A 120029-nucleotide genomic window follows, 5' to 3' on the forward strand; every position below is an offset into this window, starting at 1 on the left:
CTCAGAGCTTTCTTAAAACAAGTACTCAGCCTTCACATAATAAAAACAGCGAAGAAGTACTTTCCTTAAAAAAACTCATTTCAGACTCTGTACAATCACCAGAGCTATGATCCTGAGAAATGTTAGATGCAGTTATCTCAGGATCAACAATGACAATAGCAATTAGCAAGATCCACAGATGAGTTCAGAATTGTTCTAAAGCTTCCAACGTTGTCCGGAGACTTTGCAGAAATGAAGAGAGAAGCTGGTTATGATTATATAGAGTTTTTAGTTGTAGGCAAGCTAAGTTAATCACATTTGCTATGGAAAGCATGAAAAATGAAAAACAGAAAGGAAATGATAACGTAAGAGATTAATTCCTTGGCAGAAACTACTGGTCTTTAAGAATCTTATAGTGTCTGATAAAATATTAGCTACTCCTTTAAAATGTTTTGTGTGATTTTGTTTGTCATCAAGTATTTGGTGAAGATGCATAAAAGTTAGGTAAATTTTATTTGAATAAACCAACTGTTCACTGAACCAAAGCAGGATATGTTTATCATGCATTCTTACCCTATATGAATCTTGTATCCAAGAGCCTTTTTTTGTGGTATACATGCAAAAACTCTGGGAGCAGCCCCACCTCGGAGTGTGCTTCTTCCTACCAACATCATAAATCACTATCTACATGTTTAGTATCTGCATGGGAGTTGTTTTCTTCTTTTTTAAATCAGTGGCTTCACGAAAATCTGTTGTTCATGAAAATATGAGAGCAGCACTGAGATTTTTATTTTATTTTTTTCTTGGAGTCAAAAAGCAGAATTGTTTTTCTTCTCTACCTAGTCTGTGTGATATTTGAATTTCAGTAATTTTTTATTACTTTTTTTCAGTACTTTAAACTCTTTGTACTTTAACTGTTTTGTGATAAAACTTTCTCATTCGCTTCTTTTTAATTTCTTATTCTTTCTTTCTTTTTTCTTTTCTTTTTTTTTTTTTTAACAGACCCACTGTGTTTAAATCTTGTGTAGTAAGCATTCTTGGAGGGCTTACAGTTGAAAAAACTGGAAACTGTTAGTAGTATATATAATATTAAGCTTGCTTTGCTGTGGGGGATGAGTTTTCTTTCTTTCTTTTTTTGGTTGGTGGGAGAAGTTACATATGTTAAAAAAAAACACGTCACGGCTGATCTGGATAAATGTACATCTAAGTCTTGTTTCTTGCTGTATCTCTTTTCAAACGACTCTAATCATAGGAAACTTCACTGCTATTTTAGTGAAATATGAATAGGTAAGCTATAATTAAAAATACTTGAATGAAAATAGTAATGCTATTTTAAAGCAAATTATTAATGGATGAAATTGACATCAGAAAATTCTTTCTGATATATTTTTATATGGAAAAATCTCTGTTCTCAGTTTTATCATTGATTTTCCCAGCACATATTTAACATTTATAAAAATTTTGGTGTGGCCGAGGTTGTGTATGGGACGTATTGCAATTTTTACTGAAGGAAAATGAGCTTAAAATTTGTGTTTGAACTTTCTCAGTGCTTGTTTCTGATTAGTTTATTCCTTCCTTCTGAGGTGAAACTCACGGTCTCCTACAGATTTCAGAGTTAGTATGGAAGTCTGTAAAGTTAGCCATGAGTGAGATTTAAAAGACTCTTTCTGAACTCTTTTCAAAATATATTTCCAAAAATCCACACATTATTTTAAATTTTGTATTATTATTATTATTATTATTATTATTACTATTATTATTTTAAACCAGACCATTTGCCTATTCAGTTTAGGGTGCAGCTGCACAAACTATTGAATTAATGCAACTGAGGAGGCAGTAACATCCAGAAACTTTGAATCTGCGAAATGGGAGATTGTGCAACATGCTTTCAGAACAAAATCTTAAGAACACACAAGAAGCCATTTATAGAAATATGCTTCATTGTAATGATCCTTTGAATTTTTACAGACGTGTTCAAGTAAATTTTCCTTAGGGCTTTATTTTGTTTTCATTGTGATAGCAGCAAGTGTTATTGATCTCAAAGTTTTCCCAATCTGTTTCCACAGAGCATTTGAGAAGCACAAAAAAACTCATGGATTTCCATAGAAAGTAATCTCTTTTAATCTGTGACTTGAATTGGTGTGCTTACATGATATATTTGTTGATAGTAAGAATTTACCAAAAGGGGAAAAACTGTTTCAGATCATCGGAAAATAATTCTGTCTAGTGCAGTCCCTTTGTCTAATAGAGTTCTTGGGAGGGCATTAACAAATCACTACAGTGAGCTGATTCTATCCAGAGGACTTTGAGTGCATTTATAATCCTTCAAGTATGTGGTATCTTATTGTTTGCACATTTTTACAGTTTGAAAACAATAGGCAGAACTCTACTGTGATGGATGGACTCAAACAATTTTTTGTTAGGCACTCTGGAAGCACATAACAAAAAAACCCGTACCTTTTCTTCCCTTTGCTCTTTTTCTGAGCGTGAAGCTATGATAGTAAAAGCATAACTCCACTACTGATGTAACTTACTGTATCAGCTGCAGTTGTAGAAAGCAAATACGAATGGCAAAAACAAAACAACAAAACCCCGTGGAAAAAAAGGCATATGAAAATAAATGAAAGGAATGCACCTGTCAGTAATAATAATAGAAAAGTACCTGTTTTTATTATTTCTAAGCATTTTCTTTAATTAATGAGTTTCCTTTTAGGTAGAAATAGAATGAGGGAGGGACATAAGAACACTGATGATTTTTCCAGAAAACGGCTAATTGAGTTCAGCCTTAAACTGCGATTTTCTAATTGCTTTAAAAAGTCGGTTGGTTAAAGATATTTTTCATGTCACAAATGTGTGTAGACTGTCAGGTATAGAACTTCGTTAGAATAAGCCTGTGGCTTGCTGGTGAAATCTCTGCCCTTTTGTTCAGGCTCTGTAAGACTGATCACAGGATTAGGAAAAAATAAAATAAAATAAAAAAGACAGGATTTTTCTTTTCTTAAGAAAATAAACATACCTGTAAAATACTTCTGAAGTATTTATGCCTAAATTTTAAGTTGCGTTTTTCCAAGTTTGAATTGTTTGTCACCAGTGAGGTACGCTTTTCTTACAGTTAGCCTCAAGATTCCTGAAAGGGAAAGCACACTTCTGTAAACTCATCCAAGTCTGATTTGTTGATCTTACATCAGACTTGCAGCACCACTTTGCCTTGTGAATCTTTTTGTCTAAAGTCATTTACTTCCAGTGTCTTTTGTGCATCATATGAAAGCAGAAGTCTCCATGGTTGGGTGAGAGGAAATGTTTCTTAAAACTGTTTCTGATAATTTTAATTGGAGTCTTTGGAATAGACTGTTGGGGAAGATGTGGTTCTTATATCTGCCTTTTTTCCTAGAGCATTCCACTATGTAAGTGCAAATTGTTATACTGCAGCAGTTCTTTTCTCTTGCCTGTAGGCCTGGAATGAGCAATGATGCATCTTTTTTGGTAGTAGTGCTGTTTACTAGCAGCAGTCTTTTGCCTTGAAACTTCAGAACAGGTACACCAAACATCACTGAGAGGACAACATAATTTTGGTGAAACTCTGCTCTGTGATGCATTAGCTGTGTTTAAGATACCTTGTTTTATACCTATTCTGACTGCATATTTGGAAATGCATCTATCTTTTACCTTCCATGCTTATTTATAAAATGAATCGCTGACATTTTTTAATTATCTGATATTTGTTAATATGGTGCCAACCTGAAGCTTTCTTCAAGGCCACAGAGACCAAGTATTACATATTTGTCAGTGATGCTTCTGTAGTGATAGAATGCACTGACCAGAGGGTTCTACAGATAATTAAAATAATAGCAAGGTTGCCTTAGGCATCATCCTTCTGAAGCTGAATCAGTTTCCTTAGTAATGCTTTGTTTAAATAATTTTCTGTTATATCGTCTTTACTTGGTTTGAACTCTGTTCCAGAGGTGAATATTCAGGGATGTGAAGTGAGTGTTCCACCCTTTGCACTGATTATTCGGGTTCAAGAAATTTCTTTTCAAAAATTTCCATTCAGTGTGTAGTGACAGAACACTTGGGATGACACAACCACTTTCTGTATTTGTGGAGACTGTTGCTATGAGCAGATCCTAATCCCATATGTGATATTTCATCTGCAGAAAAGAAAAAAAACATCAACTCCCTGCACACTTCCAAGATAACTAAGTATTATTTATTACTGTCCTTAAATCATTCCAGTTCATCCATAGTACTTGATTGCCTGGTGGCCTCAAAGCGAGTTAAAGGCACTACTATTTTAAACCTGTGCAAACAGTTTCGTCTCAGACTTAGTTCTCATAGCAATGAAATGGAGTCTAAGAACTGGAAGATTGAGTAGACAAAGTAACAGAAAGTTCCTGTTAGTCTTCAAAGTAGTCTTCTCAGACTGGGGTTGTGGAGCTGTGCAGTTGTTATAACCTTGCACTTCTCTGAGTAAAATGTAGTCTGTAAAGGTTTAAATCAAAACATATGGTAAATGCAAGGCAATCAGTTTAACTGCATAAGGTAAAAAATGTAAAATTTGATTAAAAGACTGCTGTTATCTCAAGTAGTAAAAAGAGTTTACTGTTGCACTGAATAACCTAAGGCAAAGCTGTGTTCTGGTAAGCAGTATAATGTAATAGTGTTGTACCTTAAGCACATTTGTCTCTAAATATCAGTAGCATAAGAAAGCCAAACCTATTAATGAACTGAAGTGCACAGCTGAAATGCAGTGTAGATGCTGTCTGATAATGATACTACAGAATAATAATAAAATTAAGATTAATTAAAACCTATTTTCAAGGGAGATTATATGATTATTTTTTCCTAGGCTAGTCTAAGAAAGATGGAAGAGCCTGAAGAATTGTAGAGGTTGCAAGTAACCTCAAGAACCTTGCTGAAGCAGGTTCCTTACAGTTGGTCATACAGGAAAGTGTCCAGACAGATCTTGAATTTCTCCAAAGAAGATTTCTCAAGCTCTCTGTGTAACCTGCTCCAGTGCTCTGTAACTGTCATAGTTAAGTAATTCTTCCCTGTGTTTGAGTTTCTGCCTGTTGCCCCTTGTTCTGTTGCTGCATATCACCAAAAGGCGTCTGCCTCCATTGATTTTACTCCCTCACTTTCAGTATTTTTTAACAACAATGAGATCCCCTCTCAGCCTATCCTAATCCAGACTGAAGAGTTCCAGGTCCCTCAACCTTTTTTCATGTGAGAGATGCTCCAGGCCCCTGTTCATCTTTGTGGCCCTTCGCTTGACTCTTTTCTAGGAGATCCCTGTCTTTTTTGAACTGAAGAGCCCTTTTTCCTTATATTGAGCCCAAATCTCCCCTCTTTTAGTTCAATACAATTTCCCCTTTTCCTATCACAACAGATCCAGCTAGAAATTGTCCCCTTTTTTCTTATAGATCACCCTCTAGAAATTGAAAGGCATTTAATCTGTGGGATGCAGTACCCAAGTGTTTCAGTTGTTGGAATATGATGTTTTAATATGAGGTCTTTGTCTTTATTTATTTTTTACTGAGGAGGTCTCTAATGGCAAACGTGATGGCTACCTTGTGTGCTGGGAAAAAGTTTCAGCTGAACCTTCTATAAATGCAGTCAAACGAGGTAAGTGAGAGAGATATTCAGTATAGTCAATAGCCACAATAATTTTATCATTCCTTTGCAGTGTATAAAAAAGGCCACTACTCTATTGTTTTTTCTTTTAGTTGAGCCTTCTTTCTCCAAGGTTTTCAGGTTTTTTGGTTTGTGGTTTTTTGTTTGCTTGTTTCTAAATGATCTCTTTAAGCAATGTTCATTTTAGCAGTGTTTGCCTATTAAATGGGCTCTAAAAGGAGCAGCTCCTCTGGGCAATCTGTTGCAGGTCCTCTATGAGTTCATCTTCCATTCTGTTCTTGTACGTGGGACTACCTTGACCCAAGTGCATTACCTCGTTAGATTTTTATGTGCCCGCATGCATCTGGCATGGTATTTTAGGTTGTGCTTTCTGTGAGATCTACATCACTAAGCACTGAAGAGTTCTTCTCATTCTCAAGACAATATTTCTGAGTTAAGCTTAAGTTGATACTGCCTAGGATGAACTGGTGTTGTTAAGTGTATCTGTTCTAAGTGGAATTAGAAAAGTCTAGGGAGTTGGAATATGGGTAGCGATAGCTTTCTTTTCTTTTTCTTTCAACTGGTTTTGAATTTTCCTCCAATATTAGCTTTATTTTCATGAAAAATCAATTAAATTGATATATTTTTCATTTAGATGTTTATAATTTATTTGCTGTTTTTTATTCTTATAAAAATAAGCAAAAATTATATATGAACATTTTCACAAGCAGCAGCATCGCATTTTGTATATATGTACTGCTTTTTTTTTTTCAGAAATAACCATCTTTAAAATTTTCAGGAAAGCCATATTTCTAACAGGATGTCTCAGTAACAATGAAAGCTGGTGATACATTGAATAAGGTTAATAAGTTTCCAGCCTGCTGAAACAGATGAATGTCAGAGCTCTGGTAGAGAAGGTCTGCATTTCTACCAGGGAGTAGCTAAGGCTCTACTCAAGGAAATTTTTGCTACTGACAGCAATAGTAAAGTTGTAGGAGGTAGAAGTTAAAGTGGGTAAAAGGCAAGCCACTCGTGAAATGCCTCTAACAATAACGGCTTTTTACTAATCAGCCTCCCAGAGGGAGCCTGTAACGCTGAGGGAATCTTCTTGGTGATCTTATTATATGAAATGAGGCAGTATTAAAGCAAGAGAAAAATCTTGCAGAGGCCAGTGAGAATATTTGAAGGGAATAGGTTACGGGGAGAAATGTAACAACATGGGCCAACTTGCTCTGTGTTCAGTACCGTTTGTTGAAACATGGTATGAACTGTGAAATAAGTCATAACAAGGAGTTATTTTCTGTTCATCCTGTAGCTGCAAAACAAACAAACAAACAAAAACCTTAATAAGCTAGCAATTTAAGGTTTACAAGCTTCGCTTATTGATTTTGTTGATCAACTGCTATGTTGTTCCATACCAATTTGAAGACTGTGAAGCACATTTCGAGTTCTGGCTGTACTCTCTTACCAGACCCACTGTAAAGTCCAAATTTGATACCTACTGACTTCCATCTGTTGCAGCTGATGAAAGATGGGCAGCATGGGCAATGTTTTCCTAGCAATGATGCCATCATAGTAGCTGAGATAACACTGGGTCACCTTTACTGAAGCAGATTTCTGTGAGTGTGGCATGCATGCAGTCTGTAGTTTGGTGGTAAAAATGCATAGCTAGTGGTGGTGACTTGGTTGAAATACAGGGTTTTGTAGCTGCAAATTTGCCCAATCGGCTAATGCTGCTGTGCTCTTTGTATTGGTTGTAGTTTTCATGGAAACAGAAGCATTACTTGTGGAGTGACCTATGTAGTATATGAAAAGTGTTCTTTGAACATCAGAATTATACCAGCTTCTATGCTCATTTTGCTCTGCAAGTGATTGCAGTTATGGAGAAAACAAGATACCCACATGTGCGCTGTGTTTGCATGGGAATGTTTATTTTGTTCTGATTTTATTTAGTAATAAAATGAATGCTCTTAAACCATAGCTAAATACTTGCTCTTTCAGCTTGAGAAAACTTTGCTATAGAAAAAATGTTAATTGTATTGTATACTTGATATGTGGCAAAGAGAAAGAAATTAAGTTATAGGCTACTTATGTTGTGAAGTACTTGTCAGTGACAATCCATCTATCTGTTTATTGCAGTTCTATCTCCCATATTCTGCAGATTGACACTTCCTTTGTAAATGTGTTTCGTTGTTGCTTTAACCAAGAAAAGAACCTTAATATCCTAGATATAACCCAGATTGAATATAGGCAAGAAGTACTTTTAAGGTTGGAGTATTTTTAACTATGGAATGTATCAGTTTTGAGGATTTAGAAATATTTATTTCTTGAAAACTGTAGGGTATAGTCAGAATACAGTGGTGCACGATCCTTCCTCCCCAGTCATCAGTAAAATCATGTCGGTGAATGTGCATATCTGTATCTCATTATATCACGGGAAATTCAACTTCATGGAGAGCTCAGTGCTAAAAACAGAAGTGTAAGGAGAAACACTTCAGTCCATTTTTTTTTTCTAACTTCCAGCATTTTCTTGTTTATTTATTTTCAAAAGCACTATAATACAAGTCAAGCTCATTGGAAGATCATAGATGATAAATGGAGATAAAAGTATAATTTTTGAATACATCTCAAATTCAAATGTTGCTTTTGCTAGGGTAGGTGTAATCCTCCGTAGAAGTTCATTTTAACCAAAAGGAAATGTGGGAAAAATTAGAATAAAAAGGTTTTAATAAGGTTCTTCCTTTGATATAATCTGTAGAACTCAGCTGATGCTCCCGTTGTTGGGGTTTCTGTTTCTGATCACCCAGCTGTGGTGCTTGGCCTTTCTCAGAGTGATTGAGTAGAGGGAACTAAACCCACATAAAACATTGTCCATCAGTCTAGGAATCTTTTGACAAGAATGCCAATTCCTTACCTGTCAGAATGAATGTGCATACCAAACTGTGTTGATTTTGTAGTCATGCACCACTGTGCATACCAAACTGTGTTTATAGCACCTACAGACAACTAGCAGATTGTCTTCAGTTATTGTAGTTTTCTAAGCACCTATAATTCCTCTTGTGTGTCTTTTATATTGATGGTTAAAAGATCAGTTCAGATTTCCTTGAATAAAATTCACAGCATATCTGAGTTTTTTGTTCTCTCCCATCTGGCTTTGATTAGTTATACAAAGTTCAGTTTCGTTTCATTTCCAATAAGTACCCAACTTTTCTGTTTATTTGAGTTTTGTTATTATCTGAACTTTCCACGCACCTTGAGACTGTGGAGTCTTACTATAAATACAGTGCGGACATGTCTGTCCTTGTTTTCCTGAGATTTAATACTTTTGTTATCTTCTGCTAGTGGGTGGATTTAAGCACCATATTACTCATTTGAAGTTATACTTATTCATTTTCTGCATTGCGGGTATCAACAGAAATTTCAGGGTCTGGAAGAGAAATAAAGAGCACGACTGTTAGATAAGTTCCCAAGTCTATGGATGTGCAAGTTTTTATAATTAAGAAAGGATCAAATATCACCTATTCAGTAATACTGTAACAGAAGATAATTATGATTTTTCAGAAACTTCTGAAATTCCTACTCTGTGCTCCTGCCATGAATCAGTTGTCTTGGGAAGCTTCAACATCACTGTAATGTGAAAACACTGTGGGGCTGACTTTTGTGACCTCGCACAAAAAGAAGAGTTTGAGATGCTCCCAGGGGATCTTGGCCTGGGATTTCTTTGTGGTGTTCTGTTGTTCAAGAAAAGATTGAGCAATCTGAGTGTTGTTGAAGGGAGGCATTCTGGGCAGAGTACTAAAGGGTGATGTGGATTGTAACTGGCACGGTACAACCTTGTGAAAAAAATTCACAGAGATGTTGAAAACCCCACAGACATGTGAGAAATGGGTTTGTGGGGGGCAGCAATCAGGCAGAGGAAGGTGGGCAGGATACGGCAGTAATGGTGAAGGACACAGAATAATTCTTTCTTTGCCAGGTCCTCCCACTTCTCCTTCAGTAGTAGAAGAGGAACTTAACAAGTTCTTCAGTGTTAGGAGCGACTTTTCCTATCTGGTCAATTCTGTGGTAGCAAATTTCAGTGACAGGCTGTGGAATGTATTATGACACCAAAGTCAGTGCAGGCTTGTAGGCACTAGAAGTCTATGATTTGTTCTTAAGTCCGGCTGTTAAGTTTAATAGGAAAGATGTGAAACTAGTAACTGCTTTGATTTTATGATTTAATGGATGACCAGCTTCAGTGTTTAAGCATTAGGCATGCAAATATTATGCAGGGACATAAAAAAATTAACTGTAATTTAAGCACAGTTTTAACGGCATGTACTTTTCAGTCAGCACATTCTGGTTTAGATAAACATAGTGTTGGCAAATAGTGAGTGACAAGGAGTGGCAAGTTAGCATGTAATCACTGAATGAGTCATGAAACCAATATATAACAATTATGACATCAGATTTGCAGAGGCCTACATTTGCCAATATACAAGGCAATGGCTGAGAAGTAGATAGCAAAAAGGCACCTGTAGAATAAAACAGTTGTGTTGAAATAGAATACGTCAAAATGCAAATGTCTTCTGGTTACAGATGGTGAACATGCTGACTATTGTTTTTATGGGTTTGTGTTCATTACCTGAAATGATATGCTTGGATCTGTGTTTATTTAAGAGAGCTTTTAGTATATATCCAGTAGAGTGAGTTTTCTTTGAGTCTTTTAAGAATTTGCCTGCTGCTATTCTGAATGCAGTTGATTTCTTGTTTTTTATTTTTTATTTTTTGAGTATTACAAGGATGAATAAAGGAGAAAAAAGTAAAAGCCTTATTAACAGTATTGCTCATGTTATCTAGATTAGAGTATGAAAATCTGAAGGTGTGGTAGTTGGGTTTGAAAGGTGTGCTTCCATGATTCCTTTTAATTAAGTTTATGTCAGAAAACAACTTCTGAAATCCATCAATTCTTTCTCCATCATACTGTCAATGGCTGTTTTCAATCTTCACTGATGCAAATGTGTAAAAAGCTGTTGCAACTGTTTAGAAACTTTGAAAATCCATTTAAATATCATTAAAGTTGGGATAGCTTCTCTGTGCCTAATTGTCACTTCTGAAGGATATGAGTCATGTAGAATAATTAATACTGTGAAGACACGCTGTTAGATGTGAAATCAAAATTAGATATTCTGTTTTAATTCTTTGCTACTTAATGTTTGGTTGATGTAAATAAAATCTGTTTACAAAGAAGTAATTAGTTCTAAAGAACTACTTATTTCCTTCATCAAATCATATTTGTCAAAACAGAATAATTTACATAGTAATTAATTGTGATATCGCATGCAGTGGGCTGTTACTCTGTGTAAAAAATAGGCATTCCGGAGCAGGTGCACTATTGCTGAGAAAAAAATTCTCTTTGGATTCATACAGCAGATGAGTATGCAGATACAACAGTTATGAGTAGCAGATACAACAGTTGAAGTTACTTATAAAGTTCTTTTACTAAATTTGTTTTGGAAATTCTAAAGAGCAAACTAACTAGCTGTATCTTTCCTTGCTTAATGAAGGATTTCATGGCCTCCTGTCTGGTGAGTCAAATGCATATGAGTCAGTATGCCTAAATGTAGTAGAAATTTCAATGAAACAATACCTATTAATTTTTTTTTTAGACTTAATTCATGGAAAACCAAAAAATCGATATCAAACTGTAAGTTAGTGTTGGAAAAATGACTTAAATTTTTGAAAACCTCATGTGTGTAGACATATTAGTAGAGTCTGAAATTCCGTCTTCCAGTGTTATAGGACTTTGCTCCTGATAGATATGTAGGCTTCTCCTTGCTCTATAATAGAAGATGGAAAAAGTGGTACTTTCAAAGTACTTTGAGGTGTTCTTTTTTTGGAACAGTGCCGAGATCATAAAAGCAGTCATTTTCTTAGGCAGTGTAGGACAGAAAAAAGGGAGTATATGAGCAAGCTTAATAATATACTAATATTGTCTTTTTAACTTATGTCAAGTTAGCCTTTAAAGCAAGTTGTCTACGAATTTGGACTGAGATTTAGGAACTTGAGAAGGTATTGAAATCTGTTAACAATTTGATTCAATTGTGCTGTTTACAAATTTCATCATGTCGGAAACTTCTGAAGGTTTCTTTAAAAAAAAAACAACAAAGCAATAACAAACAACAACTACCAAAAAACTTCTTTTAATTGTTTTTGTTTTTATTTCTTTAATATTTTAAGTAATTTTAAAGTGTGGGAACCTATTAGGTTAGTAGGTTTCGAAACAGATGTTATACCTCTTAATATGAAATGGTGATGATTGATCACACAAAACAGTAGAAACTATAGAACTCATCTCAGTCTTTTCATCCAGAGCTCCACAGGAGACATATATTGGGATGTGAATGTAACCCTGGAATTTAATGGAACTTTTGGTTGAACTAAACTTCAAAACTTTTCTGCTTTAAAGCTTTTTACAGCTATCCAATCCTGGATAGCCTGCCTGCAAGTTCCTCAGAGACATAGGGCCATTTGAACAGAAGTTCTGCATTACTTTGCAAGCTCCACTTTTGCTTTGGTCTCCTCCAATTGCTGGAGGCAGAGATCTGGGAGATTGATGCAGCTAGAAAAGCTTCCTGCTGGCTTCTCTATCTGATGATTGTGCCTCTCCACATAGATGCAGAACAAACTGCAGCAATTCAGCTAATACTACCTTTAGTGTGGTATGCAAAGAATATTTTTGAAGGAGGATATTACTGTGAGAATTGGATATCAGTGATAGGGTGTCATTTGATTATAGATGTTTTTCATGTTCAGCCTCATTATTTCCTCAGGACTCTAGGAAATACCAGTCTTTAAAGTGACAGGGAGAGATGACTGAGGGGCACGGATGGAGCAGGTCACTTGATTGCTTACTCTCTCTTCTAAATTTCCTGCTCAAATTTCTATGCCATTTTATGTAATCCTCTTGTTTTAAAATGCTGTGTGGATATGGCAATGAAAGACTCTGCTTCTCCATACAAGAAGCAAGACAACTTAGCAGCTTAGTGCCTTACGACACAGGAATGAACCTCACACAAAGCAGGCAGGATAGTTCAATGACACAAAACACCAAAGCACGCAATTATTTCATAAATTTGCAGATTCGTAAGCAATATCTAATGGGATAATTAGTATCAAAATTTGTCTTATTCATAATAAAGCAAGGATGTTCTGAAATAAGGTGGATTGAGTACTTGAAATGCCCAGACTTGTTCTGTCATTCCTTTTAAATGAAAATTCTATATAAGGACTGCTTCTCAGTTATACTTGCATAGGCTTATCAAGATTGAGCTACTTATGATATCATAATTGGAATAAGAAATGGTGAAGATATTTAAAAGAAACTTAATGGGTTCTCTGGAGGAAAGAAAAGTGAAAACATTCCATTATAGTGGAGAGAAGGGTAAGAAGAGTCAGAACTCAATACCTGAAAAGGGAAAAATTAAAAGAGAAATGAACTGAAAATAACTTAAGAGCAAGAGATGATGAAATACTTTTCAGTATAAGTAATGATTTTTCATTCCCAGGCCTTTTCAAAACTTGTCATTTGTAACTGACAGAATTATTTTTTTTCTTTCTGCAAAAACAAAACTCCGTGATAGTCAACCATCCAAATGCATTGGAATGGATAGCATTTGCAAGTGTCTAAAGCTTAGTTTGTAGCAATATCCTGAAACTATGGTTTAGATGTTATTTCTTCTGTCTTGCCTCTGAATGATCATTTGTCAGTGATGGCTTACCAGGCTATGGCTATGGCATTACCAACAAGTGTGCATGTCCATTAACTGCAGGAAATGAGGGCCAGATTCTCACAGAGCTCAACAGGCAGCCTTGATTAGCTTTCTCAGCTTTTATAATCCAATGTCATGAATCGGAACTTTAAAGCTACTTAAATCTATCACTTCTCATCATGGCTCTTTGAAATCTACGGAAGCAATTGCTATATCAGAGCTCAAATTCAGTCAGTTTTCTCTCAGGTGGCATCTACAGTGCTCATTGAATTGTTACAGAATGTGAGGAGTAATATACTTGAAATATCACTAAGTAAGGAAAAGTGAAGTTTGAAAGTCAGCACAGACAGTGTTACCTACAGCCATTCCATGGTGCAAATGTGTATCAGTTTGTTCTGTGACGTTTTGTAGACCATGCTGAATATCGCTGCTAGCAAATTGACTTCTGAAAAGCAGTATCTGTTGTCTTGGTTCAAACAGGTCGTTATTATCCAGGAACAAACATGCAGCTGACAATTAGGGACTGGTAAGCTTCCTTTCGGTTATTCCCCTGGCCTGAGTCCTAGAGACACTGCATTACTACTGCAGAAATGGTGTCCTGGGAATTGTTCTAAGTGCTGAAGACTCCCTCCCCTAACTGACTTCCTTCTTTATCAGAGACACAGCTGATTAGATAGGAAAGCGCGCTGGCTGGCGCCTTCCCACCCTGATTGTTTTTGTACCTCACTGCTGTGTGGTGCTGGGTCACGTTCCTATTCATTTTTCATGACCTTTCCTCATTACACCCTTTTTAATTGCAGCTTGTTTCTGTGACCTTGGAGTCCTGTAGGGCAATCTGAGAGATCAGGCACTGTTTTTAAGTTACTTTCTGAAAAAGCTGGAAACACAAAACTTTTCAGCAGAAGTTTGTGGCTATCCATAGCATTTACTTTTTTGTCTGAGTGCTCTAGAGAACTTTTTATTTTACTTTATACCTGTCCTTTACAATTTTTATGTTAGACAATTTGTGAAGGCACTGTGCGGGCTTTATTTTTTATTTTTTGTGAATACATATCTATTAATTTTTGCAGCCACTAGCAAGATAATTAATTCTGTGTTTAAGGACTCTAATTAAAAATCTTTTATATGTGGTATATGGGGGGAACATTTTATTTATTAAAAAAAAAAAGTAAAAAGTATGATCAACAAGTACTGGATTTGTCTTTTTCACAAGCTTTCCTTCCCCTGGTTTCGGTGCTTTATTTTCTATGATGTGTGTTTGTCTTTCTAGAAATCATTCTGTTACAGTGGTTTTGAACTAACACCTATTTGCTGTAGCCACAGACAAATCAGATAGTATGTTGAAATTTTATTATAGTGAATAACTGGTATTAAAAGTGTGCCTTTTAACATGCCATCCCAATTTCAATAACCCTGAACTGATATTTTCATTGTTGGGTTTGTTTTGTGTTTTATTCACGAGTTCCACCTGCAAGTGGCTTAAAAGTATCACTGTCCTTTACTGATGGCAAAGTGTACCATGACTCACTGAAACTACTTCCTTCCTACCCAAAACCATCTACCTATCAGGTTCAGTGCCAAAAGGAAAGATGTGGAAATCATGCACTGTGTTTTGAGAAAATGCAGAATGTGTCTACCTGTGTGAGTACAAGAACATATTGTTATAGATCTGTTCTCCATGTATTCGAAGTGGGCAGGATGTGAGGCACTTCTGGCCAGAAGTTGTGTAACGTTAATTTGTGTGGCACTGAGCCTGAGTTAACATACCTTGCTTCTCAGCATCAAGTTATGCTGCTTCATGGGTTTTGGATTGGAGCTTTCTCAGACCTGGTGATCTGTGTAGAGCTGGTACACAACTTTCTGTATGCAGTTATGTCAATATGTATTCAGTGCTCCTTGGAAAACTGGAGAGTGGAGATGTGAGCTTTCTGTGTGCAGGCCAATGTACTCCTTGTTACGGCTTTGTCATTTGGTTCGTTTTTAATGTTGGGACTTAGTATCTAAGATATATTCTTTGAGGCCTTCCATTTGGATGCACTGAGTTCTTGCGGGGCAGAATGAAATGTTGAAAATGGAAATTCTGTTTTCATCCAGAATGCCTGCCTTGCCATAGATATTTAAATCCGTCATTTCTGATATCGATGAGATACATTTTATTATAAATCCTGCATTAGATACAGAGACAAATACAACTTTGATCTAAATGAGAGGATTCTTGGAGCAAAATATCCTCTTTATCAGGTATCTGTGCCTCAGAGGCAAATTAGATTTCTTTGTTTCTCACCAGTAGTGTTTCCTTTCTATATCTCCTTTAGCTCATATGCAGAAGAAAAATGGCAGGGATGTGTCACAGCTCTTTGTGCAGTTTTGCTTCTTTGGAGCCACTGATTGCTGCTGTAAATAAGCATGGTCTTGAGATAGTAGTAACAAGATGCAGAGATGTGAGCATTTATTCTATTCTATCTCCACTTTCTAGAAGCAACAGATAATAACATTGCTTTGACTTAGAGTATCATGAGTAGTTGTGTATGTAAATGCAAAACTCCTTTGAATATAACCTTGTTAACCTTGTTGTCCTTTATTTACAAAAAAAAAAAGAATAGATTGTACCCCTTGGTACATTTGAAGGGCAGAGCTTTCATTAAGCAGAACACAGAGCTGCAGCATAATTAACATATTGCTTCAGTTAGTTATAATTGTAATTTCACGTGGTGTTCATAAAGATAACACCTCTTTACTAGAAGGACACATTTCTTCTTTCTCTTAAAGCCAAGTAGCTGAACACATGCTTATGACCCTAGTAACTAGTGCAGTGAGAAGCACTTGAAATGAACAAGTTTTTTAAGTCTCTCAGAAGATTCATTAGAATATGAAAAACAACTGTAGTCAGAATTAACATTTGGGTCATTCAGCCTTTACACTAGTGAATTCTAAGTATTAGTACATTGCGTGTATTAACTTTATTTCAACAGTTATGTATCAGCAGTAATACTGGCTCTTATTACAACATATGTGTTCAATACCTGCTGGCACTAAAAAAAATAAATTATCTTGATTCTATTTTTTTACAACAGCAGCAAAACAATGTTTTATCTAATAGATAAAGCATAAATATGAAATTAAATGAATAATTTTAGAAAGAGCTCAATGTTAATTAAAATATGCTCATACTGAAGTTAAGGAGAAAGTTGTCTTTGCATTCAGCTAAAATATTGCAAGACCCTTGTCAGCAGCTTTTGAAGATCTATCTGAAAAGATTTTTTTAGAAGTTGTTTACAAGAACATATATTCTTTCAAGCCTATGCAATTTGAGAAGCCTGTTTAACTTGGTGGAAAACAACAAAAAAATAGATTCATTAACAGTGTTCAGGATCTTCCACTGACTCCCATAGGAACTGAAGCAGGCTCTTATGAAGTGATTACATGAAAAACCTGTCTATTATGTCATATAATGACTTTCTTTTCTTTTTTTTTTCATAAGATAGCTTTTTTGCAATGCTAGGTAACTAATGGAAGTAGGTCATGGTAGATAAATCATACTGGGTTTTGGTTTGGTTTAGTTGGTTTGATATATTTGTTTTTGAAAAAGAATGTAAAAAAAGCAGGCTTTTCATAAGCATCTCATGAAATGTAGGATTTGGTGTAAGCCAGGTTTGTGCTGAAGCAAGAGACGATATCTGTTTTAAGATGATGAAAATGTCATTCCTTGTAATGACTTTGTACAAGATAATAAAAAATGAGTAATTTCCTACTGCTTATGATGCTGCCTACTAGTAATCATTGTACCAAAGGATAATCCAAACAATGCCTTCCTCATCATTTCTGGAAACAGTTTCCATTGTTCTTGTTCTGATTTCTTCTGATGATGCAAGATAATAATAAGCAGTAATGCTTTTCAAGATAAATGTTTCCAGGAGTCCCACGTTAGTGAAAAAGTGGGAAAGGTAGCAAAGTCAGGTATTGTCTTAGAAGATCACTCATGGCACAGCACATCTCTTGTGTTGTCCCTTTTATAATAGCTAAATTTCTCTCTGTATAAGACAAAAATATACAGTCTAAGAGTGGGCCAGACATTTACAACAGGGTAATTTGTTTAATGTTGGTGATCTGTGTGAATCTGATTTATAGAGTTAGTTCGTACTTAGGGATCTTTGTTCTTAATAATCAACATGGAAATAATTCATTTTAACATGCATTGAAGGAGGCAAATATATATATTTTTGTCAAATCTTAATGTTTACTTTAACTGTTTTTGTGGTGGGCTTTTTATGCTAATTTCAGCCAGACCTAAGAAAGTACAAGATTTAAAGGATTAATGTATTTGAAACTAATCACATAAAAATGTTGTTTCTTTAAATATTAGATGCTTAATTAATAATTAGATAAATATGACAAGTAGGGAGGGTATTTCCTGATGGTTGACAATTATTTGAGTTGGGTGCCAGCAGCAAATCTAAAGTCTCTAAGTTGCCATTAATTAATTGTCAGGAAATGCCCAGCTTGGGTGGAGTGAGTCATTATGGTTCTGTTACATGTAAAACAGCATTGAATAGAAATCAAAATATAATATTGAAAATTGACTGTACAAGATCAAGCACTGTTTATTCACTGTAGTTGTATAGTGATTCAAATCATCACGGTTGTCTTGTTCACAAGCATGACTCTAACACCTAAAATTTCCAGTACTTTTGGAACTGCAAAGGAATGCCAGGATTATGTGTTTACAGTGGGGTAGCATTTTCTAAAATGCCTAACTGAACAATAGAAACAACTCCTAAAACTTCTTCCTAACCTATGCTCTTTAGAGGTTACATTTACATTCATAGCTGAGTACAACTTTTGTTGTTCAGCTCTTCAGATGGAGGGTACTTTCTCACTCAGGATAAAATTAGGTTACAAAAACTGTTCAGAGAGAACAGAATTGCTACTATTTATCTCCTATTGTTCTTTGGTATATGTATAGAGACCTTGATAGGAAATCATATCTATTTTCCTGAATTATATCATAAATTTTCACATATTTCTAAGAACAAAAAGGAGACAAATGACTGTTTTTAAATGTTCCTTGTGCTTCAAACACCATATAGCCATCAATCAAGAGCACTACACTAATTAAATTGAGTAATTAAAAGTATTTGATTTCATTTCATAAAATAGCTTATGCCTGTAATTTAACAGAGATTAAAATGGGTTATTGAGGAGGGGGAAAATGAAGCTTTATTGCTGTATTAAGATTTTGAGATTTCATCAGTACCCCTGAGATCAAAACTTGCAGATGCAGCTAATATTCACAGTCTCAAGTTGCTCAGATTTATACCTGTGTGTTTTAGATTAACAAGTTTTATGAGACCAGGATTTTAAAATCAGTCATCATTGTATATCAAGGATTGGAAGTTGTTCATGAATTTCGTGTTCTCTTTCTGGTATCAGAATTCAGCAATGGCACTTCAAGATTTCTGTTGCATTAAGCTTTTATCTCATAAAAATTGTTACATTGAGAAAAGCCTTCTCCTAAATTTCAGGGCTAACTCAGAAAAGATTTTTTAGTACTGGCCAACAGCACTAGAAAAGGGCAATGAAGAATGTCTCATCTGACAAAGATGATTAAAATGTTATTTAAGATGTATATATTTTTAATGCTTTCATATAATTCACAGATCTTAAGGAACTTCTCTGCATATAGACTTGCTCTTAGACAGAGAGTGCATCCAAAGGTATAAAATAGCAGGGATGAAAGCCTGTAATATGTAGCATACTGGTAATATGTGGCAGTAGCTAGATATACTTCACTGACAGAGGTAAAAGTGCTCTTTCACAGAAGCACAACAGGGCTTCTCAGAATTTTTATATAACTCATGAAGCTTCTTATCCTTCCTGTCAGATATCTCAGGGTCTCTATAAATGTTTCCTCTTTTTTTTTTTTTTTTTCCTTGCCCTCTGGAAGATGATTTAAAATGTAGTTTTAATGGTTGTTGTTTCCAGGGTTATGAAATTTATAACAGATACTCTTAAAATTTTACAAAATACTGCTAATGAAAAGTCTCAGAAAAACAATTATCTGTGATCTCCATAACTGAAATCTCTGGTTTGGATTAATAAAAAGATTTCTTCATGTTACTGTAGTTTTCAAGGTAGTTTCAACATTATCTGGCTGCAGTTTCACAAAATGATAGAAGTGCACAGTTAGATGGACTGTCAGCTCCCATTTTAAGACAATTTTGAATATCTCTGAAGAACATTCAGATTTGCATAGCCTGTTTTTCTGCTTGTCTTGAAAATATAACTGTCTAAAAACAGACATGTTTGAAAGCATGTTGTAAGCGTATGTTCGGCGTAGGTGCAATGATGCAGAGCTATATTTGGGATATACTTACTGCACACATTCCTGATTCAGCATTGCAAAAGCTTTGGGGTCCCCAAATTATTTCAGTCAAGGATGACAACAATTATTAGAGAGGACTTACAATTATCCCATGAGATATTTAATAATGGGGGAGAGTTTCTGCACAGTTGCACCAATCATTTGAATATTTCTGTGTTTTAAACTTCCCTTTAATATCTACAAAGTCCTCTTGCATGTAAGAAATCCTCTTATTATTTAGACAACTGCAGCATTTCAAATAGTTAGCCCTTACACATATTGTTTTATTAAATAATAGTAGAATCTTGTCAATATTTTGTAGGTTCCATTCCTGTGCACCAATGCTGATCATAGTGATCAGCAGTAGAGTGATTACAATTTGCTAATACCTGGATGTATAATAATTTTTCTCCATCAACATATGGTGCTTGAGCCATCTGACTTTTTCCCAAACATTGGGTTTTCAATAGAATGTGTGTACAGAGATAGCAAAGTTATTTTAAGTGGTAGTGCAGGAGGTGGAGAAACAAACGGGACAGAGAAAGAAAGGGTGAACTGTAGGAAGTGTATAACAAAATAGTTTGTTTCCTTATATTTATGAAATAAATGAGTTCCCACACATTATTTTTGTCCAGAATTGTTACATTTTTGTTTTAACGACCCTTGAGAATCAGTTTGTACCAGGGATGGATAACTTAATCAGCTACTGGAACCTTGCCTTGCCTGTAATAAAATAATTCGGGTTTTTTTGGTTGTTGTTGTTTAGGTTATATTAATTATTATTATTATTATTATTATTATTTTCCCAGAATGCTGTCTCAGCAAAATTGTACCGTATTTAGGAAGAAAAGGAATTTCAGTGTTACATAACAAAACTAAAGAATGCTGTTGTTACTCAAGGACTGGCTGTCTTAAATTTAAATAGTGCTTCTGTGAGAAAGGAAAAAAAAGCCTTACAGATAAGAAACAATGTAATGGTGAAGATCTTATGACTGGAAGCTTTTCTGTGATCATGCTAATAACTGACGTATGTTCATAATGGAACAAAGTATCTTGTGTTTATAAATGAAGGGTGGATGTTACTGAAGAAACTATATACAATGCCATTCTAGCTTTTTATTTATACACTGCTGCTTAAGTTTACAGCACAAATTCTGCAGTTGCTGGAGTGATTGTTGCAACTTCAATGGGAGCAAGAACACACCCGATGTATCTGATCTAGTAGAGTTGCAATGGAACAATGAATACAGTGTGTATATATATATAGTGTGTGTATGTGTGTGGTTGTTTTGTTTTTTTTTTTCCCCCAGATGTAAACTTAAGATAAATAAGAAGGTAATACAAAATATTCAACTTTTCCCTGTGGCACACAACTAGTAATTGCAGTAGTATAGGTTTTTTGTTTGTTTGCTTATAAAAAGTGGATAAAACTGCATATTTCAGCTGCTGCCAGATTCCCTTAAAAATATTCAACTGCATTTTTTTTTTAAACTCAGTGTCTAAATCAAATTTCTAATGAAAAAAGCTAATAACATATGGCCTAAAACTTACAGCTGGTATCCTTGCCCTGTCTTTTAAGTCATCAGAGTTTCTAATATATTATTAGTAGTAGGTTACCTCTTTTCTGTGACCATGTTTAGAAATGCAGAGTTATAGACAAAAAAAAAAAAAAAATCTTAAAAGATCTGATGCTAATACATTCTTAATAAGGAAAACTGGCCAACTGTTTGAAATGTCACCTTTATCAGCTCAATTATCTTAACTAGAAAATACAAGGAGAGTTCATTTGAATATCATTTATGTATTTCTTCTCTAGTACAAATGGTGATAAATGCTTTCTCTTCCAATCTTCAGTAGACTCTACATATGTGTCTTTATAGTAAAGGCATTTTTTAAATGAAATGTATTTGTAGGTGATCTCTTTTACAGTCCACATGGATTCACGGTGTTGTGAATCAGTGCAGCTATGTAAGTTGATATCCTCTGGTTATCTAATGGTAGGACCTCTTTCCACATCTCTTGATAACCACAGAGTAAGAATAATAATGCTTTTAAAAATATTTATTGAACTTGATGTCTTAGTACTTTGAATTTACCTGTTACACTTTCTCCATTTCAAGCTGGGCAAAATAATGAAGTTGCACGTGTGTAGCTGCACAGATCGTGTGACATTTCCCTGGTTTCATTCATAGGTGACCAGCATATACACTGCATATCCAAGGTAATTTGGAGCCCTGGAACAAATAGGATTTTTGATCCAGTGTACCTCACTCTAGTGCCAAATTTTCCTTATAGTTCAGTGTTTTCTCTGTTTTTATTTTTACAATGTTTACAAGTCATGGGATGATTAAAACACACAGGGAATATGCGTGTGTCATTGTAAAGGAGAAAAAAAAAAAAGAGAATGTTTACTACCACCAAAATAAGTAAGGCAACACACAGCTTGATGTTCAGATCTTGTGGTGTTTGTTCGGCTGGCACATATGGGATGGCACTTGTGCTGTTTTCAGTAGTAAATGAGGGAATTTGCATATATGTGTCATGCTGTCAGGAAAATCTCACAGGCGGTTCTGAATAGTTCTGAAATAGCAGGATGAATTTAATTCAGCCTGCTATTTCTATGCTTAATGTACGCTATAATTATAAAAAAAACAAGTTTCCTGTAACATGAAATAATTTGCAGCTCTACCTGAATCAAACACTTTAAATGTTTCCTTTTTTCTTTCTTTTTTTTCTTTTTCATTTATCTGCTTATTTTAATGACGTCTTCAATTCACCTGTCTGTCATCTACTGTTCAAAACTTTGATTTTGTCTGAAGAGACTCTTTGCTTTAGAGAAAATGGCAATTGTGTGATGTTACTTAAATTTTTTAGCTTGGCCAAAAGGCAGCCTTTCTGCTGCCACAGCTTTTATCAGTATGGTGATTGCATGTGCTAGGAAAGCCTTAGACTTGATCTTAAGCTGTATCTTGCACGATTATGTACGTGCATATGTTTACCGAAAGTACTGGAAATACCTTTGGAATACAGCAAGTGCAATCTTAACATTTCTACCTCATTCTATGATACCTGAAATAAAAAATCCGAGAAGATATAAGCTAGTGATTGTTTTTTGTTGTTGTTGTTTTTAATGCTGGCTGCTCTGTAAAAATTAGACTGAGTAGTGGACTGGTTTTGCCTGTTAAGTCGTCAAGTTAGACCTGAGACATAAAGATAATTCCATAAATCAATGCATATGTCTTGAATGATCTGAAGAACATTTTTCTAAGTAGGCTGTGACAACTAACCAGCTGTTGTCTTCTTTCATCATATGAAATACTGTCAGAACAAGGGGTAGAGAGAAGCTAGCTATTGTAAAAGGTGAAGGTGAAAGGGAGAGGTACATTTTCAAGCACCCGTGGGTGGAGAAGAGATCTGATTGTCTTGTGAGATCTGTACTTGATTACAACAAATATTGCCGCCTTTATGGAAAGTGACAATGATTATGTCTTGCAAGACCTTGATCTTGACTGCGTGTGTTAGAAAATGCATGTGATGATCAAATCAAATATCCAAGTGTGAAGGGTAAATATCTGGTTCTAAACTGAGTTTAGTTGAGCACTGTGTTGGAAGTCAGCAGGAAGATGCTCTCAACTGTGAATGCTCTGAGCAGGTACAGAAATCTGTCACTTCTGTCCACGCAGTGACTACCATTCAATTTTGGTAGCAAAATGTTTGATGTCATTGTGAAATCTGAATGGCTTAGTTTCATGCAGTTTTTCCATAGAGTTATTTGGCCTTTTTGAGCTTTGTGAGTTTAAAGCTTTGTGTTCTTTGCACTGTTTAATTTTGGGGGGTTGTTATTTCTGATTTTAATTAAATAGTTTCTTCAGAATGCTGAGACTTCTGTTAAAACTTTACAACTGTAGTGTAACTCAGGAAAATTGCTTTTTGGATATTTTGTCAAATATCTGAAATGTGTTTGTGAATATTTAATACTCAGCTCTACAGATATGGAAAGATTCTTTGGTTTTGATATAAACCTTTGGCTTTTGGATGTTTTCTAATTCATACATAAGGGTCTGTAGCATTCAGTGATGATCTCACAAGTGACATATGTCTCATTCTGTAGCCCATATTTTCTTGTTTTACTTCATCAGTTATGTCATTCTTTGACACTTTTCCTACTGCATTCTCATCACTTTTCTTATCTCTTTGCACATTTGTTTCCTTGTGGCGTTGCCTCACTCAGTGTATTATGCTCTCCAAGTTCCTTGACAGCATCTAGGTTCATTTTTCGTTTATGTAAAGGTTTTGTTGAGCCTCTGATTTATTTTCCTCTTGTAGCAGATCCTTTCCTGCAATTTCAGTGTAGTGTGCAGTGCTCCTTCAGAGAAATTAGCAATTCTGTGTATTTATTGAACGTACAACAGTAGGATTTTTCATAGTCATATTGCTGGATATTGTATTCCTATTACTTTTTCTAGTGCTCATTACATCTGGAGCTAAATTTGTGTTATGTGCAAAGTTCAATTGCATCGGATTCAGGAAATGTGTGGGTTTTAAATTCACCAAGTGAGTTAATCTATTCCAAACATAAATTTAAAATAATTTCTCAGGTCTTCTGCACGTTCTTTCCCTCTTTCCCTTCCCTGCCTTCTCAAATATGTTTGCTCCTTATACTACTTTTCACTGTTTCTTTAATTTGTACTTAATATGGTGCAGTTTTCTATACTGGTAGTACTTGTAGTATAAATTATTTTCAAAGAATAGTTTTTTGAGATTACCCTAAAAGGTCAACATAGCTTTTATGCTAAAAAAAACCCACTTCACAGGTCTATATAAAATTGCTTGAAGTCTGCTTTGTCAAACTGCCTAGTTTTCCTTGTTGTAAGTTACTTAATTAGCATTGTAATTTTTTTAGGAGCTACACATTCACTTGAACTTAGAAACTTACCCTTGAGAAAATTGGATTTGCAATGAAAAAAAAGTGACAGTAATTGGGAAGATATTACACGCTAAACCATTCTTAACATAGTGTCTGAAACTTCCTAAACAGTGCAGACCAAGTTGCGTGACTTATTTCCCTTTTATATATTTTTTGTACTACATGTCTTTTTCTAAATATGGCGTATTTTTCTCTTTCCCTATTTTTACCTAGTTGTGGGACAATTGAAAGGGCAGTCCAAAAGCTGGACAGAAACATTAATTTTCACTCTAAGAGCAGGGACCAAACGTAGTATGTAATTAAGGGAACATTTTGGCCTTTTTATGTCTACAGTTCCTCATTCACTCTGAAGAGGTACTTGAGCAGACCAGCCAGGGCTACAATTGACATTGCATTTGGAATCTCAAATAGCTAACATAAGTACATACTTTCTCTTGAAAATGGGCTAGTTTTGTGTGCTTCATTGCTTTAGGTATCATCTAATACTTCTTCCTCCTTATCCCCTCACCCCCTGAAATAAATGTTTCCTCTTCCTCATAGTGGGAAGAAGTGCTATACAGTAGGCTAAAATTATGGTTTAAAAAAAAATATCTCTGATTTGACAAAGCAGATTTATTGTGCATAAATTTCAAATTAATTTCTAGTAGCAATAGCACAGTTCTCTCCTTGCCACTTTACTGCTGCTCTCGCATCTATTTCTACCCAGCATGACAATGCTGTACCAGTGGCAGTACTTTTTCCAGTGAGAAGGAAGGATTCTTCTACATTCAGAGTTTCCCAGCACTGCAGAATTTAGTAATATGGAGCAATTGAGTTCTGTTACTAGTGTGTTGCTCTAAAGGTTTTCTGTGTAGCTCTGTGGAGAAACACAATGACAAGCGTAAAGTTTTTATGCTGTCTGTGCGGCACTTCTGCATGATAGTTAACACTGGGAATTGTAAGTAGTACTTTGTTTTTTTTGCAAAAGCAGCAGTTGCCCTGATTTTTGGTGTTTACACCGGTGTAGCAGAAAATACAGAGTGCCAAACAAAATGTGTTATCCCCTTCCTTTCAGAGGGAAAAAACTGCTATTCTTGCACTTGCTGGGCAAAGACAAGCTTGATGCAAGGAGTCGTGATCTTGTGCTCTTTTTGTAAATGTTCAAGCAGTAGTTGTTGACCTGATTTTACAGAAGAAAAAGGTATTACACATACTTAGGTGCTGAAGTGCTAATGTTACACTTGGAATTGGTTGAACTTATTTAACTGTTGTGAACAGCACTACAGCCAGCATTGATCACCTGACATTTATGACCCAATCTGTGTGACTTATGCTTAGTGTCTCAGACAATCGAAGAGAAACTCTACTGACCTGAGATTGGAGCCTGTGCTGCAACATTCACTTCACATTCAGACAAAATGAGTAATGGGATTAAGGAATCAGGGAAGAAGTAATAATCATTTAAGAAGTTAATAGAATTTTAACTGGTAAAACCATCATAGCTGAGGGGGGAAAAAAAAGTACTATTTTTTCCAAGTGTTTTTTTATGTGAGTTTTAAATAAAAAGGAGCATGGGAAGATGATCAGTGATTACTCTAGTAGATTCACAGGCATAGAGAAGGTGAAATTTAAAACCAGACCACTGTCACGCAACAGTATTTTGTCAGCACTGAAGGACATTTGTTGTAATTTGATGTAGCCCACACTACATAAAGAAAGTACTTCAACTGAAAACACTTTGCTTTTGATGTAATACGTCCCTTGTAAGAAAAGCTCTTGTTTATACCTCTGCTAATCCCTTCCTACAGCAAGGTGCTAATTGGAGCTTCCATCAATTTTAATTATATATCTCATTGGGATTATTAGCCCCAGAAATTCTAGTACTTTTCATTCATTCATTCTAATGCTACTTGAGGTTATTGGCAGGATCCATAAAATAAGTATGCTGGCCACCAGGATTCCCATGTATCCTTTGTAAGTCTGAGGGGCCCACAATCACGGAATCCTTTGCAGGATACTTGTAGGGAGGAAGATTTTCTCTTGGGATCAAATAAAGAGGGCACATGCTCTGAACAAGTTGAGATAATGCAGACAATTCTGAGAATGTGTTCCCTAGTTAATCTGACTCTATGTTTTTTTTATAGTACATGTAAACACAGATGGATAATAGGGAGTTCCTGAATGAGAACTATTGTTAGGAAAAGCAAAACTCACTGCAGAATAGGAGAAAAATGAAAAGATAAACAAACTAAGAAACAAAGGACAAGCACGTGCAGAACTAGGAAAAAAGAAAAAAAAAGTAGTTTTATTTAGACATTTAAAAATTTAAAAGCAGATATTTAATAGTAAATCTGTTATTCTGAAGAACATGAATATGGCTGATCTACACAGATTTATTTCCCTCCTCTTTAAAGCTGCTAGCTACCAAGTAGCTATTGGCAGTGATACATTTTGCTGTTAAGGGCAGTCATTTTCCTCTAATTTTGAGCTGTGTTTTTTTTTTTTCTCTGCTTCTCTCTTATGTTCTTCCTATGTTTTTACATTTAGAGAGTTCAGTAAGGATTTAGGAACTTGACATTGGGTATATTTTTGCAAAAAAAAATAGTTATGGAAATTAATATTTGCACTGTTACTAGTAAAAATAAAAATCAACTGTTTAGAAAGTGCAAAAAAATCCAGTAGGAGGAAATTTTTAATATATATCACTTCTGCCATAAGGTGTTTATACTTTGAAGAGACTAAATAATAAGAGAAATGTGATTGTCCTCTGAGAACAGAGCAATGAAGTGACTTGCTAATGGTTTAGATATGAAGTAGAATCCAGACAACTTGACATTGCAGGTAGGGCATGAAAAAAGATTTCCTTTCTCTCTTTCTTGAGTGACAAATGATAATCTGTTTAACAGCTAGGATTTGATGGAAATAGTCACAGTTGATCTTGTTTAATGAATTGTGGTTTTTTGAATAATAGTGGTCTGTTTTGAACAAATGCTGTAATCATTAATGATAAATTATTCACGTGACTGCTGGAATACTTCTTAGATGAAGTGATTGTATCACATCAAACACTGGCATTTATTTTTTTAGGGATTAAGCATCACTAAAGTCATTTCAGGACAATCTGTTCTGCGTAGCCCTTGTTAACATTTACTCACGATCTGTTGAAGGAATGATAATAAATCTGTTACCTCTAATATGGTTTAGAATGCAGATGAAAAATGCAGAAGAATCTGTAGAAAGATGAGTATGTAAAAATGTGGTTTTAAGTGGGAGTCTCTTTATGGCGTTCAAGAACTAGGGTAAAGCTCAAAGTTTGCATGCTTACATATTCCCAGGCACTTCCTTAAGCTCTCTTTAATGAATGCCATTCTCATTAACTTAAATTTATTTCATATGCAGATGGTAATAAGATAGTTGAAGGAGTTCTTAATTTAGAAGCAGTTTATGTGGTTATTTCACATGAATTAGCAGAGCTATAGATTGTTAGAATCAGGACAGGGATGTGAATTTTACAGAGTTTAATTTAATTAAAATAACTGCTAATCTCCGGTGGTGAATCATTGCTTTAATTCTGAGAGGATCTTTTTGGGAAAATATAATATTCACTTTTCCTTAAAGGAGGAAAAGTAATCTCCTTTTAAAGGATGAAAAACTAATTTTCCTAACAGCTTTGCCCAGGTGGACAAGAAGGCCAATGGCTTCCTGCCTTGTATCAGGAATGATGTGGTGAGCAGCACTAGGGAAGTAATCCTGCCCCTGTACTTGGCACTGCTAAGGCTCCACCTCAAGTACTGTATTCAATGTTGGGTGCCTCAGTTCAGAAAGGACATTAAGGTGCTGGAGAAGGTCCTAAGAAGGGCAACAAGGCTTGTGAAGGGCTTGGGGTATATACCCTACCAGGAGAGACTGAAGGAATCGGGGCTGTTTAATCTGGGGAAACGAAGGCTGAGGGGAGACCTTATTGCTCTCTCCCAGTATCTGAAAGCTGCTTACAGTGAGAGCGGTGTTGGTCTCTTCTCCCTGGTGACAGGTGACAGATGAGGGGAAATAGCCTTAAGTTGTGCCAGGGTAAGTTTAGGTTAGATATAGGAAACGCTTCTTCACAGAAAACGTTGTTCAGCACTGGAATAGGCTGCCTAGGAAAGTGGTTGAGTCACAGTCCCTGGATGTGTTTAAAAACTGTTTGGATGTGGTACTCAGGGACATGATTTAGCAGAGGGTTGTTAGAGTTAGGGTGGTATGGTTAGGTCGTGGTTAGACTCGATGATCTTTGAGGTCTTTTCCAACCTGAGTGATTCCATGATTCTAGATGACTCTTTGCACTTGGTAAATAAATGTTTTAGGTTAGGAGCACTCCTCTTATTTTGTGCTTGCACAGCATAGCAAAGCTCTGGAGCGTTGAGGCAATAAAATGTGAGATTATAGTCATTAGCTGGGGAAAACGTTGGGCAGACTATCAGATTTATGATGCTAGTGTATCTTTTCAAAGATGTTATATTAAAAGAGAATGCCCTCAATTCTGCTAGTACTAAGGTCAAGAACTTTCTGTATATGGTTTCTGAACATCTGCCATATAATAGTTAGCTTTGTGGAAAGTGCAACCACATCTCTCATTTGTATGACTGGTTTTCCTTAGGTTGGTTCTTAATTTACTTCAATTTTTCTCTAATTTCCATGTTTAAGGTTATATCTGAGTGATCCAGCATTGCAAGGCAACTTCTGTTGAAATTGGTTTCTTTTATTCTTCTTTTTTCTAAGTATTATGTGGACACTTTTTGAAGCAGAGAAGTTTTCAGGATTCAGTATAGAACTGCAAAGCCTCTTTGCTCCCATACCGGAGTGATGCTTGCTCCAAAGCTTTGTGAACATAAAATTAGAATTTCTACAAGTATGGAAAATGAGAAAAAGTTTTCTTATCTTTTCTTTTTTTTTTTTTTTGTCATTTTGCATATCAGACTTACAAACATAGTAATAACTTTGTCATTTATTTATAAAAAGGGCCCTTATAATAAGTGTTGTGAACAAATAATTTCTGATACTTCATTTCTGCCTTGTGTCAAAATCAGCGTGATATATGCTTTCAGAGTTTAAAACTGGAAGGCATCTGGAAATATTACCTTAAAAAAAAAAAATATTCTGCAGTCTGTTTCTGTAGTAATACAGGAAAAAAGAGGTTATAATTCACTCAGTGTATATCTGAATTTCAGCAAGCTCAATTTCTAGCTAAGTATTGTATGACCCTATTTGTCTAGTAGAAATAATCCAGTGCTTAGTGTTGTATTGAAACTGCTTTCTCAGTTGCATAGGTCCTTGTGTCTTTCACAAATAAATAAATCCTAGCTCAAATGGCACTGAATACGTCAGTGTATACTAAGGCTGTGGTTAGTAAACTGTTTTTTCAACATGCTGAATAACATAATCAAGTTAATATATTTGCAATCTGTACTAAATCTCTTTTTGAATGTTCTGTTTTCTTTTAGGAATCTGGTCCATCAGCTGTTTACAACAGAACACTGCTGGCTGTATATTGTACATGGAGAAGCAGGTGAGTGCCATCTTTAAACATAATTTATTTTAAATATAACTGAATAGATTTTACTAGCTCTGTGACCAAACGAAGAGGGTAGAGATGTTTATGTGTTTTGTAATGTTACTGCAATGGAAAAGTCTTCTCAATTGAAGTGTGCTTCTGGTCACCCCTTCTGGTGTTGGTTGGCCTTGAGAAGGGAGAGGCCAAACGTTACTCTTAGTGCTTAGATGGACAATTGGCTGTGGAAACGGTGAAAAAACAAATAACAGATGAGGAACAAAGCTCTTTTGAACCAGCTTGCAGGAGGGAGAAGAGAATCAAGTTGTCAAAGATGAGCCCTTGATGTGCTGGCCAATTTGTCCTTAGGCACTAGAAAGGGGGAATACGGGATATTGATTTGCAGAACTGATGTCGAGGCTAATATGCAAGCAGCTTTGTGGTCTTCCAAATAGCATTTGCCAAAGACCGGGTTGTCAACTCTTACTCGTGTTCAGACTATAAAGAAATTAGACCATATTAGAAAACAGTTCCCTATTGCTGAATTTTGATTCAGTTCTTATATGGATTTAATTTATCCCCTGTTCTACCAGATCTTTCTCAAAGAGATTATCTCTGCATTTCAGTAACAGTTATTTCTTTGTTTAAGATTATTCACTGAAAACATTGTATTTATGATCATAACTGGAAAATGGTAAAAATGTCTACTTAAACAAGTACAACTTTTTGGATTCTCTGATGCTCCATATTTCCATTTCAATTTTTCTTTTTTTCACAACCTATGACTTCAGTCTAGCTGCTTTATTTCTTTACTTTTTAAGCATAGACTTTCTACCATAGCTTTCATTGTAGTTGAGTCAGAAAAATATATTTGATATCAAAAGTACCAAACAGAGAATGCACATCAATGTAACAATGGTTTCATTGCAAAATAAAAGCATAGATAAATTCATGGGTATAGAATAGGCAGAACTACTCATCATATTAATGTTTCCTGACAATTCTCATTATAAGATTGCATTTTGTGCAGCTTAAAATTTTATAAAATTCAAATCTGGGGAATTTATTTCCTTTGTTTCCTGTCTACCTCAGTCTGAGATTTCATTAAAACATACAGGCAAAATATTTTCAGTACTTCCTTAAGTGTGGAAATACATACCAAATTATTTGTTTAAATAAGTATTGAGTTATTGTAATGGAAATGCTCTCATGGATTTGTTCCCGAGAAATTTAAACTTCATTGTGATTTTCTGGGTTTCAAGGTGTTATTTGTATGCACTCTTGAGAAACAGTAAATATCTCTTCAAATTTGCCCAAAGTGTATATGCACAGTAGCTGTAGTACTTGCTAAAGATTGATACAACAAAAACATCTGAAAAAGGATTATCTCAGTAGAGCCAGTGCAGTGACATTGCAACAAGGGCAGCAATGATTTTAAAACTGATGTTCAGAATCATGTGTACAGTTTTCTGTCATTCTTGACCAAAAATCTTCCTTATCTAGAATCACATCTGGGTTTATTTATTTGTTTGTTTGTTATTTTCTTTGGAATCAACGTGCTACCATAACAGGATTGGTAAAATGCTGAAAACAAATCCAAGAGAATTCCAGGTGTATTTGGAATAAATGGGCAATCTGTCGACTCCTTGAGTTGAAGATCTCCCTGGAAATGAAGTAGGGTTGAAATTCCTGACTGTAGTAAGTAGTAATGTAGCTAAATACAGACGCAGGAGAGAGAGTGGTCTTTTGAATTTGGCTTAATTAAAGAGATTACAATATTTTTTTTCCATTGTAAAAAAAACGAGTGTTAACTACTCAGATATTGTAAAATACTTGCATTTATCATAACCTGTGATAACTTTGTGTTTATTAAAAGGGATGTAACTTTCGAGATAACTTGTGACAGTTTAGTTGCTTTCAACTCTGGTTGTAATAAACATAAATTCTTGGGTTTTAGAACACTTTGCTGTGCTCATTTACAACGCATTCTGATGGTATTCAGAAAGGTAGTAGGGTATAATTCCACAATGGCGTGTCTTAGTTTGGGACATGCTAAATCAGGTAAATTTGTATTAATGCTTTCCAGTGACTAGTACAATCAGAAAAACAGTCAGTACTTTGGAGAAATACATAATATAAAAGGTCCCAGATGAGCTTAAAACCTTTCCACAGATAATTGCTCACACTGACAGTACAGTAGGTTTTTATTCTTTCATATTCATCGATCACTCAGGCTCTAGTCACAGTACATTACAGGAGAAGCCAAAGCCAGGTTTTTACTGAAAGCTAACACATTAAGAATGGATTAACAGCCCTACATGCCTTCTTTGTGGAGTATCTGACTTGAAATACATTATTTTACACGTTCGTTATGATTGTATGCATAATCTTCATCCAGTTTGTGAGCATGCTGTGCTGAATATGCTACAAGCCACCCATGTTTATCATCTACTGTGAAGAATCTTGATCTGATGAATGTCCTGAGCCATTTTAAGAAGTCCTTTTCATGCTAACCTCAAAGTGAGATCCTCTGAATTATGATTCTTAGAAGGCCTTGCAAATACCATTAAAATATCCTAATTTCCTTTCAACTTTTTGGAGTGGTATTCTGAGTCCCTGTGAAGTCTATCAAAAATTTGTACTAATCGAAAGTCCTTTGAGTTCAGGTTTCATATCTGTTGTTTCAAGATATTCATAATTCCTGTATATATTGCTATATGGCATGAGCAGATTTCACCATCAAATTCTTTTCATTGTTGTTTTTTTTTTTCTTTTCAGAAGCATGATATCCTATGGAATTTTGTACAACTTTGTAATCTTTTCTTTATGAGAACAAGTCTCACGAGATTTACTCATGCAATGGGACATTGAGCTGCTGCTGTAAAAATCAAAGAACTGAAGATATCAGAAGACAGGTAAGTGTTATCTTATATTGACAAAACTTGAATTGCAATACGTTGCTGTTTTTACCCCCATGTTTTATAATTATTTGTCTGGTATAAACCAGGTAACTGCCATGGAGCTGCAGAAGCCCAAACCAGCTGTAAAACTTGGGGTGATTTCCATAAATGCTTGGGCTTCTCAGCACTCCTTTTTAATTTCATAAATCAAAACCTAACCAGTGAGGCTGTTCTGAGAGACGGCATCATGAATTCTTGTCACCAAAATGAATTGACATAAAGGCATTTTTCTTTCCAAGTATCCTGCTAATTTATTAGTAGGATTTTTGTAATTGAAACTCAAAATTATAAGGAACATTATAAAAATGTACTAAAGTCCATACCGTTTTAGTAATGATTTGGAGTCATAAATCGCTGGACTTTGTATGTGAAATGATTTTTGGGTTATCTTTAAAATGCCACAGAGACGTGATTGTTAATGAGGACAAGTTGTTTACCAGTTGTGCAGAATATCCAAGGTAGACTCTTGTGAATATGTCTTTCTTTACACAGAGCCTATTAGTCACTAAAGAGTAGAATGATTTCTCTAGGATCTTTTTTTCTACACTTTTCTACACTCTTAAGCACTCGTTTTAGCGAATAATTTTGAGAGAGTCAAAAGGATTTGTCTGTTTAAAGTTATGTTTAATAAAATCTCAAAAACTGAACCTTTTGGTTGCACTATGTATGACCCTGGAGATCTCTTATCTGAAGAACATCATTTTGCTAATTTGCCAGAAAAACCACTGTTCAAAAACCTTATTGATGTAATGAGTAAACAAGAAAATGTTAAGACGACAGAAAATGTTTGTAGAGCTGCCAAGTTATTCTGAGCTTTGGTAATGGTCTCATAATATGGAAAAATAAAAAAGAAATTAAAATGACTTATTTAGCAAGAGGTGGTAAAATGGAAGAAGTTAAATTACTTAAATTTTTCTTCCTGAAATAATTCCCAATCTTTTTGATGGATGATTCAAATGAAATTTTTGTGCTTAGCATTTAAACTGCCATCGGTTGTTAATTCTATTATTTTTGTAAATAGTGTTAGCAAGTTTACCAATCTGGTGCAGTAAATTCAGAACTGTGTAAGAAGGAAGGCAGAGAACAGATTTTTTTAAATGCATATTTCAGAGGACATCTCTCTTCCCCACTATCAAATAATGACTTCAGTTTTAACTGCAGTCTCTTCCTTACTATCCACTGTTATATTCCATCCAAACCTCATATTTTCTTCCCTGCAGTATTTAAAGGAGTTTTATCAGCTTCTATGACAGTCAGACTATTCAGATGAGTTCTCATGATCTCTCTACTACATCTATGGTAGCTTACTAACAGTAAATAAACACAAATGTTAAAATAAGATATGTGTTGGTAACAGACCTCCAGGTTTTGTCGTTTTTTTGTTTTTGAACCTTTGTTCATCAAGTTTTTTATTTACTCTTTATGTATTGGCTCACATCTCTAATGAAATTATAAATGGTAAAACTCTTTTTAAAATCAGAAATAATTCTCTCTGATATTGAGATTTTATTGTTTGATAAAAGCAAGAGAATACTGAAGCAAATCAATGAAAGATATTTTTTCCAAAGAGTGATATGTTGAACAAATTTAATTTTCCAAAAATAGAAGAGTTATCAGATTCCTGGAAGAGAAAAATTGTGCCATTAAAGTTTCTTCTTGAGCTAGTCTGAAGAAACTGAAAATGTATTTGACAAAGGAAAATGAGTCCCACATTTAAACTGCAAAGTTGGAGAGGCATGTTGCTTGTGTATCTATTCTGCTTTTAAAGTAAATACTCAATTGGTAGTTAGCAAATCATATTTTTTTCAGGGTTTCTGGTTCTTCTTTTTCTCTACAGTTGGCTTCCGGTGGATTTAGTATTTGATATCAAGCACAATTCTAATGAATTCTGATGAGTGACTTGGGAATTGTCAGATGATGGCAGGTAAATATCTGATACCCTGAATAAAAGAATTCAAGAACTCCATTTTGCTGTTTTCTGAAATACAGGTACTAGCAGGTTGTAGTTCATTTGTCTTTTAACATTGGATAACTTGGCATGTTTCCCATCAGGTCACTAGGAGCCAGCATGCAATAATGTTACAACAGGGGCAATAATTTTGAAACTGATGTTCAGAATTGTTTGTGCGATTCTTTGTCGCTCTTGACCACAAATCGTCCTTTCTTATCTAGAATCAGATTCTTTTTCTTTTTTTAATAATTATTTTCTTAGGAATCAACATGCTAACATAACAGAACTGATGTAGAAGTGTGCATTCTAGACAATTTGTCAACATATCTGGCTGAAATACTTTGCTTTGTTTTCTTTCTCTTGATAAAACTGTAAACATTGTAGTGCATAGACTGTCTTCTGTTCAGATTCCTACATTGTTTAGTCCTTATCCTTTGTGGAGTCTGGAATAATATAGATTAGAAATAACTAATGATAGTCAATATTAATTTACTCATTTAAACACTGATTATGATGACTAAATTGAATTTCAATTTTGTGTGCGTTCTGGGTGGAAAACAAACAAACAAAACAAAAAAGAAAGCAGCAATAATAACATCATCACTTACTGCAGTGAAATACTTGTAAACTGAATTTGCTGAGAGAGCCTAAATGGTGACAGTTATGTTGCAAACAGATTGGAAAGTCCTATGTTTGTTAACTTTCTCAGTATTTACTATGTATTAGGCAGTATCACATTGCAATAATTTAGGTATTTGTACAGTAAGTCTCTAGAAATAGTCCCAGAGCAGTTCAGGTAGCAGCAGGTAGGTATCATTTTGAAAATCACCCTTTGGAATTTGTGCAATTGTTATGTGTGGCCTTCACTCAGCCACAGTAACCAGAAGCTGTGTGGTGCTTTAGTCAGCTGATGGTAAATTATGTCTGTAAACAGAAATTTATACCCTATACTTTCAAATGAACTGAAAAAATGATTTAAAAATTGAAATAAATGGTATCGGTAGTATTTGTGAAAGTGTTCTAGTGAGGTCTAAAACGTAGGCAAGGAAGTAAGTAATTAAGAATGGTCTCTTTGCTGTGCATGATGGTAAGTGCCCTTCTGCTTGAACAAATGTACTCGGTGGCAGTATATTTTCATTATTCATTCTCTCGAGTTCCCTATACTGCTTGGCTGTATTCACTGGTGGGTTTCTCACATCCTGTTTCATAATTGGTAGTGCCACACACTTTCATAGAAAGTGAAATTGTTTCCTGTTTGAAGTCTGGTTAGCTAGGAAATATTTTCTATAGAAATTTATACACAAAATCTATTTTTTTAAATCAATACCGTATGTTTTCTGAAATATTATTATGTTCTACGTCTGCTGCTTCTTCCAGCCATTACAGATTATCCACAAGCTACTGCTCTACCTGTGGAGACACATCTAGTGCAAGTCATCTAGGATCAAGCTAAAATGAGCAACAATGGTAAGGATGCTTCAGTATCACATCTTGTCAGGTACAAATACAGCGTTTGATGAAGCTGGAAATGCAGCCTTTTTCTGGTTTGAAGTAATCACGTAATTTGATGTGTTATCTCCAGCACATATTGGCTTAAAACAGCACTTCATTACAAAATCTGCTACGTTGTTTGATTTAACATATGTTTTAAGTAATTTAAGCTGTGTTGCCTGGCTCTGACTTTGTGCCACAGTGACTGCATAGAAAAGCCTTTAGGTAGGAACTACTGTTTTCCACAGAGGATGGAGAGGACCAAGGATGTGTTAAATTTGATTAGGAACATTTGCAAATCTTATTATTTCCACTGAAGAGTCTATCATCTCCTTTATTATAGAAGTGTTTAGTCTCGTTTAAGAGTGTTTCTATTAAAGATTGATAGTTTTTAAGCATGAGCTCAATTATCAATCCTCTAAAGTTGAAGAATATGCTGAAATTGAATGTTTTCTAGTCAGCAGAACTTGTAGGAAGGTTTTCAAGCTTGTAATTACCATAAATTCTATTGACATTAAAAAGAAAATGCACCCAACTGCACCGAATTCAAGTCACAGCGCTGATAAACAGTTACTGTAACAGTGAAAAGAAGAAAGCTACTTCGTCTGACTTGCCAAATCATGGCTACAAAGCCAAATCATGGCTACGAAGGTTCATTGACATGGCAGAACATGAAAGTATTTTATTGAGGGTGGTAATACTTCCAGTAACATGTCAGGAACAGCTTTAATAGAACTTCCAAACAGCTTTTGGAGATGCTTTGGAGTTTGTGTGTTTTCTTTGATTACATATATTTATATTCAAAAGTTCTGCGCATGCATTCACCTATATTTGGCCTTATAATTGGCAGGTATCATTCGGCCTGCATTTTAGACAGCAGAAATAGTCATGCTTATTTTATTGTGAGATGCAAATTGAAGCTGTGTGTTTCTCGGTGCTGGTGTTGTTGGCGTGGATTGTTTTTTCCTGAACTAGTTCCCCTTTTAGAGTAGCGATGCTTCCAGTCACTGATGACACACTTAGAAGTTTGTAGTGTATTTGGTAATGATAGATGCATGTATTTAAACAAAATTTAGTGAAAGCAGAGTCTATTACTCTGTTACACCTGATCGGGGTTTCACTTTATGGAAGAAAATCAGCAGGAAAAAAAATAAGTTGAGACTGAAGCTGGGAGTACCTTTGAGAGTTGGATTCTTAGCTGAATTCTGCATGTTATTTTGGAGTGAACTATTAGAGGTTTCAGCAGTATTATATTGGTATTAGTCAGAATAATACAGCACCAATTGTGACCAGTTAAGAAGACTGAGTTATTTAAGCTCTCTCATTTATTTATTTTATAAAACAAGGTTGGCTGCTTATCAGGAGGTGACTTCAGTACGGAACGCAGTAATTCAATTATCAGACGTATTTTTTCCAGCTTTTTCAACAGAAGGCATATGAATTTAAGGTAAGAAAAACATATATTTTCAACTTCTTGTCTTCAGTAACTCATATTATAAATAGCATGATTCACCCCCCAGAAAGATTATCCGCCATGGGAAAATGAAAGGTTGAAAATGAAATGAAAAATTCCAGGTACATCTAAAATATATAACACACAATAGGCAGTGATACTATTTCCAGAATCAGTAGCTCAGTCATGTGTTTGCAGGAAATTCCTTTGCTGCTGATCCTAGTGCGTCAAGTAATCAGAAAATCTCTAGCTTGGGGACAACAGTGTATTGCCCCTGGATCCTCTGTTGCTTTCTGTCAGATACTGAGTTTGGATCACTGAAATTGCACTGCTAAAGAATGCTGTTTATACATTTTAAGTTACTGAAATAGTGAAAACATTGGAGAACAGTCAGAACAATTCAGTCACTGTTCAGAGTTCATACTCTGCTGCTGTCAGTAAGAGGAAAACAGCCGTACAGGAGTAAATTCACAAGAGAAAATCTCAGAGAAAATCTCTCTGAGCTTTTTGATGCCCATGGGTAAATTTGACTTTGTGTTTGTGTCTGTTATAACTTTTTGGCTTCACACACAAATTCACAAACACATTTGTCCATAGTACAGATTGAAGAAAAACGCTGTGTGAAATTAATTTTTAGTTTAAATTCAGTACAGTGACCATCTTCAGCCTGCTTTAGCTAATACCATGCGTGGCCTTAACACACAACCTAAACACTATGAATAATGCAACTGAGAAGCTCATAGTATATTGATGAAGATGCAAATAACTTGTATTTTTAATAATTTAAAATGTAGGAACCATCTGTTATTTGTAACTATAAGCTTATGTAGCTTCTCCAACTTTCTTAAGAAGCATCTCCTTGTATGTACCTTCAGGTTTTGTACCATTGTACCCATTCTCTAGGTAACATGAAGAAAGCTTTAAACAGATCTTAGCACTCTTGTGCCTATAGTTGAGTATTTAGGATAATTTGTTAGAATTAAAAATGTATATACTTTGCTGTGGGGGAGGACAAAAACATTAAAAGTGCCTTGTATATTAAGATTCAAAATATTTAATTAAATGCTTCTTTATCTATCTTTCCGAATATAGTTTTTAATGCAAAATTTTCAATATTTGTTCCTTTTCTAAATTAAATACGAAAGCAGAATGTAAGTTTGTGGCCTTTTGGACTCTGTTACAGAAGGCTGCAGTTCATGTTCTCTTCAGTATTTCAGGTGTGTTGCACGACATGAAGCGAATGTGACATCAGAAGGATTTGGTTACTGCAAAGTGAAAACCAGAGACCTCCAATGAAGCTCAGAACAACTTCGGAAAGAAACAGAATTGTCAGGTAATCATTAATTGATCACGTAATTTATGTTGCTGGATCTAATAATTCACTTCTGAGAAAGAAGAGTGTGTATAAATGTATTAGTAGGTCAAAGTATTTTTCCTTGCCTGCCTTAACTAATTGTGTGTAGGGATTGGTTTGTATGGTGGCCTCTGTGGAGACATTTTTTCTTAGTTTGACTGCATTACTCAGCAGACTCACACTGCTGTTTTGCAATGGACTGAGATTTGGACAGAAGTCTTAGTGACTAGTCAGTTATGTTACTGGGACAACAAGAATGCTGGCACTGTACTTCTGTAAGCAGAACTCGGCATCTTGTGCAGTACAGACACTAATAAATTATAGTGCAATTGTGATGAGATTAAGAAGATTTGTAAGCTAAGTGGGTTGGGCTGGGGGAAAAGAAGTCTGGATTCATGGAAGGGCTCTGTTGGTTGAAACTGTCCAAAAGCAAAAATTTCTGTTGTGAAAATTATCCCCACAAAGTCTTTTCCAAGAGCAGAAAGATAAATGTTTTAACACAGAAGCACTTTATTAAGCTTGAATGTAAACCTGAAATGGTTAAAGGAGTTGAAACCTGTGGCCAGAGTCCAAAGCATTTGTCTGATGTGGATAACAACAGAAAACACAAACATGCAGTTGTCTGATTCTGCACGAAGTATGAGTGTTACATTCAAGATTTCTTGATAACATCTCAAACTACTGCTCAAGGGAAGAAAATCCATAATGTTATTTAAGCTGTAACCACAGTTTGCTGTTTACTCTGTAAGAGCGTAACGAGCACATCATTACATATCTTAAACATTATCTATTTATGTGTATCATTTAAACTGGGGATGTGTTTGTTTTTAAGACATTTAGGTGGCATGTATCTTCCTTGTTACCAGAAATGAGATAAATTTAAATAGCTTACTTCGTTGTAAATCTTTGTCCTACATAATACATGAGAAACATTGAAGTACACATTAATTGTTTTTAAGATGAAATGGGACATGATAGAAGGGGTTAACTGGCCATCTACATCTGTGTTGTTGTATCTAGTATATAAATGAAATAGTTCAGTGTGGAAACATTGACAATATGGTTCCTCTTCTAATATGGCAGTGGTCTGGGAGGATGGTCAACTTTATCAGGGCAGCTGGGGCTGGAGCTAAGGGTAGTAATATAAACTACTAAAGAATAATTCTTTAGAGTTCATTAGTTCATTCAACACAGCTGTTACATGGTCTTCATGAGGATTAAATGATGTATTTGAAGAGAGTTTGAATGAAAACAAATCTGTCCAGAGCATCTGAAAAAGATGGCTCGAGAACTTGAAGAAAACAGCTGGTAGGGAAAGTAGCAATTTCCGTTGAAAACAGATTTCAGTGGTAGATGGGAGCTGTGTTATTTATAATATAGACATATCAATCAGAAATTGAAAATCAGGCATCTGAATTAGCAAGTAAAACATGTTCAGTGAGTATAGCTTTTATCTAATGAATTTGAAATGAGTGAAAAAAGAAAAATATCAGGGGAAAAATAAACCCAAGAATTGTTGGCTAAAATGGCAAAACAGCAGAGAAGGGAATTTTGTTCTATTGATGAGGGATTTTTTTAATGATAGTCTGCAAAAAATAATGACTCAATATCCCAGTAAAATAGTTCTTTAGTAAATAACTTGTTCTAAGAATAAACAATTATTTCCTTCAGTATTTCCTTCGGAATTTAAATATTTGGAAACTGTTATTCAGAAAATAAGATAAATAAATAAATCATTTCTTTTTCAGTGGGAGTTAAATACTCCATTTGTTCTATACTTATGGAAATTGAGAGTAGTCTGTAATACTCACTTTATTGCCATTCCACTATGAACCTCATATTCCACCTTTGATGGAGAAGTAAGATTGACAAGTAGCTGAAATTTTACAACTATTTCCCTATTAATGGTACTGATTTCCCTGATATATTTGTTTCAGATATCTCCTTATATGATAAATCTGTTTCAGTTGGATATAGGACAAACTGTAATTTGCCAGAGGCTCACACAGAAAAGCACTGTGAGAATTTTAACAGGTTCAGTTGCCTAGAGCTTTTTGCTGATTGAAGGCTTGTTGAGTAACTCATTCAGTTGCTATTAAAAAAAATCACATTGTATGAATGTGAACTAACCTGAGAAAAATAGTTTGGATTTTTTTTTCTTCTGTCTCCAAGTGGGTTGCCTCTTGTGTCAAGAATCTGATTTCAGATATTTTGAAGTATATTGAGTTCAGAACTATATCATGGGAATAAAGCCAAAGCTAGAAAAGAAGTGGCCTGAGAATACCGTCTGCGTTACTGACCTTGCAAATATTGATTGCAGTTTCTGTGCTTTTTTGCATTGGTAAAAGACACCCTTCTAAATTCTAGTGACTCTGTTGTTTAAGGCTTAAATTTGAAGCTTTCTGTAAGTTTTTCATTGTCTTACACCAAACCTAAATATCTTTGCTGTTTTAGTTGGTTATTTTGGAAGAAAAAAAAAAGGGGTTAGACAGTATGATATGTTTTACTATCATGACTTTGCTGAGTGGTGGGCAGTATCAGATATGGAGTCTTGCGGCAATTGTACATTAGAAATAATTTTATATCACAAAAATATTAAATGAAGATTCTTCAAGGACCTAATATAGTGAATGAGTGAATGTAGATGTACGGACACAGAATATGCTGTGGAGTGTTGGAGAGCCTTATGTTTTTCTTCTCTGTTAGCTACTGATAGAACAACTATACTTGGAAATATACCATAGTAAATACTTCAGGGAGAAAAAATGGTGAAAAGGTTTTATTCCAGCATGAGCAAAGCAAACAGAATAAATATACAGAACCCTCTTTTATTTTGAGGAAAGTCTCTAGAAGGGGCATTCTGGAACAATTAGTTTGGAGTAACTATTCTGGTTAACTGCACTGGCTTTTTGTATAAAATCTTTGTTTTAATACAAAGAGTTGATGGTGAAAAGAACAGCTTGGCTTTTAAAAAGAGCCAATATAGGCTGATTCAGAGGAAGCAAGGAAACTGAAGAAAAAGAATAACAATATGTCTGGTTTTGTTCAAATTCACAGGACGGACAAATCTTGAAGAGCTCTTGCAAATGTCTCTGTATGGGTTACAGGACAGAACATGAGAATAATCCAACACGAGACAGCGTGGACTGAAGGACAAATCTGAATCTGTTTACTGTCAATAAGCCCCATACTGAACTGAGAGGTAAAAATGGATCTTGACTGAAGTACCTCAAGCGTTCAGGTGCTGCCTGTGGCTTTCTGGCACTCTGGAAGAACAGGAGCAGCTCTGTTGTAGCCTTTGGTAGGTTGGAGGCTCATATATTCTTGGGACTGCACTTCAGAGACGGTTAAAATACTCTGCAGATGAACTGACTTTGAATCAAAAAGCGAAGTTGAGTAATTTTAATGACACATAGTTGGAGGAAGCATAATATAATTCCCAGTCACATGGCCATGCTAAGTAGTTACAGCTGAAGAAGGAAGCTTGTAAAGAGAAAATGACAAGACCAGAGCATATGGGGAGAAGCAAGATCTGTTTTTGCTGAACTGCGCTTTCTGTCATCACTGAAAGGACAGCGTTCTGCACTCAACATCCGTTTGTTGCTGGAGGGCTCACGTTCTCAATTTTGAAACTGTTATTTATACTGAAAGGCGATGCAGCGCATCAGGGAAAATCCAGCCTGCTTCAGCATTCAGAATAAGGTATTGAATTTCATGTATATTTAGTATATTGTATTAGCTATATTGTTTTACAGCTAAAATATCAAGATGATGATACAGTAACATCTGCCAGGATCATCTTTACATTGAAATATCACCGTTATATAATGAAGTGTGATCTTGCTCTTGTAGTTACCAGCTAGCAGGATGTTTTCTGAAAGGTTCAAAGTCGCACAGTGTCCAGAAAAGGAGAATCAATATCTTAAAAGCAATTGCAATGATGTAGTAATGAAAAAAGCCCCCATTTTAGCAACAGCGGTAGACACAACGGCCAGATACCTGCTCTTTTCCACTTGCCCCCTGAAACTAGATGGAGATATTGTATTGGCATATTGGGTTTCCTTGAGTTTTCTCAAAGCACCGTTAATTGATTTTTTCATGATATGTTTTACTGCTCTTTAGAGCATATTCTTGCCCTTTGTGGTAGCTCACATTCTCTGGTAATTATCTATTATAATAGAAATGTAAATGAAAATTGTAATGTTCGGTGCTACTTCTAATGGTTGCTTACAAAGAAATGTATAGTTCTTCAAAAGAAGATGGTGCAGAAATTACAAAGTTATAGTGAGGGACTGCATAAGTAGCTTTATTTTTGGTCAAAAACAATCCTGCTTACTGGTTGATTCTGTGGTCTCATAGTAGTTAAGAGCCAAAATGGCATTCAGTCCTGCTGATCTGCAAAAGCGATGGCACACTAATTCAAAACTTTGCTTGATAAAATCAAGCAAGGTAAACTTGATTTTATTTATAATTTTATTTTTTAATTTTATGATGCGTGTCCACATTTATTTAATTCATAACCATGCTATTTCTGTAGAGTTTATCGTTTAAAATGAAACATTGCTAAACTAGTCTTTTATTGCATTTGTATATTATTGCTTTCAACTGCATGCTATTTTAAAGAAATATTTTCAGCCTATGAAATGGCTTTACTTACTTCTAGCCAGTTAAGTTAGTCTTAACATCTTGCTTAAAATGGTTGACTTAAGTCTGTGGGAACCTTCTTGTCCAGTCTAGAAACTGTATGGTTAATAACTGTGCCAGTAAACATTGCTTTAGCAGAAATAGGAATAATTTCTTTAGCTTTGCACCCATTGAACTGGACTGGACATCTAAATATTCATGTAGAATTGCAGTAGTAAAAGCTAGATGATATTCTATTGTGAACAGAAGAAGGGACAGGTGGAATTCAAGGAAAGGAAAAAGTGTACATAAAATTACCCTATCCTTTTTCTTAAACATAGGTGCAATATCCACTGTGCTGAAATGGAGGTTGAAGTTTCCTCTACTATTAGCATTTCCTCTCAATAGCATGTGTGGGCCTGGAGAGGGAATGGATTATGTCTGCAGGTAAGAGTTGTATTCAATTCTTAAATTGAATATTCAAATCTTAAAATAAATATTTTAAAGTAAAGTACTCTTCTTTGATAGAAGAGCTGGTACTGTAGTTTTTACATCACTTAGATGCTATACATGTGTTTGGTTTTTGTTTTTTTTTTTAATTATATTATTTCTTTCCATGCTACACAGGTGCAGAATGTAACATTGCTCCAAAGGCTTGGCATGCTACTGTTGTCTTTGCATATTTGAAGTATTCCCATTGGCCTTCAGAATGTTCATACCATCCACAAATGGTTAGTAATTTTATGCTTTATTTTTTTCATGCTTCTGCTGAATTAGAAACATGATGAATTCTTAGATTTGTCTGGCTATCAACTTTCAGCTGCCTCTGCCTTTAACAGCATTAAAAAGGCATAAACTGGGAATGATTGAGGAGAAGGCCAGAGATTCCATAGCACAAAGATGAGACCCCTGCCAGAAAATCAGCTCAGTGAATTCTTCCTTGCAGGAAGGCATAATGCCATTTACACTCCAGTGCCAGAACAACTTCACTGCGCAAATGGGTTAGAGTTAGAGACTCTCTGAGGCTTTACTAGCTTCGTTCTTGTGCCAAGTGTACCTCAACCAAAACAGAAAGTCTTTGAGTACTTGTGACATAGTTATTGCTCTCCTCCTTTGGTCTCTGCACAGCTGGTTGGAAAAAGAAGCTGGGTGGGAGCAATAGTATCTCCAATTCCCAAGGCTTTGGAGACAGCTGGTGGTATAATGCCCACTAGATACTGGTGTTTGGTGAATAATAAGGAGAAGGGAGAATAAGAGGTCACGTCAATGAATACCAGTGAAATACTGAGGTCAGAGAAAGATGTTGGGAAACAGAGTAAGGTGTAGAATGTAAGATAGTTTCTTAGAACTTCAAAAAAAAGTTTGTTTTCTTTGTTAGTTTGTTTTGTGATGGTGTTATTATATCGCAGCAAATGTTAACCGGCTTTTCAAAACTATTTTTCCCATGTTACAAGAAAATAACATTCAGTGTATACACTGCTGTTCTTATTATCTGTAATGAAAACACATTTTTAACATTCTGATACAAACACGATGCCGTTGTTACTTACAGTATTTTTTATTTATTTATGTGGAAGCATCCTGATTTGTATTTCTTCATTAAGGTTTTCTTATACTTCAATTACAAATGTTTCTAATCACCTTTTTAATTACAGTTAGAGTAAGCAAGGAGCACTCCTGCCTTACAAACAAGTCCCTGTGGGGAAAAGTAAGAAAAAAAGAAAAAGTGATTAGCTTTAAATGAATAAGAAAAAACAGCTACTGTCAAAAAAGAGAAATGTTTTCTATTCCTTGTGGCAAATACAGGGTTGGACTGAGCAGGGCTATGTGAGCCAACGTCCAAACCTTGAAAATATCTGAATTTGAATTACTTACTTTTGATACAAAAAAATTGCTTAAAAAACCAAAAAACAAAACAAGAAACAAATGAAGTATAGGAAGAACAGATATTCTAACTGTATTAATTATTGTTGTCACCCTATTGCAGCATCTGGAAAAAACGTATTACAATTATTCTAAACTTAGAGGATTTTTAAGAACTTTGTGAATAAGAAAAATTGCAGCATCACTGTATCTTTAGCAATCCCCTGAATATCAATACAGTTTTGTTATGATTTTTCAAGCCATCTGTGATTGCTTTCTGTGAATTTTGTTGTTGTCTCAGAATCTGAAGTATACATGATGACAGTCTGCTCACAGCAGTCTTTGTGTTCCTAGGTCTTTAGTGATATCTAAAAAGAAATAAGGCAAGTGGATTTTGAGACCAAGTCTAAGCATGCAATATGTTCTATAAAAGGAAAAGTAATTTCAGTTTTAAACCCTTCTATAGCACAATTATAAAAACAACCTCAAAATAGTTCTACTCTTTTCCTTTATTTTGACTGTGATATACCAAACAATGCTTTTGTCATCACATGCATCATTATACTTGAGAACAAAAAAAGGAATGGTGTAAGAGTATTACAAATGGTATTTCTGATCTGCACAATATATGCTTTGTAAGATTGAAAGTTTGTTCTTTACAATTAATTCAAGATTTCTTTTTCTCATACATTTACATGCAAAACTTTCACGTTTACAGTGCAATCCACAACGCAGAGCTGTGGCTATCCTTTGGAAGGAATGGACCCGACAACCATCATCTTGACTGCACTGTATCAGAGGAACCACCAGTTTGGCAGCAATCCATATCCAATGCATGGAGGACCTTCAGAAAATTTGTTCTGCTACAGTCACGCATCTGTCAGGTTTAATTTGCAAATATCAAGGTAAGGAGTCAAGCAATTATGCATTTATCTTAAAGCTCAATTTTTCACCGAATAATTTGTACAGTTGATATCTCTTTATGTACATATTTGCTGTAGAATATCAGGTTTCATTTCCAAACCTTGCCTTGAGTGCTGGTCATTAGCTTATCATGACCTTCAAACCATTTCTGTGCATAAAACAGCACTCTCTTTTAGGACAGAGGGAAAGAAAGAGTATAACTTTACATTAGTCAGCAGGTGGCTTGCATTATTAGTCAACTCTAGCTCCAGCAGAGCTGGAAAACACAGCTGTCCTGCATGCACATGCCACAAAAGGTTGCTTTAATCGGGACCATAGTGCTGTGTTCAGCTCTCTGTTCTCTTTGTGGCATTTTTCTGTTTGTCACTTGATTGTGAAACCTGAATATACAGAAAAGCTTTATGATCTCCAACCAATAATTAACAATGTTCAAAAACTTTTTCATATAACATGCATTAGAGTTGGATTTTTCTGAATTCTGTTAAATTCACCTAAAATATTGTTTTTCTTTAAGTGAGACAGCTTTAACCAGAAACTATTTTTCCCTTTTGTAATAGCTTTCATTTAGAAAGTTTTGACTTGAGGGGGAAAAAACTGAAATAGTAATTAGAAATTATAGTTACAAACAAATAACTTTACAATTCAATGTGCAAATTTTTAGTTTGGTGTTGATAAAAAGAGTTTAATTTGAAAAGCAATCATACATGTCATTTGTCTCAAATGCATCATGAACTTTTTGTGGATGAATCTAAATTGTTCATTTAGTCAGTTTTAAATGTTCTTAAAATGTTGAATGTTATGTATAGGAACAGAGTATGGATAGATAGAACCATGCTCAGGCAAGATTTGAGAAATATAACAAAGAATTTCCTAAGGTTTTTCATGTCTAGATTTGTTTCTTATTTGTTAAAATATTTTGTGTTCTAGTGTTCTTCCGAGGGCTGCTACAAAAGTAACGGTACTGGCTTAAATTGCACCACCAGAAGTTCAAGTTGGACATTGGGAAAAAATCCTTCTCAGAAAGAAGTGTGAGGCACTGGAACAGGCTCCCCAGAGGAGTGGAGGAGTTACCTTCCCTGGAGTTGTTCAAGAAAAAGGTAGGTGTCACACTGAGTGACATGTTTAGTGGTACAGCGGTGATGGATTGACAGTTGGACTAGATGATTCTGTAATGCTTCCTATTTTATTCTACTGGCCTATAGCATCTAAGGGGAATGTTGGTGGTAGGACAGTAGAAACTGAACCTTCCCACCAATATTCTCTTATTGTTGCTGTCTGACAGCTGGCAACAGAGGGCCAGTTTGACAAAATGGCAACTGACGTGCTGCTGAAGCAAAGGTGTGTCACTGAATACCTCCGTGCAGAAAAAATGGCACCCTTTGACATTCATCAACAGTTTCTGAATGTTTATGGAGACCAAACAGTGGTTGTCAGCACAAGGAGGTGATGGGTGGCACATTTCTGTAGAGGCAACAGTGTCTCACCTCTGCTGCTACAGACGTGTGTGTGTGTGGCATGCAGTTTCTTGTACGCCAGTAGCTATACATTTTCACCAGCAGTGGTGCTATGATAAAAAGCAGTTGTTTGGTTTTGTTTTTTTAAACAGAGAATTTGCTCTATCAAATTCTGTTCCTGTGCCCTTGTTCAGCTGGTGTATTTTCCATGGAAATAAATAGGAAGCATTACTTTTGGAAAGATCAAAATACAATGTATGTAAAATTACCCTGCTGTTTTAGAAGAGCATACCTTTCTATAGCCAGTGCTTCTGTGGTGACATTCCGCTAGCGTTGCGCTGTGCAGTCTTCACAGTGCCCTTTGGCAGCCAGATGCCTGCAGACTGGAACGCATGCCAGCTCATGAACCTGCTTTCCCCTCATTCTCCTCTTGCTCACTCTTTTTTCAGAATAGAATGGGGAAGAAAACCAAGCATTACTCTAAACAAACCATGCTGTGCTGCAGAGCTTTGCATTTAGTTTCAGCTTGTCCTTTCTGAAAACCTTACTAGTAACTCTTGATAAATAGAGAGTACAGTGCAACTTGTTCACAAGTATTTTGGTTGTTCTTTCAGTTTTGCTTCTTTATTTCTTCACTGTGGCATTTAGTCCAACTGTTCTAAGGGAATTCTCTATTTATTGGCATATTTTTTAGAACCAGATAATCATATTTGGCTTAGAACTTCTGCTTTGAACTCTTCTGGTCATAGCAGTCACTATCCAAGTACATTAGCAGAGCATTTAAAATATTTTTAAATGAATTGGTCTTCATATCTTGCAGAGGGTGGAATTGCTATCACGTTGTAACGATATTCCACAAGTGACATGAACTCTGTTCTCACCCCACCCAGTATAGTTGCTGGCACTGCAAAATATTTTATGGATACCTGTGCTGTAAGGGAATTTCCTTGTTTAAAATAAATGTAATAGAAGTAGTTTTGGAATCCCTGTGTACCCATCTGCAAACATTAGGTGGCTGTCAGGATTTTCTTTCAGGCACAAAGTAGCATGTTTTTATCCACATGCTGCTGTGGATATCATGTCACTTCTCCTACTGCTGGGCGGAAGGACAAAATGCAGACAGTACGGGCTGGAGTTGGAGGACTGTGCGACCTGGTGTAGGGAACCTGCTGTGGCAGGGGGTTGGACTCTATGATCTCTTGAGCTCCCTTCCAACCTCAATGATTCCATGATTCTACAACTGGCTTTTTCTATATATTAAATATGTATATCTAGAAAATATATATATAAATAAATATAAGATATATAATAATAATATAGATTATATTATGATAAATATACTATATATGATATATATTGTACTATATATGTTATATATATAATAGATATTACATTATATATAAATTATACAATAATATAATAAATAAAGATATTACATATATGTATTAAATATATATAAATATAATACATAACATAAATATAATATTTTATAAATTATAAAATTCATATTATTTATATTTATATATTTATATTATATGATGTATATTTATGTAATATTTAGTTTATGAAATTATATTCTATATATGAATAATATAATAAATATAGAAATCAAATAAATCTATATATTAATATATATCTATGTATTATTTGTTAATATACAATAAGTATAATAATATAATAAATATTATATTACATGTGTGCATATAAATATATACATATAGATATTTGTTATATATGTGAATATCATATAATAAATTAATAAAAATATAATTATTTAAATATATCTTTATATTAAATATATAAATAACGTTAATGTATGCATAAATATAATTAAAAGTATAATAAATATGACATTATATTTATTTATAAATATACAATAATAAATACATAATTTTGATATAATATATGATGTATATAATGATATTATATATGTTATAATATATAGATTATATATTTTATACATTATATTATTATATAATATTTCTACATAAAAATATTTATTATATAATACAATAAATAGATATAAATATATCTATATATGCTATATATTAAATATATAAATATATATGATATAATAAATAATATAATAAATATAATATTATATTTATATATGAATATATAATGAAAATATATAATTTATAATAATTTATTATGTAGTATTTGTAATGATAAATATATTCATATATTGAAACAATATTATATAATAATATGATAAATAAATATAAATTTATATATATATATATATTTATATTGGTATATATTTATATGTTAAACATAAATAGAAAAAGCCAGTTGTAGAATCATGGAATCATAGAGGTTGGAAGGGACCTCAAGAGATCATCATCAAGTCCAACCCACCTGCCAAAGCAGGTTAATATATTACATAAATACATAGCTATATTTAATATAGAAATATATTTATTTTATATGTTTATATAATTATTTTATATATTTATATATTTATACTATATATATCTTTTTCTATTTATTTTTATAAAAGCATAGGAAATCTTTATACGTAAGAGTTTGAATTCTGTAGCTACAGTACATAGAACAGCAGCAAAACAATCTTGAATGAATCATGAATGAATCTTCCAATCTTACAAAGCATATAGCCAAGGATATAATAGGTATTATAGCTATTCACGCAAACTAGATTCTATGAAAGGAATTGAACTTTTAAGTTTTAACTAGAATAAGCTACAAATACTGTATCATAGCTCAAACAAACAGAAATTAAGATTTTTAAGCCCATTTCTGTCAGGTTATTACTTGGTGCCTGAAAACAAGTTAAGGATAATAGGACATTACTGTAAGAGTTGCAAAGCCTTTGATCAGTTATAGTTTACTGTTTCCCCTCCAATTGCTTTTTGTGCCATTTTAGTTTTTTAATCTTCTAATATAACGAGGAAACTATAAATATGTCAATTAGTAAACAAAACCTCTGAATTTAGGCTAAATGTGATTATGTACTCCTTCCCAAAGCTATAAGCTAGCTAATAGCAAACAAGCAAGATGCTTGTTTGCCCATCTAAGACCTGTAACGTGCCTAGATGCAAATTTCCCATACGCCTTTTAAAAGAACTCTGCTGAATGAGACGTGCTGGCACTTGAGCTATGAGCCATACCTGCAGTTCACCCAAACGCAACGTCTGAGAGTAGAATTTGGAAATGGAAAACAATGGAGACAGCTTAAGTATGATCTAAAACTTTTTGCCTGATTTTTAACAGCCAGATGGGAAACTTATTTTTACAAATAAACAAATTCTTGCAGCATATATGCTTCACTTTAGAATGAGGTAAGGCAGATAAGGTCATGCATAAGGAACACCCACCTTTTCAGTTTCTGATGCTGAACAAGCTCACCAGGATTCCTGTAGACTGCGCATGGAAGGAGATGGCTGGATGTGATTTTCACTGTACTTAAGCCCAGCGTGACTGTACTTGCTTCCACAGTAGAACTGCTATGCCCCTACGCCTCAAAGGCTGGTGTGCATGCTGAGGTGTAACAAGGTAAGTAGTAATTCAAGTTGCAATATAAAAACATTCATTGCTTCTATCAATATTTCTGTTGTATGATCATCAGCTGGGAACTTCCAGTAGTTTAGCAATTGTACACTGGTAACCAATGATCTAAAAGTAAGCTCTTATTGAATACCCAAGAAACACAATTATACAGATCTAAAACAAGTATGTCATTCGTACTATTGTACAGACACCTTCAACTCCATCTGAAGGGAAAAAATACGACAAAAAACACAGACACAAAAAACAAGTCAACCAAAAAACTCATTCATTCCTTCTATGACTTGCCTTGTTGCTGGTCTCGATGGAACAAAACAGCTTCTGCACAGCTAAGCAAGTCTGAACTTATTTGGTTGGGGTTAGGTCGAACGTCAAAGGAAAGAAAAGATGCATTTGTTAGTCTCTAGTCTGTTTGTGATTGGATAGAATTTTTTTCTTAGTAAATATTAAGCTATTTAGTAAAGAATTTTAAGAGCAGCCATCTTTTAATGAAATCTGTGTAGGCTTCCTCAAGAAATGCAGCACACTACTATACAGTACAAGGAAAATTTTAAACACCAAGTAAACAAACAAATACTAAATAATTATTAGCTATTTTATTATTATAATTATTAGTTATTATATATATAGTTATTAGTTACTATATATATACTTACTAATTATTATTATAAAATGATTAGTTTTTCCCTGAGTTTAATACTTCATTAATAACAGTTCGGGCATCACTGAAAGCCTATTTCCATATTTGAATATACATGTGAAAGTTATTTCCACAGTAGAGCATGAAATCTGCATAAACGTAGTAATATTTTATTGATTGCAAACATAATACTTCTTTCTGCAAGTAAAATGCACGCTGACTCATATGAAAGAAGTAACAATAAGGCACAACCAAAAAATGACTTTTCACATTTTTTTCTATTTCATTCTTAGTGGAAGCAATAAATACAATACTATAGCTTCTATTAATCTTATTTACAACGTACAATACTTGAATGTTACCGGGTTTCCAGCCCAAATGTTTCATTACATGAACAGGGGGACGTGTTGCAGCGTTTCTACAGCCAAGCACTCTAGGAGATCGTCACAATGAAAAAAGAAAATACACAGAATAGCTGGAAACATCTACATATAATAATAAACTGAAGGGACCCTGCAGTGGAGAATCAGTCTGTGGCATTTACTAATTGATGACCGTAGCATTAAAAATAGACATTCCCTTTAATACATAACTAACATGCTAGAGTTACTTATACGAAATGTAAGACGAGCATTTCTGTAGCCCCTTCAAAGTGATGCAGTAAATGCTCACTAAATAACAAAAGAGCAAACAACAACAATAGATAACTGTCTGACTGTTGAAAAGAACCTCACAGTCCCCTAGAAGTTTTCTTCCATTCCAGACAATATGGACAATGACCACAATATTCCATAAAGTAGAGAATAATCCACAAGAAGAAATCTCAGCATAAAGATTTGATTTTAATTTATAGTGACCAAAACAAAGAATAAATTAAGAAGCAGACTGTGCTCTTAGCTATGTAGAAACAGGTGGGATAGGAAGGCAAAATTGGGAACTTACGTTTTCCAATGGAAAATAGAACCTCATGAGAAGGAGGGAATGTAGCTCTCCCTGTACAGCCACCAATCTTTTCTTGCATATCCATCTTGATGTGCTTCCCTTTCACAAGCACGCCTAGATCCATGCTGTGACTGACCACCCAGAAGCAGGATAGTTTCTGTGGAAAAACTATCTCCCCCTCTAAATTCCCATTACAAGTGTCTCTCAACAAAGGACAGTGAGCTATTAGCATCTAGTACTTCGTATTAAAAGATGTACAGCTGCAGGTTATTAAATTTAACTCTCTAGGTGAGAAGTAAACTGAATTTGAAATCTAATATCATGTCACATTCTCAGCTGTTACAGGTTTCAATCACCAGGTACCACTGAAGTAATTGTTGTATATAATATGCCTTACAGGACTGTGAAGAACCTTCCAATAGACAAGCATCTGCACAGGCTTTGATTCTCAGCCTAGTACCCACTGATTCTAAACTTGGAACTCAAAGGTTTATACCAGCTGATATCTGTTCTCCCATGTGTGTAAAGCTGCTATACCACAGCAGGGATTTCCTGCACTACTAGTATTTTCAGAACGCTGCAAAGATTTTTATGTAATGCTTAATTACTTAATTCCTTTAAAAAAGAGCAAGTTGTGCTGTAACCAATTTTTAATCATGTTGGAACAACAGATACTATCATCAGATGCTGTGATACAGGATTTCTGATTTCACACTACTCTAGTACAGCATCCAACTGATTGTCATGTTATTTCCATCACTCAAACCTTGCACATTAACAGAAATCTTGATTTTAATATCTTAGCTGAGGTTCTGTATGATGAAACTACATCATTAACAAAACTCTAAGTTCAAACTCTAGAGAAAAGTGTTAAAAAAAAGTGCGAGTGGCACATATTTACTGCATCCTCCTAACATCTTCCTTCTAAATACAAAGCATGAAGCCTTACAGAGCTACAAAACAATAAATACAGAGATGGCAAATTAATTCTATGCTAATGAGGCTTACAGAAAAGCTACTGACAAAAATGATTAGATGTGAAAGTCAAGTTATTCATATATGAAACGAAGCACTTAGAATTAAATTGGTTTCAAAAAAAATGTCTTTAGTTTTCTGACTTGCTTACCTGATGCACATTAATTGCTGATAAGCTCCACTATCCACTCTTCTTTTCTCCTCCAACTTTGCAGTAGACTGTTCTGCAAAATAAACCTTTTCCTACTTCTGAGCTTTTTAGTAAGACTTACACAAATTCATCTCCTTTACTTAAGCATTTTGTTTCATTTAAGAAAACTATTATTTCTTTAAAGCATAAAGATGTACAAACAGAGTTTGTACTGCACAAGCTTCTCATTTTTCAGTGAGACCTTTATAAACATGTAGAACCAAAGAAACAACTTCCTCAAAAAGAACTGTTCTGAATCAAGCACCCCTCAAATAATATTAAAATTCTTAATCCTTAAAGTTTTGAAAGACAAATCCTATACTGGATGTTCAAAAAAGAAAGAAAAAAAAAGAACCATATTAATTAACATTAATTGAGATTAATTTGCATAATTAATCTATTTCATACACTCACTTTAAAGGTAACATATCATTCACAATGTGTTCAGTCCAGTCTGCTTTTCTCTGACTAAACAAGCCACAAACTTATTCAAAGCACTGTACCCTCCCCACCCAGAAAATAAAGGAATAATTTTATCAAGCATGGAAATGCTTAGAAGAAAAAGAAAACGAATAACATGGTTACAACAAATTCTGTACATTTTTCCCAGCCGAGTAAGGTGCTTAAGCACACAGAGAAGTTCCATCAGTTTGAATTAATACTGAGACGGATGTCTACGAATTCAGGTTAGTACTCTGTCTGTACTCTTTCTTACTTTTCCGTAATGCTTCATCACTGATCTCATCAGCATTCCTACGCTTGAGGAGGACAAGACATTCCTGTGTAAATGAAATTGTTCAGAGCTTGCTGTAAACTGTTATGCTGCAATACACAAGTAAATAGGATCTTGGACTTGCACTAGCATCTCTGATGCTTCATTAAAAATAGTTGCAAAATAGAACTGGCTCAGCATTAGTATCTCAAGTCTATTATAATCTTAGACTATCTGTTGGTGAATCAAATGCCAGACATAAAATTAACCTGGACATTCTGCTGTAACTATTGCACCTAATTTAACCACTTTCCTTTGTTCAGTTTTAGGTTTAATTAAGACTATACAGTACGGTATTTACATCCTAAGTCTCTACAGGCAAATGAAGTGGCCTCAGTACAACCCAGTCTTTATACAAACTTCCAAGAAAGTATGAAATCCTTCATACATTGATTCCCTTTGTACAAAAAATTGCCAACTGTGTCTACATAGTAGAACCTGAAGAGGCAAAGTTTGTATGCTTATATAAATGCACAAAAATATATAGCTAGGTAGATAGATATATGTATGGATGTCCATACTATATCAATAAACATAAACACATGTATATATACATATGAAAAATGTATTGTTTTAGTTTGCATCATTCAGGAGAAAATCATACTCCAAGTTAGATAAAATCTTCTGGCCATTAAGTCATTAAATCAAACTTCAAGTTCATAAACTATGAGGGTGAACACTGGCATAGGCAGTCCTTGCAGTCAACCATATAGCTTTTCAGATTTTAAAACGACACTCTCCGTATCATGATAGCCCTTGCCATTTAAATGTTCGCTGGTGCAGTCATGATTGTAGCTGTAGCCTTGAACATCACTGATTGTTGATACCGTATAGGAAACAGTGCGCATGGCATCTGAATGGCTGAAGCTGTGCTCAAACTGGATTTTATACTGATTCCAGTGTCTTCGCAAAACAGCTTGGACCTAGGACAGAAAACAAAAACAAATGCACATCAAACACATGGAAAGATGCTTTGGACATAATTATTTGATGAATGAATGCCATAATAATTGTCTCAGTAAATTAGACAGTAAGGCTCAATAATGCTGGGTACCTTGATGTGCTACATCACATGAGATATTCTGAAAGAATTAAAAGGTAAGTAAATATTATTTGTGCTTTTCACACCAAATTTGCTAGCTTATAGAAGAAGTAGCAGCAAAATACTTTCCTACTTTCTCCCCTGTGGACAGATTAGATTTACAGTTAAAAAGAAATTATTTATACATTCATCCTTAATATTAAGGATGCAACTGTAACAACTGTAAATTCTCACACGGCCAAGACAACATAAATTATTTCTGCTACAGTTCTGACACAAGAAAGCCTTGATGAATTTCTGACCGCAACTTCATCAAATGACTTGGAAGACAGTTTCCTGACTGCTACATTTCTAACCGAGTTAAAAATAACGATAGTAAAATAGCTCAAGGCCCCATCTTGTTTACATGTCTGCACAGCAAGGATGTTATGTTTATCATGGACTTCCTCTCCTGCATTATGCTTAAATACCTGAGCATGTGCAATAGATGAAGTGCCACATTAATTAAATTCATATGGAATCAGTTTTCAGACAAGATGCCAAATAAGAAATGCTAAGAATGGCAATAGCTACTGTTTTATTCAAAATGTCTTCTTTCAAGTATTTGAAATTTATAATATAATATAATATTTATAATATTCTTCAAATGATTGCCTACAGATCATGAGTACTTCATCTCCCCTTCAGCAAAACCTTGTACCCACTAGCAAGAGACACTGAGAATCTTTCCTGCTTGGACTGTTTATCCAGCTGTGTACCCTACATCACTGCTCCCATTAAAAATAAATAAATAAAGGCACGATTTTATAAACACACAGAATAACTGACCTTCACCCACAGAATCACCAAGGTTTGAAAAGACCTGTAAGATCATCCAGTCCAACCATTCACTCATCAAGATATACATTAAGATTCACCCAGTTAGATACTGACTTTGTGGTGGGTAATAACTGTGAAGGATTTTTCTGTACGTCTCCAGTGTATCATCTGTATTTTCTTTACATTTCTATAACACAATGGTTTCTTTTTTTCTCATTTTATTTTCTTTCATTAAGAAAAATAAACAGATGTAGGGAAGTAGATTTTAGACTTCCTGCATGCAGTCTGTTACAAAGAATTCTTTGATTAAAGAAAGGCTTCATATTTCTCAAAACTCTTAATATAGAAAATATAAAGTATCAAGTCAGGTAATAAGAAATCTGTATTTTAGGACAAAATGACTATTTAAATCCCTTTAAAACATCTGAATGGAAAGTTGCCCTCCCACTCCACCAGCTCCACATCTTTTCTTTACAGTACTCCAGATGGGGGCTCGCAAACAGAGCAGAGGGAGACAGTGAGCCGCCCTGCTGTCACCCGTCTTTAGATGCAGCCCAGGATACTGTTGGACTTCTGGGCTGCAAGAGCAACCAGTCCAGAAACTGACCACTAAGGGACACCCCTCCTGCCAGGCCTTCACCTGGACTAGAGCCCTGTCAACAACCCTCTGGCTGTGACCATCCAACAAATTCTTTATGCACCTAATAGCCTAGCCTTCAAATCTCTCTCCAATTAATGGATAAGCATGTATTTTGGGACAGTGACAAAGGCCTTGCACAAGTCCAGGTAAACAATATCAGCTGCCCTTCCCTTATCCACCAGTGTTGTCACTCCATCCCTCAAAAACACAAGGAATCTTAGAATTATTTCTAAATCATATCAAGGAATCTTTGCATTTCACTAACTTTACACTCATTCCAGTTTTTCTCCTGCCCATAGCAAACCTCAATAAGCTTAGTGTTTTCTTGGAGAAAGAAACAAAGAAAATATCATAATGAAGAACGTTCACTTTACAAAGAACAGACAATAGGCACAGGATGGGAAAGCTTGAACAAGTCAAAGCAAAGTCAAATAACCTAAAGGCAGAGCTGGGAAATGGACTTGAATTGCCAGGTGGCAAAAGTAGCTTATGCTGAAGGTCCTCTCCTACATTTCCTCCTCGTGGTTTCTGTAATTTGTCTTAGTTGCAGGTGTAAAAAATATTTGTAAATCAAAAGATATCTATCCCCACATCCCAAAAGGACTTTAGGAATTCCTTCAAGACAAGTGCCTGCTGACTGTTTCTGGGGTGAAATTTCTCTGTTTGGGCTGCTTTCTCACCAGTGACAGATTGCTATAAATAATATCTCCCATATCAGCAAACACAGTTTCCTCTATGCCCCCTCTGGTGCCCATCACATCCTCGGTGCATTTCTAACTAAGCCACGTACATCTGGCACTCTTCCAAAAGCCTCTCTGCTGCTGCTGAATCAGTATTTCACCTCTGACCTTCTCTGTGTCTATTCTTGTAGGGTGTTACATCCTTTCATTTATTATTACTACCCTCTGTCCAATCAATCATTCACAGAAGAAGATAGGAAAAATCAATGAGACAGCTGATTTCCACCGTTTACACTGTGTAACAGCACGCAACATGCACACCTCTACGCGTTAAGTAACAACACCAGATCTATCGCTCTTTTCCTCAGCTTTGAGCAGCCAGACAGAGCTGTGGATTCAGCTCAGGGTGGGCAGCAGTGTGAGAAGATATTGAGCAGTGCACTGAATCAAAGAAAGCAACCTCACAAATGTAGTTACATGTCTCATTAATACCGATACCAGTTCCAGCTTAAGCATTCATGCTTCCTCACCTTATTAGTAGTGGCTCTTTCTGCTGAACTTCAATGAATTGCACCTCCTTTTACATACCAGTACTCAGATGTTCAGTATAGCACAAAGGAAATGGCTCAGTAACAAAAAAAATAAAATAAAAAAAAAATCCAAGCCTTGCCTGTTAAGAAAGCTTTTTATAATCCTGCAGAACTGAGACCGTAATCTTTACTACATTTCCATTGACTACTGGAACGAGGGGAAAAAAGCAGCACTACCAACAAAACAAATATAAAACAAAGGAACCCCAAACCCACAAACTTCACGTGGGTAATATAAATCACATAGTAAGTACATATTATGATCTATTATTAATAGGTCAGAGAAAGCTGCTACAAGCTTATCCTGCGACTGCAGCCTGTGTCAGCCCAGTGACAGCCCTAAGCCAACTCCAACTAGCAAGCATCATGAGGTAGTCAAAAAGCATCGTACTGCGTGGGGTGCAAGGACATGAGCAGAACATGAGTGTCCTTAGGAAATTCCTGCCAGAGAAGGGTTTGCATGTGTGCCCTTATCTGCTGTACAAGCTGCAATGGATGTTGGCGTTGGATTGGACAGAGCATCCCTGGCTGCACTGCCTAACAAGTTTGGAGGCATTTTGTCACTGCAGTCTGCAGAACACCTACGCTTTTTTCCAAAATGCTGCTTAGTTTCTTTTCATTCTGTTACCAGATGACTTTTAAATCCCTTTTAGGCCAGTGGCTGCAAAGGAGTGCAAGTCACTCCTTGAACAGGATTTGGCTCTTAACTTTTATAGGAAAAATTAAAAGCTGCAGTATGGCATTTGGGAAATTGTATTTAAATTAAAAAAAGCTATTACTTTTAGCATTTTTAATTGCTAATACCTCACAGGAAAATCTTTTCCCTGCTGTCACTCAAACAGTTGATTCCAGTCTCAGGATTCACCTCCAAAACGCAGCCTTGCTACAGAACAGCACACAAGTGTTAACACTGGTGCCACTTGGTAGAGAATATAACAAGGTGTTGCTGTGACAGATGCTGATAAGAGAAGATCATGTACACAACAGCTAAGCTACAGTATCAGGATAAGTTAAGGCACTGTTATGACAGCAACAGATGGTAATGGCAACAGAGCACACATATGCCTGCAGGCGCACATGCCAGAGGCAGAATTTTTTTAATATACAATTTTTTTTCTACACAGACTTTTTTTCCTAACTGTATTATCATTCTCCCTATGGATTTCCTTACTCGTGCAGTCGGTTATAAAGCAACAAATCCTCACCCCAACAAAGACTAATGAGTTGAAAAAAGGTCAGTATTGATAACTGAAGCACTGCAACCAACCAGAAATCAAACTTCTTAAAAAGCATAATTTTCTGCTACATAGAGAGCAAATGGAAGAAAAGACAGAGATTCTAAATGTTTTGCTTTGAATCAAATATATAGGCAGAGACTTGAACCTGGATCAACTTTACCATAAAAGCAGATCAAAACCACTAACCCAGACCCTATAAACTGGGCCACTCTTGCTTCATTTTTTCTGCCTCCTTAGCTAAAAATAACAACAACGATAACCACTGACACTCATACTTTCCTTGAGAAAAAAAAGTCACTTGAAACCATATGGAATACTCATGGCAATTCAGTCAGCTTCAGGTTGAAGAGTAAGAGGAGGAAGCATGACCTGCTTGAATAAATTCTTATATTACCAATATATTTAACACTTAAGAAAATAATACTGGTCCAACAACATCATGTAAGAACACAACATGTGATAAAAGAAACTGAAGGTTCAGTCCTATGAAAACATCTGGTTACTCTCGCACATCTGCTTTTACAGCCTGTTGCTGCAACTGCACTGAATGTAGAAGAAATGAACAAACAGATGTGTGAGAATAAGGACAGGATTGTAATTGTTCCTCTGCCAAAAGTGTTGGAAAAGCCCTACTTACTTCTTTGGTGGGACGGTTTTATTCATTTTTTTCAGTTCTTTTTCACTCAAGACTTGCAAAAATTCTGTGAGAGAAATTCTGTGTTTGTGTATACATATATTTAGCCTTTCTACCATGTTTATCTTTAACACTAAGGCCCTACAAATATACTCTCAAGTGTAAAGCCTAGTTGACAAGACCCTAAATCTATTCAAGTTAACAAAAAAAGCTTATTAGTTGCAACAAGAATCACTTCAATATATTAATCAAACACGGTGCAATTCTCTGGTAGAAGAATACAGAAGTTAGTTACTGAAACTAACTGATCACAATTTTACAAAAGTACACTTCTTATTCAAGGAATTTTAACCCAAACAGAATGAGGTTTTAAATTCTGAGTTGGTAAGTATATTTTTCAGGTGTGCAATCTCCTTAATTGCCAGAATATACAAATATGTATATACAAAATATATCAATACAATAAAAAAAAATTACTTTACCTCTCCATTGAAGAAGCAGAAAATTGTAGCTACCAGTAGGCCCTGTAAAATTAAGACAATCTGCTTTATTTCACACGCACATGGGTTTTTTCAGGCTAGTGACAGAGATTTAGAGGTTCCTGATGCCATTCCAATATAGGTAGCAAACAAAATGTTCTACTCATCTAAACTCTGTGTGTAGTTTCTAAAAATACCTTACTAAAAATGTAGTAGAAGGTGGTACATTTCTTTCCTTTCAAGAAAGTTCAGTATACTGAGAAAGCTGAAGTTAACAAGACTATTGCATAAAGGTCTTTATAAACTGAAATAACAGGATAATTTGTCCTTCATTTGCTTCATTTGCCAACAGCTATTCTAGCTCACATGGGCAAAAGATATTTAATTCCCACCTGGTAATGCATAAGGATGTGCATCACATAGTCATAGACTTCCTCAGTGATTCGACCTTCTGGTCGCCATGGAAACAGCACAAATTCAATGCCAAGCAGGGGAACCAGAATGAGGGTAGCGCGCACTGCTTTCATGTATAGGTTGGATTCTGCCTTGTGGGTGTCTTTCAGCTTGGTTATGAGTACACGGACGATATTTAGCAGGAAGAAAAGATTCACCTGTTGGAAAAGAAAATGACAGTGAAGCTATTCTGAAAATAATCTGCAGAATATTTTGTGACACTAAAAGCCAGACAACTCAAAAAGCCATGTACTGCATAGAAAACATTCCAGTTATACAATAAGCAAAAATTTAAACTGTAGCTTTTGATGAACAGAATGGCAGTAGCTTCTTTATCAAAAGAATAGAAATGAACTGCTGGCCATGACTGATGCACCTACAGTAGCACCTTGTGGAAGACCATAGATGCAAGCCAATATACTTAGAGCTCTGATATTCAGTGCACATGTGAAGGTACTTTCTATCTTTGTTCCTGCTGCATATTTTAATGGCCTTCAAAGCTATAAAGATGTTCTTTTGAGAGTTTCTGGGAGAAGGTAAGCAAAGCACATGGATATCAGCACAACTTCTGTAATCACAGTCTGACTGAAATCAGCTTCTAAAAAATCAGTGATTCTGTAGCAGTGCATCATGCACAAAAATGGAGCACGGTCCCTGCAGTTGAGATCCTTATAGCAATGCCAAAATCTGTCTGTACATGGTTTAAAATCTACCCATCATTGTCTCTCTAGATCTCAGTTGGATCCATCTTACAACCTCAAATTTGAAAAGACAGAAGATTTACATTATTGATGTGGTTTTATTCTATCTTACAGGCCCTTCTGTCCTAAGACTTCAATTCACTTTTACAATAAAAAAAAAAAACAATAACACGACCATTTTCTTAGCATTTCAACAAAAAAAAAAAAAAAGGGAGAAAAAATCATAATTCCATTTTGAAGACCTAGGATAATGATCTGAAAGTTTGTTCTGAGCTCCACAGAAGTGAACTACATCAAATCTTTAAAATTTTATTTTGGCAAAATGAGATCCAACAGTCCCTTATTTTATACCTGAGGAAAGAAATTGACCTATGCATTATTTATTTATTAAGAGATTATGTCTTTTAGATTGGCATAGTAAATAATGACATCCTTCCATCTTTGTATTTTAAAATGCTTCTCCAAAGTTTTTGTGTCCTTTTTCAAGTATGAATTAGAAAAATCTATAGGGAAGAAAATGTAGAAGAAATCTGACACGTTAAATGTTATTACAGGGAATTGTATACACCTGTAAGCAAACAGCAGATCAGCTTATTGACTTAGTCTCACAATGGCTCATGGTTGATTTTCAAAATCAGCAAAACTACAAATGGGACAAGCATTCAGGTGGCATCAACGTCGTTCTTATGCAATACAGAATCTAGATTATTTCCATAGCTGTTAGGGGCTTTCCTGTGAATAGCAGTGATTATCTGCTCACAGTTTTACAAAAAAAAAAAAAAAAAAAGAAATAACAGCTATCCATACTAAATCTCATTCAGCATGTTAGCACTCATAGCCAACCACAAAAGCAATACATTTGCACGTATATGCATAAACATACATACACACACATGCAACAGCACGAGTAACTGGAGAAACAGCACTGGGATGGCTGTGTTTTAATCTTCTGTCACCCATCAGTGGCAGCCCCCTAGAGAGTCTACACCCCAAGCTGTTATAAAACTAGAGCTAAAGGAACCCTGGAGAGCACAGCCACCCCAAGCACCCTGCCCAAGGACACAAGAGGCTAGACAATGCTGTCTAGGTACCTGCTACAGAAGGCAGAGAAATAAGAGTCTGGTTCATTTATCTCCTCTTCAGATAATTTGTCTTTCTTGTCAACAATTACACAGAGAAAAAAAAAAGGGGGGGGGGGTTGACAGACAGGGCATGGAAGAAATCATCAGAAAAACAGAGAAGTGCTCTCTATGATAAATAGGAGCTTCTGGTCTAGGAAGCCTCTGCCTCTTAGTAGGGCAAGCACAAACAGGGAAGCCATTCCAGCCATGTGTGTCACCATGTCCTCCACAACCCTGTCAGAATTCCTCTCATGTCAATTAAGGTTTTCATGATAAACAGCTGTGTATTGTTACAGCAACGCAGCCCTTGACAGACATGTTATGTTATTTATATTCTACTTACATGCTATTTAAATCATTTTTAACAGGAAATTGTTTTACATAGGAAACTACTGCATTAATTTCTTCTGGAAGATTCCAACTACCTCTTGGCTTTGTTTAAGCAACCAAGGTCTTCTGGTTCTCTCTCAAGGGATTTATTAAGATTTTATGCAGCCCATGATTCTCATCCAGCTTCCTATGACACACGCAGACAATAACTCCTTCCTCCGTTTCTAAATATAATCCTTCTGACTTAAATAACTAGTTCAGCATCAGTCTCTCCCAGAATTTTCATCCCTCTTATGTTTTGGTAGCAAAGCCAGTTCCTATAATACTGTTCTGTGAATGCTAACTGAAGATGGAAGTTGCAGCAGATAGAAGTAAACACCACCCAGAAAATCCTTTCACTCGCAGAATGCTGAAATGCACAGAATTTTCCTAACTTTACATTTACCCACCAAAACAAAATAAAACCATAAAAATAAACATGTTCAGGGGTTGCGAGTAATTATCAGAAAAGACAGGAAAGTGGGACAAAACAGAGGATCCACGTGAGAAAAGCAGTACGAGTTAGCAAAAGTACATGTAACCAGTGTCACAAGCATGGGGAGTACAGGACAAACCAAATTTTAACTGAAGTGAATAGGTCTTGATTTGAGCATGGTAGAGAGTAGATCTTTGCATTTAAGGGAAAGTAGGCCAATGGAACTACTCTAAAATGTCTTATCATCAGATGGCCTGTGATGGTTTGCAAAGCCCCAAGGGAGTCCTGTTGTACCAGATGCAGCACACAGCTGTGAGCACACAGAAAGGTACACAGTGACATAACACTGATCCAGGCAAGTGAATGAAGAATGAAGAGTGAAGCAAAGGCAGGGAAGGCAATCCTAGCTGAAAAGAAATGTTGGAGCCTAAGCTATAAACTTAGTAGAATTTAGGTTCTGCCTTCAGAGTGATTGTGATGTGCAGTCTCTATGACCTGCTGTTCTTGATCTAAAAATTCCCTAAGTGTCTGATATTTCTACTTCTCTCCATATCCAATTTGTGCTTATTAGTACTCTAATCCTTCCTAGAAAATTGGTTTAAATTCTGTTTAAATTAATTATTGGTTGCTATAAATGAAACATTCTCAGATCCAGAAACTCAAATATTCTTAGATACTAATGGTAGCCATTGCTTGCTTTTAATACAGGTATGCAACCTCAGACCTAAGCCTACCTGACCCTGGCTTTCTTTGGCAGAGTACCTGTATGTGCTCATGAAGACGTTTTATACCCAACTTATGGACATTCCCTAGGCTGAGTACACGAATGTGAAGCTTTCACCTACTTGTCCAGCTTTACGTGCATGAAGCAGGGCAGTGAGAAAAGCAGGAACAAATGGGCTACTGAACTTCCTTCTAGGTACACATTCACTAGGTGTCAGTCTAAGATGCTGCTAAGACCCTCTTACACAGTGTTATTGTCAGACAAAATAACCATCCCTTGAGTATTATTTATACAAATAACAGCATAGCTAAATGAAAATCTATTCTTTTAATGGTGCCAAAGTCAACTAAAACACTAGTAAACTGGCATATCCAACACTGGAATCTTTCTCCACTTCTATCAGTGTTTATCTTGTGTAAATACAGAATGGTTTGGGTTGGAAGGGACCTTTAAGGTCCTGTAGTTCCAACCCCCCTGCTACAGGCATGGACTCCTCCCACTAGACCAGGTTGCTCACAGCCCCATCCAGCCTGCATGCATCCACAACCTCTCTGGGCAACTTGTTCCAGTGTCTCACCACCCTCACAGTATAAAGAATTTCTTCCTAATATTTAGTCTTAATCTACCCTCTTCTATTTAAAGCTATTTCCCCACATCCCGTTGCTACCTGCCCTTATAAAAAGTCCCTCCCCAGCTTTCCTGTAGTCCTCCTTCAGGTATTAGAAGACCTCTGTGAGATCTCCCGGGGCCTTCTCCAGGCTGAAAAGCCCCAGCTCTCTCAGCCTGTCCTTCTAAGGGAGGAGCTCTAGCCCTCTGATCACCTTTGTGGCCCTCCTCTGGACCCACTCCAACAGCTCAATACCGTCCTTGTTTTGGGCATCCCAGAACTGGATGTAGTGTTCCAGGTGGGATACCACCAAAGCAGAGTAGAGAGGCAGAATCATCTCCCTCAACCTGTATGTCACACTTCTCTAGATGCAACCCAGGATATGGTCAGCTTTCTGGGCTGCAAGTACACAATGCTGTCTAGTGCTGAATCTTTCATTAATCCTTCTCCCCGGGGCAGCTCTCAAGCCATTTTCTGCCCTGCCTGTATCAGTGTTTGAGATTGCTCTGACTCAGATGCAGGGCCTTGCACTTGTGTTTGTTGAACTTCATAAGACTGTAATGGACTCAACTCTCAAGCCTGTCCAGGTCCCTCTGGATAGCATCTCTTCCCTCTAATGAGTTAACTGCACCACTCTTAGCTTAGTGTCATCTGCAAACTTGCTATAATAACTAACATTACTCTCTTCTGTTTCATTCACACTGTTTCTTTAATTGTGATAGCTTAGGCAAACATGAAGACAACTCTAATCAAAATTCAATTTAGGTCTGCTCCCATCTGCGGAGTCTTTGGCAGGGTTCTGGCCACAGTTATGTAATAGCACGGACCAGCAGTGTTATTGCTAACATTATGTAATTGTAGGATTTTCAGTGATGTACAAGATTTAAAGGCCTAATCCCCATTGGCTTTTGCCAGGTTTTCCCAGCACCACCTTAACAATTTTCTTCATGCCCTTTGATCTTACTCCTGCAAACAGAAACTATGTCTTTTCCCTTGTTATCTAATTTGCAGTTTAATATTGTTACTTAAACTTCTACTAAAGCAGGTCATGCTTAGTAAAGTGTGAAAATTGTATCTGGCAAGCAAGCTGGGAAGCAAATGAGGGTTCTGTTCACCAAGTCTGAACACATGCATTTCATCTTCTGTCTTTATTTCTGGATCAGCTTTTCTGAATCAGCGTAAAAGAGAAAACATTTTTTAAGGTACTGTCACATCACACACATCACAGACAAGATGTGTAGTTGTGTCTAATTTGTTATTCTTTCCTGTTTTTCAAATAAATTTGCTAATTGCACGGAGGTGAGAAAAATGCAGTTCATGAAAAATTATAAGAAAATCAAATGTATACATATTTGTAAATTGCAAAGAGGACGGATAGGGATTCTGCCAAAACCAATCACACAGCACATTATTATGCTCCCAATAAAATCAGAAGACATTCTTGGTGTTGACTTGAGTGGAAAGAAGTCTTGACAGTTTTGGAATGACCCTGTACGAGCATCTAAAGTAGAAGTCTACCACTGCTTCAGTGTGATTTTATTGAGGCCACACTTCTGGGAAGGAGAAAATGATCTTACTTTCTAAAATTAGGCCAATTAATAAACAATGCTGTCATTCTCATAATAAATTTTTTTCCTGCTTTTGTCTAAGTTAGATCTAAAATAAATTATATCTCAGCTTTAAAGGCCTTTCCTAAAATGGTAGATCCACAAAGAGACACCTGCATAAAGGAAAGAAATGATCCCACATTACAGTGCAGGTTGAAATAGGGTGCCATTAAAGTGAGCAAAAAGTTATATCCCTTGCTGAGAAAACAAGATTTCGTCTTTTGCGTAAATTAGAGAGAACAAAAGTTGATAGGATCTGGATTTAGCTTTAAAGTACTAGTTAACCTGTCTTTATGGCAACATGTATGGATGAAATCACAGAGCAAGGGATTATCAGTAACAATTAACATGCCAAGGCCCATGGACCTCAATTAATTTCCTTGCATAAACTGAAAAATCATAAAGAAAGTCATTACAAACACATTTAATATTTTTGCCAGATCAAGTTTCTGATAATTTAAGTATTTGTCACTATTAGCATTTTCTTTTTATTGTGAACTTATTCCTATTTAGAAATTAACTATGACAATTTCGTAGATAAAATTCAATCTTAGAACAATTTAAACATAATACTGACTAAAATAAAGTGCAGTCGTCATTTACATATTCCAAATTGATTTCTTCAGTAGCGAAGATTTGTGTAATAGCTCCATAAAAAGCTCAAGACATAGGTATCTTTAGTGTTAAGGACACTTACCAGGTTAAGTGAGAATCCTGTGAATGAGTGAGTGTTAGTTTTAGGCTCTTTCCTGCTTTGTAAGTCACCAGAAACAATTTTAACAAGTCAAGGAAGAAAAAATTATCTGCAAAATGCCTACCAGTAGAGCAGCACAAATAGGGCCATGGATGATGTAGAGCAGATGAGTATCAGAGCTGATCCAACAGCTGTAGAAAAGAAGCAAGGAAAGGAAAACATATGGTATTTTGTTATTTGTTCTGTTCTTTTTTCTTCTCTTAAAAATATAGTCGTTTTGCAAAGCAATTTGAGATACTACTTACTTGTCATTATAATACAAGCTTCTAGCAACAGCATGTATGCAGGCAGGGATCAGGGGGAAACCTGTGGGTGAAAAACAATTTCTTAATATGTAAACTTATTAGCTAACAAGTAAACAGCTAAATAAAGCTGCAGCTTTTGTAGGGATCCTCTGTATTTTCACCTTGTCCAAATTGTTTTAAAGTGCAGACTGAAAAAAAGAGCAATCTCTATTTTCCCAGATTTCTCTTAGAGGGGCATATGAGACCTGATTCCCAATCTCTCATCATGAAATCATATCAATGTACAGAAAGAAAAGGGAAATCAAAATATATAATCATTTAGAATGTAATGATCAGTGTTAACACAGATGGTTTTCAGGCTGCAGTAACGCTACCTGGTAAGATAAGCATATATGTGACTACAGCTGTATATAAATAACATTATGATTAACGATGTTAATTGTGTTCCTCCTCAATTTTCTGGGTATCCATGAAACAAGATTCCACTCAAAAATAAACAAACAAACAGAAATAATAAATAAATTAAAAAAAATTGAACAGGTCGAAATCCTGGCATATTCAAAACATAAAAGAGTAATGCTTCACATCCTGGTGGTACCTGTTCTTTAAAAACCACTCAGTACACATTAGCTCTCAACCTCATCTCAGCTGCATCTATTGTGGTACAACCAAGGACACAGGCATTACATTATGTTGTAGCTGAATGTGCCCATACAATAAGCAGAGGAAAAAGTCCTTGCTCACACTCTGTGACTATGCTGTTCTACAGTATCTGAAACCACCAGGTTTGGTTTGTTAGTTTTAACGTTGATGTTACTTGAGATCCTTAGCTACAGCTATGCTGCACTTGCAGAGTGAACAATACAGGTCAAATGCAACTGCTGGAAAAATAAGTTCTTAGCCATCTCTAATTCAGTTTTGACCCTCCACCCTAGACATGGCAAGACTTCTCTGAAAACAAACATTCGTTCCTGAATAAACATCTTCAGACGAGGAACAATGAATAATTACTTCTTAATGTCTTTTTATAATAAGAGACTATTTTCTCTGTACAAAGGAGGAGTCACTTCCTGACCACAGAAACACACAATCTCTCTTTCAGCAAAGATAGAGGTACATTCAACTTCCTACATTAATATTTCTAGGCCTGTTAAAACACCACAGAGAAAAAGGGCATGTTGTCATTGTTCAAAGCCACCACCTCAGAGAAGCAATAGGACAGCTGTTCAATTGCTCATGAAAAGGAGTTAAAGATAGCATTGGCTTGAAAATAGAGTGTGAAATTGCATACCCCAGCCAAGAAGGTAATACCACAGCAAGTGCTGCTTCTCAGCAAAAACAGCCACCACAATGAGAGTGTGCAGGTAAATGCCTTCGCACAGCATCCAGAAGTAGTTGCAACCCATGAGGTACAGGTAGATAAACATTGACACTTTGCAGCTAACCTGTAGAAAAGAAAGCACAGTATAATGTGAATTTTTAAGTTGCAAAAATCTCACAGAGAAGTACTTGGAAAGAGTAGAAAAAAACTGCTCGAGTCCAATATAGCATTCATTGTTTTTCACTGCAATTATGTATTTTGTTTTACGGAATTAAAATTACATATTTCATAGCACCAAAGTTGGTAATTGAGTCTAATTTTAATAAGCAAACATGAGAAGCAAACATCCTTCAAGCACGATGGTAGGAAGCAGTAACAATAATATTTCCCTTCATCACAAATAGCGACACATTCAATCATTCCAATTAAAACGGAGTCCTCAAAGTAGCAGATGCACGAGAAAACGTCCTTTGATGAAGCTGATTCTCTGGCAGTTATACCAGCCACAAAATACAGAATGATGAACATTCTAAACATTCTTACAATACTTTCTATTTATACCTAGTCATAACTGAAGTTAGCCCCAGGGTACAACACATATGGTAGATTCTAGATGTAAGCATTCTTGATGGCAAGTATTAGTATTTAGTCTCATCCAAAATAGCCTGACAATCTTCAATTGCAATGTTACCTAAGATATTATCATAAAGACTAAAATGTGAGATAGCAAATAAGAAATAACATGCTGTTTTGGACAGTTTTCTCGTTTGGAAATGGATGTACTTGACTGAATAACTGGGTTGGAAGGGATGCTAAAGATCATCTAATTCCAACTCCCTTGCCATGGGCAGGATTGCCAGCCACCAGATCAGGTTGCCCAGGGGCCCATCCTACCTGGCTTTGAATGCCTCCAGGGATGGGGAAGCCACAGTGTCCCTGGGTAACCTGTGCCAGCGCTTCATTGCCCTCTGTGTGAAAAATGACTTCCTAATACATCATCTAAAACCCCTCTCTTTTAGTTTAAAGCTACCCCTTGTCCTGCCACTATCTGCCTGTGGAGTAAGTCAGCCTCCATCCTGTTGCTAAGCTCTCTTCAAGTACTGGAAGGCCACACTGAGGCTCCCCAGAGCTTTCTCTTCTCCAAGCTAAGGAAGCCCAACTGCTTGGAAGCCCCAGACCTGGACGTAGTACTCCAGATGAAGCCTCACGTGGGCAGAGTGGAAGGGGATGGGACAACCACCTCTCTCACCCTGTTGCCAACCCTTATTTTGATGCAGCCCAGGATACTGCTGGCTTTCAGAGCTGCAAGAATGAACTGCTGGCTCACATCAATCTTTTCATCCACCAGGACCTCCAAGTCCATCTCTGCAGGGCTGTTCTCAATGAGTAGTTCTCCCACTCTTCTGTCCTATGTACAGAGATTGCCTTGACGCTAGTGCAGCATCTTGCCCTTGGCTTTGTTTTATCTCGTTAGGTTCATGTGGGACCACTTATCAAGCCTATCCTGCTCCCTATGTCTTGTCTCGTCATTCTGCTTTATCAACCGCACCACTTAGCTAAGTGTCATCAGCAAACTTGATGAGCGTGCACATCATCCCACTATATCATTAAATAAAGATGTTGAAGAGCACTGGTCCCAGGATAAACACTTGGGAGAAACAACTTGTCACAAGCCTGGGCACAGAGCTGAAGAACACAGCCCTCTGGTTGTGACTAATTTATCCACCTAGTCGTTTACCCTTCAAAATTCATCTCTCTCCAATTTAGAGACAAGGACAATGGGACCATGTCCAAGGCCTTGCACGAGCCCAGATGGATAACATTAGTTGCCCTTCCTTTGTCCACCAGCTTAAACCAAATAAACAATAATTTTTTATTACATTCTGCTACTTAACTCACATATTAACGATTATTAGCAGCTATCTCAAGCCTGGTTTTCAGTCATTTTATGAGCTTTCATGGGAGAGAGAATTGATCTTTTTCCAGAAGCTGTTGGAATCAAGTATTTTGCACTGTCACAAATTAAAATTTGTCTTCCAGGTCTAAATAAAAATGAAGCCATAGTTAGAGATCTGCTTATGTATTTCATTTTGGGATTTTTCTGTTGCTATAACTTCTAGCCTTATGGGAGAGGCTACTGTTTCAAAGTACTATCAGTAAATGGGAGAGATGCAGATCAGACCCTGAGGGATGGGTGTTTTAGTCTGCTCTTTAATATGGGAATATAAGGATTGGCTTGATCTGCATTCAAAAAAAAATAAAAGAATTTGCATTTCAACTCACGATGGAAAGCAAAAGCCATAGAAAAGTAGCTGAGAGAGCCAAAATACACTACCACACTTCGGCTGCCATAACCTCACTGACATCATCTAGAACAGGCTACTTTCTTGCAGTAGTTTCAGTGCAGAATTCATCTGTATAAATTCAGAAGAGTACTTCAGTATGCTTAGTCTCTGAGGCTGCTTTGTTATTTCAAAACCTCAAGTGTAAAGTGCCCAAATCACTGTCTGACATGAGTTGCAATACATTACATGAATACATTGTAACTGAACATTTTATCCTTGCTATATACAACATTTCATCAACTATGCATGCTTCATTTATCCCTTCTACATTGCTGAAATTTTTCACATACAAATTGTCAAAGCTGCCAGATATACTTTCACTTACTGGATTAGCTGCAACTAACTCCTGATTGTTGGCAATTGCAGTCAGTGAAATTATTGTTACAACAGAGTTGCAAACAAAAGAGAAAAATAGATTTTTATGTAGGGTAATCCTTTGGCAACTCAAGCTCCTAGAAAAGAGAAACAAGAACAAATGAATACACAAGGGGACAGCTATGTGTAAGTGGGGACAACTCTGAAATTTTGAAATAGTAGAGCTCTTTATTCTGTACTCTTACATCAGCCCTTTCTTCAACTCCAGTCCAAATTTAATAGAATGATGTGAAAGGTAATACCTTCCCTTAATCTCCATTTCATTTGACAACAGGAGGCAAACAAGTACGTTCCGTTCAAATATATTTACAACTAAGGACTTACATTGCAGCAGTTACCTAAGAAGGATTTAAATACAGATAACAAGTTTCAGTGGACTTCAAATTCTGCTTTGATCCAATGATATTTCAACTCACCATCACACCCAAGCTTGAGGAAGTTGTTGTAGCCTATGTTTCAGTTTACTCAACGTCTGTCAAGATTTTTGGAGGACAATTCTATTTTACTCACATTTCTGGTCACTTTCCTTCTCTAAGCCATAAGAATACCCAAGGTAAGTAGAAGAGTGAAAAATATTATCTTGGCTTGTGTATAATCAAGTTATAAACAGAATATGAAACAGTTATAAAATGCAATATACAAACCCTTTTGTGTTTATTTTCAACATGTCCTTTAAATATTGTAATTACATTTAAGTCTAAAATATATTTTGAAAGGCTATTAGAAAAAGAAAAAAAAAAACAACATTACTAAATGAGACCATCATGAGACAGGTTAGTTTTACACTACTGATGATGCACTGTGCTAGTAGGAGAGGAACCGCAGGCCCGGACGTTTGATGTATGACTGAATGCCCCTAAATCAGAATTTCCCCCTAAATGTAACAGTACCGCAGCGCCTCGGTGGGCTCGCAGTAGGCAGACACTCCGGCAGCCAGTGCAGAGTAAAGGGGAGCTACAGGGAAGAGGGAGACAGCTGCTTTAGCAGGGTCTGTTGTGGTAGAACAAAGGGAAATGGGTTCAAACTCAAAGAGAGTAGATTTAGATTGGATATAAGGAAAAAATCTTTTCCAGTGAGAGTGGTGAGGCGCTGGAACAGGTTGCCCAGAGATGTGGTGGATACCTTATCACTGAAGACTTTCAAGGGGAGGCTGGATCACACCCTGGGCAACCTGATCTAGCTGTGGTGCCCCTGCTCATTACTGGGGAGTTGGACTAGATGGCCGCCAGCGGTTCCTTCCAACTCTAAGGATTCTGTGATTCTATGATTCTAAATTATAGCCAGCACTGAGCATAGGAATAGCAGATTTCTGCTTACCCATCTCTCTAACAAAAAAAAAAAAAAAAAAGAGGAAGTTTGCATAGCACCATTGCACAAGATAGGAATGCTGTTCACCCACGTTTTCCAAAGAAACTGATTTTTTCAGACAAACACTAAACACAAAGTAAGAAGCCTATATGGAGGTCAAAACAATTCAGGTCAAAAGGATATTGAAACTTAACGCAAAATATTCCCAAATTAACAAATAACACTCATTGGGCTGTAAAAGCAGATGATCAGTTTACAAAACTGGATGAAAATTGTTTAGGACAGGGAGTGCCCAGCACATACAAGCAAGCTGATATGATTAGCTATACAGCATGCCAGTGGCAGTAATCAAAATGGAACCCATTTTGCAGTGCTTGTGTTACTGAGAGGGCTCTACCAAAGGCACAGAGAAGCAACAGAGGCTGTGGTAAGAGTGACTGTTTTCAGGAAACACCCTTAGTTTACTCCAGAGAAAGCACCCACAGAAGTCTGCAAAGAGTCTATGCTTTATAACAGCCCCTCTCTCCCTCCATGGCATAGCCAACAGTATGGAGTGCAGCTGATTCACAAAATGAACTAGCTGACTGGAGGGACAAGACTCACTTTCATATGCAACTGCTCGTCACTGTTAAGGGATATACATACACAATGAGGTCAGCAGTGGACAAGTCTGAACTGTTATGTGGGGAAAAATATTGCACTTCTTTAGCCTTTCAGGTAGAATAAAGTATGAACATTGGTGTTTCATTTTTAATCTAGGGGGCAAGGGAAACAAGAAGAGCTTTATATTTTGAGAGAGAAATACTGAAATGAAATAGTTACACAATCTAGAGCACACTGAAGTCTGTTGAGAATATTATAGTTTAAGAAAGAAAACCAATGACCTCACTAACAAAAGTGAGTCAAAAAACAGTGGCTATGGAGAGAGAGCACAGTCCATGGTTGCATCATTTGCAACTCTCACAAGCAGCATGTAAGAAACATCACACAGATACATGGACTAAGCTAACAAGTTTGTATATGCACCATGTAATATCACAGTCAGGCTGACAGGAGTTTCTGCAGGTCACACCTTGGAGCCTAGGCATTTCCAGCCTCACGTCACTAAAAATAAGTCAGGGAAACCATTCTAGAAACTAGTGCTGCCATGGAGGGCAGCACAAAGCAGCTCTGATAAACCCTATCCAATCTTCTGGTAGCCAAGTGTCATCTAAACTGAGGAAAATTCACATACAGATATGAATTAAGTGATAAAGTATACTTCATTAGGCTTTTAAAAATACTTATTGCTTTTAATTCAAACAACATAAAAAGCTTTGATTATCAAAATATGCTTAGTCTTGATATTCCTTGAATATATATATCTATGCATTTTTTCCTATAGAGTTCATATTGAAAGAAGGAAAGCAACACTGGGTTCCAGCTAACAGTTTTTTATAACCAAGTCCTGAAGAGCCCTGGAAGTCTGTCTGCTTATTGTTAAGATTCAGTGCAGAGGCAAGGAAAAGCACGTACAGCTAACGGGGCCATCTCCCGGGGTCATCCAGCAGCTGTTCCTGTTGAATATTCAAACACACCCATCCACACCCACCTCCACCCATATAGAAAAGGATTGAAAGGATAACCGGACAAGAAACAAGAAAGCAAGACTGCTGACATTTAGAAATGAAATTTGCTTTTGGTAATAAAGGGATTTCTTCCGTACACTCCCTACCCCTCCCTTTTCTGTTACCCTTCCTATTTCCTTCTCCTGACTGTTTTTCTTAGGGACGTTACGTCCTTTAATCATCTAATTCTCATAATGATGATCCAGGAGCATTCAGATGACCTACCATTGACTTTTTTTATTTTTTTTTACCCCATGTGGTACAAAACCAACAACAATCGATCGAGAACTATCTCCCACTTTTCTAACTAAACCTAAAGATACTGTAATGGTCATCAAGCTAGCAAATGTTGTCTGGAAACAATCTACTCAGTGAATAAATTCATCAATTCGTAGGCTGCCCCACACAATAGCAAAAAAAAAAAAAAAAAAGAAAGTCCACCTGTTAAGAAGCTATGAATAATTACATGAGCTTCAGCTGATACATAATACATCCTGGAATTAATCTAGACCCTTAAATATCCTTCTGGTACTAAAAATACTTTAGAGGAACTGCACATTCCAGGAGAGCAGCTTGTAGAGAACTTTCTTTAGCTTTCTTTAAATTGTGTAATTTCCTTTTATATCCCTACAGTCTAGAAGCTGTGGTCTTTGAGTCTAGATTAATTCCACGCGGTTCTCTGAGGATAAAGGATCCTTCTACAAAAGGGAGAAATAAGTCCCTGGAGGGTTTGACAAATCTAACATAGTGGTAGTGAAGCAAACCACTTTCTATAGGAAATGCCACAGATTAAGATAAAATTGGCTTGGTTTGCATTTGTAGCACAGAAAAATCATGCTTTACTGACACTGAGCTTTTAGAATTGTATAAAAAAGCTTTCTACTTTTGCCTTACAAATTTATGGCAATGCATTTTTTTTCTATCATGTGAGCTTTTCTTCAGCTATTAAACTTTATTTTGAGGTTTACAGCAAAGGCATTGCATTTTTTAGTGCAAAATCAAACTTACAGGGACATGGAGCCATCTAAAATTTTAACATTGTGGAGGGAAAATGAATTTGGAAATAGAAAAGTCAGAAATAGCTGAAAAGTCATATTAAATACATTTCAAAAAGAGGAGCTATAAACTTGAAACACTCTGTAAGGAATTTGTTGCAATTTTGTCCCAGAACACGGGCAAATAATGTACAATTAAATTGGAAACACGACCTTCTGCCAGATCTGACTAAAAAGGATATTTTTTTAAACAGATATCTGACATCAGTAATGCTGGGACTATTTATGTGCTATTCATACTTATGTAAAAAGAGAAACAAACAAGTGAAATGGAAGGTCATAGTGACAAGAAAACTGCTAAGACTGTGAGGTGGATCCATCATTTCCAGTGAAAAATGGTGCAGAAATGATTGAAGGAGTAGCAGTTAACAAGGAGAGCCTACACCGTGCAGTGCAGCATTTGGCAGAGAGAACAGCTCGTCACTGACAGCACCGCTTTGCCTCAGCTCTGCTCACGTGGTAACACTGCAGTAATACTGGTTTCAGCTTTCTCCTAAGCCTCCTCAACTTACAAACACAAAAAAGTTAGCAAAGTGTGAAGTAGACATAATTTTTAAAGACCCGTGTGGTATGCTGCAAGTTTTGAAGTTGATTATACTGGCAGCATACAAATCAAGCTTTCTTTCAAGGTAACATAATGAGTGGTTAGGACATAACTCAGACAAACATAACATGATGAGTAAAGAAATATAAGATTACCTTTATAGTTGCTACCCTTAACATTGCTCTTAGCTTTATTTTCTTCACAATTCATTGTGTTATGTGGCTGTTTACTGCAGAATGTGACTTATATACCGTATGTGTATACCATGTACGTGACTTCTGTATCATCTGTATTTTGGTTTCTCTCTATTCTTCCTTTAGTTGGGCCCATGTTTGACATAACCACATCTTAAGTTATTATTCATCACAAACAAACTAGTGAAAAGGCAACCCTCCTCCACCATAAATGCTTGTTTAATAGTTGGGTGTGTTTTCTAAGTGCCATTTTCCCCATTTCCAACATCTGCTACAATTTTTAATTTGCAGATCTGGGATTTTAGGTTTCTGAGAAAAGAAACCTAAAATTTTATCGTGGCATGTTCAATGCCAAACCGATACACTGAAATTTTTCACCTTGTTGCTCCATCTGATTTATTGGGAAGGCCTGCTTTTCAAAAGCATTGAAACTAGCATTGTTGCAACCACTAATATTTGGTAAAGAATTTTAAATATACTTACTTAAAATAAAAGAATATGCCAAGAGAAATCAGAAGTGACGCAATTGAAAGACCATGTCCTATGATGGCCAAGTAATACAAATTCAGAGCAGTCTGCAATAGAAAAATAAAACCAAGCACATGTGATACATACAGAATTAAGAAAGAACGTACTTTTATGTCCCTTCTGCCTACAAAATGTCTGCAATGGATTTAAGAAAGTAAAAACATTACTGATAACAATGAGTCCATCCAGAATCCTGCAAATCCCTGTCTTACTAAAAGCTCTTTCTGGTGGGCAAAAACCACAATCATTTAAATCACTAGAAATTCTCTCCTAGATGTTAAAACAATAGGTTTTTAAACATACACTATAATTTTTTTCTGCATATTCAGACACTATTGCTACGGTGCTGAGTGAACTCCTATCTGAGGTTTGAGTCATGTATTATTACACAACTCTTAAGGAAAACAAGTTAATATGAATGCATGTATTTTTTGCTCGTATAATTTTTTCTCTTACATAGATACTTTCTTCAAACCAAGTGGTGATGGTGATGCCAGAAACAGAGTTTCATTGGAAGAATGAAAAAAATTAACAATGATTCCAAACTTGTAAAGACTAAATGGTACTGTCAAATAAACCTGGAATCAAATTATAGTTTTATGAAAAGCTAGGTAGAGAGCAAAATAATGACGAAGAACTGGTAATGTTTGGCATATGTACAAGATGTTATCATCAATTCTTTGATCTGCCTCACAAAATTGCCATTTATTTTTGCTCTTTGATTACAAAATCATTTTTTTACACAGAAGAAAATGAAGAGCTTCAGGTTGAACCATGTTAAAGCATAGTTATTTAGATTATATAAGAAAAAGAGCCTGCGTACATGGGCTCATATAATCTATAGCATACGTACCCTCTGAACCTATTACTCCAATTTATTGTTTGAATGGCTGCACACACTGACTCAAAGAAATCACATAAATAGATTCCAGGTAAAGCTTTAAGAATTTCTGTTAGATGAGACCAACTATCAGTGCATGCCAGAATTTTTCGTGCTTCACAGATCAGCTTCTTGAGACATGCATTTATTCCTTTCCTACCTTCACTTTTTCATGCGTATAGATATTACACTGGGTGTAGTTCGTCCATGTCCTGTTGCTTTCTGGGTGTCTAAACCAGTTCCCACTCGTATCGCAGATCTTTGTGACTTTTTCTACAGGCAGTTAAAGTAGTTGAAAAGAAGAAAAACAAAAAAAAAAAAAAAAAAACAAGGCAACAACACAACAGTCAGCACTGAAGCTCCACTGATGCCTAGTGTTTCATGAAAAAGATTGGCAAACAAATGACAGCTTTATTAATATGACTAGAGAGACATTGCTTGTAACTATGAATTCTGAGAAACCAGAGGCCATTGCTCTTGCTTGGCAAGGACAACTGATGATGTGTTTTTCCTAAGAAAACAAATATATTTTCCTTCTACAAAATACTATCAAAATCTATCAAAATGTTACAGAACTACCAGATGAAGTGACGTGGATATTTAAATGGCTTCTTTAACATCCAAGATATAAATGGCTGTCCAACATCCTACTACTGTAAACTGAGCAGGCAGGAAGGCATCAATAGAGAAACTACTCAAGAACCAGACTGGATAATTTCCAGGACTACATAATGAGTTATATCAAATCAAACAGAAATGGGCATTAAAAGACCCTGGGAAATAGCAAATGCAGCAGAAGCAAACAAGAGTGGAAGTCTATGACATTTTCCATGTGCTCACACAGTTGCTAAGCTCTGCTTATTGGAAGACTCGCTTGTGGGAGGAACTCTTGTTGACTTCAGCTGCCAAACTGAGGTAAAATAAATTACATTTCTGCTTTCCTCTCAGAAGGTAAAGCTCATCACCAAGAGAAAAGAACTGTCATCTAAATTAAATTTGTATTTCCTAATCTACAGAATTCTACAGTGATACATTTCAGAAAAGAAATTTGCCACTTTTCTGCAATAAAAAGAAAGTGCAAATAATGGATTTGGATTGTGGCACATTAGTGACTTGAATAAGGCAGAGAGTAGGCATCAAGTACCCAAAAACTCATTTCATTAAGCAGTGTGTTTGTGTAGAAAGCCCATGCACACACTCACCTGATGGATTGAAATCTTGGAAGTAGTCAGGACAATGCTGTACTGATACAGTTCCTGCAGCAACATCACTCCAGCATAACCAGCCATCCCATGTCCTGTTACAGTAAGGACCTAGAAACAAGCAGACAACTGGTAATAAAAGAACAACTATTCCTTCACAGTACTCCTTCAAAAGTAACATGCAGCTCTGGACAAGCTAAGTCTCTCACACACAAGTTTCTTCATAAAAATAACAATGGAACTTAAAATTTAGCACCAGTTAATTAACATTTCATGTAATAGAAACACTTTCTTAGAGGCGTATTTCTCAGAATCCATTTTAAAATCCATTATCATTTACCTCTAAATGATCTATTCCTACAGTTCACAAAACACAATAGATCTAGAGTGTGGTAGGGTAATATTCATAGGGCAAGGCAAACTAAACCAATTTAAACCAAATAATGCACAACAAAGAGCTTTAAATTTGATCAGCCCTGGCAGGAGATTGATCCTTAAGGTCCCTTCCAATCCAAGAAATTCTGTGGTTCCATGATTTTGCAAATACCATTGTTCTTGATTTATTTACAGCTTTAAGGTATACTTATACTTCTATGTGTTTATTAGCTTGTTGAAAACTCTGGTATTCTAGAAGCCATCAGAAAGCTTATCTGGGAGGTGGCCACGGTTTCTATTTCTCAGAGATGAGCCTGCAGATATTTCTCTGTCTGTTCAAGGACAGGGATGTTGCAGTGTCCCTCAGGAGCCTGTTTTAATCCGTCACTGCACTCATATAGATTACTTTTACAACACCTAGAATAAACTTCCTTTGAGAAATAGCTGGGGTTTCATAACAAATTTATTTCCCAGAATACATGCAGAATGACTGACTGCAGATTGGAAAAGTGTTTTTTCTATCTTCTTTCAGTTTTCTATTTTAAAAAATAATACCACCTCCTCCTTGCTCCTCAAACTATCTCAAAGGCTCAAGCATCATACTTCCTCTACTACTGATGATATGGAGATATTCCAATTGGTCCATATTATATCTGATATATATAATTATATATATATATAAAATGTAATTATAATATTATGTCTATAATATAAAATAACTCATAATATATAATTATATATTCATATATAATATATAATGTAAATATCTATAATATACAATAACTCATAATATATAATTATATATTTATATATATAATATATAATGTAATATCTTATAATATATAATTATATATTATATCTATAATATGATATTATATCATATCATATTATATATATTGGTCCATTCTGAAGTTGTGGTGCTCTGGCCTGTACATAAACTTCTACATACATATTCTTATATTCATTTCTGGCCTCCAGACATCTGTTTTCTCCGAAGAAATGTTTTAGAAGAGAAAAAAAAATGTACTGTAAAAGAGTGCAATTCCCTCTTCTTCTCAGAGTCATTCAGTATTTTCAGAAATTATAATGCAGAAACTGCCTCAATTTTTAAAATGTGAATATCCATTCAACATTTTCTTATCAGAAAATAGAAGTGTTATACAAGAAGTAGCGCTATAGACATACTGCAATACATCATTTTACTTTAACATTGTTTCTACAACATTTTACAAATTGAGCCTGAAAAAATGATTGATGCCAAGACAAAGCATGACTATAAATAAAGGATCAGGGTCCTGGATTGCTTTAATTACATGTTGGGCACTTCCCTTTGCAAAATCTTACAAGAAAATAAACTCTACCTTCTTTCCTATGAATAGGATCTTGCATAATTTTCTGGTAGCATTCATATTGTGCTGTCATAATTTTATTCCGTGTAACACTCAGTTGACCCAGGTCCTCTGTCATGTTTTGATGATTGTCAGATGGAATTGCAGTGGCAAAGAGCTAGGAGGGAAAAGAAATATATATTTTTTTACTATGTCACTTTTTTTAACCAAGTTTGAATCTACTACTCACATACCAACTGATAACAAAATTTCAGCTTCTTAAAATATTGCATTTATATAACATTTTACTGAAGCAAAACGACCGTTGAATCTTATACTGACCATCTGATATTGCATTTTCTGGCTAATTTAAGAATTCTTCGTATTACTGAATCTAGGCAAATATCACCTGATTGAGCATGGAGGAATAAATATCTGCAAGATGGATAAATAATAATAAAAATGTAGACAGCATGGAAACAATCAGAAGTGCACAGATAATTCTGTTGTTGTTTTTTTTTTACCACACACATTAAAATATACAGAATTTGTATTATTCTAAAAGGCATTTGCATCAGAAACAAAATGATCCTTCATGAAAAGACTGTCCATATACTCCAAGCTTTTGACTTACTTAGAGCTAGCTCATTTAACTATGGTCATGCAAAGCAGTCAACCTTCAGAATGTAGAAAAGTATTCAAAAACCTGAAATAGACTGGTAGTTTTTCAAAACAAAGCATGCTCACATGCAGAAGTGCATCTTGATCATTCTACTGCATTTATAAAGAAGTGGCAAACTTTACCCAATCAGCTAAACTTTATGGGAAAAAACAGCTGCAGATAGAAATACTAGATCTGCACCATATGAGTGGTGAAATTAAAAGTTCCTAGGATTTCCTTTGAACCTGAGTGATAAGTGTCCTCCACTCTTCTATAGATCTACACAGCACTATGTATGTATCACATGTCACCTGTTACCATAAACTTCTCTGCCAGCAAAAGATAACGTTTGGTTCAGCACAGGCAATTACTATTACTGTTCCTTTAGTACAGGAAATAAAAGGAAGACATAAGACAGACATTAATCCTGCTCTGCAGAAACTATATTTGAACACGTTGTTATCTTATAGAAAATAAAAATTTCTACAGTATTCTGCACACCCTCGTTCAAACCGATACCGATTAAAAAAAATAATAATGTAAAACTCACCAAATTAAGTGAGAGGAAGAACAGCAAAAATGTGTTCCAGTTTCTTGTCATTTTTATGTCCAATGCAGAGACTTTTATGTTGTGATTGAATTAACTCAAACTGCCATAGAAAAAAAAAAGAATCAAGTTATTAATTCATGAAAGCCTCAACCCATAAATGACTTCATATTTTCTTTACGCAGGAGAATAAATCAGTGGAGGTCCACCCAATTTTCTTTTCCACCTAGTGCCTTGTGATCTACATGGACATGCACAATATGATGTGACAAAAGCACAGTCAATTCAATAGCATATTAGAGCTGCCAGATCCTGCCTGCTCCAGCACATGCATGTCTCACAGTTGAGGGAGGAAGGGACACCCATCGCCCCAGCTAACACCACTTCTTCAGAGGGTTCACCTCGATCGGGTAGCTGGTATCAGCTCTAACAGTTACAAGGCAATTAACAGCTCCTGAAGGCCAAGTTCTGAGTCGCCTACTTAATTCAAACACTGAACTGCTACTAAAGCAAGAGGGCTTCTGTGGTCCAAGTGTCCTCTTGCAAACCTTCCTCCTGACTCAAGGCATATTTGTTCTTTGATCACACTCGTGCTTGTTTTTTGTTGTTTTTTTCTTACCCAGCATCACAACCTACAAACAACTGGTGCACAAGAAACAAGCCACAGTACATTGCCCAGCACAGGGAATCTTACACAAAGATAATCCTTCTAAAATGTCTCATTCACGAATAGCAAGCATTCTGTAACTATTCTGCTAACACAGTGATGCTGGGTCTTCCTAACTCAACTGTAATTCAGTAAACAGAGTTTTGTAGGATTTATAAAGATTTAAAAACAGTTGCTGTTGTCCCTTCTTAATTCAGAGTAAAACTGCAGCAGTAATCCTCCCTCTATTTTTAAGGCTGGCATTCAAACCTCTAACGCTGACTGCTGGAAATTGCCCAGGTAATTCAGTGGAACACTGAATTTCAAATATGCTGCTCTGAAGTTTCATAAAAGATTAAATGGAAGACCAACTGACAGATCTATAACATATTCCATCTGAAAATCCCTATTTGATGAGAACTGCAGTCAACTGCTAATTGCAAAAATCACCATTGGTCACATACAGTTTGGTAAGATTTGTGGTCTTTGTTACTAAAGACATAGTAAATAGGAAACATATAAATATCCATGTTCAATGACTGAAGAATAGAAAACATAGATGGATGCATCTAAATTAGTAAAGACACGATGTGGTTTCAATTGTACATGATAACTGGGAAAGGGGTACTTGAATTCAAATCTGATAGAATTCTTACATCATTTTTATTTGTGCCTATTCGGCTGGGTAAGAAAAATCCCCAAACACTGTCATTCTAAGAAAGCCAAAATTATCTACTTGGACATAAAGAAAAACAATAATCTTTTCCTTTTCTCTCCAAAGCATACCAAAGCACATCTGCATAGGGGTAAAAGCCATACAGGATGTTCACAGAACAAAGAGAGGAATGAAGTAGAACACAGCAATCATTATGTTACATTTGTTTTCCTACATGCATATGAAGGAGTTCAAAATAATTTTCTCCACTATAGTACCAAAAATCCTTTTGCTACAAGAGAGAGTGGATGGCAAATATAAATGAAGATTTAGGTATGGTCCTCAAGTAACCTTAATTAAATTTATTTACATGTATGATAACATATGAACAAGGGCAAAATTCATCTGTGTTGCTCCACAGTTTGTGACCATTTCTGTTTTGTAATATAAAAAGTCACCTCTTAAATCAGTTCCTTTAAGAGTCTGTATCTCATGTTTTGGTAGACATTTCCCATCAAATATTTGGGTGTCCAACATTAAATTGTTAATTCTACTCAAGAGATAAAACATTGTTTATTATTTTCCCAGTGTTTTCCACAAACTAGTCAAGACAAAAACTTATACACAGAGGAAAAAAGTAATGATCTTCCACAGCATCACTACTGGATTTAATTACAAAAAGCAGAGTGAAGGGTCATTCAGATGCCTATTTCAGCAAATCATGTTGGACTTCAGCAAAGCATTCCTTGCATCATCAGAGGAATTAATTTCAAGTTTACTCCAGTTGGGTTGGACAAGAATTTTCACAGAAAGATTCATATCTTTCTTAGCAATGTACAGCAGTATACTCAGTCCATTGAATGAGGTAGCAAGCCAGTACTCTTGACAAAGTAAGGTTGCTTTAATTAATAATCTTTCCTGAGGAGCTGAAAAACTAATACAATCCTCAGGAGTCTCACAACTGGGAGGCATGAGATGCACAAGGCAAATAAATTAATGAGCCCCATTGTTAGGTTTCTTTAAACAATAATGCTTCCCAAGGCACTCCTCTTACTATTAAACAATTCTACTGTGGGGAGAAGAGGACATCTTTATGAGGCCAAGATTAAATTTGAGTGTAATGGAAGTTAACCTGGGGGAAAAGATGGTAGGAATTGATTCAGAGTCCCCCGATGCCACTCAGTGGCAGTGTGGATCTGAACAAAAGCTGGTAGCGCTGTCACTGACATGATAGCTGTTGAATGAAACCACAAGCCAGTGGCACAACCTTAGAACTAGCAGTTCTGGTGCCCTACCTGTTTTCCCGGTAAAAGACCATCAGTGGAATGCAGAAGGACAAATATCGATAGCAATTCAGATCTCTAAATTTGTTTTGTTGGTTTTTTTTTAAATAAAATGTTGGGAACCATAAAAACTGAAAAAAGGGGGAGTGGGGGTGGGGAAAGGAAATAAAACACAATCCCACCAAAAAAACTTGGAAAATAACCTGAAACAAACCAAAACAACAACAATTAAAAAAAAAACAACCAAAACAAACAAACAAAAAAAGCCCAACAACCTTGTGCAGCCTGCTTTTTGTCATTATTGCAATCCCCACAAGAGAATGCAAAGGACCATGCGGTGTTTCTCACTGATAGCACTGACATCTATTGAAGAATGAATTCAAAAGGAACTGCAGCGTAGCCAAAAGAGCCACTGGTATGGCTTTAGCAGATGTTCACATTTCTCTTCCTCCTGCTTTCTCTACAGAGCCATCCATCCTGCCTCATCAGCTGTTTCTACTTTTAACCTTTTCCCACTCTCCCAAGAATAAATGTCACTCCTGCTGAGTCCCAGACACTTCCCATTTCAATCACACAGCAAAATGGCAAACAAACAAATTAAATTAAAAAGTGTAAAAAAAAAAAAGGATTTTTTTAACTTCTATCACCTGACTGCATATAATACATCAAGAAAATACACAGCCTTTTACCTCAAGCAGTTGCCCTTTAGCTTGACTTTAAGTCAAAATTCATCTCTGTATGAGGGGGATAGGAGTTCCTGACATCATTGTGTGTCCACTCGTACACATGCACAAGTATATTTCAAGAATTCTGTGGTAATCTGTGACTCTCTTGAGAAAAAAATATCAGTAAAAGTTCCATTAGCTTGTAACGATGTTATAATTTTGCAACACTGAAGTTGAACGTGCAAATGTAGATGTATATCCTTCCTCTCTGCTGAAAGTGGGAGTCAGAATGGCTATTTTTTTTACAAAAAACAAAAAACAAAAAAACAACCAACACACTCTTCCTGTTATTCTAGCACTCTCTGACTTGCTTGAGGGTAGTGCTCTCAGATGTTGGGTATTTATTTCTGCTGCTTTTTAGAGTGAGGGATACAGTTCAAAGTATTTCATTCCCCCAGGCAAGGTTTGGTTCTCTCAGCCCAAGGTATCATCAAAACAAAAAAGCTGTGAAGTGCCCAACCCTTTCAAGCATCCCTAATCCGAATCGCTGTCTTACACTGTTAGACAAATGCAGTGGCCTCCCCTGGAGCTAAAGATCACCTCTCTGTTCACATAAGCTTCTTGTCGTTAAGGGGCACATTCTCTTCTAACTATAATAGCTTTTGCATGACGAATTCTTTTAGTCTTGAAAGTGTACTATCCCCAAACTTGAATAGAGACCAATTCAGGGCAATATGGAAATTCTCCTAACCAGCTGAAACGCTCTTTAATTCCGAGGGGACTTCTGCTAATTTTTGGACCAAACTGCTCTGATGGCATTACACAACAGTTCACACCCATACGTGTAGGAACTTCTCCATCCTCCTAACAATTACAGTGATAAGGAAGGAAGCTCAAAAATAATGGCTACAAATCAAATGTACTGAACACAGCGTAGCTTAGTTTCATGACATTATAATTCCTTGCTCCTTTACTGCTACTTTTAGCTAAGACCCAAGCATCAGCAGTTTCAGACTCCTAAAACAGGTGAGACAGGAGTGTGAAAGACCTGAGATAACTTCTATAGTATAGAAGCCCTGGCTCTTCACAAAGTCTTCCTGAAAACCTCACTGCACTATTTATTCAGGTCTTTAAAATCAACAACAACAACAACAAAAACCCCTTCATTTACATGCACTAAAATCAGCCGGTGCACTACCAAAGATGTCAGATCCATAAGTTGCTGTATTTCACCGTCAACAAAATTTAACTTAAATATGCTGATTTAAAACACTGGTACGACTACACTGTGAATGCTAGCAGAATTGCTGTAAGGCAGTGCTCATAGCAGTACCCTCACTGCACATATTCTTTGAAACCCGTATGACCTCTGCTCTTCAAATCAGATATTCACATCGGGAAAAACAGATTAACAGAAGTAAAGAACTAAAATGATATGCCTACAGGCCTATTGGGGACCTCCGTACGTAGACTGATAACTATTAAAAGATATGCAATATTCATGCCACCGCCATGAAATATAATATAGAAAAACTCTAAGTGCCACAAGCCCAGTTTCTTTCAACTTTTCATTCTCCAAACTCTCATCATTTCTCACATGCATGGAGACATTTTATGTAAATGTCAGATCTGCTGTTCTGTAGGCTGTCTTCTCTTCCTCTTTCTATTTTCCTTTCCAGCAGTGTTTTACTATGGAGTAGTTGTGGTAAAACAGCATTTACTCTCTTCTAGTGGAAAAAAACGGGAGAAATGTATAAAGCAGAAAGAAAGGGGCTTGTCTAATTTTTACGGATTTATTACTCTGTACCAACTTCAGCATGCATTTGGTAGTCATGCAAATCAGCACAAGAGCATTCACTGCCTGTTTCTAGGACCACACATATTGTGTGCATCAAGGTCCACTTACAAGCTTACAGCAAGTAGAAAATTAGGTTTTTTAATTCACAAAAACATATCGTATCTTTTATTCTATTAGCATGTAGATTGTTTCTACTAGCTTGCCAGAGGCCTTGCAGAAACTGCAGAACCATTTGTAGATAAAATTACACTTATTAAATTCCTTCTGTGTACTTTTTCCCATTAACAGCTTTTGGCTACCATTCATCTAAGTTTTTTCTCACACTTTCTCCCACTTCCAACCGATTCTACTAGCAGTTATTGACAACATTCTTGGCCGTGTCTATTAATTCCTAAAATTAGAAGGATGTAACAAAAACTGATGGTGGTGCCAGTTTTTTAGCCTATACATTGCAGGTAAAAAAAAACCCAAACAACCAAAGTAACCTATCAACCTACCACCAACAACAACAAAACCCCACAATCCACATAAAACACAAACAAGCCATCCACAACAAGATCATCGTACTAAGAGTTTTGAGGGGGAAACTTGAACAGGTTTCTTCTGATGGAATATTCAGCAATTTCTGCCCTCAGGCAGTGTCTCTCCTCCCTACGTGGCAGATGCAGAGCCCATCACACCAGCTTGGGTCTTTAAATCGACACTGACAGGGCTCCTATTGACAGAAAAGGATGCGTATCTTTCATGTAGGGCTGTTAGAAATACAAAAATCATTTCCTCCTTTGCACTGACAGGCATTCTCTCTGCCTCTGTGTTTCAATGCCTTTATGCTACATTATTAAAGTTCTACTCTACCCACTGAAATAAGCTCAACTTTCTATTGACTTAGCAACATATGAAGCCAGCAGTATGAAACGCTGCAATTGCATGTCGAAGGATTGTGACGACTGTTACAGATTAATAGAGCTAAAATTTGGCAGGACTGTTTTCATGTGCTGGTATCTAACTGTGCCAAATAAATGCATCATATGAACATTAAAAGTATTAAAGCTAAGTATTAAAACAATACCCCACACTTCCAAAATAATTTCATAATGGTTATATTTTCTGCCAGTAGTATTGATTATTTCATCTTCTAGAAGAAAACCTCCATCAGAGTCTGACAGCATGATGTAGTATAAAACTTTCTTACTTGTAGCCTAAACGGAGATAACAAGAGCTGGAAGCAAGCATAAAATAACCTTTACTATTGAAATCAGCTTCCCAGTAACACATTCCTTTACATATCTTATAAAAATAAAATAATAATAAAAAGCAGGATAATATTTTCCCCACAAGTCACATTTTAGAAAGATTGAATTTTGTTTATTTGGTGCTTGTTTCACAGATCGTGCCTTATACTGCCTGAGCCTGAATTCTACTGGAATCCCAGAGTATCACAGACTATGCCAAGCTGGAACTCACCCACAAGGATCAATGAGTCCTATCACCTAAACATTTTTAAATTCATTAAACATTTTATTCCAAGGACTCTATCTTTCTTCCTGTCGCCCTTTACAACTCCTTGGAGTTTGATTACAGGACAAGGATTTGTACTGGCAACATGAACATTCATACAGTTGCTACAGTGAGGACAAGTTTCCTTAGCTCCTGCAAAGTGTGGGCATAGCCCTTAACTGAGAGCACAAGCAGAGAACTTACTTCTTCGCAATGACTAAGAGGACTGAGAGCCTTAACAACATGCTCCAAACAAAAATCTTTTTCATCTTGCTTTCCACTCAACTTGCATCTGCTGATATTAATACCAGAAAGAGTAACCTGCAATAAATCTCAGCAACAGTGCATGTTGGAAGGAGGTACAAGAGTTCTATCACTATATTCTATTCTCTATATAGCAGGTCTCTGCCTGCTTCTTTTCTTTCCTCTGCCAGCTTCTTTGTTCTCTCACAGTTGCCTCCCTATTCCCTCCTTTGCTAACTGGGAAATACAAGGGGTTTATTTCAGAGATTTTATTTTACACACAGCTACAAGATTATATTTTATATGTGAAAAATAAGACATACTGACCTCCTCCAAACATCTCTGCACTACAAGAAAAATCATTATCATTCTGAATTAAAATAATGGCATCATGAATTGATAACTTCATCTAATAAACCTGAGAGCACTTCTACAAAAACTCTTGTCAGATATTTGAAGTTGGTTTATGTTCCATATGCTGCTTCTTCACAATTGCAGAGTGAACTCCAGCTCTGCGTGTGTGTTGCAGTCGGTATTCTTGTTTGAATGACTGCTGCAGCTTACAAAGTTAAGGATCAAATAGAGATTCAAAAGTCTCTGTGAAACTGGTTACAGCTTGAAGCCATTTGCTCAACTGGTCCCCTCATGACAGCTTTGCTGTTGTTCACTGAAACATGCTAGTTTTACAAGAACAGTATGAGAACAGTTCGAAGACAGAGTAACGCAATAGGAATGGGAGAATGAATTAACCAAAATGCATCAGGACTTCTGGTTTTTTTTCCAGGCTTACTGATGGCACTTTCTGTCACTGACCTCGACGCAGTTCGGCAATTACTTGGGTTCTATGAAAGTCACAGGTTTTAAATCAGACATTCTCCCAGATTCACATATAGAAACATGAATATTTTCCTACAAGCAAAGACAACAACTGAGCTCTAGAAAGGTTCGATAAAGTTTTCTAATATTAAGTTTTATATTATTTTACATTATATGTTATATTATATGTTTTATATTATTTTTTAGGTGGACCACAGCACACTAACAACTCAGAGCAGGACAGAGAGAAAGCAGGTGGCCCGGAAAGGGAACTTCCCATGCCAGTATAAACACAGTGCCGCAGCTACCGCCGCGTTAGAATCCAAGTCCTAAATTTGAGTTCACCTTTGGTCAGTGACTTCAGTACAATGGATAAAGCAAACAGAGGTAAGCTTGCAAAGGAAGTGCCTGAAGCACTATCATCTTTTGATTTTGTGTTGATATACATATATATTTGGGGGAAAATCAACCAAGCAAAACATAATATAAGGAAACAAAACACTCCCTAAGTGTTCATCTTTCCAGCAGTAACAACTGGTCTCATTGAAAACGAACTCTCAGACAGAAGTTCATTCCAAATATCGGCATTCTCTCACGGACTATTTCTGATGCATTCACTACTCCAAAAAAAAGTTCAGATAAATTTAAAGCGATAAAAAAAATTCAGCATAGCGTACTTATTCAAAACAAAATAAACCTCCAGCTACTTCAAAGTCTTTACCAGGTCAAGCTAAGCCACCACAGTTCAATTCACTTCCTCTTTCAGAACACATTTAAAATTTCACATGCCAAAAGTCAGAAGAGCAAGATCTGGCGTATTTCAGCCTTTGAATATTAGACGTTACAAGTTACACTGTGCAAAATTATCAAAACTATTAATCTTTACTGCAGCAAAAGCCAAGAAAAAGCAGCAGCCAAAACCAACCTTTTGAATACTAGCAGTTTGAAGCCTGTCTTCTTTCCTTTTTAATTAGCGAGTTATTTCCTATTTTTCCTATGTTTTTTCATCTTTTGTATTCCTCAAATGGTATTTTATCAACAGATATTTTAATGGGACTCATACAGAGCATGCTAGCCATAAAGGAGATTTGTGAGACTCAAAAAGTTAAAAAACAGTAGTAATTAACCCCAACAGTATGGAAAGAATCATAGAATATTTTGAGTTGGGAGAGAATTTCAAAGGTCATCTAGTCCAACTCCCCTGCAACAAACAGAGACATCCACAGCTAGTTCAGGGTGCTCAGACCCTAATCTAGTTTGGCCTTGGTTGCCTTCAGGGACAGGGCTTCTACTACTGCTCTAGACAACCTCTTCCTGTGCGTCATCACCCTTGCTGTAAAAAACCTTCTACATTATGTCCCATCTAAATTTCCCTTCTTTTAATTTGAAACTTTTCAGCAGAGCTGTGTTCCATCTTTACGCCTCCCAGCTTGAAATGATAGCAGGGGTTACCATGACCCTGCAACTTGGATTTACTGAACCTCATGAGGTTCATGTGGGCCCACTGCTTGAGCCTATCTAGGTCTCTCTGAATGGCATCTCTCCCCTCGAACATGTCACACCACACAGTTTGGTGTCATCCACAAACTTGCTGAGGGTGCCCTTGATCCCACTACTGATGTCACTGATTAAGGTATTAAGAAGCACCGGTCCCAGTACTGATCCCTAAGATACAATAACACTTGTCACCAGTCTCCATACGGACACTGAGCCATTCATCACCACCATGACTTGGTGACTATGTCAGCCAGTTCCCTCAGGATTCAGGGATGTATCTCATTGGGACCCATAGGCTTACAGGTGTTTGGATTCCTCAGTCATGAACCTGATCTTCCCTTACAGCAGGAGGGACAATGCTCCTGCCTTCCAAACCATCTGCTTGAGAGCTGTATGTAGAGCAGTCACTGGTGAAGGCTGAAGTAAAGAAGGCTGTTGAATACATCAGCCTTCTCCTTGCCCACTGAGAAATTAACTAACTCCTACATATTTTTAGACTTCTATAGCATTGAATAATGATCCCTAGTTGCATACCCATGCATACGTGTCTTCTTGAGACCCACAGAGACATAAGTCTTGATGTCTAAAATCATGGTCCATCTCTCTGAACAAGTATATGAAGAAGAGTGAAAACTTGAAAATGATTAGAATTAGATTTCTAATGACAAAAGAGAGCAGAAGCACTCACACGAGAGACAAATTAAGAAAACAGCAATGTCAAATCTTTTACTTTACGTCTGTAACCACAGCTTTCTCTCTCCTCATTTTCCTCACAGTCTTGCTGCAGAGATGGTCTTACAGTAGGCAAAAATAGAATGACCAATAATAGATTGCTGTTTTTCTTTTTTTTTTTTTTTAAATCCTTTTACATACAACTCCTTCAAGTTCTACAGCTAATTATAACATAGGAGGAAAACTATCCACATCTAAATGGTCCCTTCAGCTTCAGCCACTGTACTGCATCCAGAGGAATGTTCACATAAGCACAACTCTGACACAGGTTCAAGCTTCTAAATGAAAATAATAACAACAACAATAATAGCCACTTATTTTGCTAGTTACTGCCAGTTTGAATAAGAATTACAGGATCATAGTAATAAACTAATCATCTTAACAAAATGAGAAGTGAAATCCTTTGAAGAGGAATCTAAGTGCTACCGAGTGATGGCAGTAACCTACCTTGTGGTTAGACCCAGGTCTAACTGGCCTTAAATTTGGACTAACGCTGCTACACGTTCCTGCTGTTAACAGGAATGTGATGCTATGCCATTGAAAAAGTTCTACTTGAAGAGATTCCACTGCAGGGAAAGATGCTAACATTTTTAAATATCAGAAGCAGTTGGTGCATCACCTAACAATTTAGCTGGCATGCAGTCTCTAAGCCACACACATATTTCATGGCCAAGCACCACACCATTTCATCTCCTCTGAATGAGAACTGCAAATATGACCATTAATAGGAGTCCTATATTAGGCACGAAGGATTGCCTTTTTCCTTCTTAGAGCATTCCATCTGTTTCACATAGCCGTGTAGTAACACTGTGGCAGGATGAAATGTATCATTGCACATTATCACATAAAATCCTCCTCTCTTTGTCAAGCGCAGGTTTTACAGACAGTGCCAGCTGCAATCTGTAGGAAGCAGCCTGAATGTTTCCATGAATTCAGTTAAAGATCATATGCTCAGGGCGTGGCCGTGGGAAAGACTAGTGTATCTTACACACAGTCCCAGAAGTCCAATTAGTCTTCCTTTAATTACAAACAGACTTTTCCATATCCTCTTGCACTATTCCACCCCGGCTTACCTGACTGCAAACCAAAATAACAATACCAGTTAAGAACATTAAAATATTACAGATACTGGACACAATATCACAGCCTTGATAAAAACCGAGTCCCTCGTGGACAAGATATTTCTCGAGAACCAAATATTTCATTCCAAATGCAATAAAACATTACAAGCACTATGGCTACAGCACAAAGAAATGGGAATTATACAAAGCTATTCTGGCCATAAATTATGTATAAATTGTACTTACATTTCATTCACATATTTAAGTGCATTGTCCCCCTCTGAAATGTAAAAGTATTAATAATATAACAGCATAAAATTGTCATGGAAAATCTCAATTAGAGACAGTTCAAGTGCGAAGCAACTGAAAGTTTCCATTTTGAGCATGGAAAATACAGACGGCTTTAATGTAGGCATGCATCTTTTCTGCACATTCACACCTTGCATCTATATTTCTAGATTAAAACAAAGACAAACAAAGAAAACACCTACAAAATTCTGATAGGGATTTCACTGTTCTCCATTAAAAATATCCTGGGGGAAATAAAATCTTTGGAATTCTATGGGAAGCTTTGATAAATATAAAATTGAATTAAAACACATTCCATTGAGTAATTCTACTGACCAGTTTCTTGCCCTTGATCTGCCAGTGTCTCGGATGCAATTGCAGTAGGTTTTCACATCGACTTTAATAGTAAATGTTTCTTAGACTAAGTTACCCAAAATCATTATGAAAAAATAACCTTCTCTTGCATTTTTTCCACTCTTTCCTGCAGTTTTCTACATTAGAAACCTTCAAAGGATCATCCGTTTCATACACTCCCATTTTACTCAGAGGATTTGAACTTGCGTGCCTCACCATTTCTCTCAAAGCTTTGTCTGTGCTCTTCCTGTTTCACACAGCGTGCAAAACTTCAAATTCTTTTTGCTGCTTGCTTGGCAGAGATTTGGTTGGGGCACAGGATGGGGGAAGACAATTTTCCTAGCAATGGGGAAAAACAGTACAAACTTCTTTCATCGTCAATGGCCTTGACATTGCGGGAGCCAACGGAAACCACATCACCAAACCAATTCCATGCAAGAGAACTATCCAGAAACAAACAAAAACTTTCTGCATTTATATCAAGGTAGCTTATGCCAAGCTTCCTCTGGTGAAATGCAGATTTCTCCTGCATGGACTTCCTCTTGCTGTTGATAGAGCAGGATATTTGCTTAAACTCTACAGGTAATGAATAGGATATTCTGAATTAATCAGCATATATGGTAGAGAGAGAGCTGCTGTAAGAGTTTTTTTTTGTTTGTTTGTTTTTTTCCCCAAAGAAATCATGTGTTCATCTTGGTGATGTAGGTAACTGAGTCAAGCACAGACACAAAATTTCCATATTAAATCTTAATTAGATGCAAATATATTCTGTAAGAGGTACATGCTTTGTATATTTGCAGAAACAAAAATGCTTAGCTACCACCTCAGACCTAGAGCATTCAAAGAACAGAAAAGGTTTCACGAGCAAACTCCTCACTTCCAAAACATCTCCACGTTTCACAAATGAAATCAAAATTTGCAGATATGAAATTTGTCCTGATTGTACTGGTATTGTTTTTTTTTAACCAGCTTGTGGGGTGACAATGCAGAGAAATAAAACGGGCACCTTCTTTAGAGAAGCTGAAAGCTGCCAGCAGCTGTTATTACCTGGATAGTCTCTCACATTTCATAGAACCATATTTATTTATTTATTTTATGACATCTCAAATCTTCCTTGACTGAGCTGCTGAACAGTTGCTGCACATCATTCCAAGTCTAGTGGGACTTTTATGATGGCATTAATTACTCTGGATATTGTATAAATGTTTCATAGACCAGGAAACAAAATACTTCTTGCATTGTCTAAGCAAAGCATAAAATGGATTAAATAATATATAAGACTTGGATCAACAGCAACACTGCCAAGCTTAACTGCATCTGATCTGTCCTATTCCACAAGACATCGTCTCCTAGGTATGAATTCAGCAAGATGTTGAGATATCAGTAAGCATTATTCTCACCCTCTTGACTAAAGTATACTTATTTCCTGTCTGCTGTTACCAGACAACTTCTAGCTTTGAAGTCATGTCTCATACCATTTCAGAAGGCTACAGAGTGGGAAACATTTGATAAGCATTTTTAAGAAATAAAGAACTTCAAGTGTGAAGCAGCCATCACCCAGAGATCCGAACTCTGAACCCTACTTGGCTGGTCATTGCTGAGCACCAGCCTTAAAGCATCTGTTGAAAATGCAACTACAGATCTCATGGGAAATTTGAACTAATTCAGAACTGGAAGCCAAATCAGCTACTGAAAGTATATAGTGCCACTAAATGTAGAATGATTACAGCACAGAGAAGATGCATTCAGCTCTGAAAACAAGTAACAAAAAAAAAAAATTAAAAAACAAAAACAAAACAAACAAAGAAACAAAAAAAACCCACCAAAAAATACATCTTCAAATGATGTATTTGGATATTCCTTTAATGTCACAGAGAAGTACCAAGAGAATATTAAGGGATGATGAGAGGACCAGTATTTTTAATTCTCTTACTGAATCAGAAAGTTCAGAGTCTTTAATTAACTAACTCAGATCTAGTTTTTATTCTCTGTAGGAGAGAATACCAGTGAGAAACGTAGTGTTTAGAATCAGCCTACTCAAAATCTGTTCTCAAGCTATGGTTTGGACATGGTTACCCCTGTTAGTACACTTCAGATGCTGAGTTTAAAGGAAGATCTCCCAGAAGGAATTCCCCAGGTTAACTCACTTCAGGGAAACAATCTATGTCAGTATTCTCTCCACACCCAACAGTCACCATCAGTCTTGCAACACAGTGAAGTGAAGCTATCATCGTTACCTAACGTGACCTTCTGTAGCCAGCTCTGTCTTTTTCTCATCTCCTGCAACTCATTCTAAGTACTCACCTTACAGAATGAACTGCATATAATAACCTTGTATAAATAATCTTTGCAGCCATCTTAATTATAATTTGACCCCCAATAATCCAAAAAATATATCTTCACATAGTGATTATCAAGTGATAGATCGCAGTGAGGTGTGATGAAACAGTAGTGCTGCGTTCTGTCAAGTAACAGTCTCCTGTGCAACCTGGTCTAGGGAGCTGCTTTGGCAGGAGGGCTGGACTAGATGATCTCTATAGGTCCCTTCCAACCCCTACATTCTGTGATTCTGATTCTCCTGCAACATACCATCATAAAGAAGGCTGATTTAAATTTAAATCTCAAATTAATTGTCTGGCCATCACTCACATTTATTGTAATGATTCCTTCATTGCCCCCCTCAAAGAGTCTCAAAAGGAATTAATAACTGTCTGTGCTTAGATACATAAAAATGCAGGAATCAATGGTCAATCAATGTTAGGAAAGGAAAACAACTGCCAGAAAATTACTATTACTTGAAATAGAACACATTTCTTGATTAAAATTTTGAAAAACTTTAACAGCTCATGAAAGAATATAACTTCAATTTAAAATATTCTATATATAAGGTGCATATGTATATAGATGTATAATATATGTAATAGGTAATAATATGTATATATTGTATGTAAGAGCTAGATATCCATGCCACACCACAAAAGATTCTTAAAGTAGTATCTGATAATTATCTTCACTGAGCATCAATTAAAAAAAAAAGAAACCTACAGATTTAAGATCTAAGACTTTCCTTAGACTTTGCAGCACTCTCCCAAACAGCAATTCTGAGAAACTATACAGTCCTTTGGTTGGGGAAATTTATTCATTTTTATCCCAGAACTCTAAGGATTTCTCAAATCTCTGCACTTAAAGTCATAGAACTGAAAGAGTTTTTACTTCAGAAGTTGATTATAAAATTTTAAATACCCATACCATTAACAATTTTACTATCTGAACAGTACCTTGGGGAGATTCACAACACATGCTGGTGCAGAGGAAACAGGCCTGCCTAGGTACTCATAGCATTCATGCCTTTTAATTTATCTTTTGCAAAAGGAAAAAGCAAAAATCATGTACAAATAATGCAGAGTGCAAAAGTGTTACAGATCAAACCACTGGCTCTCATTTTGACTTTTCTACAAATTGCTAGTAGCATAATTGCTCTGTGGTATTATCTCCACTCATCACAAGTTGCAATCTGCAAACACGTAGATGTAACTACATACATGCTGTATCTTCCCAGCCGGTACTCATCACACATTTCCATACCAAGAGAGATCAAGCCTGAGTTTACTTGCCTGCACATGGGCTCCTCTGAGATGCCCTGAAGAGATAAGAGGCATACACCAAAGCTGGCTCCAATGTCACTTGAGCATCCAGCACGGAGGCAGCTGCAGTTCAGATGCACTTCCCAGGTGCCTGTACACTGGGCAATCCCATCCCATCTCCAATAGGTAAAATCCTAACAAACCCTGCCTATTAATAGCTTTCCAATGAACATCTTAGCCGAAGGAGAAGGAGATAAAAAGCATACAAAAATACTATGGCATTTTTAGAAAGCGTAAAAAATGTATAGCACATTTATGTTTTTTGTTTCCTAGTTGTTCCGCCAAAACCATCATGTAATCACATGCCCAGAGCAAAATGGAAAACAAACCCTCAAAAACAAAGGTCGTGTGAAAAGAGGAGAGAGGGGTGGGTGGTGTCACATTTAAAGACTGAATCAACTCCATAGAGTGCAAAGAAAGGGCAAATTGGTTAAGTAAAGTTTGGAGAAAAATCTCACCAAGGGCCAGAAAAGCATTACGAAAATTTTGGATGAGATCCCAACCAAGAGGTGAAACATCACGGTATGGCTGTAAGAATCCAAAAGTCAGCTGAAAGAACACTGGAAAAAAGTTGTGCAGATTTCCAGCAACTGTAATCTATCAAAACAGTCACTAAGGCAGATGAGTACAGCAGGCTGTGTTTAATTTGTCTTGTTTATATAGACTTTAATTATTGTATACGAGAAACATAGACAAATACAGAAATATGGAGTCAGTTTTGCAGCAAACAGCTCCTCCCAGAGTTTAAATGACCAAATCCAAGCTTTCTGGAAGCACAGAGAGGGATAAAGGGAGGTGTCCCTTTGCATCGAATACTAGTTTTACTGAAGCATCACTAGCTCTTGAAGCTAGCAGCTTGTTTCTCTGATTGCAGATGGCACTGCTAGGATTTGCCAGTAATAAAATGGCAGCTCTAAAGATACAATTTTATAAGAGTAGTACAGCAGCACCCTTCTCTATTTCCTAACAGAAATGAACAGAAATCGATTTTGTAGAGGTAATATTTGTTGATGAAAAATATATTCAAAGACATGAGGCATAGACAGCTGAAATAAGATCATGCTGGAAATCCAGACAGCCCCTTGATCTATTTGAAAATTCTCTCCAGTAAATTATTTTCACCACAGGGCTAAACAGTTCTAGGTAACAATGGAAAAAAAAATAATAATAATAACTAAAAAAAGGGTACTCAGTGCTGCTTTAGTTTTGCATGGACCTTTGGTGACTGTTCATCTGGAAATTAAATACTCAAGAGATTTTTTGAAAGTAGCAAGGGATATCCTGAGTCCCAGCCAGAAGACTAACAATACAGCTTCCAACAGCCAAAACCATGTAAACTGTTTGTAAACATCACTCATTACCACACTGCACGCTCATGGATCCTTCATATAATTGTATTTTAACTATATAACGTTTATCTCTGAAAGATTCTAACTTATATTTAATACCAACTTATTATCTAATATTAATCTAGTATATGAAAAAAAATCAAATTGTTTAAAATTACTGCTTTTACCTTAATACATCAATGTAGTCAGCTTTCTATTTCTTGGGAACAGAAAATTACTTGAAATGTGAAAAATCTATTATTTAAATTATTCCCATATCACTTGCATTTCACGTCTTAGCAGTATAATATGAAATTTTATGAGAACTCATTCTAGGCATAGAGAAAAAATTGGAAAAAAAATTGATTCATATATATATAACATTACATATATTATAATATATAATGATATAATAGTAATATAATAAATATATATGAATCAGTTATATTGTTCATATACACATGAATAACTGATTCATATAATCTCACTGAGAAGCTATACATTTCTAACATCTTCTACGACAAAATGTCTCCTGTGCATTTCTCTAAGAAATATCCTTTTTCTCTAACAGGACTGTGACATAGGTGGAGCTGATCACTATGGGATTCAGATTAGTTTCTTGGCAGAAGTGCTTATGACATACTTGCTGCTACATCGTAACTTTGGTTAGCGTTCCTCATCCTAGCTGCAGCTACCACATCCTATTGGGATAGCTGAGGAATTGTTGCAGAAATCTATATCTGAGCTATACATTTGAGCATTTCATTCTTGAGATGTGCTTTGGTTGCATTCATTGCAAGGAATGCAATCCTTCAATAACACTGAATGCTATTTGCACATTATTTCTTGTTTCTACTGAACTACGCAAGTAAAAAAGCAAGGCTGTTTATGTTACGAAAATCAAAGATTTCTAAAGCTACATGTTAACATTCAACAACTTACTTCCCCAGCAACTGTTCTAAACATCTCAACTATGAAAATCTGTTAGTAGGTCCTATCATTTTTTTTTAGTAACAGAATTCATTTAATTTTGCTAAGTTAATCAGAAAGTTAATTTTGATTGAGGTCTGATTTGAACAAGAAACAGACTTGATGAGACATCCACATATGTGACTCTTCACATATTTGTCATTATTCCAGCACTATTTCTCTCCGCACAGCTTGACTAGATGGTGGGAACTCACTGCTCACTGTCATTTATTCACTGTTACTTCACTTCAGTGCTTCTGTGGCTCTCTTGAGTCAGGAGAAACCCAAGTGCAATCCCGACTCTTGCGAAGTTTCCTCATGACAGAAACTGTAATTGTATTACTTTTACACTTCTCTAAGCTCCACTGGCCCTTTAGGCCATCATGAGAGAAAACAGTCTTTGAAGTGTAACTACCATGTTGAAGCTGCCAGAGATTATTAAAATGTGGAATGCTACATGAAAAATGATGATCTTCTGAATAAGGCTAGATGCCCAGATAGTCACCGTGACATTTATTAGCATTCTTTGAGGACAGAAGCTCTAGAGCTTTATCAAGCCTACTGCACAGGTGGCAAACATGCATTTCGTCTGATGACATGTGCCACTTATGAGGAAGAAAACTTTAGAAAGGTCAAAAAGAAAGTTAGGAAGCTGTTGTTGATCAAGGCTTTAAACAAAACATAAACATGCCTTTCTTTCTGTGCTAATTCTAGCAGGAAAAGGAAGTAAACACAATTAACAGCTGATAATTACAAAAATAATGTTACTTTTTATAGCCCAGAATATAGTGTGCATAAACACAGATAATCTTTCCTTCAATGAATTCCTAAATGAATACCAAGAGACGCACTACAAAATATAATAGGGCTGTGATATTCTGAAGTCTGAAAATAACATCACATCTAACAAATCAAAAACATCTGTTTCCACACAGCATTAATTGGTCTTATGAGCAATTTGCTACAGAGCCAAGCTTTTTAAAAACTTAAGATCATCAGGATTGGAGAAGAGGTGAGAGCAGGAGCTCAGCTGCCTCCTGTATACTTCATGTTCTTTCAAAAGCAAGCAGGTTTTTCTATAAGTACAATTTTGCAATAGAAATCATTAATGTCTGAGGAATTGAGGACATCTATTGGATGCTAATACAGGTCTACACAGTGCAAAAACCACTAGCAGTCTACCAAGAGTTGCATAAGATATATAATTTTCTCTGAAAGTAATGCCTCCTATTTATTTTCAAGTAAACTGTAACAGATACAAATAGCACAAGAGCATTATTTGATAGAATGAATTCTCAGCTAAAAAACACTTTTTTTCTATAGCCACCACCATTAGCTGATACTAACACTCTTCATTTCATGGTGTGACAGCTGTGTATGGTCATACAGAACATGGCTCACCCTTCACAGCACTCTCAGTACTGCTGTAACACATCACCCACAGCTACACTGTGCTCACATTCACTGTTTGGTCTCCAGAAACTTTTGGCAAGCATCAATGAATGTTGGTGGATGCCTTTTTTTTTTTTCCACAAAGAGGAATTTAGTTTTAAAATTTTGCTTCACGTGTCAAACACCATTCTGTCAGATTGCCTCTCCGCTGCCATCTGTACCATGGCAACAAAGTAAAATGGGATATTGGCAGGCAGCATCATACTCTGCTGCCACCCTACCAGTGTCCACCTCTGATGTCATGGGCCAAGAGAACCAAATAGGAGGCATTACTTTTAAAGCAACCCTCATATGTTTGTCCGCATAGGTAATGAGTGTCAAATGTGTTTTCCTTTGAATGATTAAGTTTACTGATTTTTATCTGTGAGAGATGAGAAACAGTTCCAGTGAGCTCAATCCTACTTCCCTGAGAAAAAAAACATAAACAAGAAACGGCACCAGCTGCTTGGCAGGGTTCTGCTAGAATGATAACGTGGTCTCTGAGTGCTCTTGTTCAAGCAATAGAATTAATTACTGCTGAATACTGACACAATAACAATGCTAACAACTGCATCACCTTTACTGTCTGGCAAAGTAGCCCTTTGCTCAAAGTGCTAGGCTAATAATAGATAGATCCTTGCGTGCATTGTTTTTTTGGGTTTTTTTGATAATGATGTTTGAACAAAGTGGACAACCACATCTAAAACTATGAAACATTTCAATAGCAAAGTCTTACTACTACAGAGAATTTTCTATAATAATAACATGTATATTTGTTATTACATTTACCTTAACTAAACACAGGGAGGACAAAAAAAAGCAACACCTTTTCCCAAAGGATATTCATACTCTCACTTGTGTTAAGCTTCAGTAGTGATTCAATTCAGAGTTCATTCTGCATGTGGACTGATACACTGTCATCAAAGTCCACTTTAAATTAGCAGACTATTCAATAATAACATTTATTTTACAAGGACAGTGAACGATGAATTGTATTAAAAACAGGTGAAAGGGACAAAGGTACAAAGGAAGGTTTTACATACCAGTTCTGCTGAGAAGAAAGAAAGAGTGAGAAATAACTATAATTATGCAAAATTAATAAATAAAGGAAAACAGTGAAAAAAATCCAAACAAACAGCAATAACAAAAATAATCCAAAAAGTCAACCACAAGTTCTGCTGTAAATCTATGGGCGTCAAAGTATCTACACTTTATTGGATAATGTTCCAGATTTGTTAGTATGGAAATTTGGACAGGAACATGAGAACAAATTTTCTGATGATATTTTAGATACTGCCAAGTTATAAGCCTGGCAGAAATAATGCAAGAGCAGCCTTTTTCCGTAACATTTTGCTACTTTAATTCCAACTCTAGCAAAAGAATAGGAAATGCAGAGGCATGTGAGAAAAATTATCGGCAATAAAATCTTTACCCATTCATCAACTATGTGCAATAAGGTGCAACTTGGATTTGGAGAAGAGAGAACTCTGATTTCATTTGAATCACTTCATCCCTTTCTAATTTTGAAAAACAAAAAACCAAAAACAAACAAACAAAAACAACAAAAGAAACACCATGTTGGCATTATTTAAATCACATGTGACAAATTTGTTTGTTTTGTTACCAAGTGGTTTTCCAACCACAGAATTGTAGGGGTTGGAAGGGACCTATAGAGATCATCTAGTCCAGCCCTCCTGCCAAAGCAGCTCCCTAGACCAGGTTGCACAGGAGACTGTTACTTGACAGAACGCAGCACTACTGTTTCATCACACCTCACTGCGATCTATCACTTGATAATCACAATGTGAAGATATATTTCACATACATTTCTACAGATTACAGATATGACAGATAAATAAAACAGAGCGTTGCAAAGGTTACACTCCTTAACCAACACAAGGAAAATATAATTCATTGAAATGCTGTCAGAAGGGATTGTCTATCAGTAACAATGATAATGTGCTCACTATATTTTCAAGAAAGCACACACCAAAAAAAATCTTGAATTTTTTGTAAATTAGTATTTAAACCTAGCTACAGAAATAGAGGTAGTTACATCTATGCAATTGATGAAATAACTATCGCTTCCACAAGCACATCTTGCACTTCTGAAAACGACATGCAACTTGGAAATAGGTCTTCTGACAACTATGCTCTCATGCAACAAGGATCAAGTAAATCAAACGATTTACTTGGGAAAGGAGGCTTCTGGTTTAATTTTCCTACTATCCATGTAGGTTTAGTGAGGAAGAATCATGTTATGATTTGTTCTACTACAGTATATACATACATTATATATGGAAAACACAGTATGTTCTTTCAAATAGTTACTGAAAAGTGACTAAAAGTCCTAATGACTGGGGCATCGATGGACAGCTATGGAAAGGCAGCAGCGTGAGACTACCAAAACACAGAAAGATTAAAAATTGTATATACTGGATTGTTCCACAGAGACCATGCTAGATGAAAACAGTCTCAGGGATCTCAGATGGAATACAAAGAAAATAAGAATGCAAGTAAACTTTAATTTTGCTTTTACTCTTGTTAGCTAGAAGACAAGGCCTAGATAGTGGCAATTCCAGAGGAGCAGTGCTGTTTTCTCTTTGAAAGCTGATGTGCCCCAACAGCAGGGCAGGAAAGGCATTTGAATCTCTTCAAACAGACAGCAGTTGCTTGATAACTTGCTGACCTTCCTGTTAAGCTCAAAGGCTGCAAACACACAGAATCCATACGACCCGTGACATCTTCAAACACTGCAAGTTCTAAACCAAGATCCCCTGCCAGGAAACAACCATCTCTCTGTGTCAAATTCATCTCTTTCTAAGGGACTGGAATTAATTTATGCTCTATCTGAATGTGCTTACAAATGTAAGCCCACAATTATTTTCTTTTTAAATTACCTGAACCACTAAACCGAACTGTATATAGAAGCCAATCTGTAGAAGCAGGAGCAATTTGAAAACAAAAACAAAAAACTGCCAGAAAATTTCTGATGATTCTTTGAAGGGTCACTTTTGATCAATGTTATTTAAATTTTCAGGCAGTTAAACTCTAAGAAGGTACATTCATTGCATCTGCACCTAAATCACACAACGCTGATGATCTATAACAATATGAATGCTGTCCCCTTGGGCAAATTAGCATGACAGAGTGAATTCTAGATTGCAAGCTTCTATTGCATGAACTAGAAGCCTATAAATGTGAGAACTATTTTCATCTCACTTTCTTGGGAAGAGAGAGTAAAGAGGTATGCTTTCCCACAGAAAAAGCAACCCAACAGAGATCTGTTTCAACCATAGTTCTCATTCTGTCCTGGCGACATGACATGCAAAAAAAAAATCTACTGTTCTTTCAACTAGTCACTGTCTAGGACAACGTGGTTGATTTAAATGAATAAATCATCATCATATGTAATCCTTTTCATACGTTCAGTGCACTAAGCAGTAAAGTGTTCCTTTTATAAATGGATTCTGGAAGTCCACTTGTATTTTTTAGAGCTATTTCCATTAGAAAAACTGGCCGCATACGGGCATATAAGTTAATTTTCAGAAAGAATGCTTTAACTAATGTGCTATCACAAATATACTGTTAATTAGTATTAAATGGTTGCTCTATTTTTTACATTAAACATTCTCTTTCCTATGCCAAACAATATGCTGATATTCTTTGTTAAAAAGATTATACCATTGGGCATGATAACTCCTGAGTATCCTCTCAAAAGTAGCAGTACCATGGCCCTAACAGCAAACCAACATTTTTTCCCACACACAGTTTCTTCCCAATGTTTTCTTGCCAGTCACTAGCTTTTGTCCTGCCATCTGTAAAATTCCCTTCAAACTGTTGCTGTACAACATATATTATAACAGATTGTACTGTGTAACTATCCTACTTGTGACTTCAAGGATTTGCAGGATTAAGAAGTAAAACAGTTGGCCTCGAACAATTCCAGTGAGCCATTCAAGCTGTACAGTAACTTTTCAATTAGGAGAAGATTTTGACGAGTAGAGTAGCATCAACTCAAATCTCATCCACTGACACTTCATATCAGTTTATGTGTCTCTTATTCTGCAAGAATCAGAATCACATGGATAAATATTCAAGCAGTGGCTGGCTCCTCGACCCCCTTGTCCTCCCATGCAGAAGAGGTTATTGCAAAAGAAGGCAGCAGTGAGACATTTAGCTGCCAGACGGACTTCCCCTCACAGTTCTGCTAACCTCAAGTTTGTCCTACAGTACCCTTAGTTTTCCATTTCACAGACTGTTACACAGTTACAGGCCAGTATTCCAAATTAGGCTGCATTTATTCCAAGAATCATTTTCACATCTAAGAAAATAACACATCTTGATTAAAGACTGAGACATTCTCACACAATTCTGAAAGCACGCAGTCTTCATCAGCATCCAAAATCCCTCTGGATTGGTTTCTAACCTATTCTACTAACTCCTGGATAACAATTCCAAATTTGTATCCTCACAGATGTGGTTGAATCCTCTTGCTTGACCTCCTTATTTCACCTTAACTCACCACTTGTTTTAAGCATTTGCTTCTGTGACCATTTGTGGTCACTCTTCAGCTAGAGTAGTGTCAGCTAATTCACACATCACATAAACTGTCCACAGATGCTTCAGAGGCCCAGTAACTATTTCTTACTCTCACTTTTTAGGGGAGACTGGCTTCTTGTATTATTAATGTTGAAAGTATCCTAAAAAATACTCTGTGTGTCAAAGAGAAACAAAACAAAACAAACAAGAAAAAAACACTGCACACGAAATGTTTTCTTTTAAAACTTTAAAGGCAAAATATTTGGTTTAAAAGATTAATCCAGACTTTTAAATTCAACAGCTCATCATAAGCTTATGGGAGTTCATTTTGCTAAGTACACTAAAACTAATTTGCCATTTCACAGTGAAGCATTTCCTGGCTCTTTTTCTCATTACTTTATCCACCCAACTTGCATTACCAATGATGATAAATATTGAACAGTTAAAAATATATAGAAAGTTATTCATAATAACTTTCTACAAATACATTAGAGAAAATGTCTATCAAATTACATAGAACTTTGATAGAAAACAGGCGGCTTGTAACCCTACCACACTAATAATAGGGTGCTGACAAATGAAGCAAGCTGGCAAATACGTAGCTTGTTCATAACAGGATTGCACAAGAAAATATACTGTAATGACCCTGTCTTGAACATCCTGTTATAGCCCATTGTTCCTCTCTATTACTCCAATTCAGCAATTTTTTTTTTAATTGCGGATGAATGGCAACAAAGGAACCAAAGTGACACTGAATTGCATGTGCACAAATCATGGCTCACAAGTAAGCAAAAAAAGATCCTGAAAAAATGAGAGAAGTTTTGTGCTGTCTGATAGCTCGACGTTGTGCCCTAAAAAACAACAAAATTAGCATGGTAGCAGAAATAGGAAGTTTCTTTTCCTTGCATAAATGAGGAAAACATGCAATAATAAGAATCCTCCATACACAGTGAGTGGATGTCTCACCTTCACTCTGGATGAGAAAACATGAGCTAGCTTATCAAAGCAGTTACTGGTATCATAGCTGTACAACATACTAAAACACAGCAACTGTTTTTGTTGCCAAATTAAAATAATGAAGAGACAATTAATTTAGCAACCCTACTGTGATTTCCTATCATATGCTTAACTGCAAACACAGATTTCTCACTATCTGAAAGAATCTTTCTGTATACCTAAATGATTGTGTATGGCTTGTTACTGACCACTGGACGACTGGCTCAGCTTTGTGCAGTCAGAAAGTCATGCTCTAGGCAGTATCATCATCACAGGTAACCATGTATCAAGCTACAGCTGTCTACCACAACTAGTTTTGATTTCAATAGATAAAATGCATTTTAAGAGCATCTTTTCTCCCCTTGTCTAATCTTGTTTAGAGATCTTAATGCAATTGAGTCCTAAAATCCACTTTGGATCTGAGTTATTTTAGTGCTGCTTTTGGACTGACTGTGTACACTTAATCTTACAGATGGTGGTATACGTTGATATGCTCTGGTGCCCCAGTGGCCCCACAGAGATGGTGGAAGGTGCAAGTATTTTGCCATCCTTCCATACCCTGAAATACTGTCATGTCCTTCATGGGCTGTAACGTGACTCTAAGAGAGCTTAGCATGTCTGCAGACTGTTATCTCTGTAGCTCTAAATAAAAAGTGCCCAGTTAAAATACATAGAGTGAATTCTACCCTTGGATTGCATTCATAGTTATTAGAAGAGAGATGTTAGCCACAGAAGAAATGGTATTTTTAAAATAACTTCTGAAATACTGGGAAGGAAGAAAAGAGAGGAAAAAAAAAGGTACAGGACTAGCATCTACCTCAGTGCAGTGGTTCATGCTGAAAGGCTAAAAAAAAAAAAATTTAAAAATCTGAATGATGCTTGTTCTTCTATTTTGTTTCCTAGGAACTCCAATAAGAACTGTGAAAATAGTAAATTAGTGCATCCAGCATGCAAGAGGACAACATAAGGTTCTTAAAAAGCAGCACTGGGACTTCTGAAATCCACCTATGAATGACACTCTCCAGAATTCACGTCCACTCAAATCACCTCCTTTAGCCAGAAATTAAGCATCTCCAGTATGAATAATTGAACAAGAATGTAAACGATCACCCAATAATTGTACTCCAGACAGAAGTGTTGGATCTTACAATTACAAACACTACACCTGTTTGTGATAGCAAATTTTCTATTTCTACATTGCTTGCTGGTGTGCAGTTTAAGTCCATGTTAATAATTCATATGACAAAAACTGAAAATGATAGAATGGATTTAACCTCTCAGATCTCCTTTACCAAGACTTGATGGAGGGCTGCTGTTCTGCATCTCTGCAGGGCAACCAGAACACTGCAGCAGCAGAGATCAGCCTACAGGGAATCCTTATGCCCACGTGCTTATTGTTTTCCAAAGTTGTTTTTCTATAGGATTATAATTATCCTTGTTTGGTTTTAACACAGAGACTTTTGTTGCCTTATGCATGTACAAAAATAAATGATTAAAATTATTTTTTTTTAACATTTCCATCTTTACCTACCCAGAATTGAAAAAAAACCAAAACAATCTAAGCAAAAAACAAAAAACACACACACAAAACAAACCCACAACCCCACCCCCACAACCCCCCAAAAAAAAAAAAAAAAAAAACAAAGACCAGAGAAAGAAAAAAAAGGAATAACTTCAAAAAACCCCAAACTGTGCTGGCATGCACATTACCACAAGAAAGAATACAACTTAGCTCAGTGTTTAAGTACCCACTGTCGCCTTCAATATGTTATGATGCAATATACAAAACATTTGATTTAAAAAAAAAATAGAAAACGCAGAGCAGAGCCATGCAGAGATTACCTGAACAGCCATCAGGAAGGAGCCCTAATTTTGACTTTCCTGAATGTTTTTAAACTAACTTTTTCCTGACAGAATAATAAATCAATTGAATAAAAAGATATGAACTCGATATTCAGCTATGGTACAGGCATTTGTTGCTCTTAAGAGGCTTTCACGGAAAAGGACTCTTAGTTTAAATATATAGCCATGAATGGAAAGGGTTCTCACCCTCACCTTCCCCTTCCAAGAAACTAGATGTGTTAGGACAGATATTTCTCTTCAAAAGGAAGGATAAGGCAGAGGTTAATTTCATCTGCGTGAACTAGTTTAGGATAAGCTTTAGGAAATGCTGTCAAGACATACTCTTAATGCCTGGCAAAGTGACTCATTCAGAGCCATCACAGGAAAGGAAGTGGAATAGAATAAAAAACGGAACAGGATGGAGGCTTACACAGGAGAAAGAAGTGAGAGAAAGGAAACTGAATTGTTTAAAGAGGCTTGAGGTTACAAGTTCTGTAACTAAATGATTTTTTTAATGTGTGTAAAATATATATTTATACCCATGTAAAATACATGTGCTCTATGTGTATAATGTACATATACACATACACACTTAGGTATGAACATATGTGTAAAAAACAACTTCCTTCTGACTAAAAAGAAATGTGTATTTGTGCTTCACTTTGCAAAGCTGCCTTTTCCCATTACAAAACATACAGCACTGAATTTCTTGTACTGGCCACTTCCTTCAACATGAAAAAGTTTCTCTTCTCCAAGTATTTTGAAATTTGGGATAATTATCCATCTATGATGTCAATTTTTGAATTTAAATAGAAACAAATACATGGACTGCTTCAATAAACAAACAGCACTTGTGCAAATAGAGTCTCCACTGACAAGTAATTCTGATTCCCAGGGAAGAACACAAAAACATTTTTTTAGTATTTTAAAGGCTACATTTAACTGATTCTCAGCTCTCCATGGATCTGATCTGACACCTATGATTAGAACTTTTCATTGAATACTCCAATGCAAATATATGGGTTTTCACATTCAAATGGATACTCAGAAAGATGAACATACTCATTAAATCATATAATTTTAAAAAAGAAAAAATAAATAAAAGACATTTAAAAATTAAATGGCATGGTCAAAAAGTTATTCTGGAAAAATGTTTTTGAATAAATACTTTCAAATTCAACATATTATCTCCCAGAGTCATGTGTCTGTAGATTATTCCTTATTTAGTCCCCAGAGTGACACCTGCTGGATTTCACTAAGAGAAAGACAGGCCAGATAACCCCATTGTAAGAGCACTACATGATAACTGGTACAAGACCATGCCCTTAAAGTAAAAATTGTTAAAGAAAAGGATGCAGTCACATTTTTTCCTCCATTTATGACAGAGTAAACTAATATATAAATAAAGGAAGGAAAGAAACGTGTTCCCTAAAGCTCTAATTTATGTCTGATACATAAAAAAGCCTAAAATGTCCTGGCATGGAGAAAACAACTGCCTTCGTGGTCTACTTGTATATGTGTACCTCCATAACGTTACCATCATTGCTACTACTAAAATAAAATGGCTCAGAATTACCAAAGAATATGCTTTCAAAGGAAGAGACAGTTTCAGGAACTAAAAGGATACTTGGCCTAAATGCAGCTGATGGAATAGAGTAGCTGCTTTGGAAATAAAAAAAAAACTAAACAATAACAAAAACAGATTCATTGAAGTTTAGTTCCTTCTCCTTGGTATATTAAGGGAAATGAGATTGGTATGGGCTTCATTAAACAAAACTCTGTCACTAATTTTGTTTGGGATTTTTTTTTTTAAATAAGGACTTCATGCTCCAGGCACAAATCCAGAAATTCAACATTGTTTTTGTTTTCCTAAAATTTGGTTAGTATCTTAATTGTCAGCTACAGCTTAACAGTGGCCAAAACTGTCAGAAATTCTTGGGTGATATCTGGGTTATATTAGAAGGTAACAGTTTCAGGGAGACATACAAATAGGGATCTGTTTTCTTTTTTCTTAATTAAGTGCTTCTCTCATGGAAAGTTCTTATTTATTTATTTTTAATTCTTTTTTTCTTTTTATTCCCTCTCTCTTTTTTTTTTTTTAATGCATTACATTTAGTAAATGGATTTCAAATGCATCTTTCCAAGGAAAAGCAAATCCAAATAAATAATTTCTGGGTTTTTTTGGACAGCATATTCTGCAGCAGTGATTTAAATTGTTTGCACTGAACAGAGGCAGAAAAAGAATGACTTTGCTGGGAAAATGTAAACAGTATAAACAAGGTTGGGAGACCAAGGCAGAAGTGCAGGAGGGATGACTGTGAAAATAAGAGTAACTGAAAATTCTATGATGTAGCCTTCCAGTGTCATGATTCTAAAATAAGACTGAAAAATGCTGCTAAAATAAATGTATTTTCCTAACAGTCTTTTATTAAGATACTATATTATACTGTACTGGCTGTGGACTTTTCCATGAAAATTATAGGTACCTACCACAGAGCAATAGGCTAATTTCTGTTGCCTTTTGTGCAAAGTATTACACTGACTATCAGAATCAAAAATAAAAGACATTCAATACATTAGTACTGCTAATGTGAGATATCTCAGGAGAAAAAAAAATAAAAGGGCTTTGAACACGCATGGAAAGCTTCCTCCTTCTTCCTTTAAATATTAATACAACATTCAGATGTGGCCAATTTAAAGCAATACTAGCAATTCACAGTTCCTAAACAAAGGACAAGGTTAGGGGCTAATATACTTTGTCCATCTCTTGCTGAACATGAACGTTCCCTCTCTAGTTGATATATTAAGGATCTACACAAGATAGATACTTTATGCATATGTGTAAAAACAATAACATAAGGATATGGTTGAACTCAACTCCAGCACTCTGACAATTTGCTACAACAGTTACATGAGCTGTTACACGAAACAAGCAACTGTTTCCAGCCAGCACAAAGCTAAATCAGGGCAGCCCCTACACAGCACGGCACCCGCCTCTACCACTGAGGTAACCGCAACCGAGGCACTGCCAGCGCTGTGCATGAGTGCTGTAGGAATGACTGCTGATCAGCAGCACAGAAGGAATTTTGCTAGCGGATCATGAGCACTGTAAACACGTTGGGAACACATGGGAACAGCTTCTTAAAGAGCAATTCTACTTGCAAAATAATGATGATAATATTAATAATAAAAACTGTGGATTTGGAGTTCTCATTGGAGAAATTCCTTCATTTTCCTTCAAAATAGCTAACACTGTATCCAGTGCTTACTATAGAAGTGATTAAATGGATACTTTTAGACTATCATTGTGTACACTATATTATTAAAAACACATTGATAGCAACAGTTCCCTCCAAATGACTGGGCTGGTTTGAATCCTTTATCAGTATGATTTCATACTCTTGTGGGCCCAGTCCTACCCATGTCTTCCACATGCTACAAGTGCTGTTGGAAGCAGCTAATCTACTGAAATTCACAGAAAATGGAACTAAGTTAGTCCACGTAGCAGCAGCAAAGGAAATAATGCATTCACGTTTTTCTTCTCTCAGCTCTCTAAACCAGAATTACAGTACTCAGACCACAAAACAGTGTTGCTGTCTCTGAGTAGGCCACATTTTTTAGCCAGGTAAGCCACTATTCACCAAGAACAAGACATGCAGATCTGTTTAACAACTTGAACACCCAAAAAAAAAAAAAAAAAAAAAAAAAGGGCAACAGTTATTTAAAAAAAAAACATTAAAAAAACCTGCCAGTAGGTCACGGAATGCCAGTTACAGGATGGATAATGTCTGTAAACACAATAAATAACTCCTTCAACATAAAAATACCCACACTGAGGAATATCCTGCCCTTTGACAGTCAGTGGAAAAACTGCCACTGGCTCACAGCAAATCAGGACTTCAACAGTTGCATCAGGAAAAGCAATGCAATGGGACAAACATTACATTTCTCAATGGAGAGCAAGAGCCCAGATGATCAGGAATTCAGAGTACGGCAACATTTAAACAGGACAGATAAAATGCCCTTCTTCAACTTGCCACCCACACTGTATGTCCAGGTATTCAGTTTTGTACAAAACAGCACGGACTTTTTTCATCTTGCATCAAGTAGCACCAAGTGCCTTTTGTGCTAAAGATTTTCAAATCTCAATAGAGACTTCGGGTTTGCTCCTATATGCAGTCAAATCAATGACAGTTTAAGCAGATTGCAATAGCAAATGTGAAAATAGACATCTTTATTTATAATTGTGCATTTCAGTGTGGCAGCATGTGTATTTTGTAGGAAAACACAGATTCAAATATTGTCTCATTCATATTTTTTCCAGAATCAGCATGCCTTCTCTCAGTACACTGAAAGGACACCAGAACACAACATTCAGGCTTTTAGCACATCACCAATCTGAACAGTTTTAAAAGGTTATATGCATTATTGTTGTAAATGAATGACGTGATCCTCAGGATGCACAGTATTAATACAAAGATTCAGCACTAGCACATATGTAAGAGCAAGACCCAGCCCCAGAGTATTTGGCACAAGTTTATTAAGGTGGAGAGCAATAAAACCACAGCTATTTTTCTTACTATTTCAACATAAGTATCTATGGATGACTAAATGAATCACTGCAGATCAAATTCAAATGTGATACCAAACCTATACTGGTTCTCAACTGCCCTTCAGTAATATATTTTCCAGATTATACAGGTACATTGCTTGCACAAACAGGCAGAAGACCAGATGTAGTGATGGAGATCATCATAACCATGCAACTGCATTTTTCAAAACAGAATACCACATCTGCTTTCAAAAGATGAAAGAGCAGCAAGACTCACTTAACTCTACACTGGAAGGCACAGAATCACACACTTCTCACTGATCAATAGCAGTAAAATAAACAACTTCAGTAAATCAGTTCAATGAGTGTGGGAAAAAAGCCCACAGAAGCATCCCAGCACACATACAAGCACTAAACTCAAGCTAACTTTTTCTTAAGCAAAAGATGCTTCATCTTTTCTGTCACGCAATTACAGTGCAAAACCTAACAATGAAATAATTTAGATACAATCTCTTTCTGAAATAATAACGCTAGTAAGATTAAAGGAATACTCAGTAAGAAAATTTGCACCACTTTATCACCTAATTTGTCTTCTCTTGAAAGAGCTCCAGTTGCATTGAATTAGTCTCGTGGACCGTTTTCAAATCAGTATGCCTCTAACTCTCTCCAGATGCAAAGTCACAAATATGATTAACTGATATTACGGTTTTAGAAGTAAACCTTTAGGCAATGATTAGGATTTTTTTTTTCTTAATCTGTCTGCTTTTTTACCATTAGTTACTTCCTCAAGTATATATTAAAACAACACTGGCTATAAAATCAGCTCAGCGTTTTGGTAACTAAAAATAAACGAAGCTTTTTCCTGAGACCCTTTTCGCCCTGCAGATCGCATAGCACATGCTGAGGTTCACATAAATGCGTGCAAACACATCTAACTCTTCCCTCTAACATGTCAGACCAAATGCGTTCAGACGGCACAAACACATCGTTCATAGGTAAAACAATGAAACTGTTTTGATGTGTACTCACCACGCGGAGTTGTTCCGAGCTCGATCACTTGGTTCTCCTTTCCCAGCGAGGGAGCAGAGTGCTGCTCTTCGCCTCCCCGCCCGCCGGCTCGGAGCCGCGCCGTCGCACGCTAGACACGGTCCAGTCCGAGAGCACGGCGGTGCCGGCAGAGGCTCCCGGCACAGAAACGCGACTCTGGGCAGAGCCGGGAGAGATTCAACTGCTGAGTGAGGAGAGGCGGCAGCAGCGAGCCATCAGAGCTTCCTGTTACATCACCAAGACCCCGCCCGCAGCCCGCGTTAAGTTACTCTTCGTGCTCACATGGCCCCGGGAAGAACCCTTTCTAGGGTTCCGAGGAGCTGCCCCTTTCTGCCTGGCAGCGTTGCTCCTGCCCCAAGCCAGTTTGCTAGCGCCTTTCCCGAGATCTGCTGCGGCTCGTCTGCCAGCCAAAATTCATGCTCCTAAACGAGTTGGGGAGGACACTCATCCTACAGAAAGGAGCAGACTAGAGGACTTGTCTTTTCACATATCTTCTTCCTCATACTAGACCTAGAGAAATGAGTCATAAAATGAACGTTTACTCAGTGCCAAAGAACAGACAGGCTGCAGTCCTCCCAAATTGGAGGGACCTGATTTACCTCTGCAGGCACTGCGAGGCTCTGTCGTGCCCCAGGGTCAGTACAGAAAAGCTGCGCACAGAAATGCTTATGTTCCTCAAATACAATAGAGTGACGGAGTGCACAGTTGCATTTATATTATACACTTGCTTAAATTGGGAAAGTTTCATGCAAATATAATAATTTTGCTTCTGTATAACATTAAATAATCAAGTCTTTGAAATACCAAGGGTAGGAAAAACGCAACACATTTCTGTAACAGCACAGAACTCTGGCTGTATTTCAATAGCACTGATTTCAAAGCATGAAGTACAACATGCCCAGTTTGAAAACTGCCAATACAAAGCAGAACAGATGACAATCTTTAAACTAGCTTCAAATAAGCTTAGATCACGACCTAAAAATGTTTCCTTGAGGGCATTTACTGCTTCCTCTTTGAACAACTGACTGATACCTGTGCTACAGACAGAATCTGTACTCTCCCAATCAATAGTTGCCACGTACGCACAGCAACACTACTCTGAACAAACGGGCAGATCATACAGCATTGATCTCAAATACTAGGAACAACTACAACACCAGTAATCTGTATGGGACACATTCCAGAAGGTCATGATTTTCTAAGTGATCATCAAAATCACATCAATTTAATTTGTCCATGACACAAATTAAGTATTTCTGTTTGCTTCTTAGTATCCACTGTTAATCCACTCTTTTACCAGCAGAAGCATTTGTGGAGCATGTAAAACAGAGAAGGGAACACATCTGGCAACTGAAAACCCCTTCTCCAAAAAACGGAAACAGAAAAACCCCAACTCAATGCAAAAACAAAAACCAAGCCAGGATTACAAAAGATTGAAAGAAAGCAAAGACTGGTAGCTTAAGCCCATACAGTCACTGATCAGTGGACAGTAAAAAATCTGAAACTGCAATCTGGGGCTACTAAAAGAGCAGGCATGTGACTTTACTGCTCATTTGGCATATGCAAATGTTGGTACTTCTATCTCATATTAACAGGAAAATGTCTAAGATTCATAATCAGTAAGGAATGAAAAACAGGCACTTGAAACGTCTAAACAATTTAAACAGAAATAAGAAAGGGATTAGATCTGACTCTGAGTAGTGATGGAAATTCAATTGTCTGAAATGAACAAGGTCACCTCAGGTGGTGGAATTTCATTAGAAGTGAGCCCGGCTGCATTATTTTAGAACAATTAGGTCTGGGTAAGAGATTGCAATATGGTACATTACGCACTGTAACCTAGAAAATATTCCATATATTCCAGCTAAGCACATATGTTTGAGACAGGCTCAACGACTCAATTAATTGCCGAGATTTATTACATAGACCATGTTTGATTTGGCATGTTAAATTCAGCAGAGTTGTGTAGGCTTTTGTTGTTTTTTTAAGTTCTAATTTCTTATACTCTACTTAGCTGTCACTGAAACTTTTTTACTCCTACTCTACAGGTAGTTGAGACGTCTCAGCTGGTGTAATTTGCACTTCAAAGACTCGGCAGGCCCCCACACTACTTCAGCTCCCCCTTTTCTCTGTCTGAAAGGCATGTGAATTACACCATATAGCTCTCCCTGCTATCAGCAGCGTGGGTGGGAGCACTTCAGAAGAGGTCAGAACAGCAGACCGTGCTTCAACAAAAGTTTAAAACGCTTAAAACCTTGGGGTGAAAAATAAAACTATTTCCAGCTCTTATCACGAGTTTTGATCTGATCGTAGAAGCTCTAGGATAAATAGTTTTCTTAACGATGGGACTACTACTCATAAGGAGGGCCTGTGAAACTCGTGCTGCTGCTGTTTCAAATGCTGCAGGGAGAGGCTGCTTTTGCCCACTTTTCCTTTCGCAGCACAGCACAGCACAGCGGTTCCCAGGTACGCTGGCGCTGCCCGCCGTGCTCCCGGATCCCGCCGGCTGCGGGGGCCACTGCGCGTTCGGCGCCGCACTCCAGCCGTCCCGCACCTGCCAGCCCGCACCGGCGGCGGCGGACTCGGGACGGTGCGGTGCTGCCACCTAGCGCCCGGCTGGGCGTCCGCTCCTCCCTCCCTACGACGGGCCCCAGGGACCTCACCGGCTCGGGAAGCCCGGAATAACGATGTTCTCCGTGGGGACAGGGCGTTGTTTGCCATCTCCTGCAAGGTCGGTACGTGGCAAAAGAGCCCCGTGAGAAAATGCCTCGAATGGGAATTGCCACGGGTTCAAAAGGAAATTTCCCCCATTTGGTAATACGTTGCCTATGAATGAAAAACTAGAGCTTGTATTCACATGCTGAAAACCTACAAATGCACAGCCAATTGTGATTCTTTCTCAGAAGACACTGCCGAATGTCATCTTTATGTCTACATTAAAATGTTTCAAAGGTGGATTCTAGAAAGATGAAAACTTCATCAAACTCTAAATAAAGAAATAAATGTACCAGTTTTGCAAAGGAAAAGGACAGGAGATGCAGAGAGAAATCTTTTGTATGGAAATGGGAGAAAAAAAAAAGAACGATACAAGGGATAGAACGTTAAAAGGAGAAAAAAGAAGGGCATGCCTGTAAGAACAGGAGTTAAAAGATCTGAAATTATTTCTCAAAGACATTTTGTTTCATCACCTGCATGGACTGAGGGCACATGCCAAGTTACACATGGAAAATCATCCAACCTCTAACTTGATTGCTTCAGCTTGTCCCAACACACAGTGTGGGAGAAATTTCCCAGCAATGTCCACACGTTCTCTGAAGCAATGACAGCAGAAACTGGAATGAAATTGCTAGCTCAATAGGCTCTAGTTAATTAAAAATATACATAGTAGCTTGTAACTTGTTAGTTTTACACTGAAGCTCTTCACCATTCTGACATCTAATTCCCTATCCCTATGCTACAGCCCAATTATTCCCTCTGCTACATCTGTTCTTTAACTGTCTTTGAGAAACACAGTGATCTTATTATTCTTGCATGTGGTTGTTATACAGATATTGAAAATACAGCAGTGAAAAGAAATTAATGAATCAGAAGCACACAGAAGGAATTTCTTGAGGAGTGAATTAAGATACCAGTTAACAAAGATCATACCAGTGTGTACTTTTTACAGGAAAAAAATAATTCTGTGCATTTTACAGCTATGGAAAAACAAGATAAGGAAAACTGAGCTGGATAATTGGTATTGTGGCTGAACCCACATCAAGTTTTTGACTGTAATTAAATCAGTTATGTTATAGTATATAACAAGCCAGTTTTCTTTCTCACTGGACTAAGTAATAAGCCTAAAAGATGAATATCTTTGTAATTGCTTCTTGGCAAGCACAGCTAATTAATGTTGAGATGCCATAACTCAATAGTCCTTTCCTGCCCCAGCAATGACAGAAGAGATCCCTCAGATGATCTTCTGTTCAGTTACTGTTACAAGACAACTGCACATGCTTCGCTGTATTACGTTGTAACTAGGGATAAAAGAGCATAGGAGAGTACCTGTTAGTTCTGTCTTAGCTACTGCAGTTCTTGGAGAAGGCAGCACAAAGCAGCTGAGCACACTTGGCGAGGGGATCTGGTAGTTTGCAGGGCAGCTCAGCAAGCAGGAGACATAGAATGGGAAACAGCCACAGAGCCAGGTTTCTACTTGGACAGAAGGAATGATTTTTCCTAGACTTCCATGTTGGTAGTTTTGGAATCCAGGCAGCCAGGGGCAAGTTGCTGACCAAAATGGAGCCTGAGGAAAGAGATTCTACCATGAAATGACACAGGAACTATAGCACAATATGTTTACAAACAAATGCATCTGCTCTTTTGTATCCATTTATCTTTGAAATCATAGAAAAATGGAATGGTCTGGGGGGGAAAAGACCTTAAAGATCACCCAGTTCCAAACCCTTGGTATGAGCAGGGACCCCTTCCACTAGATCAAGATGTCCTTGAACATGTATTATTTTATTGAGAACATTTTGTTTAAGGAAGATCATAATTCTAGTTTATAATCTCATAAAACTGAACCCAAGTTAGTCTTTAAGGTGGAACTTCTTTAGAAAACACTAACCCCCCCTTTCTCCTCAACTGATACAAAGCTTGGAGTCCTATCTCAACTAAAATCAACATCAAGTTTACAGATGCAGTCAGCCCCTGAGGCTGTGCAGAGAACAGTTCTTAGCCAGGCAGACCTAAGCTTGTGTCATTACATAAGCAAAGTAACAGTGGCATTAATAGGGTGTTTACTTGTACCTCTCATGTACTTCCTGTGCCTAGAGCAACTTCTACCTGGCTATGCACAGTACTGCACTAAGCTGTGTGAAAAGGCCTGGGAGACTTTAAAACCATGGCCTTTCCACTTGTCTGCGATGATTAATTCTGTCCGGTCCAAGTTCTGGAATCACATTCATTTCATAGTGCTCAAGCAAAAGCAAGTTAGCCCAGCAGAACATTTATATTCTATCATCGTTTTCCTTGCTCCTTACCGTAGTGTCTGAGACTATCACGTCTATTTCAGATATTTATTTTCACATTACCTCTCACAAATGGTGGTTTAAGTATCCTCAGTAGTCTGCAGCACATAGAGAAAATGTAATACATAAAAAAAGATATTCACATCAAGGAAGGCCACAGGGTACTTCTGAGAATCTTTCTAGGAAACCAATTATTATTTCTTTCCTTAATTTTCTTTAAAAAAAAGTCTTGCTAAATTTACCCAAGATCAGAGAGGTGCACTGGAGAAGGGCAGGTATTGTCTCATGCCAGTGGTAAAACAAACAAGCAAAACAAAAAATCAGCCAACCAGAACATAAGAGAATAAAAAACACCTCCCAAATGAACAAAGTCTACTGGAGTGAATATGTAGTGTTACCTCTGAAGCAATTGTGTTGATTTCCTCATCCATGAACAGGGATTGTTTTGTTGTTGTTGGGTTTTTTTTGTTTGTT

The 120029-nt window shown here is 36.4% G+C and overlaps 1 protein-coding gene across 1 annotated transcript; it reads right to left on the reverse strand.

Moving 5' to 3' along the window:
- Positions 1-53673: 53673 nt before the first annotated feature.
- On the reverse strand, positions 53674-114744 carry CALCRL (calcitonin receptor like receptor). The gene is made up of 13 exons (XM_065750670.1): positions 114529-114744; positions 82664-82763; positions 81486-81630; positions 79750-79860; positions 78708-78820; positions 77623-77714; positions 72382-72508; positions 69682-69835; positions 68391-68451; positions 68210-68276; positions 61766-61984; positions 61377-61418; positions 53674-56174 (listed from the first exon to the last, which is right to left on the reverse strand). Exons 2-13 carry the CDS (start codon positions 82712-82714, stop codon positions 55953-55955), a joined length of 1404 nt encoding a protein of 467 aa, XP_065606742.1. The 5' UTR covers positions 82715-82763; positions 114529-114744; the 3' UTR covers positions 53674-55952.
- Positions 114745-120029: the final 5285 nt, after the last annotated feature.

Source organism: Cyrtonyx montezumae, unplaced genomic scaffold (genome assembly GCF_038088225.1).
Source record: "Cyrtonyx montezumae isolate F1298 unplaced genomic scaffold, pur_monq_1.0 scaffold_7, whole genome shotgun sequence".
NCBI lineage: Eukaryota > Metazoa > Chordata > Aves > Galliformes > Odontophoridae > Cyrtonyx > Cyrtonyx montezumae.

Bases quoted from the DNA above. Each gene is read 5' to 3' on its own strand.
- CALCRL (XM_065750670.1), bottom strand. From the start codon at position 82,714: ATGACAAGAAACTGGAACACATTTTTGCTGTTCTTCCTCTCACTTAAT. The intron at 68,452-69,681 runs GTATGCAATTTC...TTTCACCCACAG, and splicing joins GTATTACCTTCTTGGCTGGG to GTTTCCCCCTGATCCCTGCC. The intron at 68,277-68,390 runs GTAAGTAGTATC...TCTTTTCTACAG, and splicing joins AGCTTGTATTATAATGACAA to CTGTTGGATCAGCTCTGATA.